Genomic DNA, 144179 nt, shown 5'->3' with positions numbered 1-144179 from the left:
AGCCATCCCACTTGTCTGTGGATGTTGCCATCCACCATGGGTTTTTTTGAATTTCCCCTAATTACTGCTCTGATAATTTTTTTTTTTTAAATCCTCTTGTTGATACCTAGTTTCTTATCACCATTTCATTTTGGATCTCTCCTTGGTGGTAAAGGACACGTCATAGCATCTGCTTTTTCTGGACTGCATTTATGCACATGGGCTGCAAAATCACAGGGCCAGAAGGGGCTGAGATGGGCTGGTGTGTGTTGAATGTCAACGTGTGGTCACGGGAAGCGAGGGAAGGAGCAGAGCGTGGGTTGGTGGATGCTCATCCTGGATCCAGTTCCCTCTGTTGGCTCCACTGAGAAAGGATATGGGATGCTGGATCAATTTTTAACATGGCAAAGAACAAGAAATCATAATAATAGTGGATGAGGAGCAGGTCTGGGTAGTATCTTTTCTCTATTTTAATTTTTTTTTATGAACACTTAATTTTTTGGAAATGGAGATTTGGGAGGGACAGAAGATATTCATAAGTTCATGTTGAAATTCTGTGGGCTGGAGAAAAGGTGGGAGAAAATTTCTGGGGAAAAAATGAAACATTTCCCTGCAACATTCTCAAGGCAGGTCCAAAATGCCAACAGATTTCCTTGGATATTTCCAAATATGACCTTTTTGTTTGAAAATTACATGCTCTCTTTAAAAAAAAAAAATCCCTATGTGCAAAGGAAAGGCAGTAAAGGGAGGAGTGAAATGCCCTCAGAAGGAAACAAAACCAGCAACTGAGCTCAAATGGACTGTTACGAGCTGAGCCAAAAGGACATTTGCTGTTCTCCGATTTCATTTTTTGCTGAAAAGCCTGAAAAAAAACCCCAAACCCTTTGGTCTTTCCAATCTACCTGAACTTACTTCTGTCACCGCTCTCCAGCCCCTGTTTTTTGGGTTCAGCCTCCCTTTGGCTATCCCTCAGGAGATCCACCTCTCTACCCCCCAGGCTGGGGCCGTGTGGGTTGGCGGAGAGAAGCCAAGAGCGTTGTCCAAACCCACTCACCGCCAGCTCTTGGATGGCAGGCGTCTCCCCAGGGACCTGTCCTCCCATGCTCCCCTGTCCTGTGAGCAGCCACATTTATTTAAACAAAAGGGGAAAACTGCTGCTCCTCGATCCCGCTACACCCTGTTTGAAATGCCAAAGCAAGATGTTGGTTGTTTTTAAGCAGCTCTGAGAAGTTTCTCTGAAACTGTTGACAGTTGCAGTGGCCGAAAACAGTGGGGTATTTCTAGGAGATTTACTGGGGGGTCATTTCCTGAGTCCAGTGGCACTGCCGTCTCTTCAAGCCACACCGGTAAGCTAGCAAACCCACCTTATTGAATGCCAAAGCAGAAGGGATCCAGCCAAGAGATCTGGCAGCCCATCAGCTGCAAAACAGCCAGAAACAAACTGAGCGAAAATATTTTTGTAGTCACAATATCAAGCCCACCCATTGAACATGTGTCGGGTATTTTCCAGCACTGCTGAAAACTCTCTCTTTGCTTTTATTTTTAGATGAAGGGTGATTTCGGTCATGTTATTTCACTTTTTGGACATTTCATGCTAATAAAAGGGGTTTATTTCACAGTGTTTAGCCTTCTTTTAAAGGGGGATTTATGATTTACTGCTGTAACTGAAATGTCATTGTCTTGAAGGTTGTCATCTGGTCTTCAGCCAAAGAGTCTAGGAGCTGGGTGTTTTTACTTGTGTTAGTGCGTGAGTAGACTGCCACATTTCTGCTCATGAGCCCCGAGCTGGAAGAAGCTTCTCATGACTGAGTCCCCATACCTGTGAGCAAAATGAGCCTTTCGAAAGAAAACTCAAGCTCAGAAGTCAGGATCGTGGTCATTGGTCTTGTCAGCTGTGATGCTCCCAAGTGGATATGCGGCATAACACACAACCCTTTAGGGGGACCCAGCACTCACCGTTCAGAGGTCTCCAGCGAAGGTGTCCTGTGTCTTTTGGGCACCTGAGCCCCCATTACAGATGGAAGGCAGGTGTCTGTTGTCAGCAAGGTGGCCTTGGACACCTTAGACATCCACACAGGTGTGACGCAGGAGAACTGTGTCTTCTGGAGCAGCAGCTGAAGGTCACCAGGACACCTTAGGGCATCTCAAACAACACTAGATGACCATGTCTGGACACTAGAATCCCATCCCATTAACTGCACTGAGTATCTCCGTTGGCTGTAAAGGGAGATCCAACACCCAGGGTGCTTGTGAAGACTTAAATGTTCCTTGGGCTAGGACTGCCTGAGTGGAGAGTAGAGGATCATTCTTGCTATGCTACCTGTCTGCTGCCAGTCCTGCTTTCTGCTTGCTTGCTCAATGTTTAATGCCTCCCTGCACAGCTGGAGTCATGAAATAATCATTTTGCAATGTGCCAGCTGCTGCTCAGACTCTTGCAAACCTTATCCCAGCCCACCACATCTCTGAAATCCTTTACCACTTCTTTCCATCTAAGTAACAGACAGAATAAAAATGCCAGATCTCAATAGGTAACTCACTGCTGGGGAAAATCTGAATATCAGTACTGAGCTAGCTGGTGCAGCTGGGGTGGTCTCCATATACAGCTCTTGCAATGACTCAGGGCTGAACTCTGTGATGCCGTCTTATTTAGGCATTCAGATACCACTGATGGTGGGACACCATCATGATGACCAAGGATAATGATAGCATGTACTGCTTGATCCAGTGTAACCCCTTACGAACACACCATCACGCTGAGCAAAGCCATCTCACTGTTTCCTTCTGTTCTCTTCCCTCTCTGTAGCCCTTATGTCTTAGATTGCAAGCTCAATACCTAATACAGCCAGTTTGAGAGACAGCCTGAAGCCCTGTTATCTTGCAGCATCCAGCTTTGTGTGTCCACAAGGCTCTTACAGATGGGCTGAACCTTCCCAGAGTCCAAGAGTCCAAATCTTAGGAAGAGTCCCAGGTCATGTTGTCTGGTTGATGTCTGTGATGTGACATTACTATGTGGGCAGGCTGGGTAGTTGGTAAGCAGAGCACTGCAAAGCAGGGTCTATCCACACTGGTAAACTGTGATCTGCGTGCAGTCTAAAGGGCAGGATACTCATCCTAGATGTACCAAGTGGGTCACTCCAGATCTGGCCCAAACTCCACCAGCTGGCATATATTTGGTTAATCTGTCTTCCATTCAATCCTTAAATGAGATTCACTGGGTTGGATGTAGAGGTCTACCGTCTAGATACCTCCATCTGACCTAGGCACTCATGTCAGACTCCTTTTATAGCTATTGGAGATCTATGCAATGTATGCAGTGGGACCTAATGCGCAATTCTTCTCCCCTTAACGTCTAAACTCTCATCCTAGTCGATGGAGAGATAATCAGTACAATCCATATATGGGAATCAGTTGTCTTAACACAAGTATCTTGGGCCATTTGAGAGGACCTAGGTTATCCAAGTCACCAAGATGTGGCTGGCAGATGTGACGCAGGTCCTCCTGGATCAGCACCTGGCGGCCACACAAGATTGACTGAGACAACATCTCCAGAGCCCCATTCCTGAAGGGCAGGGCTTGAGAGCCAAAATACTCTTAGACTCCTACAGAGCAGCTTTGGTAGAGTACTGGCAAGTAGGCACAGGAGCACAAGAGAAAGTGCAATAACCCAAGCCCTGTCTGACACTGGGATACTGAGCACTCCAAGGATTTAAAATATCTTGCAAAATGTCCCTTTAGCATCCAAAGCTGAATGTGCACTTAACTCTTGCTGTCCATGTCTTTGAAGGACACACATATATCAGGTTGAAATAGAGCTGGGCAAAATTTCTCACCTAAAAGAAGGGATAGTTGTTGGAAATGAAATTTTTCAAGCAATTTGTGTGGGGAAGTGGAGATGAAGCTTAATATGTAGAAAAGTTTGTCCTTATTTGTTTCAAATAGATGTTTTGTTTCAAAGTTTCAGTTCAAATGCTGGACTTTCGGGGTTTTTACACTCTTCTTCTTCCCAGTCCCAAAACAGATCTTTTGTATTCTGTTTTCAACTTTAGTATACTAAATACCTTTGGAAATCCAACTCTCAGGTAACTTTGAGGATGCCAGACTTAGCTCTGCCCTCAGGAAACTTCCTATTTCAGTATTCCCAGGAAATACTGAAATTCCTGGGAACCCTGGGATACACCAAGGAATATCCCATATGCCAAATTTACAGCTTGCAGAACATCCACCCAGTCTACATCCATGTACTAGCCTGAAAAAAAAAAAAGGTATCGTCCCATCACAGTATCTGGTCTTTGTGTCACATCATGATTTTGATGACATCCAGATGGAAGAGATTCCCCCTTCCTATCATCACATCACCAGTTTTCCTTCTCTTTTGAAATTAGAGAGGTGGGAAATTCAGTTTCCTGAATTTCCCGTAGCACCCGCCAAGGGGAATGACAGGTAAGAAGTACTGGACAGCTGAGCATGCACAGAGCAAAACCATGAGGGCTATGGTTTGATGGGGAAGGCATCTGACCGACAAGGCAAGGATGGTACGTAATGCAGCAATTAATTCGTAATGCTAAGCTAGAAAGGAATGATTAATTCTGCCCCATGCAAGGACTGATGGGTCTTTGGCCAATACCTCCAGATGAGTAAATTTGTGTGCTTTAGTGGCTGCTGAATTCAGACGCAGCATTTCTGCAACACGTAGACACATTGCATGTAAAAGTGAGGGTGAAAAATGAGTGGCAGCTATTAAGTCTCCCGGGGTTTGATACAAAGCATGGATTTGGGCAAGATTAGTTTCCAAGGTCAACACAGTGCAGATGAAAATGTGGGGAGCACCGGCCTCCAGCACATGATTGGTTGCGTCGAGAGCCCGAACTGAGTCATTATATCGCAATATCCGCACAGGTCTGTCAGCAGCGGCACTGACGAGATGGACAAGTTGGGGCGCTTTCTGTACGGGACCCATTGTTTAACAAACCAGAGGGCCTTCCTATTTGGTTAATGGGTCAGCAAACCCTGTTGCTTTAATGGTTAATCATCTACTTACATTGTTCAACAAATAAACCCACGCAGATAATGCTCCTTGCCTACAGTTCATGTGACAGGCTGACTTCCCAGCTGTGAGCAGGGAAACTATTTGACACTGGGAGAATAAGAGAGAGGAGAAATGCCAGGCTGTGGGGCTCTGACTTCAAACTGGTGGAAACAATGGGAGCAATAACACACATAAATACATGTGTGTACATACACACAATCTTACGTGCATGCACGTGCAAAAATGTGTGTATGAACATACACACACAGATCCACATAAAATTAATATTTCAACCCCAGACCGTTTTCCAACAATTAAATTAGCTGGCTATCAGATATCACAGAAGTGACTGCAAGCTGACATGCAAAACTCACTCCAACTTTTTTTAAGCAGCAAGTCAGGTTGAGGGCCATCACCATTAAGGATTTCAGAATCTCAGTAGTATCTCTTATTCTGGTTGCTTGAACATCATACAACTCCAGACTTCTGAATCCCAAACTTGCACATCCCACCCCTCCACCCTGTGCTGTCTGAGTAGATCCAGCAGAGATGTTGCGGACCTTGGAGTCAGGTCGCCAAGTTCTACTTACAAGTGTCCCTGATTTGCTGGTGTTATTTAGGAGGTGTCTCTTGCTTGGACATCTCTAATACAAGGAATACACCACTACTTTGAGTCCTGAAGCACCTGGAGTCATCCAGATGAGAAGTCAGAGCTTGTCAGGGTCAAGGCAGGAGTCATTGGGTCCAATTTTCTGATTTACTGTATTCAGACTATCAAACTGCATAATTAGGTCTTGACTTAAAAATCTCTGTCTCTACGCAACAGTGACAAATATGCATTTTAGCTGGTTGAAGGTAGTGGTGATTTCACTCCAAGCTCCCCTAATTTTACAGTTTAATTCTACATGTAGTCTAAACTGAGCATCCAGCCCCACTCTCTCGAGATGGTCACTTCCAGAGCATGATCTGTCCTTTCCCAAGACAGGTTTCTATGAGTTGATGGGAGGAAACACCAACCACCAATATGCTGGGGAGATGTCCTTTATAACTACCCTTGATACATTCCCATCACTCTGAGTAGGATGCAATGATTTTCCTATCTGCTAAAGCACACAGCCAGGCAACCCACCACCGAGAAAACCTGACATTTACCACTAGATGAAAAAAGACACATCTCAGAAAATAATGGCTAACAGGCTGGACAAAGGACTCCCCACAGTGGTCTTGAAACACTTGTGACTCAATATGGTCAATACACTTCAAGTCCACTTAGGAACAATGGCCTTGACTTCATGTCATCATCTAGGGTGGTAAGAGGTAATAGGAGAATGGTCTACAAACACTTGGAGTGTTTGTTCCTCCCCGGCAGATACTTGTCACTTGGGAAGCACTTGCAGCCTTCCAGGGCATGGATGGGTAACCTTTGAAGTAAAGGTGCCCTTCCCGTCTGGAGAGGCATGCCAACACTGCAGCCTCACCAGATTTTTTTGTCGTTAAGCAGTGAACATTGCACTGGATGATGGGGAGAGGTCATGGCCGCCAGGTTAGAGAAGAGGATCAGCAGTAGAAGTTAGTCCCTGTCTCCAGAGATAAACTGTGCTTAACTTGCATCCTAAAAATGGGGGGAATGGGATAGTCTGTACTTTCTCTGCAAGGAAGTAGACTGAGATAAACACTGATGGTCTGAACTGGCATGGATCTTTTTGCCCTGGTTTCAGACACGAGCTCCTCCACTTGTCCTTGTGCCAGAGGTTCTGGAGGAGCTTGTGGAACAGTGCCCACAGTGCAGTTACTCCAGGTGAGCCTGCTCCCTTGGACAAAACAGCCAACCCCACTGCGATCAAAAGGTAACAAAGACATGGAACTCCCTCCTACTTTTGCTCAGGGACCATGAGACAGAGCCCTTTCACCCTGTAGTCCTGGATTTGGCATGTTTCAGGACTCTATCCTCATCCCAGCACAGGAATCCACATGTTCTTCCTAGCATAAATAAGCCTTGACCTGTCTCAGGGTTTCCACTGCTTCAAGGAAGGATGTGTCCCCTCTAGAGAGGGTCACAGGACAGCAACTGAGATAGAAAGAGGTCTCAGAAGAGGACCTGTGAAGGGCAATGGAGGAATAGACTTGTTTGGTGTAGGGGAGAATGAGAGGTGATGGGGTCAGTGTGTCCACTTGCACTGCTGGGAAAAGGAGGGAATAAACTGCTCATCTAGAGGGGAGGCAACAATGGGCTCCGAATGCAGTGACACAGGCTGAAGTTAAACATTAGTGTGACCCGTCTGCTGGCCCGGCTGGCAGCAACATGCACTGGGCTCAAGTGTGAAGGGGTCACTCAGAAAACACCAGCCTGGGCCTCCAACCCCAGGAACCTGAGGACATACAGCAATGCTCTGGTGCCCGGTGAGCTAAAACTCCCCTGCTCACCAAGGCAAATAATTTAGTTCAACAAACAGTATTTTACTCAAGAGAGAAAAGGCAAAGCTAACAAGACAGAAAAGCAAAGTAACACACAAAATCCCTCCCCAGCACAAAAAATTAACCTATGTAAAATAAACATGGTTCACACCTGCCTGTTTGTCCCCCCTATTTTAGCTCTGCTCCTCTCCACCTCCTGCCTTTGGGATCCTGTCCCCATTGAGGACACCTGTGATGAGTGGGTTGCTTTGTCTTTCAAGCCCTGGCTACCAGGCTCATGTTTTTTAACTGGGAATCCACTTAAAGCCTGGAAGCAACCTGCCTGTGGAGGTTCTTAAGGGCACATTCCTGCCTGGGGTGGTTTGGCAGATGTGGTGCTGTCTTGGGACAGGGCAACAGGGTAGGTGAAATCCTGAGGACTTTTTTCTAGCCTGGCCAGTTACAGCTTTGTGAGAGCCACCCCTCCCTTTTCCAAGGGCCCTAACTCATGAAATTCAATTCGAGTTCAAATCCCACCTCATTTTCTGCTGGTGATGTCTGCAAGGTACAGAAAAAATATGCAATCAAGCCGTGCATCAGTCATTTCTAATAGCATACCTGCCTGCAGATCACTCTGCTGCTTCTTGTAGCTAGTCTCCAGTTACCCCATCTCATTCTTTCAAAGCTTGCTCTCTCCTTTGCACTGTCTGAAAGAGTGGAAACTGAAATGCACGGCTGTGCCAGGGAAGAGAGAGGCTGATAGTCCCCCCAAAATGCCCAATGCAGATCATTGCAATGCAATACAAGAAACTAATAGGTCTCTCTTCACTCAAGTATCTCTTTCCAACAGATCCGAAGTGTTTGCCACACTAATTGTCAACTAAGAAAAAAGCTTCAGAGTTTAAACTTCCATTTCTTTACAGTGTGATTGCTCTTTGCAATGTGATTGCTGTAAAAATAGCTTGGGTAAAGCTATTGACATTGATTCTCGGTGGTTCCCCTTCTGAATGTCCACCACTTTTCCATAGCAAATGGTTTTATTTTATCGCTTCCTAAGTGTTCCATGTGAGCTCTGGGGCTGTCAAGTCTGTGGCCAAAGGCAAGACTGGCAGCAGCCCAGGGCAACTCACTCATAGCTAGCTAGGAGACTGCTGGTGACAGAGCTTATGCCCAAGAAAACAATGCAGAGGGTGAATCACAGAATCACAGAATCGTATAGGTTGGAAAAGACCTTTAAAATCATCGAGTTCAACTGTAAACCTAACACTACCAAGCCCACCACTACACCATGTCCCTAAGCACCTCATCCAAATGTCTTTTAAATACCTCCAGGGATGGGGACTGAACCACTTCCCTGGGCAGCCTGTTCCAATGCTTGATAACCCTTTCAGTGAAGTAAAATTTCCTAATATCCAGTCTAAACCTCCCCTGGTGCAACTTGAGGCCATTTCCTCTTGTCCTATCACTTGTTACCTGGGAGGAGAGACCGACCCCCACCTTTCTACGACCTCCTCTCAGGTAGTTGTAGAGAGCAATAAGATCAAAGACCCACCTCCAGGTCCCAGTTGCCAGGTTTGACTTTTTTCTTCTCATTCACCACTGCCTTTAAAGCTCTGCTGACCATAGGAAGCCTTTGGATTAACCTCCCCCTTGAAAGAGCCATAGAAGTGGGATTTGGCTGCACATTAAAGCACCTAAATCTTGATGTCTACATCTGGAGGCACAATTCAGTTGCTTAACCACACGTACCTACTGCCATCTAAAATGCTCTGTGGGATGCCCCACCAGCCTCCAGCTGCCACCCCATCTGAATGCAGTCCTCCAAAACATCCGATGTCCTGCAGGCCAGGGTCATGTGGATGTCTTAGATGCCCCAGATAGCACTAGACACCTACATTGAGGCAGCCAATTCGAGCTGTAGGGTCTCCATTTGAGTGGATACCTAAGCTCCCATTGCAATCAGTAGAGATCTGATCAATGGGGACTGTGAAGGGGTTCAGGCAGCCACATGCTGGTATCTCTGAGTCTCTTGCTCATACCAGCATGGGGGAGAGCCTGGATTGATGTCAGTGAAAGGGGCTCAGCTGCCATGGCACTTGCCACCATCACAAAACACATGGGCTGTCACTTAGCTGATCTTGGCAGATACGCAGCGGCTGCTTATCTCCTACTCATGTCTGGACCCCATTGAGCCACATGGAATGACCCAAATTTAAGGAAATGTTACCTGAATTTGCTGGATTCAGCAAAGCCTTTTTCCAGGACGTTTCTGGGGCCCAGATGTCCATAAGTGGCAGGTTAACTAGCACATCATTGCCTGATACCCTCAGCTTTGACCTGGAATGAGAAGCAAAATTTGACCTTGGAAGGAGCCACAAAACAGACTGACTGTGGTTCTGCATTTGCATCCTTCCCTGCCTGCCAGGGAGTTTATGGGAGCCCTGATCACTAATTTCCAGTTTACTTTATCTCCACGTTACTTTTACTGTCCTTCATCTTCTGGCTTTTTTGAATCAGTGCCGGGTTCCAAGGACGAGATAGTAGGAAAATGTTCTGCTGTGTGTGCTGCAGATGCTGGACGCTCAGGCCTGTTTCTTTATGTTGCTCCAAAATAGTCATACCACAACACTGGACCATGTGCACGAGTCACAGGTTGGGTGGTTTGCTTGGGAACATTTGTCCAAGCTTTTTGTTGTTGCATGAAACTAGTACATATGTGTATCTGGAGGAAAGGATCAGAGTATGTATGTATATGTATATGAGTATGTATTTTTTTGCTGGGCACTCTTATCTTCCAGTGCATTTATCTAGTGGCACAGATATTGCCACAGGGTCCTGGCTCAGACCTCAGGTTGTTGGGCGAACACGGGCAGCATTGCGGCCAGCCTGGCATACATGAGTTCAAAATGCAGTATGACATTTTAAAATTGCTGCAGGCATTCACATGTGATGTGCAGGGTTCACCCCAGGTTCCTCCTGCAGCCGATTCCCCATCACCCATCTGCCCTCCCCTCCTCTCCCCTGTTTGGGTTGTTGCTAAACCTCAATGCAGAACAAGAGGGAAGCAACCTGCTCTTCCTCCTCGCCTTGCACAGCTGATGGCACTGGACCAGAGAGGCAGAAGCAGTCCCGTGCCAAGGCACCCCAGGGGATGGAGGGGAGTGCATAGCTGCCAGCATGCAAGGGCATTTCGGCACCTGTGAGATTGTGTGTGTGTGGGCATGCAAAACACTCCTGGCCTGTAAATCATTGTCAGCGTTCACACATATTAGGCCATAGTTCAGGGACTAACCAATGAAGCATCCACTCTCAAACATGCCATCGTACTGCTGATTTACAAGCAGTCGTAGCACAACACTCCCAAGACGGTTCCTCATGCAAGTTCAGAGGGGTATCAGGCTTTGGGGAGCACAAGACATTTTCAGGTGCTTCTGTGGGTGAGAGGAGATGCATCTTTGTCACATTCAGATCCCTCACACATGGAAAATGCTGGTTTCACCAGCAAAGAAATGATAGAGTGCACCTACATCATCTGTCAAGAGTGAGCCCACTTGACCACTCAGCTACTACATGACCACACTCTCATTCTTGTGATTCATGTGGGTAAGGCATGGGCAAAGCACAGTACACCACGGTCCATCAGCCGTATGCCATGGCTCTCCTTCAGGTTATCTACTGAGAGATTTTGTGCTGCTTAAGCACAATGTTGACTGTTAATGTGAGCTGGAGCCAGGCAAACAGCAATGTGGATGGAAAACACTAAGATCATAATGGTCAGCTTGCATAAGCCTCTCTTAATCCCCTTAACCTTTTTATCAGCCCAGGTCTTCTCTTCCTCCATTCCCACATTCTTTCTGCATCCCACCTCCAGGCCAAACAAGTTTCTCCCATCCATCTCCCTACAACGTCTGTCCTCACCCCTCACTCAACCTCCTGAGATCCCTACCAACCTGAATCATTCTATCTATCTGCAATTAACATTAATTGTAGTCCTAACCCAACCCAGTTAGGACAGGGTTATGACAGGGTTTCCATGCACCATGATGGTGGCAGGAAGGGGCTGATGTGGGTGTCTCGGTAGGTCTGTGTGATCCCGCGTTCAGGGAAGGGTGCAGCAGGTAGGCTTCCTGCCAAGAGGAGTCTGTGTGCCCTTCGTTCCCTCCACTGTGTCAAGTCAAAAAGCCAAAAGGCATGTGCAGCTTCCAAGTGCGTGTTTCTGCTGGCCTTTGCTGTTGGGCAGATAAAAGTAATTCTCATCTATTTTAACCACTCACTTTAAATCCTCAAAAGTATGTATGAGTTGGCCGAGGTTTGCTGGCACTTTTAGTACAGGCTGGACCTAGTCCATCCTTCCTTCGGGTCCTGTCTTGAAGCAAAGCCATTCTGAAATTTGTAAGGGCTCATGCAATTGCAAGTTGCAGCAAAGCCTGGGACGGGCAGGCCAAGCTGGAAAGTGCTGAAATAGGTCTACAGCAGCAGATGCTTTTATAATGAATGAAAGTTTAGCTGCTGAAGGTGGCCTTGATGCTGAAAGTAGGTGTCCTTGTAGTCTTGGCCAAAAGCAATAGTAGGAGCCTAGAGCCTGGGAAGAGGCTTTTGGGTGAACTGGTTGGCCTTGAGAGAAGATGAAGGACATGGGGACTGATGGAAGAGAAGAACTAGGATAATACAATATTTGTTATGGTGCAAAGTTTGGATATTTTCTCCCTGAGAAGCCCAAGACTTGAATTACCAGAGAGAGAGAGTGGGGAAAGGTTTCTTCTTATTTTTGGCAGCCAGGAAGACTCTTATCTCTAGAAGGTGGAAGGGTTTCTTTGAAACTTCACCTCTACATGTTCTGGAGAAGCAAATGCAGATCACTCCTCTAGGAAGGTAGGGTTTCCTCAGCTGAACATTTACCTAAATCTGTGGTGTGCACATGTTCATAGAGATTTACAGCATTGATAGGATGCCTGGTCTAACAGGTGCATATGGTGTACATGTAAGTGGTGTATGTCCTGGGCCATCTTGTCCTGCTGAAATTTCCTTTCTGATGGACACGAGTGCCACGCTCCTCTGTCTTGCTGTGATTTCTGAGCAACAAGAGTGATGCTGTGAGGGAACACAGGCTGGAAACAGAAATACTTCCACAGATGTGACTGGCAGTAGCCTTGTAAAAGATCGGACTAGCAGTCACCTGTGCTGCTGGATGATGGTTGGGTAACTCAGACATGCCCTGGATTAAAACTGAAGCTTGCTGGGCTATTCTTTGATGATGGGGGGGGTTTGTTTGTTTTGGAGACTTTTTCTTCCCCACAGGACACAGGCAATAATTCAGAGGTCCAGATAATGAAGGTCCACACCAAATGGTAGCTAGCAGGCCAAAGCAAGTCAGAGCACTACTCTCTTCCACTCGGCCGTTGCATCATGTCTAAGGGCAACTGATCAGCAGGAAAATTCTGCGGTGGGTGCCTTTATTTCTGCTTTTTACATGTTGAGGTCTTAATGCACAAAGGATCAAAAAAGACTGTTGAAACTGGAATAAAAGAGGAGCTCCTATCTTCCTCTCCGACTACTGTTTCTCCATTTTCCCTGCTTTTCCAGATGCGGGAGAACTGGGTTTTTCTGCCCTTCTGATGGATCCACTGCTGGTCCCAGATCCCAGTCTGGGAATCCTGTGACTCATTGGTGAGCACCTGACCTCTTCAAAGTCATTAAATTATTAATGAGTCATTAAATTATTAATAGCTTAATTTCCTCAAGGCACAGAGAAGCCCCATATCACTACAGGAAGAAAGTTTGGGGACAGAGTGGGTGCATTGCCTTTGGCCCTGGTGGGTGTGGAAAGCATTGGGAAAAGCTCAGTGCTGTTCTCTGTTGGGGTCCTTTGCTTTGGCAGGCTAGGAAAGCTTTGCTTCTCTCCTGAGGAACCAGTGCTGTCCTCAGGTAGTTTCTCCAGCCTTTACTGGGAGAACCGGCAGGTTTTTATCATGGAAAAAAAGTGGAGCAACAGGAGTCTTACTCCTGCCTGTCTGCTGGTCTTTTGCAAAGGGAAGAAGGGGAGACCAAGCATTGACCTTCCTCCTGACAACATTTTCTAACCATGTACATAGGAAGCCTTCATACCACAGACACAGGAGCCACCTCCCTGCGGGCACTGGGAGAACCTGCTCTGGTGGACCTGAAGGTAGTAGGTGTGGAAATGGCCCCATCTATTGGCCACAAAACTAATCTAGAGCACAGTGACCTTCAAACCATGCTGAAATCATGCAAAACTGCTTATCTGCCACTGGATAATGGCCTTCAGTTTCCCGCTTCTCCCATGATCTCTGTGGGCTTCTCCAAGCATGGGCCCATCATCTGCTGGAACGAACAGATGTACATCTCCAGTGGCTGCCACTTAGCTGCAAGTGTAGAGATAAACAGCAATTAACCTAAAATAGTCCTTGTCCTTGTCAAGCTGAATACACTTATTTCAGGTGCTTTTTTTTTTTCCTTAAGAAAGCAAGGCTTTGGGATGAGGGAGTGAAATAGTACAGGAAGAAAAAAAGAGAGGGCTTTTTACTATGTTCACAAGCAAGAAATCCACCCTGCAATTTCCGCACTTGTATGTAGGAAGAGATGTGAATCTCCAGGACCTGGGCTTTGGCCAGATGGGGATAAAGCTGCCCTTGTGTTCCTGGTAAGCCAGCAACCTGCAGGATCCCTGGGAGGGAGTGCTTTGGGAAAGGGCTTTAACCCAAGTTGAGGAGCATGAGCTGCTGGGACGGATGAGGATGCACCTGTTCCCACATGCAGCTCCATGGAGAACCAGTGCCATCTTCTGGCAAATGAGACCTTTCCCAACCTAGTACCAGCAGGCAGGCAGCACACGGCTTGGGGATCGCTGGCTGGCCAATGCACAACACCAGATTGTAGGGTCACTTTGGACAGGGAGGTCTCCAGAAGATGCATGGTATTCCACCACACTTAGCCTCGTATTACAGCTGCGTTTTGCTAGGCTGTGTGCAGATGTAGAATAGAAGATTGACCCTGCCCGGAAAAGCTGGAAATCCACCTCTTTTCCTTGTCCATGCAGCATTATGTGATTATACAGTGTTGTGCTAGCTCAGTTTTGGGCTTCTCAGAGACAGTGCAATGGAGAGCAATAACACAACAATGGAGACCAGCTTCATCTTTCACCGTGAATGATCCAGGGACTAATTGTAATTTCAGTCGCATTTTGCTAATCCACTGAGACTAAGGCTGAAATTTTGGGTCTGAGATGTGGCTTGGGACCATCCTGAAGTAACTCACCTCATGGGAAGCTGAGGATGAACAGCTTAAATCACAGTCCTTCCTAGAAGTGGGCCCTTCTTACACTGCAGAGGACAACACTATCAATTAATTTAATTACTTTAACACTCTGCTAAGTGAAACTGTTGGATGGACCTTTGTGGCTCAGCTCTAGCTTGAGCCAAAGGGACAACTATAGCAGCTGAAAAAGCAATAGGTGCATAAACCCCCCAAATCACCCTCCCCATGGATAGGACAGCTTTTGCTGAGGATACGAGCAGCTAGTTGAAGTCCCCAGAGATGGTAGCCATTAAGGACACTTCAGTGAAGCACATTTTCCCTTCCCACCTGCTCAAGAAATGGCATACCAATGGACAATGAAGCGCTGTTGCTAGGTGCAACCCTAAACAAGCCTCAAGTGGACCTACACATAGGCTTATAGGTCTTTGACTGAGCCTTACTGGTCATCTCCTTCCCACGTCCCCTTGCAATTGCCCCTCAGGAAGCCAGAAAAGTTTTCCAGGAGCTGTGAGCTGTTCCATGGTCACTAGATGGCAGTCACTGTTTACATTTGGCAGCTCTTGACAGGTGAGGGCCGTCTAAGGGTGAGAAGAAATCAGTGTCACTTGGAACAAAGATTCTCAGCGAGGACATTTTGGTGGGCTGCAGGGATGGATGCTGACTGGTAGCCCTCCGGGATAAGCTTACCTAGTGAAACAGAGAAGCTCCTTCTTCAGCGGTTAAGAGCAACTTTGGATCAATGTGTCACAGCAAGTCAGAGCTGGGAGTTCTGCACTTCCCCACCTCTGGTCATGGGTACCACCAGTAGCAGCAACAGCTACAGACTGCTGCCCACTTAGTGCTGCAGTGTGAATGGACTTAGCTTTGCATCAGCACAGGACACAGGGATCCTGCCAGACGTTTGGATCTGTAGCTCCAGGGGCTCTGACAGCAGATGAAAGGGAGTGGTCTGAGCTCGTGCAGCCTCTCTGCAGCACAGGAGACATGGGGCTCAACCACATCCCTGAACAATCTTGGTTCGTTGGGACACGTAGGTTCACATCCCCTTCAGACAGGTCTGACCTCTTGGCTGGCCTCTCACCAGTGCGGGAATTGCATGCAAAGCCATGGAGTGCAGCATGGCTGGTGCTGCCCAAAACCTGTGGGAATCCCCCAGTTTTTGTCTTACACCAACAGCAAGAGAGGTAGCAGAGTATTTTGCTGGTGACCCCTTTTTCCCCTCTGTAAATCCCACATTTGTAGTCACATTCAGGACATGCTTGTGGCTAACAGTTTGGGAACCGTTGACTAAAAGGTTGCAGTGCTGTTCTGGATACTACGTGTGAGATGCTCCTATGCTTCTGAAGCCTTCTGAAGTAAGCGTAAGTTTTGCCATACATCGTTCGCCAGTGGAACTCACTGCTGCAAGATATTGAGGCAAGACAACTGCCAATAATTTATTTCAATAGAAAAATAAATTACACATTTATCCTCATTACAAAAGCATAGGAGATATAACAGCAAATGAAAAAAAAATAATAGCATTGTGACAAGGTGAGCAGCATTCTCGTTCCAGGGCAGAAAGCAACCCATTACTGCTCTGTGTGAGCGGTCTCCCACAAGATCATTCCCCAGGAAAGCCCTTAATTGGCACAGTTTGTAGATGGCTATTAAGTGAGGTAGACAACTAATGTGATCACTTATGGTTGGCCCAATGGTTGCATTCTCGCCGCATATATTTATCTCTTGAGGTAGAAAAACCTCAGGTGATGTAAGGAAACCTTTGAGAATCTGGGCCTCAGGACGTGGAGGAACCTACGTCTCCTTGGTTAACCACGACTCTGACAGCTTTGAAGACCCGGGTCTGAGATGCTGAAGGCACATCTGAACATGATGTTCTGCCTTTGTGTTTGAATACAGAGCATCGGTGGAGCGTGAGCATGTCCTCTTCTGAGTTTGTCTTCAGCTTGGTGTCTGGCACACGTCTTTCCAACTCTACAAGGAGTGGGTTTCCTCTGTGACCTCGAGTGGGCATCCTGGTGTCTCTGACAGTGCAAGGAGCTGGGAGAACAGAAGATGTTGTCCACTGTGTTGTCTGAAGCACCCTGGGGGATGGAGAGGAGATGGGGGAAAGAAGGGGTCTGCTCCCCATGTGAGGGCACTGCCCTTTCCTCTGCCAGGGCAGCACATGAGCACTGCAAGCCCATGGCGGTGGCTAATGCCATACAGACAACATTGGGGAAGGAAAAGAATATCTTAAAAATAGGCTTTTTTTGATAGTTACGGAACATACATTCCATTCTCCAATTTTACTTGAAAAGCCTAAGATGGAGTTATAAAAAATCATCAGAATCCAAATAGTTATTGCAAAAACCACCCCTAATCTGTCCCACAGAGTAAGGCTGTCATGGTGGTAGGGGCTGTACGGGCCTACCATAATAACAATGAGAAAATTTGTTTTTTCACAAAATATGTCTCAAGGTGATTTTCAAGATGGTGGCACATTTTCCTGTCCAGATCTGACCAAGGAATACAATTCTTAAAAGCCAAACAAAAAAAGGGATTGGCTGATTTGGTTTTTTTAATTTTCTAACCTAATAAAGGGTTGAGATGGCTGGAGGAATTGTTTTAGTCTAATTTTTTGGGGGTGGGCAGATCCACAAGCTTTAAATAGGAGCTGAGACCAGACCTCACTGGGGATACACACCAGGTGGGCATAGGACAGTGGGTGCTCATCTGGGATGGGCATTTTTTATTTCGGACGTACTATCCATTAATTTTCTACAATTATCCCTTGTAGTCCATGAATGCTCATGTACTGGTATGGTGAGTGTGGGGGGAAGAAAGAGAAATTTATTTGCAAGCTTATCTCCATTTAATCTGTATCTGTGATCAAGTGCCATCACTTTGGGAACCACAAAGCAGCCTCACAGAGGCTAGAAACCAGATCCAGTGCAAGCCAAGGTTGAACATCCTCAAGGGAACTCTAGCGAGGCCCAGAACAGAGACTCCAAGCCATGCTGGAGGTTTTATTACAACAATTCTCCAAAACATAATCTGGAATTATTTGATTTATCAGAGCATAAAACTGTTTTTTCATTTCTTCTGGGACTTTTTTTTTTTAATTTGAATCCTGCTAAATGCCTGTGCTGTCTTGTGGCAGTGAGTTCCTCAGTTTAATCATTAGCTATGTATATAAAAGCATCTGCTTTTACTGGTTTTAATTTTGTTGCTTTTAATTCCATTGGGCTAGTATTGTGAGTCAGAACAAATTATAACTTCTTGACTGATTTTTATCCTGTTCATTATGTTGTACATCTCTTACTCACCGCCTCTCAGCAATGAAACCCTGATATTTTTAATCTGCTCCTCTTCTTCTCTCTATCTTTTTTTTTTTTTCCTGTTTTGACAGAGGGTGACTGGAGCTGAATATAGTTTTCATGTTTAGGCAATCTCACAAGGTACTCCCAGCATTATTCCCAGTTTCTTCCTAGATATATTCTGACTCCCTTTCTCATTGTTTTTTTAGATCATTCCTGCACAGGGAGCTGTCCATCGAGGACAACAGCTTTTTTTGGAGAGGTGGCAGTCTGTGGAGAAGCCCTGCATGGTGACCACCAATCTAGGTTCTTCAAAGGCAACATCACCTGCTACCTGCACTCGATTCTATCAACCAGTCTTGCTTGCCTGATGCTAATCAAACCCCGATTAGCCTAAACCATCACTAGATTTTTTCACCACTTTGTTGCCACGTCCATAGCTATTTTTTAACCAGTATGTTTGACTTGGATGGTTCCTTCTTCCTCCACCTCCTTTAACAGGAACTGACATTTTCCCTCCTCTCCACATGCTTTTACCTCTCCTTTTCCCTGTTCTTCCCATCTCTTCATCTTTCCATCTCCCTCAGCAGAGCTCAGTGTTTTCTTTCTGGTTTTGCTATTTTTTTCTTCTGGACAGCTGCTGGTTTCTCCACGAGCCGTGCTCGCCCTGGATCCTGAGAAATCTATTCCATATTTCATGGTTCATGGTGTTGCAGTAATCCTCAGTCTGAAGGAAATGACAGGCCACTGCTTTACATCCAGGATGATGCAGAAAGCTTGAAAATGCCTGAGGAACCTTTTTTACCCTTTGTTGGCTGTTGTCCATGGTCCCAGGGAGGAGATGTGGTGTTCAATCTGTTTCGGCAGGCCATAAGTGGTTAACTGCAGGGACTGAGCAATGATGGCCCTGCTTCATCATGTTGTCCATGATGGACAACAGCATTGAGAAGGGTTATCAGGCAAACCCTAGAAGGCTGAGTTTAAAGTAGGTTCAAATGTCGTGCTGTGGTGTTTGATGGTGCAAAGCTCATGAGAGCATATTTCCTCCAACCATCCAAGGCAACGATACATTTCTTACCCCACACAGGTCCAAGGGAGCTCTAATTTCCTGCAAACCCTATACTGGAATAGGAGAAAGGTTTTAACTTTCTCTTGTCACCTACCTCTCCCTTGAAAAACCACCAACGCCCTTTCTTCAGCTGTAACCTTACACTGGGAAATACCCTCCGTAGCTTTGAACAAGGTCACTGGGGCCTTTGCTTTAGGGCATTTTCCAACTGCTTAACTGAGATGAGAACTTCCTTCTGTCGATGCTCCTAAAACTCACTGCCTCCTGTATCCAAGGCAGCTCCAGAGTTTTTTAAAAGTTCAGAATTTTTTAAAATTTTTTAAAATTTTTTTTTTAAGTTCAGAAAAGTTCAGCTCCCTATTTTAAAAGTTCAGAAACTAGAAAGCAACTCATGGCTCCAAATATGTTTGATTCCTTAAAACCTTACAAGTTCTGAGAGGAGGAAACAGAGGCAGAAAGAGCTGACTCCTGATGTCTGGAGTGCCAATGTCTTCTGAATTTGCAGGTTCAGACTTGTGCAGCTTTAGCTCTGAGGAGTCCACTGAGGGAGAGAGAAAGTGAGGAGAGGATGAGGAAGCATCTCAAGAGAGGACTCAGCAGCCATGAACTATCTGCAGGACTTTCCTAGCAGGTGGCTGAAGATCTCACTCCTCTCCAGTGCATGCAGTGTTGCCACCATGGCCCAGGGATGGGAGCAGAGCAGTCCCTTTTCTGGCAAATGCAGGGTTGGGAAATGATGGGCCAGATCCTTCCAGGAGAACCAGCACTTTTGAACTGACCCAAATATCCCCGACATTCTACAGTTCCCACCTACTACAGGGACATGGTCACAAGGTAGCTCTCCTCTCTGGTCCACCGGTCCCTGGGAAGTCCTTCCTGGAGCCAATGAGTCAGGGCCATGAGGAACCGATGGGAGCTCAGCAGCTGCCTAAAAAGAGGAATAATCTGTGTAGTGGGCCCCACTTCAGGCTCTGGGGTTTAACACTTGTCTTAGTAGATAAAGGCATTTTCCAGACACTGGACCCACACCAGCAGGGCAATGGCACATGGGTGACCCATGCCCCATGAAGACCTAAGCACTTTTTCTACCTGATATGGCTGCAGAGAAAGAGTATAACCCTTTTTTCTTGGGGGAAAAAAAAAAAAAAATTGCACAGCTGCCAGTGGGGCCAAGCCCTGCAGATTTTACTCCCTTCTTACTCCACAAAGCCAATGGGATTTCTGGGTAGGATTGAAGCCAAGTAGGGCTGTTAGGAGGCAAAGTTCTTCAAGCCCTGTGATTTCCTTGCCATTCCCATGAAAAAAATGACTCCAGCAGAGCCCAGCTCTGCTCTCTTGCTGAATCCAGCCAAATACAACCCACATTAAGGGAGCTGCTGTACATTCATATTGAAAAGCGGGTGCTTGCCAACGTTACGTGCCTTAAACTTCTCGTTTTAAACTCCTGAGCACTGGCCTGGGGAAAGGATTGTGTTGAGGAATATGTTCATACAGTGCCTGGCACTGGGGGGTTCTGGCTCACGACTGGGTTTTGTAAGCAGCTCCTGCAAGACTTGTAAAGCGCTGTAATGCATTTGAAGTCTGGTTTCCTTGGGAAACTTGGTTTAGCTGATTATGTTGTGTGTCTCTATCCACTCGTTTCCTCCCCTCCAACTTCTGAACCTCTCAGCCAATCCCAGCTCAATTTGGCAGAAAGATAAAAGTTCCAGAGAGATTAAGTTGTATGAAAATAAGTGTACAGGTAGGGAAGAAAGACCTTATTACTGCATTTCCCTCCTTTCCCCCTGGGAGAAAAGGTCTGCGATGTGAGCTGAACCTTTATTAGGCACCAGAGAGCCCACATAGGAAGGGGGAAGGTACAGGGGACACTGAGCATCATTAGCATAATTTCCCACTGAACTACTTGCTGTTTAAGCCACTTTGCTTCATGCCCAGGGCTTGGAAACAACCTTCTAAAGCAGTGTGAAGAATAAGAGGATCTGGACTTAATTTTGGTCCTGCAAACCGGAGTGATTCAGCCCCTGCTTTTGCTCCCGTACATCACCATGCTCCAAATCTCCTGGCAGAAATCCCTCCCTAGGGTGTCCATTGGGTCTGTACAGCACCCAACCCACATCAGCCCATCTGGGAGCACAGCCCTTCCTCAAAGCATCCCACGGACTTTGCAGACCCATGCACCGATCTCCAGTCTTCACCATTGCTTGCACCAGAGCAATACGGGCACAAAGAACCCGTAAAATGACTCGTGGCATTTTGCCCCATTTTGATACGTGGCCTGGGATGTTGGGCAAAAAACCATCTGCAGGTGTCACTCCTGCACATGAAGTAAATGCACCAGAAGAAAGTCCGGGACAGGTGGCCACCCGCAACTACATTAAGACATCATAACTTTGACTAATTTGTAAACAGGCTGAAAGAACATCCACCCTCCCTGGAAGGGGGAGAAGTGCCTCTTTAAACCCTGGGGATATGACCTCTTGTCCTCTCTGTTTATAAGAGGGAGGGGAAGGGGAAAAAAAAAAAAAAAAGAAAAAAAAAAAGGAGGGAGAAAGGGAGAGAAAGTCAGACTTGTTGCCATGTTAAAACCTCCCCCCCACCATCAGCTTTTGTGATGAAAATGGTAAGAGACACTCTCCAGTGCCTGGTTTTCTCTCTTTGTCATTCAGGCTTTGCAAGGGAGAGCTCCTTTCTGTTTATCTTGGATCCCTTGTCAACACCTCACTTGACTGAGGTTTTAGCACCTTGGTGGGGTTTTGGGGGTTTTGTGCTTTTTTTTTTTAACTCTCTCAGCCAAATCTGTCTGTTCTTTTTCCTCCTGAGTGCAGGCAGATCTTTTCTTCCCAATACTTTTGCAAGAATGCATCTTCTCTCGGCATGACAGTCTCCTACAGCAAAACACCAGACAATTCCCCATCCAGCCCTGTCCAGCCCTTGCCAGTGAGAGTGATTTTTGGTGTGCATGAGAGATATCGTTGCTTATTTCGTTATTTCCCACCGCATGGCAAAGCTCTGGCCCAGCTCATCAGCCCCCCCATGCTCCCCTCTCACACACTGCAGAGGGCTGGTACCCAGCGCAGCGCATCATGACAACTTTGCCATCGTGATATTCCATATTAAGCTGTTTTAAGATAAACCCAATGCCAAACAATCAGATAATCTAAAAATCTTGACGTTCTGCACTTTTAAAACACATTTTAAAAGGGTTTGGAAACCTCGACTAGGGCACTATTGCAATACCAGACACTAACAGGAGTACCAGTCTAGCAGATGCTCCTATGCTTACAAATTGTACCCTACATTCCCAGTTGCTGGTTTTAATATATCTTAACTAGCCTTGCTGTGTGACTGAAGAGAAGACACTCCAGTCTGGGTAGCTTTTCAGTCCAGTACTTGTCAGCAGCATAGAGTAATCCTTGTTTAAAAGGCATATTGATTTGCAAACGCAAGACTGAATCCCAACATTCGTCTCGAGCGATAGTATCACTTAGGTTTCAAAGAAAGAAGAGTGTTATGAGTGAATTCACAAAGGGATAAAATTCTGGTTTCAATTTTAATTTTTTTTCTTTTGTTTGCACCTGCAGCAGGAGTGTGGCTAGCCCTTTGAAAAGAGGTTATTTGAATTGTATGTTAGAATAGGATTAGGAAATTTCAACATGAGTGCATCAATGATTTAATAAATAATTGTTTCTGTTATTGATCTTTCTGTCTCACAAACACTTGGTTTTCCTCTCTTTTTTTCCCCTTAATCCAATATATATCCCCCCCCAAAATCACTTCTATAAAGAGGGATTGGATGGAGCAGAGTAAAGAAATTACAATTTTAAAGGCAGTCCTTATTCTGAGTGTGAATTTGGAGGCAATCTTCCCAAAAATCCCTGTTCTGCTCCTGTGGTTTCCTTCTGAGACCAGTAATATTGCATTTGTAGTCATGTTCATTGCAGTACTGACTATTAATGCTGAGAACCACCTTGCTTGACTTTAGCTTTCTAGATTTGGGCACGTAGGTGAAGGTAGCTGTCTAGGCAGTAGTTAATGAAAGGGGAGCAGAAAACAAGGACCCCCAAAGGACATTTCATTCCACCCACTGAAGACACTTCACTTCCAAGGGCACAAGCTCCCTTTGGATATGTCCAGTTAACAAGTTGTCATACCCATTTTAGATGCTGAGACTTGGCGAGATGGATGTCTCCAGAAAGGGATGCAGGATTGCCCCCAGGAGCCAAAATACCAGAGCCTAAAATATTTCTCTCAAAGAAAGCAAGTGATTATTACTATTCTCTTGGAAAGATTTCATTTTCCTCAGTTATAAGCATCTAAGCCTGCATCATCCTATGAATGGTTATTTGTATACATAATAGCAGGTTTGGGCCCCTAGAGATTATCAGCTTCCACTGCTGATTAATAGGTTTTTAATCTGAATTTGGCCTAGAGAAATTCCACATAAGCAAACACACATTACACAGGGTTCAGGTTACGTATACGTTTATTGAATTGGAGTCCTTAGGGGAAAACTTACACTGATCAGATTCTTCAGTTCCTATTTTGGGTTATTTCCTCTATGAATCTGGAGTTCTCAATGTGCCAGAAAAGCAGGACTGCTCCTTATGTACTCAGGAAGTTAAATTTGCCTTCAAATGAGCAGTTTGCCTTCAAAAGTTTCCCCAAATCCCATCGTGTGAGGAAGATCCCAACTTATCCTTCACAGCCCTCATTTGTCAGAGGACAGTCTCCACCAAGTGGATGCAACAATCAGGCAACTGCTGGTGGAGACCACCTGGAAAAGTCTTCCTCGCCATCAGCAAATGGATGTACTGAACAGAGCACTGATTCCTCTTGCCACAGTCCCAAGGAGCTGTGAGAGGCTCTGGAGAAGATGGTTGAAGGTGACCAACTCAGCAGGTTTAGGAGGAAGGGACAATGAAAGGAAATGTTTATCTAAACATAGACATGACACTGACTTCTTGGCTGCTTCTGCTGTCTAATAAAACTGGATACTCATGTTCAGTTCGCTTCTGTTATCATTTATTAGGGGAGATTTGGGTGAAGCCCATGCTATTTCTAATTGCCATCATCACTCTCAGAAGATATTTTGCCTGCCTGTGTACCTACTTTTCACCGGGGCAGACAGCCAGGGGTGCTGGTGTCCCCACCTACCCTTTGCCGTTGAGTGTGCAGGTGACAAGGAAATAGCTGCATGGTGGCACCGTCCTGGAGCACTGATGCCTCCTGAGCATGCATGGAGGAGGCAAGGGAAGATGTAGCACCCACAATTCATCCTCCTACCTTCCAAGGCAAGATCCTACCATCCTTCTGCCCAGCAGGCCTCCCTGATATCCCACCAGGGACACAGAGACAAGCCCCTTCCCCATCTTGGGCTCTGCCAACTCTTCTGCGGTGGGGAGAGGAAACCAGAGCCCTGGTGCTACAGATCCCTGTGCACAGGCTGCATTTTTGGTCCGTGCTTTTTTCTCTCCAGGTTTGTTCTCCTGCTGTACCACTAGGTGGGCCAAAGCTACACCGGTGAGAGTCCTACATCTCCTGCAGGAGACAGGCAAGGCAGGTGCCTGCCTGATCCCTGCCGGCCAGGGGACAGGCAACTGAGGGACAGGAGATGGAGGGAAGGAACAGGGAGAGGTGTCAGAGACCCCCAGGTTTCACCTTGAGCCTTGCTGTCATTCAAGCCATAGCAGGACAAGTGTCCTCTCCTAAAGAAGTGACCACCTCAGGGAGAGCAACCCAGCTGGGACCTGACATATACCAGTGAAGCTGCTTGCACAAAGTCACGCCACAGACTGGTGGCAAAGGCAAGAGCAGAGCCCCTACCACCAGCTCAAGGCCTGGCCTTACCACCTACTGCCTTTCTAAAGCAGCTCATTGATGGCCAGGACGTGCTCTTCAGAGCCTGGCATTGAAGAAACAGAGCCAGCACCAGTGCCTGCAGGTAATAGCTGAAGGCACACACAATATGAGAGAGGAACCCTCCTCAAAATAACATTTTTTTCACCCAAGGTGAGGTGACAGCAGATCCTGTATATAAAAGTCCAAAGGAAATGATCATCACTCATGACAGATCTGCTCTACTCTGCAAAAGGTCTGGCACATTGCAATGCAGCTCTTTGGGTGCTCTGCCTCCTTTAAACTGAAAGCCATGCCATCTATCTAATCTTTCCTGTCCTCCTGGGGACATATCAGTACTGGACCTTAAGCTTTCAGCCATCCCCCATTTCTCTTACGAGCACTGTGCTCAGAGGACAACACTGCCTTCACCTTTATATAAAAATTATTTGATGGGAATTCAGGAGCAGCCAAAATCCGTCTGCCATTGGCCTAGAATAAGATGGGCAGATGGCAGCCATAGCCAAAGCTTTTGTAGGCAGTGTCAAATGTATGCTGTCCCCTTGCAGTTGGGGACATCTCCTTGCAGCCTAAAGAGCTGAGAAACCCACGCTGAATGTGCTCCTGATCTGTTCATTGCTATTGGTGCCTCTTTAGAGCTCAGAGGCAATGGTCTGTAGGCATCTCACCTAACTTCAGCCATCTGAAGATTAGACACCAAGTCTAAACTAGATCTCAAACAGAGAGAAATGAGACTCCAGAAGCCATTCACCCCACCTACCATAGACTAGTATCTACAGTGGGCTGAGTTGCTCAGGTCTCCACTGCACCATTGACCACGGAGGCAGACAGTGTTATGTAAGTAGGATTTGGACAGCTGTAGTCAAGCAAGGTGAAATCCATGCTATTAGTATATTTGGCACATTTCTAAAAACCTTCTCCATCTCCAACACTGACCAACTTCCACTTCTGGACAGCAGTGACCTTTCTTCAGTAAAACCAGATGGTCACAGAGAGACCTGTCTTGAAGAGGGGACAAGAATCTACCAGCAAAATCCATCTTTTCACCAGTCCTGCCACTGAATCACATCATGAGCCAGCCATTACACATCTGCCTTATTCTCTACATCTGATGAGATCAACATTAACCTACCTTGTCGCTATTTATACTGCTATGACTCCTGGTCAAGATGTATGGATGACATGGATGACACGGATCTCAGTATTCAGGGACCTTAAAAGGCACAGAGGCAAAATGAAAGAGGGAAGCAGAATGACATGCCATAAGTCAACAGGCCCGTGGCAAAGCCAGTCCTCCAGCAACCCAGCACCCAAGCATCTAGGATCCCAGCATTTATATGAAATTTTCCAAGCATCAGTGGAGGGAGGAGGTTTAGTGCTCACAGCATGTTTTGGTACCTGGGTCTCCAGATACCTGTAGCAACTCCTACATGCTATTGGGGTTCCTCACCAGGGCTAGCTTCAGGGAGGGTGGGTTACAAAGCTGCCCGGTGGGGATTTACTGGTGCTCCCATTGTCACAATGTGCTGCAGTGTGGGCTTCTTGCCATGGAAGGAAAAATAGGCCATGGCTTTCTCACACTGCCATGGTGGCTATACCCAACTATGGAGACCACTGTGTCCAGAGAGTGATGTGTGGGGCAGACAGTGAGTGGATTGCAAATGAAGAAGGAAGATTAACCATCTTCCAGCAAGAACTAGTTCCAGCTGCAATTTGCAAAAGCAGATAATGAATCAGATTTTACGAGTAGGAATTCAAATACTAAAGAGGGAAGGGGCAGAATGCACTTCTGCCCTCCACAAAAAATAAGCAAAACCTTCTGCCCCAGGAGGAGCCTTCCCTGGCTCCATGTTTGCTCTCAGTGAGGATGATCTTCCCATCCTGCAGCCATAATGAATCTTCTCCATGTAGGGTAGAGGAGGAAGAAGAGCAAGAGAAGTGACACAATGAGTATTTGAGAAGTGTGACAGACCGCATTGCACCAGTCTGCCCGCCTTCCTGTCTGCCTGGATCCCTCCAAACCTCCTCTCCTTGCCCCTGATCTCTTTACATAGACATCTCTGGGGTGGAAGCACCCTCAACGTGCCTTTTTTTGAACATGGACGAGTGCAGCTGTTCCCTCTTGTGACTAACTGCACCATGAAGCAGTCATGTTTCTAAATCCAGCTCTATTTACACACTCAAGTGGTCCCTGAAGATGCCAGCTGGGCCATCCCCATGAGTAAGCAAGATAGGACTAGCTTGCAATGCCTTCATAAGGCATTCCAACCCCATGACAATGAGGCCTGCTCCATGGCCTCCCATCCCCTTTTCCCCACACCAGCTTGATAACTGAAGCTACCCACCTCCTTTCACAGCAGGCTTGTGGGGCTGAGGAATTGGCCCCATGGCTGCGAGCATGGTCAAGACTTTATTCTCCCATTTGACAGTCAGGGTGATGGACCTTCACCTCTTGGGGAAGTCATGAACCAAAAGTAGTGTTTACTTTGCTGGTGTAAGGATGGGCACTGTGGAAAATCTGTGCAGGGCAGGATGCAGCTCCACCAGGACTGAGACTTGGTGTCTACCACTGAGGATTCACAACCCTGCAACCTGGACTTCTCTCAGAACTTCTCCCTGGGCACTGATGAGCAATGCCAAGAGCAAAGAAGCCAAAACCATGCTGCTGTCACCCCCCCGAGGGCCAGATCCTGCCCATTGCAAAGCATATGTCTGAATGCATGTCCAAATATTTGGGAGAGAGATGGAAACCAATGGACTAAGATGGATGAGCTTAGCCAGGTTTTGACATCAGGCCCTAAACCCAACTGTTGGGAGAAAACTGCACATTTGGGCAGCCAAATGCCAGCAATCTCATATCCGTAAAGCCTGTGGCAGTCTTTTTACTGACTCTAATGGACTGCAAAATCTCGCCCTTAAAGGGCTCTGGTTCAAAGGTAACGTTGATAATAGATAACTAATCTACAGTAGTGTTCCTAGCGATGGGAATAGCTATTATATACCCGACTACCTTTTTATCAGTGTAATTAAAAGCAGTTGGCGTCAGAGTAAGTAGCAATGCTGCCTGCTGAAGAAATCAATACGATCCCGCTTGCGTGTGCGTGTGTGTGTGTGTGTGCCTATGACAAAGTGGATTATCTCCATCCTCCCCAAATCACAGCTGCAAAGCAAAGAGGAAAAGGGAGAGTGGCTGAATTTGTACCTTCAGGTAAAGTTGCCTGGTGCTTCCTGGTGGGAGGGGCAGAGGCTTTGGGGGATGTTTAAATCTCTCCCCAGGAACAAAAGGAGGGGAGATTAGCTCGACCCCTGGAAGGGATGTGTGTCTTGCCCCTTCCTCCCCCTCCATCCCCGGTTTGCCGGGACCCCGCGCCCAGGCGGGTGCTGGTGTCTGAGTGTCTGTGTGTGTGTGTGTGTGTGTGTGTTCCAGTCTGCAGTGTGAGCAATTTCACTTGAAAAGACAGAGAAATCCCCTCCTTTGAAAGTCTCGGCGTTTGGTTCTTTCCAGTAATGCTATAATTGGATGGGATTTTCTCTAATACAGAGGGAAAGTCCTTAAGATGATTTTTCACACACCACCACCCTCCTCCTTTTCCTCGTCCTACCTTATGCAATAAAACCCCCTTCTCCCTCTCCAGCCTCTTTGGCTCCTCTGGGGTGGGGAGCTGCTGAAGGAGGTGGGGGGTTGGATTTAATACACTCAATATAATTGCAGCATCGACACCACGGGGATTTGCTGGGAGAGCCGGAGAGAGCATCCGTTCCTCCTCTGGAAGCAAGCTAGAAGCTGCTCAAATCTACTTGAGCTTGGCTACACGGGGCGATTAGATCTCGGAGCACTTGCCAGAGCTCACATTTGCAATCACTTGTCATCCAACCCTAAAGAAAATAATCAGGGCCCGACCCCTGCCAAATTCCCAATGATTTAAATATCCCCGAATGAACTGCATTTCTAGTATAATTTCACTAGAATGAATATATCTCTCCATCTAGCTAAACACAAACATATCTTTATATATATGCATATAAAGCTCTGTGTGTGTAAACAGAAATATTCCCTACTAAGGGAAAATATATATGCAATTCTTAATGAGAAAGAAAACGCATTTTGATTTGAGCTAATGCAAGGTTGCAAGCCTTCCTCCAGCAAAGTCATTAAAAATTGTAACTCTCTTTGTTCCGTGTGAGCCACAGAATTTTTCTGATTCACAGATAAAATAAAATAAAGTCAAATAAATAAATAAAATCTCATCCAGTTCTCGCTCTCTCCTAAAAAAAAAAAAAAGAAGCGACCAAAACCAGCAAAAAAAACAACAGGCAGCAGCCACAACGACCAAAAAAAAAAATTCACGTAAAAGAGAATCATCGTTGTTATTCCAGGGAGAAAATATCTCCTAGCTCATCCAGTGCCTCCATCCCCTCGTTTTCGCCTCTCCAGCCCCCTTTGAAATGACCCAGGGTAAGGGGAAAGCCTGTCAGCTGGGTGACACTTGCTCACAGATACAGCAAGCTTTAAACAATATGTTCCAGAGGAGCAGCAAATCTAACCGCGTACCCGGTCTTGAGGAGCTACGTCTTTATAATAATACTAATCATGATTTTTTTTTTTTTTCCTTATTTCCACCCCACTGAAAACCTGCAGATTTTTGGAACCACGCGATCCACCCCAACTTGCCCCCCACCACCGCCACTGAAAGGAGAGAAATTGTTACAATATGTAGAGAAAGAAATTAAAAAAGAGATCAATTACTAGTGCCCTGTGGGGTGGATCTGGTGGATGAAGTAGTTTGCAGCAGCGCCTTCGCAAAGTCCGGGGCCGGGATTCCTGCAAATTGGGATGATCTGGATGAGCCTTATTGAGATTTGCATGGAAGAAGTTGATTTCTTAGCAGATGTCTTCAGTGGAGCTCTTGGATATCTGGCTGGTTGGACTGGTGGGGAAGGGGTGTGCGTGTCTGTGGGGGTGTGCATGTCTGCGTGTGTGCGTGCATGTCTGGGTGTAAATCCTCTTTTTTTTTTAATGAAAAAAGGAGGGGAAAAAAAAAAAAGAACCAGCCGAAAGTTTCTGGAAAGTTAGTTCAAATGCATCCCGACTGTCACTGCGAGGAAATGGGGATTTGAGGAGAAGACAGAATGGCAAGAAGGAGCAAATCGAGAAAATAATAATTTAAAAAAAAACTTCACACTTTTTTTTCCTTTTTTTTTTTTTTTTTTTTTTGCATTTTAGTAGCTTCGACCCAGGGAGTGAAATCCGGGCAGGTTGTTATAGCTACCCAAATCCACAGGGGTCCCCCCTGTCTATTTAAACCCCCTAAATCTTCCTTCCCCTTTTTAAAACTACATTTTATCCCTTGCCTTGTGGGCCAACGTGCCCCCTAATGAGTATTAAAACACTATCTCCTTGCAATTAGCTCATTCCTGACTTCGCGCTCCTGATTGACAGAACAAGCCAAAGCATCAGAATTCTCCCTTTGGCAATAAGTGCTGATTGGGTCCTTTTTAAGAGAGCTACTTCAAACTTTTTTTTTTTTTTTTTTAATATTTGCCTTCAGTGTCTTGGCTGAGAGAAGAGTTTTTTACCTCTCTGAGATTTTTTTTTTCCTTGAGAGTAGTAGAGGAAGCAAGAGAGGATTTACCTGGTCGGGTTGAGTTCACTTCATTTGACTTTTTTTTTTAAATTATTGTTATTATTATTATTATTAAAATAATCATCCTGCCTCAGAAGAAAGGAAGGTTTTTGGCAACTCTGGTTAAAAAAAAAAAAAAAAGAAAGACAACTTTTCATCAATGGCCTCTTTTGGATATTTCCTGTTTCTTTGTGGGTTGAGTCAGGCTCTGTCAAGTTACCCAATCTGGTGGTAAGTTTTATTCTTCTTCTTTTTTTTTTTTTCTCTCATTTTCATTTATTTTTCCCCTCCTCTGTTTTCTCTGCAACTCCTGCGCTTAAGATGACTTGAAATTCTCCTTTCGTTGCCACTCAGCTAAAGAGGTGGGATTGTTCCAGCGCCAGCAAGTTCTTAGAACCTGCATTTCACCTCTTTTATTTATGCATTCACTTTGTTTATTTTGACTGGGTTATACCTGATCTCTCCTTCTCCTACTGTAAAAGAGAGAGAGCGAGCGAGAGCCATCGGAAAGTTACTTTTTTTTTTTTTTAAGTGCTTTGATCCTCTTCTGTGAAGAACAAAAGGCGCTGCCTGAATTAAAGAGATAATGATACAAGTTGACATGAGCATTTCAAGGTGATTTCGAGCTAGTCAGGTGGAAGGAAGGGGGGGAAAGGATGAAAACATTATTATTTTTTTTTCCCCCTTCGCTTTAAGGAATATTTAGGGGGAAAGAAAAAAAAAAGGGGGGGGGGGAAGGAAAGAAAGAGAAAGGAGGTAAGAGGAGGCTGAACAACCTGGGCTGGGTATGGAAAGGCAGATTAGGGAGCAAAGACGGGGCTGGGGGAGATGTGCCCGGCGCTGCCGCGGAGCTGCCCCGCGCAAGATCGGCGGGGACCTGCGCACCCCCCTTCCCCCGGGATAACGCACTTTTTCTTCTTCCCGGCCTGCAGCTCCTTTTTCTTCCGCGCTTTGCACCCTACGCCTTTAAGAGCCTTTTCTCTCTCTCCCCCACAAAAAGCAAATGGTGCTGGGCAAGGCATGTAACTGCAAGATCTGCTCTAATTACCCCGCGGAGGTAATTGGGCTCAGGGAAGCCCCAGCGCAGGAAGGCTCCTGCTCTGCAGGCAGTTGGCGGGCGAGCGCGTAGGAAGCGCGGAGGAGCAGAACCGCGCCGGGTTGCGCGGGGCACGGAGGCGCAGACAAACCGGTGGGGTTCCGCGTTCCGCCGCCGGCTACGCGGGTGCGGAGCTGCCCGGGTAGAGGGAACCGCCAGCCCCGCGCCCGCGGAAGGGTAGGCGGGCTGCGCGGCCCCAGCGCGGAGCAGGGGCTGTTCTGCACCCGGGGCGGTGCTGTAAATAACTCAGAAGCGTCCAAAAGAAAAATGCTAATAATAATAATAATAATAATTAATGTTTTAAAGTGCATTTAATCTCTGCCTCCCCCCCATCTGACGAGGGGCGTTAGCGGGGTTCAGGTGCGATCCGCGGCGGGCGGAGACGAACGGGGGCCGCGGCCGCGGAACCTCCCGCCCGCGGCCGCGCTGCCCGGCGGTGCAGAGGTGAGGGTGTTGAAGGCAGCCTCTCCAACTATTTCAGGTATGTCTGAAAGCAGGGAATTCGTTGGGATGGGAGAAAAGCAATAAAATGCAAATGTGTTCTTGGGAAGACAGGCAGAAAGAGCACCTGGACGGGAGTCATTAAAAAGCAATCTTTTATTCCCAGCCACCATCTAACTTATAATTAGAAACTCCGGTTGCATTCCTGATTGGAGAAGGAAACGCATTCCTCTAATACCAACATAAATATTCCCTTGTCACCCACCGAGGGGAGAGGAGGGCAGAGCGGCCGCGTCCCCGTCCCCGTCCCCCCGTCCCCGCCGCGGCGAGCCCGCAGCCCCGCTCCCCGCTCCCGCCTCCCGGAGGTGCGGGAGAGGCGGCTGGCGGGGGAAAAAAGGCAGGGAAGGAGGCGGTGGAAAGAGGGGCAGGAGGTCTCTTTCCAAGCCGAGGCATCAGGTGTGTGCAGGGGGACCGCAGCGGCGACTCTTTGGTTTTTCTGGGCTGGTTTCTTCCCCCCACCCGCCCCCTTCCATCCTTCCCCGGTGCCAAGCAGCGGTTTTAGACGTTTCTTGCTCAAAGAGAGCAAGCCCCCTTAGGCCATGGAAATGCAAAGGAGGTTTTCATTGGGGTGGGGGAGTCGGAGGAGAGGCCGGGTGCTGTTACATTGGCTGCCTAAATTCCTCCCCCCCCATACACCCCCCTTTCCCTTCTTCATTTATCCTCAAGCGAGATATAAACCCATGGCCACCCCCATGGCTGGAGTTGGGGGACAGCCCTGGCGACGGGAGAGTCGGGGGCTGGAGGGTGGCCCAGGGGTCCCCCAGACACACCCGTGCACATCCCAATATCGGGAGTGCAGTTTCTTTTCCCCTAGTCAAGGACAGCCTGCTTCCAATTCAGCTGATTTAGCAAATCGATGGTGCTTCTTTATTTTATTTTAATTTAATTCTGTTCTTTTCTTTCTTGCGGGGGGGAGGGTGTTTTTCTTTTTTGAAAGAACTGCAGAGAGGGCCAGGAATTTTTTTAGTCTGGTAGTGCAAGCAACAAACACCTCATCTCAACCATCTCTGTTTAAAGCCTCCCCTCTATTAGCTCACAGCGACTTGACTGCTTACAGCAGAAAATCTGTAATTTACCATCCCCAAATTGTGCCCTCCCCCCCCAAATAATAGTTTCTAATTAAAGCGTAAACTCATCCTAAAGCACACAGAGCTATGGATACTTACACTGCTTTCAGCTTCAAGACAATTTGAGCAAAAGCAGGGACTGAGAAATTACACTCTCCTGGAGATTTTGGTTAATTATTCTCCCAAAGGAAAGAAATTAGGGGAAACATCAAGTATATATTTGTCAGGGAGAGCAAGTGGGCATGCGTCTGTTACTGTAATTTCTGTCTACCTCTAAATAGAGCTCCTTACTTGGCTGAGCTGTTTAAATTGCTCTTCCCACCATGGCATAGGGGCACCTATTTAAAATCGGGCAATGCAGTGCTGGTGGCCCTCGCACAGACCCAGATGCGTGGTACCTTCGGAAAAAGTTCAGTGGAGCAAAAGGGAAAAGATCCCTTGGAGCAGTGATGCTCTCGCACTCGGTCCATGTCCTTTCAGCGACGATGAGGGGGGGGAAAGCTACGGGAGCTTCTTAAACCCAGAAAATTCCCAAATAATGTATTTACAGAGAGGGATGAAATAGGCTTTAAAAATAATGGTTTAAAAATAATAAAAGAAGAGGGCACCGGTTCCCATTGGGACTTGATGTGGCAAGTTTTTAGGGACGTGCTGGTGTGATTTATTGTGGCACAGTAACCCCACGGGATCTTTTCCAACGCAGTGCAGCATTGCGCTCTTCAACCTAAAGGAGCTACTGGTAGCAGCAACAGGCTCTTCCACACCCAGGGGGCCAGATTAAGAGCAAAATGTGTGGTTGGTTTTTTTTTTTAAATGTTACTGCTGTTCATTTTTTGGTTTGTTTTTTTTTTAAAAAAAGAAGAGGCTGGAGTGGGTGAAGGAAGACTTAGGAAATTCAGAAGCAGAATTCATGGGTGGGGGAGGATGACATGTAACCTGTCCCCTGTCCTGTGGGGGTCTGGCATCTATGCAGAGTCACAGTAGCAGCACGAACAAAATTAAAACTTTTTCCAGCTAACTTGCACTGCCTTGGCTGACTGTCTGACTGCACATGGAATGGAAAAAGCATTTTATTTTATTTTTTAATCAGTGGCATGAGGCCTGACTAGGTCTGAGGACAGCCAGAGTGCAGAAATGATTCAGAAAGGAGAAGGGTTTGGTTCAGGAGGAAAAAAACCAGAAATAAAAATAAACACAGAGCTTCAGTGCTGGGGATCTTAACCTCCTGTAGCCCAGGAGGCTGGTACTAGGGGAGATGATCACGGGAGAGGATCTGTGGGTTGAACAGCAGTACAGACAGACCTCTTCACCACGGGAGAAACATGCCAGACGGCATCTCAAATGTCGTTCTTCCTGTGGTACGAGGCAGCTTGGTGCATGCTGAGGGATGCGGGTGGTTAAAACATGTGCCTGGAGAGGGACTGGAAGAGGACGTCTCATGGGAGGAGACAAGCACTGGCTGGGACCTCATCTGGTGGCATCGCTTTAGGCAGCCTTCCTCTGTTCCGCTGGTCGTGGTGGAGTTGCTGTCTCCTCTCCTGCTCTCTGTAACACCTGTATCACATCCTAAGTGGGGTGGGATGAGGTCAGCCCCATAATGAACTGGGCAAGGAGATGAGCCATAACCACTAGCGGCAGCGTGAATGCAGTGTTATTGGAGATGCCAGGATGGTATTTGGAAAGTGGACGTGAAGGATGTGTGTTAGGAATATTTTCCTGGCTGGGACCTGTGTTTGCTCTTAGCTTCTTATTGCTTATTCCCCAAGACTGGTCACAGAAGCTCTATTGGTTGAATCATCCGTGTAGGGTGAAGCTGGCCAAAGCCCGTGATGTCCTGCAGTAGCCACTTTACAGCCCATGAGGGTTGGAGAAAGTGATCTAAAAGATCTTTCCATCTCTGTTTTTTTGCGATTCAGGAAACGTAAGTGCATGGGAGCAGGGTGGGAGGGAGCCTTGCCAACAGGTAACAGGTAACCCGGTGGCATTACTCCAGCAATACGCAGGTGCAACACCTGAACACGTCCCTGTCAGAGTTTGATGGCATCACCTCGACAAAAGCAGTACACGGGTGAAGTCCTGGCTTGTGACCTGGTTCAGGTCTCTCCTGGGATCTGTCCCCCTCAGGGTGGGTGGAACAGCCCCAAATTTGCACTAGGGTGGGTGAAAGCCAGGCCAGGTTCTGGATCCCATGAGAAACCCAATTCTTCTTTTGTTGCAAATCCTGGAGAACCAAGCTGAGTCTTGGCAAGCTCTGCACTTGAGAAAGCAAAGCTTAGGTTTGGCAGAGAGCAACCGTGTTAAGTGAGAGATGATCATCCCTCGTTAGCCAGAAGGGAGACAGAACCGTGGAAGGTCACCCAAGGGACAGCGTGAGCCATGTGCGTTGGCACCAGAGCTCCTAAAGCAATCTCTAGAGCTCGGAAATATGAATTGCATCTACCCACTTCTCCTCTGCTCGATTAGCCGGAGTTGAGGATTTTGACATTTCCGAGGCGATGGCATTCATCTTCGTTTCCTCTCCCACTGCAGCGGGTTGCGGTGGGATGTTAAACAGCTGTCACGCTGCTCTGCAGAGGTGGCTGCATTTCAGCTGTACGCGGTGCAATCCCTGTACATGCAGCCCTCTCCCACCCTTGCCCCAAGGCTTGGGAATTGTCTTTATGTACACGTATCTATGTTACAACAGTATCTTACATGGCCCTGTTTTGCCAGGCAGCGTGTAATCACGGAATGATGTTTTAGTCTATTCTCAGATAACTCACCCACCAGCTTGGATTTTCCGGAGCGCAGCGTGGGTGATTTGCACCCAAGCAGCAATGGGGATAGAGGGCAACTGGGTCGAGGCTATCTTGCTGTGTAGGTGTAAGTGGTAAGAAACAGCCTTTGCCCGGTCCATGCACAGGGTATAGCACGCAAAGGGTAAGGGAAATATTTTCCCATCTCCATTTTTCCACGGTGGGACTGGAGAAACAGACTCTAATGGTATTTATGTTGCTCCTGGCATAGTCCAGGCATGGATGAGCTGTGCTGGTGAGATTAAATGACTGGACCAAGATCACACAAGAAGCCTTTCTCATGGCAGGAACTGAAAATTTTGCAAGGTCTTAGCAAGAAGCCCCTGTTTCAAACACGGGGAGGGCTGGGACTCTCCCAGAGAGCACAGTGTGTGCTAAAGAGCCCTCATCTACTCAGTTTTTAGACTCATTTTATTAAATTGTGTTGTCCTGCTACATATTTGTTGATTTTTTAATTTCAATTTTAAGAGGACTTTATTAGAGAAGTTAACTTGAAAACCAGCAACTTGGTATTCAAAGCACTGAACGAACACATGGCTTCAAACAAGCAAGCCCTTCCTAACTAAGATAAGGAAAAGTGAATCGCTTTCCTCCCCAGCCCTTTTCAGGTAGCCCCTGAGGCAAAATATGTCCTTTACAGACATTTGAACACCTCTAAGATTTCTCACCTGAAAACCTTTGAGCACCTACTAACATGGCTTAAGCTCTGATATGTGCGCAGGAAGGGAGAGGATGTTTTTTATTCCTATTTTGCGGGTGGGTAAGCAGAGGCAGAAGAATTTAAAGGCCCTGCCCTGCACCTTGCAATGAGCCTGCAGCAGGGCTGGGTGTAGCACCGAGACACTTGGTTGTTCACTTCATCGAGGGAAGGCAGATCTTTTCTTCTTTGTAAAGACCTTTCTGCACAGGCCCCATGTCCTTGGGTGCTATTGTGGTGCACAGCACCAGGGCAGGGTAAAGTGTCTGCAGGAGCAGTAGATATTAATGAAACAGCTGGGTCCTGTTCTCCTCTCTGAGCTCCTGTGCCACCTGGATGAGCCATTTCAATTGTGCACATCACATTTCTTTTTCCAGACTCAGCTCTACAGCTAGGCCTGCTGTAGGTAGAGTAGTTGGAACAGAGGGATGGCCATAGCCCTGCTTTCTGTTGGCCAAAAAAGACTTTTTGATTGTTCCCTCTAAAGGGTCAGGCTGGAGGAGCCTTGACTTTCGCTGTGAGTCTGTGGTCTCTCCTAGGAAAGAAAAGTCAGGGATTGCTGATTGTACCAGGGGAAATGAGGCTGACTCACTGGTGTTTCCATCCCAAATCTATGGGATCCCTTTCCTGCTTGCACCCCAGTTCCTGCAACTGGGATAAGTCAACTTGACTCCAGGCCTGCAGCAATGCTGCTGCTTTTCCAGACAGGGACTACTAGTCTCTGCACCTTTTCCTGCATCGCTAGTGCTTAGCACGGGTGCAAAGCAGCAGGGGAAAGAGCCTGTTCTGTGCTAGACCTCACGAGGAGCAGATGTTTTTGCTTTGCGTGTATGGGAGCGCAAGAAAAGCCCAATGGGACAACCATGGGTTGATGTGCCCGCTTCCCCCTTGCCCAGCATTTGTGCTTGTGTTCCTCGAGTGCATGATTCAGATAGGCCGGCCGCATTTCAAAGGGCTTTACGGGGCATAATGACAGCACTTAACAAGCATTGCACAAGTGTGTCACAGGGGGAATCCTGAGTCACGGTTGCTAGGTTTGGACAGCTGAGCTGTATGCAGCACGATGCAGTTGGCTGTGCGATGAGCATGCAGTCTCACCCGCAGGGCCTCCTGCAAGCAGGGATGGACTGGTCCTACTCCCACCAACATCCATGTTGAAGTTTCCTTCCCGGAGCAGGACTGGACTTATGATCTTGCTCTGGATCCCAGAGGAAACCTTGTGGGGCCAAAGAGTGCAGCTGGGAAGAGGGGAGGTGGAGCGTGCAGGAGGTCTGGAGACCATTGCTGCAAAGGAGACAGGCTTTCTAGGCTCAAAATAGGCACCCACTGTATTCTGGTGATGTGGAGCTTGGTGTTTTCTGCCCAGTCAGGCGGTGGCAGGTGCTGCGGTGATGGTGCTGGTTAAAACCACTGAAATATAGTGGAAAGGAAGGGGAAATAGCAGGGGGAGAAGTATTGGCCAGAGCACGTATGTCTTGTCCACATGCTCAGCTAAGGCTGGATGGGGCACAGCCCCAAGGCTGCAGCAAGAGCTGTTCCCATCCTGTCTCGCTAAACCCATCTCTGCTTTGCTGACACCACCAAGAGCCAAATGAAGGCCCAGGGTTCATAAAAGCCAAGACAGTTCAGTGGGGCTTAATACTGAAAGGAGATGAATACTCGGGAAAGTCTGTAAGGGCAGGAGCCCTTCCATGACGTATCCACCAGGGCTTCGCTGGATCAGGCCCAGGGCTGGTCTTGCAGAAAAGCCACTCCTGACACTGTCTATGCCAACTGTTTCCATCTAGCTTGGGCAATTCATAATGCTTTTTCACCCCTTCTGTCCCTTTAAAAGTGGCAAGGTTTGCTTTAAGTCCTGTTATCATAGCACAACATGTAAAAATTCATCAGTTCATCAGTTCACTTCAAATTCTACTGGTTCTTGCAAAAAACAAGGGAAGGGAAGAAGAACTGATACATTAACTCTCTTATTCTGAACTCCTAACATAGGGCACTGCTTTTAAAAACAGCCTGTAAACCAGGGGAGTGTTGTGCATCACAAAGAAGTTGTTTGTCTCTTTTCCTTGTTTGTCACCCGCATATTCACAGTCCCCTTCCCACTTGGATGTTGCTGATACCCAGAGAGCGCTTTGCATTTCTAGAGCCTGGGCCATCAAAGGAGTTCAAGGTGCCTTTGGTCTCCTCATCACAGTTTCTGTTCTGGTGTAAATAATAGTCAGTTATGCTTTATATTGGTATAGTGATAATTCTTAGTAGGGATGCTGTTACACTTTTCCAACATGGATATTCCTCCACACGCTATTGGTGTGAAATGCTTTTCTCTTATGCATCTTTGCACACTCTCAGGCTTCATCAACAAGGTCACGTCATAGCATGTGGGCTGGTTCCCTTCTCACATCACAGGACTTGCAAGGCATCCCAGGTGTCGGGATGGTCATTTCTCCTCTTCCATGGGGGCTCTGTAGGCTCAAAGTTTGTTGGAGCAGGTTTGCCTAGAAGGCTCAGAGAGTGCCTCAGGTGTTCCTTGAGCTCAGATCATGGTAGACCCTCACATTTCTGGCCTTGCCTCCTGTCTATCACAGGTTTGGAAACTCTCCTGGTTGCCGTGCATCAATCCTAGTGTTCAGTTTAAGCACGTCTTCCAGGAAAGACATCTAGTCCGAAAACGAAGATGCCCAGGTTCCCATCAGGAGCCCATGCATAGGTTTTACTTCCAGTTAAGATGCTTGATGGCATCCGGGTTGTCCTCTGAGGCCTGGCAGGGATTGTATACAATCCACTGATGACATGCTCCTTTCTCAGCAGCAGATGGAGGCCAGTCAAGAAAATTTGAGAGCATCTCGGTGGCACTTGATCCCTATCTGCAAGCAACTGAGCGAAGCCTTGGGGTGGAATTCATTTTACCCATTACGTGTCTGCAATTTAGATGTCTCCATCCAAGCCAGGTCCTCTTGGCTTCTTTCATTAATGGGGAGAAATGGCTACTTTCTTATGGTGCAATTCATGTCTCAGTCCTTCGACTGAGTTTGACTGCTTAAATCATCTGAGACTATGGAGGAGTTGAGGCAACCGGCTCAGAGACATCGCCACCACTGTCATCCAGGTTTAGTCAGATTATACCCAAGACAGGGAATCCCCTTTGAGAGTTTGCTCATTTGCTTATTTCCTAGCTGTTAAAATATGAGCCCTATTTCTAATTGCTATTGCCTGGCATAATTTCACATGACTAAAATCAAGTCATGGACTTTTTCTCCATCTTCTTCCTGTATTTTAACAAGCTCTTTGGTGCACAGTGCTCACTGGTGTATTGGAATGGATGCAGCCATCGTATGCTATTGCAGGAACGTGCATGCCATCCAGGCGGGTACTAAAAACCTCTAGGCCACCCTTCTCCTCAGCAAATTCATGCTAACTTATATTTTGTCATGTCTCAGCATAGCTGCTGAAAGCCTAAGCAGTTTGAGTGTTTTGCAGCTTTCTCTGTAACATTTAATCTTTATCCAGCACATTTAATCTTTAATCCAGCACACTGTGGAGCACAAATACATCTTCCTAGTGCTCCTTATCCTCAAACACATCCAGAGTCTCCCACCATCCGCCAACCACATCCGCAAGCCATTGACTCAAGCTTGTAATAGAACTTCATCTCAAAACTTTTTAAAAAGAGACATAAAATGGCCTTCTTGCTTCCCTGTCATGACAGTTATCTCAGCAGAGGACACAGTCAGTCTTATTAAAGCAAGAGTTGTATCTGCATTTTGGAGAATTCCTCTGACTTTGTTTTACTTTCAGTTATCTGAAATCAAAGCCGTTTCTCTTTACAGGTTTGTATTTCCTCTACATCTCTTTTGGAAGATGCAGCTTTATGGCAGAACTTACACGCATTCAGGCGTCCAAGGAAGTTGCTGTTATTCAACACAATCCACATTGTGGGACAGAGCAGTGAGAAAAGGCAGAGCCCATCTCTGCTACAGCCAAGCCTGTGAAATGAAGCCAAACAGCACTTCCAAAAGAGTGCACCTTGTCTAATAGAGATATTTACTAAAGGGTGGGAAGGCAGGAATGAAACTCCTTGAACAGTTGCCAAGCCTACCATTCAGTTTGTCCCTCTGCCCCCAGAAGTACAACAATAGAGCCTGTTGCTAGACAGTGTTGTGTGGCATGACAGAAAGCAACTCTAAATCCTTTGCAGGCTGAGGGACACACTTAAGGGAGTATTTCAATTTTTTTACGAGCCTACAGTAGCCGGGAAGAAATGGCACAGTCTAAGCTCTTGCTAAACAGGTAGGACCCCATCCAAAGCCCAGTGAAGACTGCGGAAACATCACTGGGCATCAAATAAGATCTGTAGAATTTACTGGGAGACCCACGGTTCCTTTAGAGGCATAAAAATCTGGTTAATACTGGTTTTAGGGAGATGCAGGTTTGATTCCTATCCCTTCTGGAGGAAGAATCATCTTGCAGCTTTAGCAGTCTCTAGGCAAGTGTCTTTTAGAGTTATTGGTGAGAAATAGGATGCAACTTATCTGACATATGTTAGACATTTACTTTTGGATGAGATGATTCACGTTTCAGCTGTGCCAGTTTTCCCACCATTGCCTACAAGAGGATCCTGGATGACTAGGCCAGACAAAGATCTCCTTTTAGACAGATGAATCCAGCTGCTTTTTTTTTTTTTTTTTCTTTGAATACACTCCTAAATGCTAGGAGCATCTAGGCATTTAACGATGTACCTAGACATGTAGAATACTCAAAGAGGATACTTCCATTGGAAAACCCTTTTGAAAATCCTGGTGAGCATTGCTTTACATCTTTAGTGACCAAATCACCTTTAAAAACCCATCACTTGAAGTCCTGGTGTTGCATTCCACATGGGTATAAAAGAGCTGAGCAAAAATCCCATATCTTGGAAGGGTGTTTGAAGGGAATTCTTATGAAGTATCAATTTCCTGCACATTCTTCCATGGGAAGAGCAGTCCAGATGCATTTGTCGTGAAATAATTTGCCTTACTGATCCAGACCAGGAGAGCTGGGTACCTCATTTGATCCTGCATACCACAGGAGTGCTGCCTCTCCTTGTGGGTTGGCTTTGTAATGCTGGTGGAGAGCCATCCTGAAGGCTCTGAGAACAGTACCCTTCTGAAGATGTGTACATGCTAGGAAGATGGACTAAAGGTGTTTTGAAGTGTGTGTTGATATAGTCTATTATTTTCTGGCAGTGAGGGATCCAGGAACTGGGAAGCTCAGTCCAGCCTAGCCCATTCACCAGCTGGCTTGAACAAAGTGTGCTGCTTTCTTTCAAGGCCCGGATACTCTCCCATTTGCAAATAGTATAAATCTACAGAGAAAGAAAGTGGCAGCCTGATCTCCAGGGCCTGAAAGCTGTTTTGCTGCAGCATTAGCAGAGGTGTGATTTGGTCACCATCTGGAAAGATTTGCTGGTGGAAGTGCTCAGACAAAACAATAAGAGGCTAAGTGGAAAAAGACAGAAGAAGTGAAGTGCAAGGCTATCTAGACACATAATTCTTGCTTTATGCCGTAGATTTATTGACTGCAGTGCTGCAACCTGATCAATTAACTGATTTTATTGAGCTGCCCCTTGTCAGTGGATTGCAGTGACTGGTCCATGAATACCCTTAGCTCATTCTGAATGTGAGGAAAAGTGGATTAGCTCTGTTGCTTTTATTGAAGTGCTTATTTCTCCTCACATGCCGTAGAGAGAACAGAAGTTAAGCAGCACAGATTTAGCTGTCTAACTATTAGGCACCTTAGGTTAGTTGAGATGCATCCCACTGTGTGTTTGCAATAATAGATATAACAACTTCTACCATCATTAAATCATTCGATCCAGAATTTATCCCCATGTGCCCCAGGCTGGATTGAATATACCGAAATCAGAATTGTGAAGAAGGAATGGATATAAGATGTAGTTAGCACTGAGTCATTACTAACAAGAATATCAGCTTGATAAGGAAGGAGCTTACTGGATCACAGCCTTTTTCTAACAGGACAGGTCATGGATATTAGTGGATTGATTGCAAAACCCAGAAGTCACTTACAACAGAAAACTAAGGGCACAGTGGGAACTAGTTTTTCCCTGAAAGAGTATAAGGTCCAGACAGATGGGGCAAACAACTGAGTTGAAAGAGAATAGATAAGACACATTAGCAGAAGATTGGGAATCAGACAGGGAAATGCTAATTCAGTGGCCACTGAAATCCTTGGTGCAACTTGCCCACAGGCATATGGGAAGTCTGTGATAGAAACGAACATTGAGCCCATCTGTCCTGCTGACGCAATGTGTAGTCTCAGTCTCCTGGTGAATGAAAGGTTCAAGCTCAGTCATAATACAAGGCAGTGTGTTGTCAGTACAGCTTTCTAACAGCTCCACTAAAATTACAAGTAAACTGTCATGTTTACCAGAAGAGTCTCCAAGCTGTAGTAAAGAAGCTAATTCAAGGGTTATATAGTCTAGCATGTATCTACAGCCACAGGTACAGTGGTGGTGTCTGCCACCAACAGTGAAGCTAGTGGTGGCTCCTGTTGCCTCTGACACTGGTACTCAGACAGAATAAATTCAGAAATTCTGTCCTGCACCCAAGCTCCAGGAATAGGGCAGTACAGGCTCTTGTTTGGATTCTTGCATGCAAGAGCCCAGTTTTGTCCATCTCTAGTACAAGAAGAGTGGTAGGGCAATATGCAAGACCTTGGCTATCTAATGAATTGCAGACGCTGTGATAAACCAGGGGAAAAAGATAAGTCAGGGGCTAAAGCACATCCTTAGGACATGGGACATCTGGTCATATCCCTTCTCTGCCCTCCACAAGCCTAAACAAACAGCTTGGTGACCTGGACAGATGAGAATCAGAAAGCTGGAAAACAAGACAGTTTCCTACAGTCTCTGGCAGAGGCAGGCTGCATGCATCCCATTTCCATGTACAGTATGGGGTCACTGAGCAGAGCCTCAGGTACAGGAGGAAAAGCTGTGCTGGACTTATGTTTGACTTACTGTTTCAAAAAAACCCCACTGGGGTGAGGATAAGAGCCAGGGCAGCTGGATACATGTGAGTCAGTACAATAGAGACCATGAGTGAAGAGTTTAGGTTTGTTCACTCTCCTGTAGAGGCATACATAATGTTTAAGCACTGCAGCTGTGCTGAGCAGGGTTCGTTATACTCCATCTCAGAGCTGGACATCTCATCTGTGGTAGCCATCTAAGCTCCCTTTCTAGTCAATGAATGAAGGCTGACACTTCCTTACTGTGACTCATCAGATCTATCTTCGATGCCAATCTTTGGATGCAATGAGTCTCTCTGTAGCAGCTGATCTCTCTATGTTGGTGATCAGGAGAATCAAGATGACTAGCTGGGTGCCTGACTTCTGGATGAACAAGGTTAGGTCAAATGCTTTAACTCCATCATGCCCAAATCCTTAGGCTCATCCTGCCCACAACTGTGGGACCCCATGGACAAGGAATTTGTATTTCTTCAAAAGTCTATCCTTTTTGGTTTTCTGTGGCGCTAGCCTACAACACAAAGGCTGATTCAAGAAAGGTGCTCTTGCAGAAGCATCATTCGTCAAAGAAGTAGGCATTTGGACTGGTTTTTGTAACCAGTAATGATCTGCCAAGTGGAGGTACCATGACAGAGACCACCCTCAAGGCCAAACACAATTCTGAAATCACCGTGGCAAGAGACACCAACTCACATTGTCTTCCCCAGTCTGGTTCTGCTGACCTTGGTGATAAGATCTGTACAAATTTATTCACACACTTGTGCTGTCTAGTCCTCAAATTCCCAGACTGTTTCTGTTACTGTGAATAAGGAAGAGTTTGGCTTATCTTAAATTTCCTTGATCTTAAAGATGTCAGGAAAGATGCATGGGATTTTCTCTGATGCCAGAAGAATATGGTGGCAACAATATAATGGAAGAGTGAGAGAAGTGATGTGAACATCCCTCTAAACTGCCTAAATTTCAGGTTGCTACATAGGTTTTGCTATTAAAACTGCCTGGGTCCGAAGTTAGGCATGAACTTGGCCTTAGGCACTACTATGCTAAGTTAAACTCTAATATTAGGAGAGAATAGATGGAGACACCTCAGGTGTAATTTGTGTAATTTTCAGCCAGTGTTGGTCCCCTTCTCTGTGAAATTCAAGCCCTTCCAAAGTGTGTTTTAAATGCAGACCTTTAATTGTAAGGGGAGAGCTTGTGCAAAGGGACTGATGTCCTTCAGGGCATGCGCTTTGTGGCCCCAGAGGGGCTGGCAGGCTGGGGACAGGAATGGACTCATGGGAGAGCTCTCAGACACCTTGCTCCTCTACTCCATCTCTTACAGCTGGTTTCTGCATGAACCAAGGCTTAAGCAATCCTGCTGCTTGCTTGTTTGTCCTTCTAATGACATTTGAACCTATTTCCCTAATGAGCTTCATTCAGCAGAGGTTCTCAAAGATGTTGAGTACCCACAAATCTCACAAAAATGGGCAGTTAAGTAGAGGAGAGATGTGACCCGTGCCCTCTCAGAGGGAGAGGCTGCAGTATGTGTGCATATGTGTGTGTGTGCACGTGTGTATGTGAGTAAGCATGCCTGCATGTGTGCATGCATATGCATGTGTGTGCAATGTTCCCTGGACATCATAAATCCAGACAGAAGGACAGAGAAGTCAGTGCTCACAAATTTTAGTGCCCACAGAATAATTCCTTGCTCTTTTTTTTTTTTTTTCCATCCATTCATCTTCTCTTTCTTCCCCCTTCCTTCTCATTCTGGCTATGTGATTTGTGGGAGGAAGGAAAACATGGATGAAGTGGACCATGCTATGAATCTCTTCATAGACATATTGCATTGTAAGACTGAGGAAGAGATGAAGTGAATGAACCTTCTCATTAGGTTCATGGAGGATGGAGGGCTCCAGTTCTTGGAAGGTCCATGCTTCCCAACCACAGCTTGTCTCCCATACCAGGACAAATACCATTGTGTTCCTTCACCTGGTAGGCACCTGACAGCACAGCTGTGCATTGCAGGCATTTTGGTAGAAGGTCATGAGATAGAGTGAATGAGAGTGATGAAGGGTTTGTGAGAATGGCCAGCTTGTGTTTTGTCCTGGAACGGAAAGAAATGCACCCACTTCCCTGGTGGATTGGTGTTAGCAGCTCCCAGTGACATCTCCTAGAAAAGTCCAGTTAACAATTACTTCGAGGATTCTTTGGTACCTATTATGAAGGAAGATAGTTATATACATATATAATACATACGCCTATGTATATGTATGTATATGCATAGATAGGTACATGCACATATCCCTCTCCTTAGCTTTAGCTTCTACTCCAAAGACAGGTTGAACTCAAGGGAAATCTTCCCTTGACTTTAACACACTTTGGAGCAATCTCTTTGTCTCGTGTCTTAGACTCCGAGCTCCTTTAGGTCTTGATCCTGCAAGTTGCTTCATACTTTGATTCTGGGCCAGGTGCTGCTTAGCTTTGTGTTTATCCTGAAATATCTGGGCAGTTCTGTTCATTTTCTATGCACAGGCACCAAGCTGGGTCACACAGGTTGAGATCAAGCCCGAGAGCAGGGAGAGTCTTTCCTGTGTTGGGCTGATACATAGCACATTATTATACATGCTATCAGGGACATACAGTAATAATGTATGTAAATTACAGGCATATCTCAGTCCCATCTCCTATCCCATTGCAGGAGAGAGAAGGAACCCAGTTAAGGCTTGTATATATCTGACAACATGCAGCAAAACTTGGCTAGGAGCTGGATGGGGTTTTGGGGCATGCAAAGGCAGAATTGCAGAACTTTTGTGTGTGTCCTAATGGGCTTCAGCATTTGCAAAATCCATCCATATACTACCTATCCTGATCTCCACCCAGGTCTCAGATACGATGGGTGTTAAGTTGAACGCTTCTGCTCTGAGCTCCAGAGGTTTCTGGCTGAATCCCCAGTGTTGGCCAAGACTCAATCAATGTGAATAATTGATTTGGTAGTTCTGTGGAACAGCATAATCTGTTGGCTAGGGTGTGCTACTGAGATTTGAGAAACTTGGGTTCAAAACCCTGCTTCAAATCAAGCAGAGGAAACTTATGAAGCTCATTTTCCCATACCATGGGTAAGTGCCCTAACCACTAAGTTGCTGACTATGAGTATAAAGGGGACATTGCGTCCTCTAACTTCACTTTGGGAATGGCACCTTAGGGGATGGGCACATGAACAAATTACCACGAGGTAAGTTAGGGTGTGAACTAATAAGATGCCAGTTTTTCTGTGGTAACTGCCCGTGTGAATGCTCTTACCCTGCAATAAATACAAGATGGTTCATAAATACCAGGGGGTAAGAATGTTCACATGAGTGTTCACATGGCTCACACCCTGGTTTGACTCCCGGTAACTTGGGTCTGTGCCCCTAACCTCAGTACCTTTGAGAATCTATCCTGAAAAAAATCAAACACTTCTGTTTTACAAAAAACCCAAACCTGCCATTTCTACATTTCCAATTATAATTATTTTAGTGCATTTTTGGTTTGCCAGAAATGATTTGCTGAGCTTGACTCCACTGCGCTGTTTTGGCAGAGAACAGTTCCACTTGAGATCCTTGTGGCCATCTTTAGCCAACATGGGCAGATAGTCTACTGACGCCTCACAAGCTTTGCCTGCCTCGTAGTCAGAGACCTTCTGGGCACTGACATAATGTTAATATTCCCATTTCTCACAGCCAACCCCTGAGCCCTGAAGAGGTTTAAACATGTGGAGATACGAAGTTAGGCACATAAAACACTATTTGGCCATTGGAGAAAAAGTGGTGTGGTTGTGAGATGAGCAGTGCTTGCAGGTTGCCTTGAGGTCACTGGGTGCTCAGCGCTTTTTCATGCACTTCCCATAGGCCTGGGAAATGGCCACAAAGGAAGGTAGCAGCTCTGAACAGAAGACCTTGATTTCATTTCTTGGCATACTGGTCTGGGAGTCTTCCAGGGTTGCAGAGATAAGCAACTTTGCCTAGAAGCAGGCTGAGCATAACTGTATGAGCCCAAGTGACTGAACAAGGGAAAATGCCTTTAAAATGTTCCAGGAACTGGACTCAATGTTCCAGTCAAAAACCCCCCCTTCCTTATGGGGCGCGACCTTGTCTCATGATGATCCCAAAGACTGGCTGACTCAAGCTATCTTGAGGCATCTCCTTTCAAGTTAGATTGGGAAGATTCAATTCATCCTTGAGGAAGTGTTCCACCAACCTGGGACAGCTCTGTGTTGAAAACAGGGCTTTCTCAGAAAGTTTGAGGACACCTTCTGTTTCCAAGCATACGAGGAGTTGTATCTGTACTGTATTGGGTGACAGCACACTCCCCTAACAGAACTCTGGATGGAATTCACTCACTTAACTTTAGCCATGTAATGCTTAACTATCATCTGAGCTAATCATCTTACCTCCTTCTAGAAAGATGGGCATCTTCTGAAGGCGATTCATCCTTCCTGAGATAGGTATCTTTTTAGTGGATGTGATGAGTCACTGTCTGGAGTTGCCTATCTTTCTCCATCCACTCTAGAAACAACCTAAACACCTACCTTTTAGACAGCTGAAGTTGTGAGGTATGACTGAGTGCCTGAACACCCAACAAACGTCATTGATGTGATGCCAGTTGGTGTCTGGAAGGTTTTTATCCCTATTTTAAGAGTGGCTGATGAGAAGCCTTAAGTGTTTGTCAGATCCTTGACCTTCCTTGGTCATTTTGCCTGGAGATAAAAGGCCCAAATCCTCTCTGGTGCAAAGAGCACAACTCTTCCAATTTAAGCGCATAAACACCCTGAAGTAGATACTGCTTTGCAGAGTTACTTCAGGAGAAAGAAAAAGCTTCCCATTAAAAAATGAAAACTGAATGGGAAAGCAGATCTCCTCCAAATACCAAAAAGGCCTCAGAAAGAAATTAAAATTACCTCCCTTCCCATGGAAACTGAGTTTTATATTCTGTCCTGAGGTAGAAGCAGAACCTGCCAGTTTTTAGCTTTGGGGCGAACAACAGGATGTTAATCAGGCCAAAAACTTAACAAGGTTCAAGAGGATTTTTCAATAGAATTTTTCAAGGCAATATTTACAGAGATATTATAAATATCCAGGATTGACATAGTTAATGACAACAAGTATTTTTGGGCTTTTAGTTCTGGGCTTAAGGTGATGTCTGGCTATTGAAGACCAGAATAAGATTCATGCAAGGAAACAATGTTCCACAAATGTCCTGTGCAGGGTACTTATATTTTCTTCTGGAGCAGCTGGTTCTGGCCACTCTACGAAAGGGTTACTGGCCTCAGGTCTGCTAATTCACATTTTTCTATACGACTGGAGCATTGTTACCAGCCTGGTGTGCAAAGTGCTAATCCATTTATGGCTGCAATGGGGACACAAAGATCTTTGTAGAGAAAATAGAAGCAATTTTTCATCACTGCACCCTTCAGAGGGCAGCTGATGGTTTGTGACTGGCCAATGGCTCAGTATAACTTTGACAATGTTTTGTAGCAATATTAAGCTGAGTTGCCAACAGTGTGTGCTAACTGTGCTGAAAGGTGATTTAAAAACCTCTCCCTCCAAACTCGCTGTTAATTTTTGTGTGTGTGTGTATATGGCTCACAAGAAGGGTAGGATTCATCTTTGCAAGCTTCTGCCATCTAAAAATTAAACATCTAGTTTATGGCTTTCATGTAGGCTCCTTTTGTAGCAACTGACTCCCCCAGAAGGCAATTCAGCTCATCTATCTTAGACACCTGTCTTAGGACGGAGCAACTTGCTCTTCTGAGGCCCTGATCTCTCTGTTATGAGGACAGAGGAGGCCTAGGTGATATCATTAACTGGATTCCTAACTTTTAGGTGGCTACAGAGAGATGAGATGAACTCTATTCCAGGTGACCAGCTTTGACATGAACATTGGTTTCTGCCATGAGCATGCATGAGATTTCAGTCCTGGTGAATCAAGGGTTTTTTGCAAAACTATTGAAGTCCTGCAGCCTTGAGAACCTGTTTAAAGCTGAAATGGTGTGAACTGGCACAGCTCTATAGCCTAGAGGATGCGGACTGCAGCTGACAAATATCACACCAACGGTATTACAGTGCAGAGATGAAATATGAGGTCATTGTGGCTGAGGAAGCTACGGAAGCTGCTTGCACAGTGTTATGGCTTGAGAAGTTTACTAGTACCTACACGTCTTTTCAAAGTCTAATTGTGCTAACACTATAGCAACCCTGACTCCAGGGAAGTTTTTAACCAAGCTATGAATCTCTGGAAGCTTCCTTCTTGCTTTGCTTCAAACCTCTACAGTGAGAAAGTCTCTGTCTCCAGACTGATTTCATAAGCATAAACCTCAGCATTTCATTAGGCTTTTGTGGATGTGCATTCAGATGAGGCAACCTGGAAATGGGGAGATTTCCTCAGAACATCCTGAACAAATGAGAGATGTCATTGCAACTAACGTGGCATTGCAGAGTATGGGTCTGGTCTCCACTGACCTTCAAAATCTCATGGAAATTTTTTTTATGATGACTATCCCATTCTTACTGTTATGGCAAAAGTGATAACATTTGAATTTATAAGTAAATGCAAAGTTTCAGCTTTGCAAAATTTAAAAAAATTGACCTCATTCTTCTCTAATTGAAACATTCATCTACTTTCCTGTAACTTCACAATGTCTGAACACCTTTCCCTTCACTTATTTCCTGTTCTTTGCATTGTGTTTCAACTCACTTTTAAAAAAACTCTTTCATTTGTCAGTACAGCGCAATCCACACATATGCATTGCTTAGAAAGTCAGAGGGAATAGTGGGAGTAGCAATCTCAGCTCTTTAGCATAACACTGGTCCATGTGTCTAGGGCTTGCTTATAAATACTGAGAACTTGGTCCCAGAGGTGACTGGGGACCCCTGCAGTCCGGGATAGATAAGGTTTAATTGCAAAATACTCTCTCTGTGTGCGGTGGATTCAGGAAATCCAGAATTAGCCCTATTGGACATTTTTGTATGCAGACATCTACATGTATGTGTCTCAGTCTGTGAACTGAGTCCCACCCTGAGAAACTTCAGCATTACATGACTGATATTTTGACCCATTTGAAAGTGGGTCTGGGATGTAAGGCTCTATGGGCTCATTTCTTAAGGCAACAATCAGGATTTCACCTCATCGTCTCCTACTCATCCAAACAACTTGTATTGGACTCAAATGCCTTTTTGGGAACAGCTTTCAGTTATGATCCTGAAGCTGTCAAGAGGAAGGGAGAATCCATCCTTTCTCTTGATGGACTTGGCCATTTGGGGATTCATCAACTTCACTCTACTTCGGGTCTGCCTCTGAGCTGAATTTGGCTGGTTTCAGTGAACCATCACTGGTTCCCATTTCACTGCTAGATTGAAAAAAAACCTCATATAATCCAAGTATCTGGTTGGGATTTTGTCCCCTGCTGAGTAAGTTGTTTCAGGAGTGCCCTATGGACCACTGGAGGTCTAGGAAACTAGCGTTTCCGTATTCTGTCCGGGGCTTGGTGAGGTGAGCAGGTCTCCTCTTACATTGAGATTGCTGATGAACATGTCTGTATTCCACCTGGGCAGCAGACAACGTAGATGCGATGAGGGAAGAAAAATGGTCAGTGTCTCTCCTGAAAGCTGTCTCTTCTAACGTCAAAGATGTATTTCTGAATTAGAGCTAGCTGGACTGTCGCGGTACCTATGACTAAGGACCTTTGGTGACCTTTATTTGTTGTTTCCTGGCTCAGAGGCAAGAGTGCTATTAAGTTATTTATAACTAAGTTTATCTGCGAGAAAGAAATGCATTTTATTGTTTTCTATTAGGTACGGATGCGTTACAAGAGATTCTGGCTGCCTCTAGTGAAATAGATTGGTAGCTATTTGATACAAGTAGCTCTTAAATGTTTTAATCTGGAAAAAGATTCAGGAATTTAGTATTTTATTGTTACCACTGTTAGATACTTCATTTGTGCAAAATGGAAGTTTTTGGAGGAATACAGACTAACACCCTCCTTGTTGTAGCATCTCCCAGCAGAGAAGAGTATCGGTGTGACCGCTCCCTCTCCTTAATACAAATTTTAGTCAATTTTGTACTGCCTGAGGCTTTAGCAGAAATTAGAATCCAGGTCTAAGGGTTTGCCTGTGTGTGGAAGTTATAGCAAATTAAACTCATGATTGAGTTTCTGCAGTGCAACAAGTTGCCACACATCAGCTGACCCTTGGTAACTGTCTGTGTGCTCGCTGCTAGCCTGCAGCAAGTGAGGTAATTAGACTTTGCTTACCCACAATAAAAAAGGGTTAATTTAAATCACATTCGCTAGCATTTGCTGTAGGCTAGGAATCCACATATGTAGGATTGCTGTGGGTCAACTAGCACATCGTAATTTGAGCTTCACTTGCTTGACCATGAGATTGAGCCCTAAGTGGAGATCTGAATTTATCGTGCAATGGTGTCTGTGTACTGATTCCTTCACAACGCACTCTAGGACATCCACATTCAGACATCTGCAATGGAGACATCTTTTTCTGACTCCTTTATAGTCGATAAAGAGGAGAAATGGATGTATAAAATGAGACATTTTTCTCACCCTAAAGATGTTAAAAAAAAATTAAATGAAAACACATTGAACCGTGCCCTAAACTGGCGTATTTCTCTTAATTGCTGAAAAGGAAATCTGGATGACTTGCTCAGATGTAGACCTCTAAATTGCAGATGTCATCAGCTGGACAAATTAATCCCACCTCCCAGCGCACACCAAGGGATCAATTTTGTTGCAGGCCATAAGGGTCCAGTGCCATCTGAGGGGCCTCCACCTGCCCCTCCAAAAGGGCTCAAGTCTCCCAAAGGTCCTGTGTCATATCTGCCAATCCCACAAGCATATCTCAGAAACTATGCCCTAAATGTGGAGTAACTTGCCCCCTTTCAAAGAAGAACGAGTTACTTTTGAGACATTCCAATGTAGATTATTCAAATGCATGTACTGTTGACTATTTGTATTTCAGGGTTTGTGAGGAATAGGTAGCACTTAATATATTTACAGTCCAGGTTGCTATGTGATCATGTCTCATGTAGGTAAATCATTAGTGATTTATGTATATGTTCTACGGGTGTATATGATGACTCAGAGAACTAGAGATTCTCTGCAGCATGCAATTCCTGTCTTCACTTGAGCCAAAATAATAGGAGAATTGGTCAAATTCCAAGGTATCTGGGTACCTGAGCCCACAAGAGATGAATGCAGAGGCTGAGAGTTGTAGAAATAATGAACCAACCAAGCAATTTTTTTTTAAAATCAGTATTTTTCAATACCCTGTACAAGGCTGCAAGTTTCCTTCCCCAAACACAGATAGCCCTTTCTGTAATCTCACTTTTTTGATTCCTTATTTCTGGTACAACCCTGAGCAAAGAAGAAAAGGAGGACTGTAGTCCTATGCTGCACGTAGTGAATTTTGGAACTGAACAGTAATAGTCCTCACTGAGAGTTTGAAACATTTGGCTAAACATAGGTGTCCAAAGCTATTTGAGATTTCCCTGGAGTCCACGTGCTGCTCCAGAAGGGTACAAGTCTCCCATAGGGCCCATGTCATATCTGTAAGCCTTGTGTGGGTATCTCGTATAGGGTCCTTCATTTGGAAATATTTAGGTAATTGAACTGGTACCTGAGCTTCAGGTTCAGATATTTTCGTTTGGGTTTCTACAATATGCACATCAATACCTAGCTAGTTTTCTGAGTCCCGCTATAGTTAGTGGAGATTTAAGATTCAATATAGTTATGTACATGGAAGTGTTTAGTGCCATTCAGGATGCTTTATGTCATCTGAGGTATCCACATGTTTTAGAAAGGCAGGCTGGAGCCAGGCGGACACTCTAAAGCACCTCAGATGGTACTCAACACACCTATGCTTAAGCAATTGAATTCCACCCTGAGAATTCAATGTGATAAACTAAGGAAAAAAATATCAAGATAATTTGAAGCAGGCACATACAATTTCTCCCAAAAAGCAGCTGTTAGCAGGCTTGCTTCAGAATGTCTGTTTCCTAACTAAAACTGGTATTACGTAAAATAATGTTATCTAATCTAAATTATGTGCAGCAATGAACATTTATCCTGGTAATGGGAATGATAATTGAGAGGTCTACTAGTCTGGACATGGAGCCCTTGCCTATAACAGGACATACTGGGAGTCATTGATCATGGAGTCAGTGAGTTGAAATAGAAGAGAAAAGAATTAACCGTCGTCCTGTGTTTTGGTTCGGTTAATTTGGATCAGGTTTAGCCTATGTTCAGGGAAGTAGAAATTCACTTTGCCAGTGGATGTGTGATGACGAAGGAAGACCACAGTTTCCAGAAACTAATAATCTAGCACCAGTCAGCAATTTCAAATTGACTTTAAATACTTTTCGCTTTCAAGAGTAATCCAGTATTACTGATTTAGATCTGTGTCTGATTACTGCTGAAGAAGAAAATTGAGATGCTAGTCTTACCCAGAAGGATAAGTTGTGGTGTTGCATAGGATAATCTTGAGTTTACTACCACAGTGGCTGAACTAAAGTTAAAGACAGGTGGGTTATCAAAGCATTTAACTTCATTTGTGATTAAAAAATGCAGATTTTTTAATCTTCAGATGACTGAATGCAATATAGTTTCTTTGGCTCAACATATTACCAGCCAGCAGCAGCACTGCAACACCTATACATGACCTCAACTTAATCTAATTTCAAGGCAAAAGGAAAAGACTTAAACCTATACGTCTCCCAGTTGGTGTAGGCTAAGAGCACTCATGTGGACAGTTGCAGCAGCTCTGCTGGCAGGCAGGAACTTGTCAATTACTTGATCTCATTCATTGTGTGCCAATACCTTGCTTCTCGTCACCTTGGTGAGTAAACAGAGGGAGGTAGAGCCCCTACCTCCACGTTTATGAAGAGTGTTGCCATGTCAACGTGCACAACTTTACATAGATACACATGAACAGATCAGCTATGCACAGGCATGCATCCTTCAGCCTACGTGTGAAATGCAAGGTGACGGGAAAGAAGAACCCACATGATCCAATGCACTGAGCCCTTGAATTGAGTTGATATGATGATATGGCTCCAGAGCGAGTGCACCTGGATTACTGTATTTCATCCTATGCTCATGCCAGGAAGATCTTGACAAACTGGAGGGTATTCAAACAGCCAGAGGGCTGGAAGGACTGGTGCTGATGAGCAAAGATTAGCAAGTACTAATCTGGGCCAAATAATATGATAACAGCCCTCAAACGTTTGTCAGGTGTATATAGTAAAGGAAAGCAAGGAGGAATCATTCCATAGGGTACCAGTGGGAATAACTAGAAAGGGGAAAGAAAGGGGGATACCAGTTAGGTATCAGGGAAAGCAACTTGTCTGATGTTCTAGAATGTCAGCGTGTAGAGGAGTGTTTTTTAAATTGTGGAAGTATCATCATTTGACTTATTCAACATGATCCCAGGGCAAGACCATGGAGAATTTGTGATGGAGGTTTCTATTTCTATCTACCCAAGAGTACTGAAGGAACTGGCTGAAGTGCTCACCAAGCCACTTTCCATCAATTACCAGCAGTCCTGGCTAACTGAGGAGGTCCCAGTTGACTGGAGGTTAGTGAATGTGACACCCATCTACAAGAAGGGCCGGAAGGAGGATCTGGGGAACTACAGGCCTGTCAGCCTGACCTTGGTACCGGGAAAGCTCATGGAGCAGATCATCCTGAGTGCCATCACACAGCATGTAGAGGATAACCAAGTGATCAAGCCCAGCCAGCATGGGTTTAGGAAAGGCAGGTCCTGCTTGACCAACCTGATCTCCTTCTACGACTAGGTGACCCGCCTAGTGGATGAGGGAAAGCCTGTGGATGTTGTCTACCTAGACTTTAGTAAAGCCTTTGACACTGTTTCCCACAGCATTCTCCTGGAGAAACTGGCTGCTCATGGCTTGGACAGGTGTACTCTTTGCTGGGTAAAGAACTGGCTGGATGGCCAGGCCCAAAGAGTGGTGGTGAATGGAGTTTACTCCAGTTGGCGGCCGGTCACAAGCGGTGTTCCCCAGGGCTCTGTGCTGGGGCCAGTTCTGTTTAATATCTTTATCAATGATCTGGACGAGAGGATCGAGTGCACCCTCAGTAAGTTTGCAGATGACACCAAGTTGTGTGGGAGTGTTGATCTGCTTGAGGGTAGGAAGGCTCTACAGAGGGATCTGGACAGGCTGGATCCATGGGCTGAGGCCAATTGTATGAGGTTTAACAAGGTCAAGTGCAAGGTCCTGCACTTGGGCCACAACAACCCCATGCAACGCTACAGCCTTGGGGAAGAGTGGCTGGAAAGTTGCCCAGCAGAGAAGGACCTGGGGGTGTTGGTTGACAGCCGGCTGAACGTGAGCCAGCAGTGTGCCCAGGTGGCCAAGAAGGCCAACAGCATCCTGGCTTTTATCAAAAATAGTGTGGCCAGCAGGACTAGGGCAGTGATCGTGCCCCTGTACTCGGCACTGGTGAGGCCGCACCTCGAATGCTGTGTTCAGTTTTGGGCCCCTCACTACAAGAGAGACATTGAGGGGCTGGAGCGTGTCCAGAGAAGGGCAACGAAGCTGGGGAAGGGTCTGGAGCACAAGGCTGATGGGGAGCGGCTGAGGGAACTGGGGTTGTTCAGCCTGGAGAAAAGGAGGCTGAGGGGAGACCTCATCACTCTCACAACGACCTGAAAGGAGGGTGTAGAGAGGTGGGGGTCGGTCTCTTCTCCCAGGTAACAAGAGATAGGACAAGAGGAAATGGTCTCAAGTTGTGCCAGGGGAGGTTTAGACTGGATATTAGGAAATTTTACTTCACTGAAATTTTACTTCACTGGTTATCAAGCATTGGAACAGGCTGCCCAGGGAAGTGGTTGAGTCACCATCCCTGGAGGTATTTAAAAGACGTTTGGATGAGGTGCTTAGGGCCATGGTGTAGTGGTGGTCTTGGCAGTGTTAGGTTTACGGTTGGACTTGATGATCTTAAAGGTCTTTTCCAACCTATACGATTCTGTGATTCTCTGATTCTGTGATTTTACAAAGAGGCTGGGTAGAACCAAGGTAAATCAGTAATTTTTTTATGGAATTCAGTGAGCAGTTATCTTCAGCTGGTGTGAATCGCTGCAGCTTCCCTGACTTTGGTGGTGCTGTTGCAGATGTCCAAAGACATAGAAGAGGCTACAGAAGAGCTGGAATTCAGGATATGACTGTATGGAGTCCCTAGGCATTAATCTGTGTGCTCAACCTGAGGACTTGGACATTCACTTATTTAGATATAAAATTATGAAATTGCCATCTCATGACTTTGTGTACCAGGTATAACAAAGTGTGTAAACTCATAAGTTCCCATTTACTCCAATAATTTGCTGTGACCAGGTTTGTGTGCCTTCACGATGTTAATGATGAAACATATCTCCTAGCCCAATAAGTAATTGTATTCCACAGATAGGTTTTTTCTCACTTAGGTTGCGATAACTCAGACGTGGTAGATTGAATTGCCTCCGGAAAGTGTCTTTCCTTCCAGCAAATCTAGTAGGAACTGGATGAGTAGGTGAGACTAGACATCTACATTTTAGATGGCTAATGTTAGGTGAGATGGGTTCTGCCTGAGCTGCAAATGAGCATTTGAGAAGCTCCAGAGTGTATGAGAACAGATAATAATTTGTCAGAGACCCTAAGCTAAGGTCAATGCTTTACTTTAGATTTTCAGAAATTAAGATGAAGTGAAGGAGTAATTTCCTGCCACTTGCTAGAGTAGGACCTAGATATTCCCCTCTTTTGGGCACACCCTCAGTGTGAGATGGTCATTTTCTCAACTTCCCAGTCTTACAGAGTGTGTAAGGGCTGCACCTATAGCAGATGTAAAAAGACTCTCAGGATCAACACTGTTTAAGCACTGTGCTACTTTTCTCTTTAGCATCCTGCTGAAAAGTTGGGCAACCAGCACGCTCATGCAATCAAAGAGTTGCTGTTAAAGAGGCTCTTCACAGGACATGTAAAATGGCCAAAGGAATGCATATATATGGGGCAAAGAGTTAGAGTTTAGTGACTGACTTGACAAGATACAGATAGAAGAAGGGAATATGTAACTTGCAAACTCATCTGTGCTGAAGTTCCTGTCTCCTATTAGCTGTGGAGTTGCCATCAATGCTTAGATCACTGTGTAAATGCACAGGTGTGCAGCTGGTAGGAAGGAGGAAGGGTTTTGTCATCACAGTCGAAGTGCGGTAAGTATCTTTAGAGACAGACTGGCTGCTAAATGCCTTTAAGGACCTGAGTCCCAGTTTTCTGAGGGTCCAGGAGTGCTTCTGTTTGATGCCACCTGAGGATCTGTCTTCCCTCAGAGCTGATAGAGATCACTGGATTTCAGCGGTGTTGTTGTGTTACATTATGTACTGCTCAAAAATGCCTTGGGATGAGATTTATACAGAAAGCTGCAGAGGACAGAATCTGGATGAATTATGTCTGCAGTGAGTTCCTTCCAGCTGAGACAAGCTCAGGAGCAGAATCTCACACTTCCCATCCAGCTGCCAGCCAAATACACAAACAGATCCTCCCCACCCCTTCTCCCAGCATTGGCTGGACTTCATGGCTCATGTGCACATTGCACAGAGACCCTTATGGTCCTTAGGCAGTAACTCTATTAGGTGAGTCAAAAATGGAGCCTCCACCCCGTTGGCCGAGCTGTGCTGAACTTGTCTCAGCTGGAAGTCACTGTTTGCACATTTTACCATAGCTACTGAAATATGATTGATTCCAGGCTGAGGCATGACATGCAGGTTCCTAGCTCATATAAGCAAATTTGCCTAGTGAATTTGGATTGCCTCCCAGTTGCTGAATTACCCAAGATACATATTTTTTTTTCTTCACCTTTGTGATGTTGTATTCCAGGATCTGGGGTGCACCAGGAGCCAAGATCTCAGACACCCAACATTTGGGTCTGAAGTAATCCTTTTGCTCAGTATTGGCCTATCAATCCAATCTAACTGACCTAATGCCTCCTCTCACAGCCTGAGGTAGAGATTGTGTTAGGCACATGGCAGGAATTCTGCCATGCAACAGCATTCCCCAGATTCCTGGGTCATTAAACAACTCCAAGAAGCTCCAAGGTTATTATCAATTATGCTAGTATCTAGATTAGTCCCTGCTCTGTCACCTTATCAGTAACAGAGTCATAAAGTTGGCCTTTGTGATTCTTATCTCCTCACTTTGATCAAATCCCTGAACCTTGATTGTGCGCTAAGTTGATCTTGTCTGCACTGTATGGGTACCCAAGAGCAGTTAGCTGGCAGAAGCTATGCATGGGGCTCAGGGTGCAAAAAGATGACCAAGATCCTGCTTTATTTTATCCAAAGCCCTGGTAAAGCTCTGAAGCCAACTCTTGCCAAGAAATACTGCTTTCACTCAAAACAGATTGAAGTGATGCGCATACAATGAAGGGAACATGCAAAATGCCTTTCATTTACCATTCTTCAGGAGCTGAGCTCCTGGGTCAGATGGGGACAATCTGTTCTGGACTTGTTTCTCCTGGGACAGTGTATGTGACAGTTGTGGCCACCTGAATCCAGCCTTTTTCCCAAGGGACAGCTTGACCACATGATTCCTTACTTGTCTCTGTGAAAGAGAAGAAATAGCAGAAAAAGCAACCTGAAGACTGACATTCTCAAAAATTAGGGTGCTTGACTTGACTGCCTCAATGCTTTATTCTCATATAACCTTTAAAATAAATAGAAACAGAAGCTCCCAACTGGTTTTGAAGGGGAGCTGCTACAAGAAGACACTAAAAGTATGCAGGCCACATGCAACAGTGGTTGAGAAGGGTTAAAGTGAATAAGAGGACTCAAGACTCTTATCTGCGTTATATTTGTGTGACTGTCTTGAAGGTCAATGTCTGGTCAGGACTTTTGCCTTCAGCTCTGTGAGTACCAGGTCTTAGACAACCGTGGGCTGCTTCTTCTCTGGGTTCATCTGAGCTTCCTATCTACTCGTGCTTTGCAGGCCGAGTTTGGCCTGTTGGCCATCATTCAAGAAGATGCTGTAACAGAAAGAATAGGTGAAAACATGTCAGTTAAAATATCCATTGTGCAAAGACACAAACATTCTACCTTGGTACTCTCATTTCCTAACTCAGGCTACTGTATCATGCTTCTATTTGGGCTCCCCTTTAAGCCAGCTTCAACCAGCTGCAGAGGTAGAGGTTTCCTAGAGGTCTCTTTATTGGAGATGTCTACTCAGCAGTAGTCTTTGGACTACATGGATCAGGCTATGGATCAAGCCTTCCACCTAATGTAAGTGCATGACGTGCCCACTTTTGTCTATGACTTCTAAAGTATTCCTATAGATCTTTGCTGACTTAGTAACTGATATGAAGAAATAGTACCCTCAGTAAACAAATTTTGAATTAAATCTATAAATGGATGATTATGATTGGTAAAGTAGAGCTGAACATAGATTTATTGGAAGTTTTACCTTAAAGAGGTTTTGGTGGTTTGTTGTTTTGGGGGTTTTTTTTAAACATTTGAAGATTTTCATGCTTTTAAATTCTGAAAGTCTTAATTTAAAACACAACAGCAATTTCTTCAGGGTAGGGTCCAATGTTACAGCATCTAACACAGGAAAACCTGGGTCTTGTGTGGGATTACTCACTTTTATTGCATTAAATCTAATCCTTATGAAAACTTTGGTTCAGCCAAACACTTAACCACATGTTTAAGCACCTGGGACATCCTGTCCTTACATACTTGCTTATGTCTCATTGATCCATAGCTCGGCTAGGGCATTGGTAAATCAGGAACAAATGTAATTGACCTAGGAGTGAGAGAAGGAAATTTTCAGCTTCCCTCCATCTGCCCTATCTAGTAAAATGGGTTGAAATGTTGAAAACAAAAATCCACCAGTGATCAGACAAGGCTTTACTGGAACCGCAGAAAACAACCATGTTTGGTGTTGCTCCGAAGACTGCAAGGAGAAAACTTTATGGATGAGGTGGGGGGATTCCTACACAGAAATAGAAGTGAAGCCTCCCCCACCCAAAATAGTGTTCGTAGGCATTACAGTGACTTGGAAGTCAGGTTTGCATACTCTATCATACTTACTGTTAAACAGCTGGTTATAGGCAGAGACATGATGTGCATCTTTGCAGCCTTCTAGAAGAAAACACATTCAGTGATCCATCAGCTACCTTCTGTTCCTGTGTTCCTGTGATTGGCATGAGCCTCAGTTTACCACTGCAATATGGCTTATTTATTAATAATCCATCATCTAAGTGTAAAGACCTTTGTCTTTAATTCCTTAAATACATGACTGTTTTCATGAACGTGTATGGTAATATTATTCCCACTTCACAGATGGGAAATTGAGGCAAACCAAAATGCCTGATTTGCCTCAAGTCCACAGGGGATCTTTTTGTGCAATGAGGTATTGAACCCACAGTCTTCTACCCATGCCTTAATAACTATGCCATCTTCCCTCCTAATTAAAGTTAGTCACTGATATAATTGATCCATGTGCACGATGGAAGGATTATTATCTCAAATCTAATGTCAGCTCCATTAAGGACAGGTGCATAAATCACCTAATCTTTTGATGTTGAAGGTTCTCCATCTCAAACAAGAGGGCTGTGAGGTTTCGTTAGTCAGTGCTTGTGAAGTTCCTATCTGTGCTTAATCCAAAGTTGTGAGTCTGAAATTATCATTCTTAGAGTAAAACAAAAAACTGGGGAAAATCTGCTGCAGTTCTGATTGGCAGTGTTTGATGATTAAAAACATGATTCATCCAAAAACAACCCACGCCTTTCAGTCTGTTCCCAGAGCTCTGGCGCCAACCAAATTCTGGGTACCGAAGAGACATTTCTGTCCTGTCACAGCAAGCAGCATAGAAATTGCAGCAAGGCAATTCCTTTTCTTCTGCTAGCACAGGGTGTCTTTCACAATGACGACCCAAACTGAGTAGAGTATCACTTACAGGGAGAGTCTGGGGTGCAAAAGCCTTTCTTGAGCAGGATGCCGCAGGACAATGGAATGAAAGGGCCGCAACTGAGATGTTTCCAAACAGCGTTTTTAGTTTAGGACCTTTGCTGATAAGTGATTAGATGCTCTAAACAAAAAGGTGGTGCTAAAAGGATCAACAAGGAAAGTCAGTGCTGAGTGGGAGCAATTTACTGGTGAGAATCAACATCCTTATTCCTGTAAGGCTGAAGAAGGCTGGTAATTTCAAGGCATAAATCCCTTTAAGGCTTGCCACATCCTGGTTTCAGCCAACGCTGGGATGGGTTAAAAGCAGGAGGGGCAGCATTGTAAAGCCATGATCTTATCCAACTCTCATCCAACCAGCTATTTATATGGTTGTAGATATATTACATCCCATTGTCTAAGGCAGATCTTGGTACTCAGCCCTTTGACGGCTTGTGGTGAATGCTTCTCTGATCAGAGAATTTTATAGCACTTGGTGATAGGGGACTTTATGGCCTGAAGCCATGGACCATCTTGGGCCTGATCGTGTCAGATTCTTTACCTAAAACAATAACGAGGTTGAGTCACTACTCGGGTGGGAGGCCTTCAAGGAAATCTGAGTATGATTCTGTCTCTTCAGGACCATTATGACCATGATGTCTAAGAGCTACACCTGGTCACTTCTTCATTAGGTCTAATAACTTGTGTTTGAGCTACAGCATTTAGAAAGGTGTTCAAGGTGGCATTTTCTAAAATTCCTGTAGTTCTCATTCAGACCACTATTCTTAGACCTTGGAGGAACTTATTGGTGCATACTATGGCATCGGAGATCAAGAAAGTAATTAATAACTTGGGTCAAAACTCTAGCTCTCTCTGACTCACCAGAAAGAAGCTTTGGTAATATTCAAAGCATCTTCTGCATGTGACTGGCTTCAATCCTGTGTCCACTTTCTTCATTGTCTGTAAAGGGAGGAATGATGTAGCAGCTATGGACTGCAGATGGTATGAATCAGTCATTCCTCTCTCAAACTTAGATGTCTTTCTGCTTCCCTGCGGCCTTCTCGAGCTTTTCAGTACATCTGGATGTGGTATTTTGGTAGCGCCCTCACCAGTGCTGTATGCAAAGATTATACTCTCCTCCTCTGTCTTCGCTCTCCTAACCAGCCCTGTTGTGCTCAGCATTCACATCATGGGGTCAGTCTCCAAATCCCTGCATCTTCTTGGAGCCTCAATATGGCTTATGTCACTCCTGCAAGCCTGAGTTGGCACCTGGGGCATGAAGGTGGCTTTAGGTGGACACATCCTGATCCCTCACTTTGTGCTGCTGCCCTGTCCATATCCTTCACTCTCACTCCCCCAGTGCTTCAGTATCCTACAGACTTTTTCAATAATGATGTGATGGAGGGTTTTTTGGACCGTTGGTAAGAAAGTTAAATAGCACTGAGATGATCTCAGAGAGTTTCAGTTAGAAACAGCTCCATCTGATGATGATTGCCTAGCAGAATGATACTGGAGAGCTGTCAGTATCTATTTATTGTGTACTATGTTGATCCTATATATTACCACTTTGAATTCTTTATTCACTCTTTTTCTTTATATTCTGACAAGAATGCTATATCAACAGAATTACTTTTATCACCTGTGTTTAACAATCATCTCATTTAAAAATTGCATTAAATTAATTTTCCACATAACTTGGTTACTACCACTAATTATATTACAACTCTTTCATTCTCTATGGGTTCAGTTTTGTATCACCCATTTCCCTTTTGGGCCAGATAACAGATTTACAGTTATCCATTTGCTCTTTAACAACACAGTAGATTCCTAACCTATTTGGCATTCTCTTGTTTTCCATCATCACTTCGAGATTTATTACAAAAGTTAACAGCAGTTATCCAGAAATATCCTGGATTCCCTTCATTCTTTATCTCCTTGCTTATCTACATATGGTTAATATATTTTTAGGGACTATAAATGTATGTTTGTGTATGAGCGTGTGTAAATATCTCTGTATATTCGCTAACGATACATTAAAGAATAATTTATTGGTCATTCTCATGTTCTTAGCACTACTAGTCATGGATTATTCACTGATGGCTTGAGCTTCCCTCATCACTTATCTGCCTTACTTAGTCCTAATTTATATTCACTATGTTCACAATTTCCCACTCTTCTCACATTGTTTTTGAGTGCACGTAGAAATGGAGTGAGTCTGAGATTCATGGGCAGTGCTATGAGCTGATTGATGATTTTTAAACTGTCCCATGGGATTTCACCTACATTGTCTGTTTTTTTTAAGAGCAAAGGTGTTCACTTAGGGAATTACATTCACTTTACCTAAACTTTTCATGCCACTCCGCCTGGACAGACTTTTCTTTTACCCTGCCTGACCTAGACTGTAGTTCAGTGCTTATGTGTCACAGTCCAGGTAGAGGCATTAATTTCTTTTTCCTGTATACAGCCAGGAAATGTGTGCATTTTTTTACAATTTACCAAAACAAAAAGCTTTCAAAAAAATTTTAGAACCCTCCCAGCCCCTCTCAGTCAGTCTGTTGTCATTTCACATCCCACCTTTCAAGATCTTTCCAATTATTTATTAATTGCAATATATTAGCAGTTGCCAGTTCCAAGGAAGTCGAAAGGCTCCTTGTCCTAAGCACCGTATGTGCATATAGCGAGAGACAGTCCCTGCCCTGAAGCACTTCAAATCTAATCTAAGGAGACAGAAAAAAAGGTGGGTAAAATGAAGAATTATTAGTATGGCACGATGTTAGCAACTCCTTTACCCCAGATCCCTGGCAGCTTTCCAGCCCCCAAAAGGCACATTACTGCAGATATCTCTTCTCAAGGTAAGAGTAATGTAGGGGTTTTGTGGTGGAAAGCTCTCCACCCTGATTTTGCCACTGAGGAGGGTTTTTTCTGGGCATTTGACGTACTTGGAGCAGAGCTTTATCAGTGAAGAGGCAATGGCAGCAATCAGACCTGTGTGCAGCTGCTAAAGGCTCTCCCACTGCTATGTCAAAAAAATCCACATTTCTGCAGCTGGGAAATTCAAGGGAACATTCCCCTTCTCCCTGCCGAGATTTGACATGTGTGGACACAGACAAGGAGCATGGTTTGCTTAGGCAAGGCACCAGTGCTGACTCCTGCTATTCTGCTAACTGCTCTTCATTTTCTACTTACTGCTGCCTCTCATCCTACCTCATTCCTGGCCCCTTTTCTCTGTTTCGTTCACCCCTTCATGTCCTGCCTGAATGCAGACAATGAGCTTTCTACAGCAGGAATCAGCTCCTTGACATTTCTCCATGAAGCTCTTAACACAATGGGAGCCCTAATCTTAGACTCAAGTTCAAGGCATAATAGTAATAATTATTGTTATTATCATTATAATAACAATGATGGAAAGATTTAGAGAAAGCAGGAAAAAAAATGTTGCTAACAGCAAGGGAAGATTATCCTGATCCTGGAAAGAGGTGTGTATCAGCAACTTTTATTCACCAGATAGTCTTCCTCTTCCAGTGTGGGATGATACTAGAGTCTGGGAGCTCTGGTTGTGCTTCGTGATGCAGCATGTGCTAGGAGCTGTACGAATGGGTCGGTGAAGTTACAAAGAGGTTCAAGAAGCCGTTTTCCTAAACGCAGGTGCACAGAAAGATGGGGAATGGACTGCAGGCATCCATCCAGGTTCATCAGCAGACAGTGGCCCAGACCTCATGCAGAGAGAGGTCAATGTTTGGCCACTTATGCGGTATGTAGTACGGGGTTAACAGCCAACATGGGCATGTAGGGCTTTCTCCCTCTCTCTTATTTCTTCTGAGCACACCAGATAAATAGCTCGAGGTGAAGGCCTGCACATTCTTTATGAAGCAAAACGTGCTGTCGGTGTAAGGAGGCGAATCTGTGGCCCGGGGCACCATGTGCAATGTAATGTGTCTCAAGTCCCTTGCACGGGCTTGTTTGAAATATGTGTCAATAACACCAGCAGCAGCAGCAGCAGCTTGCTGCTCAGAAAGTAAAAGGAGGTTAGCATAGTGGGGAGCTGAGGGGAAAGCAGCATGGGGTGGAGGGGAGGCAGGTCCCCTGTCCTCCCCCACAAGCCTCCTTAAACAGTGCAAAACCTTCCCCTCCTCCCCACCACCATCTCCCTCTTCAGTTGATGAGATCACCCTTATTAAAGTGAATACCCAGCAGAAGCACTTCCAGGAGAGATCTGGCATATTTGCTTACAAACTCATTTTTCAGCAGAAGGAATAAATGATCTCTTGCAGGGGGTGGGTGAAGCTTCTAATTATTATTTCTAAGGAAGCAAACCAAAACTGGATTAAAAATTATGGGGGACAGACAGTCTTCCCCTTCTTGCTTCCTATTCTAGACAGGATTCAGGTCTCACTGATTTCAGTGGAGTCAAAATTAGCACCTGCAAGGCCCACGTCTGGAAAGCCATATTCCTTTTGCACAGGTCTCTGCACTGTGGTCTATGATCGCCACCGCTGCCACAAGTGATTGGCTTCAGCAGCACTAGCAGCTCTTACCAGCGAAGGTGGTTAGCCATGGGAGCACATCCCCAGGGGAACTCGTAGATTCCCCATCTCTGAATATCTTCGGATCAAGACTGGGTAACTTTCTGAAGAAGGTGATTCAGCTGAATAAAAGCTGCTGGGTTTGTTCCAGGTGAATCTAGTGTCTGAAATGCAATGGCTAGCGGTATGGAGGAGATGAGCTAATGGGTGGCCTGACTTGGAAAGTGTATACATTGGTGAATCAATAAGATTACAATGCTGTTAAAGAGAAACTCAAAAGAAATAAGCTAATTTTTTTCTTGAAGAATTTCAGAAGAATTCCTAGACTTTTGTGATTGCCTTTCACCAGTTCCCCAGCACCAGCTGAGGAAAGCTATGTCGCAAGGAGGCAAGGGAAGGGAACAGTCCTGAATCTTCAATTCAGAATTTCTTGTCTCAGTGAGAGTCTCCCTGTCCTGGTTTAGGCTACTTTGGGAATTGCTAGGTTTGGGTCTCTGTTCCTGTATTTGTTACACTCACCATGGAGGGAGTTCCTACCCCACTGCAACCACCCTTCTCTTCTCAGCAAGTCTCTCTGGAGCTCTTCCAGAACCAGGTCTTTGCTTGGCCAAAGAGTTTGGTAGAGGTGAATCCAAACCTCCTGTTTATCACCTGACCACATGATCCTGAGTTCAAGGTGGGATTCATCTCACTAAATGCCTACAAGTCTCAGTAATTCACACCTGAAGTATAACTCTTTTATAGCCAGTGGACTCCAACACATGACTTAACTTCATCTTGAAACAGATATCTAAACTAGGCCAAATTACTTGTGTCCTAACTGTGCCCTTTTCTTTCCATTGGGCACATGGGAAATGTAGGATGGCTAGCTTAGATCTATGCTGTAGTCTTCTACAGGGTGTTGAATACCACCCAGCTGAGTGGGCCACATCAAGGCACCCAGTTCTGCCGTAGATTTCCAGCGGTAACCAAGACACCAACATGGGGCTGGCAGCTACCACACAGGTCCTACAGAAGACGACCTGTGCCCTTTTGGTGTGGTACCAAGTAGGATCCTCAAGCGTAGCTGGAAGGGTTTGAGATGCCCATGTGCAGTCAACCAAACTGACCCTCCCATGTCTTGAAATAACTCCCCAGGTTTTGGAAATTTGCCCCACCTAGTTCTGAGCTTCTGACTTCCAAATATTATTAGTCAGTATTAGTAGGAAAAAAAAGATGTAAGAGAGAGTTCTTTGAGGGCACTCGATGTTTCTGGTCAATGCCTGGGTGCATTAGAGCAGAGAAATTTTACATGGTGCCTCCACGGACAGGGATGTGTCAATAGGTGTGTCTCTGCGTGGGTACACACAGAAAGGGAAGGGAACACAAGGCAGAAAACATCTGATGGTGGCATCAAGGGTAAACATGTTCTTGTGTTCATGATTTTGCTTTCATTGCCATTTTCAGCCTTGCAGTTAAGGAACAGACTCTTCCTTCCAAAGAAATCTTTCTCTTTGCCCTCCTAGTTGGTTATAAGTCGGCTAATGTCCCGTGCTTAGAAACCTTTAAAACACTGGCATCTTCATGCTGTCAAATTTCCAGGCGTTCCTGCTTTGTGTAAAATAGCTGATCCCTTCTCATTCCTGCTAAGCTCTGAACGTCAATAATAATTTGTGAAACTGAGTTCCATTAATTAATTAGTTGAGCATTGTACACAATAATTTATTGAAAATAGGAAAACCCAGAGTTGTGCAGGGTCTTCTAAGGTAGTAGTTGTAACATCTGTATACCACTGAATATGTTGTTCTTGTAAAAATCCTTGAAAACTGAACTTCCTTTTTCCAAGCAATATGGACAGTTGGAAGTTTCTTTATTTCTTAATCAAAAATCTTGCTAAAATTCTGAGTGATTTGTTCAGTTAAATATTTCTGACCAGTCAAAATATCTCCTTTAGATTTCTACTTTTCAATGTTCTAGTGCATGCAGGACTATAGTAAAAAATTATAATGCTAAAAGTTGTTCCAATGTGGAAAATAAGCTACTTGTACTGCAACAAAACATTTCATTTTTTAAAAGTAAAAAATAAAACCTTAACAGGTTAAACCCAACAGTGGCACAGGTTTAGTATTCTGTATACTACTTGTGCACCATGGAAAAAAATTGCAAAAACACACAAAAAGCTTTGGGGGGCTTAGGCTTTTGAGGATTTCAGCACAATCACATCCAGAGCTTAAGGTGTTGATTCAATACTAATAGAAAAGAAATGCAAGAGAATATTCCTGCAGACTTTCTGTCTCTGTCCCTGCTACGATAGGCACCAGTAGATATTTAGGGTCTATGAGCACAGGAAAGCCATGCATTCTGGTTCATTGCTCCTGCAGCTCTTCAGTGAGACAGAGCTGCTTCTGTTGCATGAATGAGAGCAGCTTTCTGGCAAGCCGCAAGATCCTGCTGCAGAGGGCTGTGTGGTCCCTGTGGCTACTCAGGCTCCTTAGATCTGAGCAAAGTCCACAGGTTCCACATGAGATCCATGGGTCGATTTGATTTTCTCCAGTGGACCTTCCTTCCCACAGCCTCGCATTGTCACTGTTCAGATCTCCTGTGAAACCTAGTTATTAACATTGCATAATCCCCCAGATACATCAGTGCATCAATTCTGCAGGTAACGAAGAGAAATCCAAGCTGGAAGGAATCCATCTGCTAAGCTGAGTGACCCTGCAGCTTTATTATTATTATTATGAAGAGGAGGGCTCGTCTCTGGTTTCTAAAGTAAACACAGGAGGTATCTTGGCAGAGGAACGTGCAGCAGAAAGCTGGGATTGCTTTCCCAAATTCTTGGCCGCTTCCCTCACTGCATGTCAAAGCTGGTATCTTTGCCTAATAGTGATCACCCCTCCGTGAGCTGATCACTATCTGGCAGCCTGTCTGCATTTCCCCAGCCACTTTCAGAAAGAAATCATTAAGGCTCCGATGCTGCACAGAGAGGTCTGCAGGTGCGGCTCCTGGCTGATGCCACCCTGTGAGAGTCCTTCCAGGGGAGGCTTCTTCTCCCGAGCACTGAGGGGTCATTTACACTCACCAACCAGGGAAAACGAGCCCATTGCTATGATTATTTGCTCTTCACCCAGCATCTTATTTCATCTTCCAAGTCAGAGATTTGGGTTAGTTTCTCCTGCTCCAAGGACAACTCCCTACCCACTTTCTTTCCTCCAAATCCTACCCCTCCTACACGCTTCCTCTCTCACCCGAGTTTCTTCCCCATTCATCAGCCTGACCACTGCCAGCCTTTTTTCAGCCAGGCACTGAGTCACCAATCGCACTGAGAAGTTACTAGGCTGGAGAACAGTTATGTTTTTCTGAGGAACATCAAGGCACCGCATCTGCTGAGTCACTTGGATAAGAAACTCTTCGAGCCATGCTCCTGGTGTGTGAACACCAAACTCCAGCAAGTTTAGGGAGAGGAGCCTGGAGAAGAAAGCTTGGTCCTTCTCTGCATTGTCTGGTGATACACACATGGTGCCATAATTCTTCAGCAGTGTTGCAGGAAATCAGACCAGGTCTGTTTCTTGATCACTCAAAAGACTGGAAGAGCTTTTCACCCAAATCACCTTTTTTCGACCAAGACATCTGGACACCCTTGGAGTGGGTGGCCTGTTACTTAAGAGTCCACAGAAGACAGCTAAGAAAAACAAGCTGGTTGTGAATAGATTCACATTACATATATAGAGCTTCCTATCTCAAAAACAGGTTATAAAACCTTGACTTAACATTACGTCATTGCCATAGATGTAGAAAGTTGAGAGGTTTTGCTTAGCAGCCCAAGAAAATTAAGCTGCCTTATGGCTGAAACATCCCTGCCTGTTCCATTCACAGCAGAATAAATTTGGGGCTGAAGGAGACCCAGTACATCCATTTCAGTAGACAGGAGGTATCTGCAAACAATGGAAAAAGTCAGTGCTGTAAAGCAAATTAAATCTTTCTCTTCTTTCTCTTCATGTTTTATTGCTGTTGTTATTCTTTCTGTTGTGAGAGATGATCTTTGAGAGAGAATTTTTCTCTCTCTCAAAGTGTATACAAATGCCAGGACATACACTGGCATTTTTCCTGTACCTTTGAGCGACTCATCAGTCTGTACCTCCTTAATTTTACTGAGATCTAGCTGAAACATGTCAAGGAGCCATGAGGATTTTTTCCCATGCAAAGTAGTTTCTTTGCAAAAAAAAAAAAAAAATCCAGTTGTTCTGTTGCAGCAGAAGTTGCTGTTTCATTGTAAAAAATAATTTTATAAGCAGCAAAAAAAGTCTGAGCTTTTGTCTCATGGCAGTCTTGCAAGACTTTGGCTCTAAATAAGAGCTGACTTCCCTTTGGATTGGGGTGTTCTTCATGGTGTTCCTCCATGTGGATTCTCTGTTGTCTAATAACAGGTCATCTTTTGCTGCAGCCCTTCCTAAACAGAGGGAAAGAGAAGTTAAAGAGGTCTCTGCTCTCTGCTGCTTTCCATTTTTTTATAAAAAGAAAAATATAGACCTGAAAAGCTTTAATGTATTTTTGGAGGAAAGTTTTTCTTCCCTGACCAGCTCTTATGTTCCTTTCCCATACATGTTTGGACCAAGATCCAAATAAATATTCTACTTAGTCCTAAGTCCATCCTGTGTACAGAAACAGTCCTCAAAGACGGTGTAAGATGCATTCATATCTATGTATGACTTTGGAAAAGTTGATTCAGTATTGATCAGCCCTGGAGCCTTTCAGAGGGATTGAATGAGATGAATCTTGTGACATTTCAGACCAAAGGAGGGGTGGATTCAGTGATGAATGGATGATATGAAAAGAAGCACAACCATAATTTATTGCAAAGCACTTAAATGGTATTTTGATGGATAGTGCAAGTAGATGAAAAGCCCTTTCGGGTTTGGGATCTTTTTCTTTTCTTTTCAGTTCTGTAGTTCAAAATGGAAGCATCTTTTTCACGGTTGGAAAATCAAGCATTTGATCAGAAATTCTTTCTCCACAGAAATCAAAATATTTCACTTAAAGTTTGAGGTTCTGAGTACTTTAGGATAAACATAAAAGATTTTTACACAAAGTCAAATTGTATGCAAAAAACACCCTCCATAAAACTGTATTTTTACAATGGTCAGAAAAATTAAATTTATTCTGAGTGCTTGGCAAATGTGGCAAACTAGATACTCAGAAGATTTCAAGGTGGAGGTTTATATATATAAATATATATATATATATATTTATGGGAAATAGATTCATGTAAAAAAAAAAAGTGCCCAGTCCTAACTGGCAGTTTCAGTAGAGCACGTAAAGTGGTGTAGGAGTTTGCTCTTCCTCACATGATGAGGGTTTGGACACAGTGACAATGAGAAATGGCAAAATTCCTGATGCAACTGGAGCTGTGCTCTAGTTCTAGAAAGGAAACAGTGCCTGAGATTGCTCAATCAAAACCTCTGATTTGGTATCAATAATTAAAAAAAGCACACACAAGTGTAACAGAAAGTTCCTTACTGACAGTCTTGGTGCAATAAAAGCCCTTAAACCCATGCTCAGTTTTAAATACGTGCTTAAGTCCCATTGATTACAGTGTTAACTTGAAGCACAGACTGAAGTGCTTTTCTAAATCAAGGCTTCCTGCATTTTCCTTAACAGTATTTTATGACCTGAACGAAAAGTGGCTGTAGGATTCATTAGAGGGAGAAGGGAAAAGAAAAAAAGAGAGAGAGAGAGTGCAAAAGGAAGGAAAAACAAAGAGGAGGAAACTTTATGGCTCCGTAAACAGCTGTAAGCAATGTCTCTGGTCGGGTCAGACCGGTCTGAGTTGACAAGGCAGTGTCTCCAATTATATAGCATGCTGTAGCCTGTAAAAATGAAATCAATTTGTTATTTTTCTGGGAGAACATTATAGCGTGAGTTCACACATTTGGTGAGCCTGATGACTCAGTGAAAGCCAAAGAAGGAACTCGCAGACGTGTGCGTGTGTGTGTGTGTGTGCACAACTGAGTGAGGGTATGTGTGTGTGTTTAGCATGACCAAATGCATAATCAAAATACATTCTTGGAGGAAAGGGCAAGAAATACAAGTAACTTGCTGTATCAGAACAGTGGACAGTGAAAATCATGTTGTCCTTGTAGGGTTACCTAAACACCACAATGACAGAGCTTTCCATCCATGGTTCTCATTTCAAAATTGGCTTCATCACTAAGGAGTTTCAGGATAAAATTCCCCCAAGCACTTAAGCACTTAAGCAATTTAGAAGTCCAAATCCAATCTTCACAAGGATCTGAGGTCTTTGAGCCCAGTCCTCCAAGGCATTTAGCACTGACATAGTCCAGAACAGACCTCAGTTCAGGGGGATGAGCATTAATGAGAGGTTTGAAACCACTATATGTAATTTATATTGCTGACCATTTGAAAAAGGTTCAAGCTGGGATGCTTTGGGGGTACGGGGGAACTAGGAGGATTAAGACTAGCCACACTGCTAATTATTATTGAAATTCATAGTAGGAGTCTAAATATCTTTAAATACTGTAGGCATTTTTCATTGCCTAGTATGTCGCCTTCTCTCTTCCCTCCATTCCCCTAATTTAATGCACCTGACCCAGCGAATTTGATCTATTTTCATCTAAAACTTGATTCCAATGCCCAAGGTATATAAGCATTATACTGGGTAGAAAGAGGCAGGTTCTCTCGCAGGCCAGCCAGTCATTGCATCGCAAACACATATATATACATACTTTCCATTTGTCATGAAACCCTGATAGGGGTTAGGCTGGGAGAAGTCAGAAGTAAGGCAGCAAAGGTGTTTACATGAAACTTTAAATTACTCTTCTTTCATTTGCAAGTAACTGTTGTTCCTCATCCCAGGTAAATTTATCCATCAGCAATATCATTAGATGAGTTCATCATAACCACGAGATTTACAGCTCTCATAAACTGCAGTGTAGGTGGCAGATTAAAATGTTAAGGGTTATACATCTCTAACACCCTGCACTGCAATCCTGGCAAATCTTATAAGATAAATGGAGCTGGATGGAGGCAGATCTCAGCAGGGAGACCTCCAGGGAGAAGCCCCAGATGTAGGATGTGCTATGAAAACAATATCAGGGTCACTGTGTCCTGGAGCCAGGCTTGAAAACATGGTTTGAGGGGCCATTATTCTGCTGGATGGGTTGTTTTTCAGATGACATGTATAACAGAGGAGTTAATTGCCTAGGGTAATTAAAGAGTTCCTGAGACTTTTTGCAAGGAACTGGGTTGTTGATACTCATATTCTCTCCTCTTCTATTCTGTTCTGTAGATCCTAAGGGAAGACAAAGTCAAAGAAACATCTCTTGCACTTAGAGTGGAAGGTGCTGAGTGTTGTGGTGTGCCTTAGTTCCTGTGGGAATTCACTGTCCTGGCCCAACCTCAACTCAGATAATTACACTCTGCTTTCTTAGCATCCACTCGAAGTTGCCATTGAGTATGTTATTTTCTAAATCCAGACCCAAACTACTATTGGTTGTTATAAATAAGCTGCCATGGTCTAGGTTAGAGATAGCTGCTGTCTGTCTCTCAGCAAAGGGTTTCCTTGGTGTCCTCTTACCAGCCCTCTGGGAATTTCTGAGATTCAGCAAAAAAAGGGTGAGATTCCTGGTCCCTACCTTTAGCTTGCTAAAAACAAGGTGTCTAGTTTATGCTCATCACTTTTCCACAGCCAGTGCCGCCTCCTAGGCATCTCCAGTGATTCAGCCCACCTATCTGAGGCACCTATCTTAGGATGGGCTGAATTGCCCTCTGGAGATGCTGATCTTGCTCCATGGACTCTAGTAGACAGCTAACTTGGCCGAGATGCCTAACTTTTAAATGGTCAAAGTCGGGTGAGATGAGTCCCACGCTTAGAGATCCTCTGATGAAAGGTGCTAGAGAAATACAATGCTGCATCATCATCACCATCATTATTATTAATGCAGGGCAAGGGTGAGGGAATTATTTGTGGGAGAAAAGTTACCTCCATGCCTGCGTGTTTGCAGGATCAGACCCAGACGCAAAATTATGTACATACTTTCTGGGCTAGAAGAGAAAAAGTATTTAAATATAGCTCTTGTGCTCTAAGATGGAAGAAGAGATATCTAACAAGAGGAAAGAACAGTTAATCCAGTAGGTTTCAATCTTTTTTTTTTCCAGACTGGAAGAAAAAAATTCTGGAAGGACAGACACCTGCACAGTGAATTTGATCTGTATAACAACAGGTTTAGATTTCTTAGTTCTTTTTGTGAACCTCTTAGGAATAGTCTGTCGATAGCCAGATGCTCAGTGACCAAAAGTTGAAGAACCCACTGCAATCAATGTTACAGACACTCATAATTTCTGAATTAAAATATGTCACTTCTGTAATTAGTGTTAGACTGCTTAGGCCTAGGTTTGATTATTACTGGGCAATACACAACCAAAAAAACCCCCTCAAACTGAAAAAATATTTTTTCATGATAATCAGTTACTTGATTCATGTCTTCTAGAGCTAAACCTATTGCTTTGCTGACCTGTGTTAAGGTGGTTTTCAAATTTTCAACTAAAACATTAATTAAAAATTTCATTATTGTCCACATTTTGTAATTGCTTGGGCTTGGGAGTTTTAATGTCATAGAAGAAAATCACTTCCATCCAGGAGGGACATTAGTTAGTAGAATGATTTCCTTATCCATTTAAAATGATGGGGTTTGACAAGTTCCATTTCTTTTCTTTCCATTCTAAAATTTCTCCAGGTTTTATTTAAATTTTCTTAGGAAAGCAGAAAAAGAATCACAACATATTCTAGAATATTGGTGTTTTTCTGTGAAAAAGAATGCCATTAAATGAATATAGATTTATTAATTTTTCTGCCTGTTCACCCACCTGGCCTCTGGGCTGGTGCTTCAAGTGTCTACAGAAAAGTTTCATGGTCACTGGGAACTGATGTATGCTATCAGAGTGTAAAAGACACAGTAGGCTCAACTACATCTCCTGTGCCTGGTCCCTAGCTCTGGGGTATCCTTCCCAGCTTCCAGTTGTCCATGTTAGCTGGGCACCATAGTTTTTCTGTCATGTATGCCAGCCCTGTGTGGTGAGGGTTTGTGGGAACTGAATCAAGGCTGACTTACAGATCCTATCCCATGAGCCTCTTGAACATTCAGGTGCTGGCCATTCATGGCAGCCTCCATTTTTTGGAAACTTTACAGCCTCCTAGTTGCTCACTTCTCCCCAAATGTGTTTTTAGGCAGCCTCAGATACATGAAGTTCATTCTGGTTGACCTTAGCAGCCCATGGGGGATTGTGGTTAGCACACCACAGAGGGCCTAACTGGGATGCTGTTGGATGGAGTAAGGGCTGCCCACTCATAACTTGCTAGCCGCTTCCCTGTGAGCCCTTCTGGCCTAGTACCGGGAGATGTGAGACAACCCTTGATGGCTTTTCCTTATAGCTTGACAGAACCTATGAAGCCTTCTTCAGCCACCTTCTTCATTTCAGTACTTTAGCGTCATAATACCAAGGGCACGTTGTGAGCATGCATCTTTTTAGATAGATAGCTCTGGACAAGTTGTCCCCTCCTTTATCGTGTGTCTGAGATTCATCTTCAAAGAGTTAGATGGGGTACTACAGAGAGGCAGCCAAAATGAGTGAGAAAGGAAAAGAGAGTGAGGTGAACCTCTGGAAATCTGAGCAGATTACGAGAAAGGATTTGGAGGAGGTGTGACATCTTGCTGTTAGGGGATCCTAATGCAAAGGGAGCAACGTGGAAGAAAACCTAGGGCATCTGCAAGCAAACATAAATCCCCTCTATTATAAGTAGATGAACATCCTTTGACTTAACTTCTTCAGCAGGACTGGCTGCCAACTTACATCTGTGTAAGACAAAAGGAGCAAAGTCACTGCTGTTGCTCAGTTCTCAATATTCAGTGGGGACTTAAGTGGTCTCTGGGTCTTATTCTGGGTCGTTAGACAAGTTACACTCTTGCTGTACAACATTAATAAATGCAGTTATTTTACCTGTGTCAGGGACCCCAGAAGGACGTCTGCTGAGGAAGCTCTCAGCAGCACTTGGAGCCAGCAAAAGGCCTCTCCAAGATGAATAGCAAAATAGAGCTCCTACAGAGTTCAAGAATAACAGAATTCAGGAAGAAGCAAGTAGGTGTACGCATCTCTACATGCTGCTACTGATGTGTCAAGGACTTTTGACAGCCATACTGAGAAGGTAGTGACCTTGAAAAGTCAGTAGAGTGGTGCTGTACAGCAAGGTCATCCAGAACTGAAGCCTTCTCTGTTTCTGAAAAAGCTATGAGCATATATTTCCTGCATATTTCTTCCTCATAAACTGGCTGGGGTGTCCATTCCAAGCGGGAGGGTACATGTAATTATTAAGAAGGTGGCCAGGTACTTATCTACAACGGCTCTGCTGAAGGAGCAGATAGATTGTGATAAGGGAAATGAAGAGCTCTCTAGGTGTGTTGGCAAAGAAAAATGCTCACTGGAGGCTGAATTAAACACTTCAGGGCATGCAAGGCTTAAAGATAAGCCGAGAACTTTGGCTGTGGACATGCAAAATAGTATTTTCATGGCTCCTCCTGAGCTAATGGGAAGAAAAGGCTAATTGGTTTGAAAAGAACAGCTCTTTGACCCTTTCCCTTGGTTCAAACTTGAGCAGTACCTGTTCTGGGGATGAGTGTGTTGGTAAACTTGTGTGCTTCATGAATTCTCCAGTGAAAAAGAAGAGGTTGGTGTCAATGCATCCAGGAAGTGCTGGTGCTTAAGAAATTTGAAGGTGATGCCTGGTTAGACCACAATAGATGACACGTGGCCCATTTCTCGACACCACATTTTCACAATTACCCACGTGCAGAAGACAGTTTAGAAGCAGATCGCAGAAGAGTGGAAAAATGCAAAAGACAGGTTTAATCATTGGAAACAGTGAGAAAAATGGATGATGGGAACTACTAGAGAGTTGAGTAACACTGAAATGAGATTCTGATCTTTATAGACTTTCCCAATCTTTTCTAAAGGTTTTGGTTGTTGGGTTGTGGTTGGTTTTGGGGGGGGAGGGGAAGGTTGGAAGGTTCATAAGGTTCATACCTCATGATCGATAAAAATGATAGGAAGCTGAAAGGACTTGGTTCTCCTAAAGATAAATTGACTTCAGAGAGAGGGAGAAAGTGTTTACACCTGGAAGCTGGAAGCAAAGTAGAGACCAAAAGAGGGTGCTCTGATGGATGTTATCACACTCCAGAGTCTGCAAGTGAGCTGGGAAGAGGATTTTGCTTAGCTATGTTTAACAGCAGAGGCACTGTTCATGGAGAGATGTTTTGGGATTCCAGCCTGTATCTTCAGCTGAAAGTCAAGTGACTACACACTCCTCCATGAAATGCCAAATTTGCATTACACTGTCTCAGTGCCTGATGACGCCTTGAGAACAAGACTCTTGCTGGAGATTGTCTTTTGCAGATTAAACTTTCCAGACTGTAACATAGATCAAAGCAAGGTGTGACTGTTTCCCTAATGTATTGAGAAGGGAGCAGTGTGAAAAGCAATTAAAAGTATTTCTACATGTTTTTATTTTTTTTTAATCTTAGATGATCTTCCCAGCAACGGAAATGAATAGTTGAGGGCACCAACCTATAAACTCCTCTTCCTATGACTGGTATTTTCACTCTACCACTGTAGTAAACACCAAAAAACATAGAAACAGGCATGAGTTTGGCTGTTGACATAATTAAAGTTTATGAGACTGGAATCCTAAAACTTCATCCAGGTCCTATTGAAATAGCTCAAGAAAGTCCTCCTGGCTTCACAACATGATGGATGGAACCTACAGCAGGTTGATTCTATCTCAGTGGGTATTTTATCTTCGGTGGAAAGTGGATGGGGCACTTTTGAAAGCTTTGGGAAGGATGCTGGTGACTCTAGTTGATGTGGGAAGAAACTCTACAGATGTTTCCAACAAAGTTGACTTTAGACACTGGAAAGTGTCCACATCCTGGACTCCCTGTATAGTCAGTGGGTGAACTATTCTCTGAAGGATGAGTCAGAGCAACTAAGTTAGTGCTCTTCTCTGGAGGCTTCGATGAAGCCATCTATCTCTCCCCATTGTTTACAGAGATAGCACGATCTAGCCCCCAAGCCTAAAGTTGGCATCTGTGAACACCTCCTAACTCCCAGTCCTCTGGGGGTTGAATGGGCTGAGATTTGGAGATGTGGCACCCTAAGACTCTGCCACAGAGGCAACACACTCAACAAGTCCTCTGAAGCCTGAAACAGTGTTTTAGAAGGTGTATTTAGTCCAGAAACTGTGATCCAGTGTTTTGTATACAACTTAACAATGAAACAAAAATATACACAGTGCAGTCAAAGTGAAATCACCTTTTGGCTTGGCATAGGTTCCATTGCACAGGTGCTTTTCTGCCACTAGTTGTTCCCTGAATTAATGTAAAGCTCAAGAAAACCCACATCAAGCCACTTAAATAGGGAAAACAAGTTAACTGGGTCCTTTCCTTGGTCTTCTGTGGGTTTCTGCAGGCTCCTGCAGGAACTTGCCTCCTTCCTACAGCTGAGCTCTTTGCATGGGCTTCAAGACAGCACTTAGCTTTCTTGGGTGGGACTTTTTCAAGGAACTTAGCCATCCCAAATGTTAGGTATCATGGTATGATTCATTTGGAGACTTTTACAGTGCAGACATATCCCACTCAACCAGTCACCCAGGCTGTCTTGATAGTCTAGCCAATACAGTCAATGGAGGCAAGGCCATGATTCACCTCATCCCAAAGCAGACTTCTAAAATGGGCAGATGAATCGTGCCCTAGAAGTGCCTGTTTTTCTCCACTGACTGATTACAAAAGCAGGCTGGGGTGAGTAGATCAGCTGGAGAGGTCCATGTTGCAGACATCGGAAGGCAGGTGAAATGAACACAGTTCCTGCTCAATGTGAGCTGCCTGCCTCCCTCTTTTAAAGCAATGGAAAGAGGGAGGCACTTCTAGGGGGCAGTTCATACTACTTATCCTCCCTCCCTGGGGTAGGATGAATTGCCCTCTAATATTAAGTGAGATTAATCTTCTCCCAAAAGTGCAACTGAAGTGGAAAGAGGCACATAAGTTTAGGAAATCAGCTGAAAACTCTTTGCTTTCCCAAGCACCTTCTACCTTGCCCATCTAAATTTCATTTACTGGGCAATGTCTTGGAGGGCACATTCTTGGCTGAGCTGATTATCTTGCTTCTAGACTCCTACCTAGAGTCATTTGGGATCCAGAAATGGATGTCCCTGTGTCTCACTTGCCTGGAAAGGACTGATTTGTAAAGCCTAGCCTATGCACACTTAGTAAAGCCACTGAGTTCAGCCTAAAATCTCCTGGTACCTGACCATCTGAATGTCCATCTCCTTTTCACTTCCATCCCCTCTTAACCAGGTACCCACTAGGAAGGGAGATAATTGACTGCAAGTACCCTTCTCCCATAAAAAGGGCAGATGTTTTAAAACAATTTTTATCCTAGCCTAGAGAAGTGCTGAAGTCAAGCTAATTTTCTTCTGGACTTCAGCAATGATAGAATTCATGTGCTTTTTTTTAGTCAGAGCAGAAGAGAGTGAAGGCATATTCCCTGATTGCCCTGTTGATAATTCAAAGACACCAGGCTGTTCCCAAATGAAAACCACAGAGCAAAAATGAATGTAAACAGAAATACACAGTGCCCAGGCAGGTTTCTGTTTGTCATTAATTCTGAGCAGAAAAGTCAATCAAGAGATTTAATTAGAAGAAAAGGAAATTATACTCTAAAAATCCCTTCAGTTTTAGTAATCAAGGTTATTATTAGAAGCACCAGTAAAAACACTTTAAAAATCTATATAATTAGCTACATATCTGCTGATCTCTCTGCATAGCTGACTTGTTTGTCTCTAAGGCTTCAACCAACATGATGGTTCATGGCCACTCCTTTCAACAGACTTCCATTTGGCTGAGCACAGAATTTGCACTCAAGTTTTGTTGTTTTTTTTTTCTAACTTCACTCTCCTCACTTTAACCAAAACAATTTCCAAATTGATGGTCAAAGGAGGCTCTCCATATCATTGTGACAGTACAGCAAAGCTGGCATTGTTTTGTGAAAATACAGCCCTACTTTTGAAAATTCCCAAATTGAAACTGGTGTGAAAGTAAAGTGAAAATGTACTATACTAATATCCAGAAGGACACTGGTAGCCATTTTAATAATTCAGTTTTAAAACACTTCAACCTGATTAGAAAGCCCCAGTATAAAGCTTTGCAAAGCATATGCCTGGATTAAGCAGTTGTAGAAATTGCTAAAGTATCTTTTCTAGACCATACTTTCAGGGATGTTACCAACCATGGCTCCCAGCTTGCATGCACCTATGCGTGAATGTTTCTAGTAACATGAGTGAGTACCATTGTTCACACGGGGGAATAGCGTTGACATTGGATCCATATTAAGCCATAGGAGAGTTTTTCCCCAGGTTGTTTCTACTTCAGCAGGGCTATATTTCCATCCCGTTTCCTCTACAGCACAGGAAATTTAACTGCTTATGAAAGCATCGTGGAGTAGTGAGGTTATGTAGCACTCCTGCAGCATTTAGCTCAGAGTTGAGGTTTTTTCAAGTTCTCAAGGTCCAAACTGCTTTAGTCTTTAGGGTCAGTTTCAGTGCACAGAAGTTACCTGGTAAGGTTCAAATATATAGGGCACGCTGCTGAATTGTATGATGGTTGTCAATTTTTGGTGTTCCCCTTCCAGAGACTTGGAGCATGGTTTCTTCCACTGTTGGTGTTATTACTTTGTGTAGCTCTGAAAGTGCTTTTGACTCTCTAATCCCTGGGCTTCCTCAGCTGCCAAAGTTTCCTATAAAACCTACCTGTTCTTGTACAGGTGTACTTGGCTTTCAAGGAAATAAATATGGTTTTGACCCTCTGGTTGCAAAGGAAACTAGCTGCATGAGCTGAGCATCTTTGGGAAGAAGCATCACAATGATGGATTAAGGCTTTGAGATGATGAAGAAAAGGGAAGAAAGATATTAAAGGCAGAGTTGCTTGCCTTGTTGGACCTGTAGGGAACTTCAGGAGAGAGATGATGTTGTTTTGGGGAGGAACGACAGTGGAAAGGATGTTTTCTGGAGAGGGGAATGAAAAGGGACTGAAGATGTTGATTTTCTGCCCCATTCTTGTGAACCAAGTACAAAGGTGAAAGCCAGCATGACAGCATCTCTTTTTCCTTGGTTTTTTTTTCCCCAGGTCCTTGGCAATTGGTCACCAGTATTCCTCCCTGGGGACTCAGCCCATCCTCTGCGGGAGCATCCCAGGACTGGTACCCAAGCAGCTACGCTTCTGTCGGAACTATGTGGAGATCATGCCCAGCGTAGCAGAAGGGGTGAAGATTGGGATCCAGGAGTGCCAACACCAATTTCGAGGGAGAAGGTGGAACTGCACGACTGTCAATGACAGCTTAGCCATCTTTGGGCCCGTGCTAGATAAAGGTGAGTGCAGTGCTACGGGTTTAGCAACAGCAACATGCATGGTGGAGTAGCAGCAGAGATCTTGAGAAACCTTTGGTGAACTCATTTGCTTGTGATAAAGTGCCATGTAAAATGGGCTGCTGGAGACAGGACTTGAGCTTGATAATGGAGACATGTGACACAGGCAGGGAAAAATTTCTTGGCCTGGGACCTCATCCAAGCAGCTCAAACCTAACCCAGAAGGTCTTTTGCAGAGACAAGAAGGTAATTAAGCCTTGTCATAGGGATAGCAAGTAAATCTGTGCCTCCCCAACGCAAAGAGCATGGTTACCCACCGCCTGCATTGTGCAGCCAATATCCAGTCACAGGTAACCACTATTTCTACCTCAAACCTCTACTGGGATTGTATAGGTGACCCATTCTGGGAACTGGGAAGTAACCCATTCGGCAGTGCACAGAGAGTGGGGTCATCTCTGACCCTACTTGGAGCAGGAGGTTGGACCAGAGACCTCCCAGGGTACCTTTCAACATGAATTATCCTACGATCCTAAGCCCCTTGGAAGGAACACAAAGGATTATTGTGTTTTCAGTGGTCAAGTGGGACGTCTGGCTCCTTTTCTGACCCCATGGCATTTCATGCCACATTTTCAGCTCTCTCGATGGTTGCAGAGGGGAAATGATGGGCTATTGGGGATAGTTCCTAGGGGCTGGACTTATCAGATACTATCAATTTTGATACCGTAATGGGATACAATGAAGATCAAAGGCCTGAGGAAATTGCCATCAGTTAATGGTTCTGCTTTCACTGGTTATGAACATAACAAATTAAGACAGCGTGATAATTCAGGCAACTAATTCTGACACAGCACCCATTGATGTAAGTGGGAGCTCTTAGAAATGTTTTGCACTAAGTTGTTGAATGTAGTGGGATTCAAGCACTTGGCTAACTCTGACTATCTGGTCTTTTCCCCTATAAGTTGGCAGGAGCCTATTTTAGCCCATAAGAACTGTTTTATCCTTCTTTGCCCTTGTAGCATGCCTTTTAAAGTCCAGCCTGCTCCTACTGGTCTCGGTAAGTCTGGGTCAAGCTCTGCCTTTCCCTTTAGCACAAAGGGGTTCATCCAAGAGGCAGACTCACTTTGCATTTGATTCCTGCCCAGATGGTAAGTCCAGGTGCCCTGTGCAGAGCTGTGCAAGAATATGGCTGCTTTCTCTTAGGAGAGCACCAGCAGAAGAGGCTTGGAAATTCTCTTTTCTTTCTTTCTTTCTTTTTTGGTTTTGCAAAAGAGAAACAGTTACAGGTTCTTGACAGTCTGAGAGTTGGAATTACTTTGTCTGGAATAGCAGAGTAGCACCATTTGAACTCGTATGAGGAGAGGAGGGAGCATCTGGGATAGTTTCAGGGAACCTCCTGAGTTGGTGTATGTAGCTGATCTACAGCCACCTTGGGGTGCGTTCTTCCAGTGCTTGCCATCTGGAGCTAGGGGGTTTGTTTGTTTTTCCCCTACTGCATTACTCAGAAGAGACTTTGGCATTTCCTCTTGCATGAATTTTGAAAAATAGGGCAGCCAAGAGAGAGCAAAACCTTGATTTGTATCATGGTAGGGCCTCCACCAGCCAGAACAGGTGTTTTACATACACCCAGCAGGAGAAGGGGTGGTTTCAGCTGGTGGGGTTACCCCATTAGAGCTGGGGAGCTGAAGCACCGTATCAATGCTGGTGTCACTATTCAGGTTTAGCGGTGAGAGATCACACCAAAATAATTACACCTGTAAGATCTGCAGCGTGGTGCACTTAAGCCCATATCAAAGTGTCATACCACAATGTTTTGCATGCAATTAAGACACCCGTTCTGGGTACATCACTCCTGGGTGACTATAGCAGTTGAATTAGGCCAGCACAGAGAAACTGAATATTTTTCCCATAGGCACAATCCCGGCGTGATTTGCCCAAGAGCATTCACTGGGCACAGGCAGTAAGTGAACCAGATAACCCAATGCCTTTGCCTCGTCACAAGGCTGGACGTCCTTAAGGACACATGGAGCACCTTGCGCTCCCAGACGCTCTCAAATTAGACACTCCACATCTCCTGTAGCAATTATACCCTGTGCACGAGGAAAGTGATCCTCACCTCCTTGCTGACTGAAGGAGCCCTGATCCCACAAGCTGCCAAATGCTCTTATCTCACAACGGTGTCGACACGAAGGGTCTGTCCCTGCTTGAGACTGCAGGCTTTCGGTAGCCAGGCTCAGGGAGGGAAAGAAGGCTGGGACGATTTCATAACTGAAGAATGTTGTTCCTTGAGGGAGAATCAAACCACCCTTCAGTTTTGCTTCACCTACAGCAGGAGGGGGGATAAAAAAACAGCTCAGTCACATTCTTGTGCGGCAGATCCCCCAGGGTAGGAACATATTTGAGCTCCTACCCAGAAAGAGAGAAGGAGAAAAGGAGAGAAAGAAAGAAAGAAAGGAAAACTCTACTTTGCAGCTTAAATTTTAAGTCACCCAAGATTTAACTGCAGGTTCTCATCTGAGTCAATAGGGACCCCATCCTCCTTCAGAACAAACCAGCGCAGTCACTAAAGCAAGTCCCTTTTGCCTTACACGACTATCTGCAATTTCTTCATTGAAAAGGACAAATTTTAATGCCTTCAGGAAATACTTTCTAGGCCCAGATCTCTCTGAGGCTGCCTCACTGTCTGGGCTGCCCTTGCTGCTTTGGTATCTCATTGCTAATTCAGGGCTAGGCTTGAGCTGTGATTCAGCAGTGCCAAACTGTCACCAGACTCTGGTCCCATTAAGAGCCATATTCTGATATCTCATCTAAAAGTGGACTCTTTTTCCCCATCAGCCTGTTTATGGAAAGAAATCCCACATGTTTTACCTACAACTATATTTATGTATGTTTTTTTTACATTTCCATAGCCAGGCCTAATGAGTCATGTATTGAACAGCAATGGTATTCATGAGCCCAGCTACAAGGGAATGGTGATGTTCAGGGAATCCAGACCTGCTCCTGTTTGGGGGCAATACTTGACAGGCTTGGCCCTATGTCCCTCTAGCTCTTCATATGTCACTCAGGACACGTGAAGAGCAGAAGTCCCCCATCCCATCCAGCTATTCAGTTACTCAGTTTTGCCTGTCCTTGGCTGTGGAATAAATGTTCCTTATTCAAAAGGAACAGAGTCGCCTTCCTCACTGTGCTGTGCTCCCTGCATGGGGAATGATTCAGGCATTAGCAGGAAATGAAATTGCTACTGGGCTGTTAGAAGAGGGTTTTTCTCCTCCTTTGTGGTCTTGGGAGCATATGAGCAGCTGTGCAGCTCCATGGAGAAACATTCAGATAGGTGCCACTGTTGGGTCTTTCTTGCAAAGGGCTAGGAAATAGGTGGCTCAGGTACCCTAAACTATTGGGAATGCAAAGAACAGGATGCGTATATAGGAAAAGAAATGAGCCTGATCTCTTTCCCTCTACCTAAACCTACCTATCTGTTTATCAGTCATATATAAGAGGCTACAGTTAATTTCTAGTTTCCCAGAAGTTCAAATCTCAACTACCGGACAGTGGAAAGAACCCCTCACTTTAATTTTTCTAACAGCGTAATTTGTAGAGGAAAAAATTTGTTCTCATTTGTTTCTTTGGGACTGATACGGTTACTTCACCTGTATTGTGTGAAGCAGTGGAGCAGAATGTGGCCATAGCCACATGACCTTAAGTGGTCACCTCAGCCACAGCTCATGCCCAGCTGCTTACCTGAGAGGTTTGGCACTTTGTAAGGCAGTTGCCATATCTTTCAGTTTCCCAAGGACAAGGGAAGATTTTTGAGTTGCCTTTAAAAATATACAGGATAAAACTTTGGAGGATGTAGTAGACGGACGTGCCATCAGTGTCAACAGAAAATGAACCTAACAGGCATTTTCCATCTCAAATTTAAGTGGCATTTACTGGGAATTGTGTCTTTTGCCCTGTTTTTAACATTTACAGACTGAAGACCTGTTCATGTTTAAGTTTTGGTGCATTTTCTAGACTCTCAACACCATGCAAGCTCTCTGAAACTCCTCTGGGCAGAAATATGAACCGATCTCAAGAGAAGTAATAGAATAAAAGCTTATCATGGCCCTGCCTCTTTAAAGGACCTCAGCACATGATTAAGTCAAAATAAAAGTTTCCTCCCTCTCCTCCCCCCATTCTATAAAAGTAAATTACCTCGAACTATTTAAGCCCCCAGTTCGTTTAAATTTAAAAAGGGAGCCCTTGTCTATCCATTTCTTTCACTCACTCCCACCTCCTTCTGCTAAAGACTGGCTGGGGCTTTAAACCTGCCAGCTGGACTGAGAAATGGTTAATAGTTATTGTGGAGGAGCAGCTTTTAATGAACTATTGAAGAATGATACATTGATGGAGTAATGGGAATTTAAGTCGCTCTGTAATGAAACAGGTTCTCAGCGCGGACCCATTGTGGTGTAAATACGGCACGTCTCTCCTACTGTTTGGTCAGGACTAAATAGCAGAGGCCAGAGGGGGGTCAGCTTATGGGGTCTCCGCTTTAGTTAATCAATCTGATTGGATTAGGGTCACTGCGATCCCTAATAATGTCAAAGGTTACGCCAAACTGGATTAAATGCTTTGTTGGAGAGGGCTCAGATTCTTTCAGCTTTCGCTGACGGGGCTTGTTTATTAGAGTTTAACACTCGTGCAACCTTGGGAAGCCGCACCGTCCCTTTTTGTACATCGGGGCATTTGCCGGCATGAGAGGGGGTTTGAACGAGCCGGGGCGGGTGCGTGTGCGTCCTGTTGCTTTGTCAAGTGTCTGCGCCCGTCGGATGTGCCCTCTGAGGACATATATCAAATTCCCCACTGGACAAATGAGAGCCTAATGGGTGATGCAGAAGTTCAGAGACATAAATTCATTCCGGAAATAATTGTTGGCCGTCGACCCTGCTAGAAGGCAAATGATGAGAGCCACAAAAGCAGTGGAGTGACCCACTGTTCGGGCCCCCCCTGGGTTAACCCCATTTGTGTCCAGCAAAGAGATGTTCTTTTTGATACAGCTCCTGTTTGTGCAGTTACCAGGATGAGCATGGAATGAAATATGGAGCATTGGAGACCACTTGATTACTTCATTATTAAACTGGGTAGATGTCTTGCCTTCCAGCACTTCCAACTCAAATCAAGGTGGAATGGGATGGGATGGCATGGGATGGGGTGGTATCTCCCTGTCATCTTATCCAGGGAGACCATGAAGCCTAAAGAATTACTATTACCTTCACTCATGATGTTCCTGCAGATGACACTGTCCTATAGACAAGGCAGAGTGTCCGTCAGAATATGATACCAAATAATCTCTTTGAAGGCCACTTGGCAATGGAAAGGGGCAGCAATAATAGTGTGTTATTTGTAGAGATATGAGATCTCTGGATCTCAAATGCCTCTTTCCTTCCCACAGTAAAGTGCACACTGCATGTTTACAGCCTGCCAAGACTGTCAGATTATCCAAGCAGACTTCTTGCATGATGCAGACTGGAGAATTTCACTTCATGACTTCTGGAATGAAACCAAAATCTGGATTTGACTATGACATCTGTTCCCAAAGGACATCTTGCCTTGACATACCACTAAGGGATAGACAATCTATCTACCTCCCCTTTTACATGTCTCGTCATTTCTAATGCGACATGGCTCTGGTGTTGACAACCAGCCACTATATTTTTCTTTGCTAGATTCAGAATAACTCTTCTAGAACAGACCATTTTCTTTGCTAATTACGCTTTATAAAAAGTTAAAATTGAGGCCTGCAGAAGAGCAGTGGGACAGCAAAAGTTTGGGTCCATTATGTCAGACAGCGAGACAGGTCGAGGGAGTTCCATTTGATGCTGGGGTCCTCTGGGGCATGATTCATCTGATGTATTCCAGACAGTTAGGATTAAATTATTCACACCCTGAAGTTTCTACATCTCTCCATCAATCACTGAGGGAATCCAGGGAGACCGGCTCTTGATGAGAAGACTCCTGCTCCCAGGGACCACGTGAAGGGCAGAGCAGGCATTTGTTTAGCTCATGAGAGATGTGGGATTCAAGTCACATCCAGTTTCATATGGGATGCTGAGCACTGTTACCTTTGCAGCTAGGCTTATTTTGGACTAGGCTTATTTTGTAGCTAGGCTTATTTTGGACTCTAGACCTTTTGGGGATAAGCCTCATGTCTTGTCTCTCTCAAGAAAGCCAAAATGTAGCTGTGTTCATGGATTGCCTCTTTTGTCCCTGTTACTACTGTGGATGAGAAAGCTCATCTTGTGTCTAGTGAAATCCATGTGAGCTTTTCCCCGGGTTTAGCAAGAACAGAACAAGACTTTTAAATTCAGTTATAATACCTTGGAGACACAAGTCTCCTCTGTATTTTTTTCTTGCTGTGTCGTAACAATATCGCTCCACAGGCTCTCTGATAGGCCTGATCTCATCTACCAAAGTTAGATGTCAAAGCCTGAGCTAGTCACCCCAGGCTCTCTTTGTAGTCAGTGGAGAGCAATCGGCATCTCCAGAGAGCAATTCATCTGACCTATCTTAGACACCTATCTCAGGATAACATGAATCATACCAAGATGTTTATTTCTCTCCATTGACTATAGAGGGAGCCTAGGGCTACAGGCTTAGACTTCCATGTGTACTTCTTAGAGGCCTAGTTTGGGGGCAAATAGTTCCCACCCCTCGTCTTTCTCCTGTTAGAAAGCAGTCCTGATATCCAGCCTCTGTTGGAGAGGCCGTTTTACTAATGCAAGAACATAGCACTGAAAAGGATCTCCTGGACCACTGAATACAGGCAGTCCCTTGCTATTTCAGGCATAATACCATCTCATAATGTCTTGCATGATTTAAAATTAATAAGTTTAGCAGACCTCATCATATTTTCCTGATGGCATTCTGGCATCTCAGTTGTCTCTGTGCCAAATGCTTCCCCCCTTTTCCCTGCTCTAGATCAGACTTCTCCACTTCTGCAATAAAGTAAGGCATGAGCAGAAAGCCACAAGATACTGATCCATCCAGGAGGTTAGTTACATGTAGGAGGTACTCTCTGCTCTCTCATGAAACTCTTCCCAAGAGGATCTGATTTCCAACCACACCCCGTCTACCTCTCCGCTAATGGCAATTTGGGCAGCTGCCCTGGTATCAACAACGGAGATCTACAAACTCTACCCTGTAACTATGGGGAAGGAAACTGGAAGGATCAGGATTGAAAATGTGACTATGCAAGCTCCACTCAGCCGTCAAGATGCATAAATACTGTAGGCCAGAGATTTGCCAATGCTGCTGGGAAAAAGACTGGCAGATCCTGGCTCAAGACAGAAGCATCAGTTGTGTTTAGTGTCAGTGTAAATTGAGCTCGGAGCTGGGGATTACTGCAGGGGATGAGACAGTCATAAGTGCTAGTATATCGCTGCACTGCCTGAGTCCACATTCCAGCCCACAGGTACAGAACAGCCCATATTCATGGTTGCAGCATTTCTGAACTGGCTTTTATGTAGCTAGCTCAGTATAGGCAGCAGCACTGGGGAGGAAATGCAGTTTGGGGAGGTCTAGATGAGCTGTAGCCACATCTCTGGTTTGTAGCCCACATCAGTACTGGAAGATTAGCAGCTTCCACTGAGCCTTGGCAAGATCTGCAAGTTGCAATGACAGCAAACAGAGATGCTGAGGAAACTTGCCAATGTGTTAGTCCCTCAGCCTTTGGGAGCAGGATAGCAATGAGAAGCTCCTTCTCTTACTGCTGGAGCTACTGGCAGGGCCAGGTCATGATCAGAAGGGGTCACTTCAGCCTCTTGTCACTTCAGAGGTGTTCAAGGGCAAGCACTGGGCAGCCCTGTGGCTGCAGGGCCAGTAGGATAGCACTCAGACTATAGTTAGCATCACATCTGACTGCATTTGCCTCTCCATCCCCAATGCAACTGGAGGTTGCATGTGGCCTGGGTCTGGTGGGCTCAAGCATAGCCTGGTTTTCTTAGCAAGAGGCCCTGACCTCATCACCTCTCCACCTGCAAAGTGATCCCGGGATAAAGATCTGGCTCTTGTGCATCTGTACAGTTCTTTGGAGATGAGACAGCCCATGCAAACAGCTGTAAACAGCCAACACCCAGACACAGGCTGCAAACCCAGGAGAGCAGTGATGGTGAAAAGGAAATGGCAGCAATGCCGGGAGCCGATCCTGTTTGCTTTCTCTGCTCCCTCTACCTCCCACTGCACCAACCCTCATCTGTCAGCCCTGACATGGAGATTTTTCTGGCGACTAAAACATTAGACAGGGGATCAGGGAGGGGAGAAGGAACAAGACAGCCCGTGGCTACAAAACCGGTGGCGTCTCTCCCGGCAGCGGGAGGCACTGGAAACTTCTGCCTCGGGCGGCGTGCACAATGCAACGGGCTGTCAGGGAGCGGGCTGCGTGGAGTTATAGATTTATTTCCTTCCCCCTCCCCTCCCCTTCCTCCTCTTTCCCTGCTGGGTACATTGCATTCCCCAACTGGGCTCAGGCTGGTTGCAACAAGGAGCTCCCTCTGCCGCATCCTAGAGTGCCAAGTCCAAGCGTGGGAGCTAGTCCTAGACAAAAGGGAACAGTAGAGGGAGCTGATTAGCATCCCTTTGTCCCAGGAGAATCCCGTCCCCAAATGGGCCCTCGGAGCACAACAGCCGGCACAAACACACACACGCATGGACAGGAGCCAGAGAGGGAAACGGGGATGGCAGAGGCTTGGTCGCCTTCATCAGGGCGCTGGGGGGAAGGGGGATGCGGTGGGTTTCACCCCTAAGCACCGCTATGGGCTGGGTCCTGAACCGGGGTGCACCGTCCTCGGGTCCGCAAGGGTGGTTTTCACCAGTTGAGGAGATAGACATGTGTCTGCCCACGCTCCTATGCACCAAACAGCCAAAACAAGCAAAGTCTTCTGACAAAGAGGGATCCAAGCCTGTGAATGTGGCTTTTCTTCCCTGTGAGATGTGTTATGAGCTGGCAGTGCTGAATAGACACAGGGATTTTAAGGCCAGAAGGGGCTGTGGGATCATCTGGTTGGATTCCTGTATAACAGAGAATTTCTTCCTTTTCCTCCCCGAGCAGATATGACAGGGTGGCAAGAGGAAAAACAGGGTATATAAAGATGCCCTGCATGCTTCTTTCTGTGCTGTGGGCTTGCACAGCAGGGGAACGGGGCTGTCTGCTGCAGGGCAGACAGGGCAGACAGACGCGGCACTTTTTGCAAGAGATATGTTAGCATGCTCCCTGCTCCTCTGCTGCAGGAGGAAACGTGCACCTTGATGGATCAGCTCCTCTTGTTCCTTGCTCCCTCAGTCCCATCTTTCAGGGAGCACCTCCTTCAAAGGAAGGACTCGTCATCTGAAAAGATCCATAGGATTAACAAAGAGGAAGGGGTCAGCCATCAGGAGAGGGAATGGTTCAAAAGGATTGTTATGACTGTGTTTGGATTTCTGTTGTGCATGTGGACGAAGTGCTCATAGGAATGATTAGGAAACACTTGACTTAAGACTGAGCAGCGAGGACAAAGCAGGAGTAAGAGTAAAGCAGACTTTTGGGGGCTCCAAAGTCTTGGGAGATGCAAAGTCACAGAATCAGAGAGCTTCATGGGAGGCAACACCCAGATGAAGTAGGTAGGGACTTCCACCACTACAGGGTAGGCAGGGGTGCAGCACAGAATTGGCATTTTTTTGAAAAACAGCATGAGATGGGTGAAGCCAAGGTAGCTGAGGACTGTGTGAAGTAGACCCCGAGACATTAAGCACGGAAGTGTATGGTGTACTGTCTCCTGCTCACCTTCGACATGCTCCCATGGGTCACTGAGATGCTTCTGTAGCAGATCACTGTAACAAGGGCCCATAAAAGAGGGCTATAGATATGTCACAGTATGGATATGCTTTAGGGAAGGACTTGAAGGAAACTGTCATGGCTTTGTTTTGGTTTGGGCAGGCTTTTTTAGGAAGTAGAAGGCAGTATGGTGAACATCTGGGAGGCTCTGGAGCTTTGGCTGTAGGTGACCCTAAAACCTGATGGCAAAGCACAGACAGAAAGCCAGAGAGCCCACCAGATCCTGGGAAACACAGAGCTTTCCACATGGGTTGAGGTGGAACTCAAGAGTGGGTACAGGTCATGGGTGGAGGAATGGAGAGTGTCTTTCACTTTTTATTTCATCGTCTCACCCTTCCTAGAGAAGAAAAAGAGTTTACAAAGCATACGTGTTATTTGGCTGGCTTCTCCAGACGCCGCCTGGACCACTGATGGGGAGAAAGGCAGAAAAGAGAGGTTCTGGTTCTGGCTTTGCTTTTGGCTGTGATGGAGACAGTGGAGCAGGTCCTCCTTCCTCTGCATCTCTGCTTCCCACGGAGTGCACCACAGAAACGACTGGATACTTCAAAGAGAATGATACCAAAGTAGGTCATATGTAGGACCCTGCAGCTCTTGCAACATAATTTAGGTAGTTTTATTAGCCTGCTTATGACTGCTGCTCTCAAGTTTGATCGACGGGGCAGTAATGCTTCATGGAACGCTTCCTGGTAGGCTGCAGTTTGTTGACTAAGCATCTGGCACAATTTCCTCTCCATTATTTCCAGGTGCTAAATCACATTAAATGATAGCTAATAATTATGGTTTATCCTTTCCTAATCATGCTACTTTCCCAGGGAAGCTGTTGCCACAGGGATGTTGTGGGAGTGTGAATGGGTGGGGAGGGCACAAAGAGATATTTCTGTTCACCCGGAGCCATAAAAAAGTTGGAGACCCCTTAGGCTAGGCACACAGGATCCAGCCTAGGAGATATTATGTCTTGTCAAAAATGTATTTATTTATTTTCTGGGGCAGTTTTCCATCAGAAAAGGCAGCTGCATCGAAATGGAGATGTTTTGCAGGACCCTCTCAATTTCAAGGCAAAAATGCACAGCTTTGGCTTTCTTGTTTTGTTTTGCACATTTCAGATAGTTTGATTTGAGTTCTTGAAAATAAGCTATTTTAGTTCTTTTTATTTTGAATGTGTTCTTATGTCAAAATAGAAAGTCATTAAACTATCAAGGAACCACATTGGTGTACCTTTAATATTTTATAGAATATTGTAGTGTTTTGATATTATTGAAGCTGGATGATTTTATCTTGTCAAACAAAAAATTATGACATTAACAATATAAAATACTTCAGCAGCCTAAAATATCTTTTTTTCTCCGTCTCTTGTCACATGGAAAAATTCAGACTCTCATATTTTCCATCTGATTTTCAACTCTTAAAAATAAGACAAGACAGAATTTCCCATAATATGGTAATTTGATTTTTTGGCCCTCATTACTAGCCTTAGGCTTGACATACTCTCCAAACCCCTTCATTCTGACAGGCTGCCTAAATCAAGATTACCTGAGTGTGAAGTATTAGCAGTGCTCTCCTAAGGACCCCTCTAAATTCATAAAGCAGCCTTACAGCTCTATAAAATGAGGGCTGTAACAGATAGGCCCCAAATCCATGACTTATTCTCCTCTGTTATAAACACTGAGTTCTATCATGGAGATGCTCCATCAGGAAATTGCACAGATTCTTCTCAGAGAAGAAACAAAAGGTGGAAAAGTATTTTAGTGCTGTTGGTTTTGGTGGAGAAAGAGATTTCTATTCACACAACATTTTCAGTCTGCTTTCCTAACTGCATTTTGGATATAAATTCCTTGACAGATGAATTTGAAGACACAGATGTATCTTGAGAGAGATAGACGGGAGCTCTGTGGAGCATGGCCTGTCTATGTTAGATGTTCAGTCTGTCCAGCACAGCGGCACTCTGGTTAGATTTGTATTTGAAGTATCATCTGTGCCCAGCATCTGAAATGAAGAATATTCTCTGTATTTAGCTCGCCTGAGCACAGTGTCTTCTCAATCAAAAGTTAATGTGCACATCACTTGCACCTGAACATATCAGAGATGACTTAGTGAGCTTCCGAAGGCAAGACCCTGGCAAAAAATAGGTTTTCTAAAGTTCTGTTTATAGCTTTATTAATTATAACCCTGGTCCAAACACATCCCCATATCATTGATCCCTGTGGACCAAGAAAGAATTGAAGAGAATACAAATGTCTTATCATAAAATACTTTATACTTCCATTGAGCAAGACAATGGAGTCTTGCCTTCTTGTGTTGGTTCTCAAAAGGCCAGATGGACACTGAAGCTTTTGAACTTCTCAGCCAGAAGAAAAGCACCATCTCAGTTTTCAGTTCCATGTTTCCAATGTTTGTCCCAAGGCTTCAGGAACTATACCAAATAATCAATAATCAATACGTAAGAATAATCAAATGTAAGAATTACAAACTCTCCCTAAAACCTCCTCACTTCAAACAAAGCCAACCACTAACCTTCAGAATATTCTTGTCCCATCAGTCATTAATACTTTTGTTCATTATTCATGTTAAGGTTACTGTGACTTCCCTGAAATCTTTAAATCAACCTGACATAAGCCAGTGGGTTTTTTGCAAAAAGAACTGAGAAGGAAAAGTGACAAAGGTCTTTGTTTTGTGGAATTTTTTTAAGGTATCCAAACATATCTCCATGTTTAACCTGACTTTTCATGTAGATACTTTATAAATGGAGGATACCCTGCTTGAACAGCCACACTCACCATTACAACTCTGGCACAAGGCTCATACACTAGTGCTGGCTACAAAATAAAAGTGATTCAAAGTCTGCAGAGTAGGATAGATGCAATTTAAAAATCTATGTATCAGCATTACAGCTCTACTGGAAAAGAGGCTGTAATCACCGGTGTTGCAACTCAGTGAGGTCACTGCGTCAAGCACTCTGAACTATTAACTACATGTATTTGCCTATTTTATGGGGTTGACCACTAATGTGGTTAACCAAAAGCTGGAAGTATATTGAGCTTTTCTTTCTAGGGCTGGGTCTTCTGATATTTGAGAGACTGTGGGGCTGACTGCTAGTTCATTAATCCAGGGCTGCACCTTCTCTTGTGAGGCTTATGCCTGCTGATGTTTTAGACTTTTCTTTGGTTCCATCAACCCTGCCAGAAGAATAAGGGTGCTCTTAATTCAGACTGGGCAACTAAGCGAGGTAGTCTGGCTTAAAATAACAGAAGAGCTAAGCTTGGTACTGATTGGGATCAAACAGCTTGGGATGACCCCAGCATGGGACGGCGGATCTTCTTCACTCCACGAGCCACATGTGATGTACATCAGAAAGTCTGGGGTAGTGGTGTACCAGGACTACCTCAGAAGATGATGGTGGCTCCTCTGGAGATAGCCTGGGCAAGCAAGCCACATCCCAGAGTAATACAGCCCAGCAACACTGGGCTTCTAGCCCCCATGCAACATAGCCTTACTGCTAACCAACCACATGCCGTAGCCGGGGTAAAGAACCATATGCAAAATGTTGGAGAGCCACATGTGATTCAGGAGCTGCTGGGGAGCCACTCCTGCCCTAACAGCTTGAACTTAAGCTACTCACCCAAGCTAATACCCAAACCTGCCTTGAACTTAAGGTACTCACCTGAACTAATACATAAACTGCCTTGCCTTAAAAACTGTTTTAACCTGACTTAGCCAACTGAGGTTAACCAGCCTAGGTGAAGTATGCATCTTCTTTGTGTAGGGCTTAGCAGCTGGGAGCTCTTTATTTCTGTGCCTGATCCCTAAGAGCTCTGTGAGACTGTGGGAATCTGCAGATCATGGACATTTTGCTTCTTAAGTTAAATGTATTTACTCAATAGGACTTTGAGCTTCAGAGACTGGCATGTTGCACTTGGCATTAAAATAAGGGCAAACACAGGCCCTGAAATTTGAAGAATCCCTGCAGTTCCTTACCAAAAGCTCTCCTCTCTAAATGAGACCACATCTCCAGGGTGAAGTGAAAACCCATTCTCAGCTCTGCTTTGCTCAGCTCTCCTCTCAGTTCCTGAGCCCTCTGCAGGCTTCCACCAATCCACCAAATTAACACCAAACTTAATGGTGATGCCCATAGCACCTATGCTTATCCAGAATAGAAGACCAAACATACAGATTAGAAGAAAAGCATACCAAAATCTTCACCACAGCCAAGAAACATAGCAGAAAAACTGCACATATTCAAGAAAGCCAAGAGGATGGCGAGGCCCAGGAGTGATTTATGTGCAGGACAGAACATTTCTTACCAGCATTGGCATTGCTCCACTGCAGGATGGGATTGGGCAGTGTATGAGTGACCCAGCTTCAGCAGCTCCAGCTCGCTGACTGCCTTCCACACCAGGAGGTCCAGCAGCGTCCACAACACCTGAGCCCTATCAATGGTCACTGGTGACATACTCAGCATGGGACCCATGGCTGAATTTCTGAAGACTAAATGATCAGCTCAAGAGCAACAGTGTGGTCTCCAGGAATAAACCAGGAACGAAACCTGATTTCCTATAGCTCGCTGACAGCTTTCCACCCTCTCCAGTTTATATCCATTGTCAGCACATGCAAAGGCTCCATATCCTATTGCCAGTTGCTTAATCCATTCCTTCCCGCCCCACCATCAATACAATAATACCCCACTGAGGAGACCCACCCACCAGGAAATCCCCCTTTAACACCCTGCAAAGGAGCAGCCAGATTTATCTCTGCCGCTGTTCTGGAAAAATAAATGAGGACTCATCTGCACTAATCCCCTCTTAGGATTTCAAGATGAGGCCTGTGTTCACATATTAGCATATCTAACAGCTCCTACGTGTGCACTGCAAGGCTGCTGCTCCATGGAGGTAAATCACATACCAACACATACTTCAGGTACCCTACTATCTCCCTCTGAAGACGTAAATGACTGAGCCTTTGCAACGACCTCATAAAAATGCCTGAAATGAAGACTTGGATTAAATGCGCTTGGAGATCTCTATGAAGAACAAATCTCATGACTTGTCCACAGCCTCCTGCTAGAGAGTTTGGGGACCACTCCTTACATGTGATGCACAGCATTTCCATTGGCCTCTTTTTTGGCATGGCAGCTATGACTTCTTGGTGTGGGTAGGAAACAGGCACTCTAGTTTGAGGAAAATTCTGAGATTTCTACAGCTCCTTTGGGCTTGCACTGGAATGACAGTGAGGCCTTTCAAGACTTTCACAAGTCTTGAAGAGCCTTGAAAAGGTCTCAAAAACATGTAGGTAGATGTCAGCCATGGAGCAGCTGAAGGTTTGGGGTGAAGCTGTCCACTTGGGATGTGGGTAACTGAACAGTTTGGTCATTGCTGTTCTTGAGGCTTTGCTGTTTCATGCTGAAAGTCTTAAGTTTGTTAGGGAGCACTGACAGTGTTAGGGAGCACAAGTTTTCATGGCTTGTGGTGGACAACAGGAGGGTGGGTAGGGGTAGAGAGGCCAAGGGCCACCATCAGCACTGACTGGTGTGGCACCCCGCTGTGAGTCACGCAAGACTTTTGTGTCCTCACTGTTATACCACCCACTGTGCACTGCGCACAACACACCCAGCCTTGTTGTGGGGAGTTTTCCTGGGCAGACTTTTGAACTGAACCACTATTACACAGTTACCTGAAATTGCTGGAGACTGGACTTTCTGACCAAGGTTGTGAATCAGGTCTGGATGATGCTAAACTGAAGACTGGGTGATTTGATCTCAGCCTTTTCCCAAGACCCAAACCTTGTTGGTTCTCTTAGGATAAACAAATTCAGATGTTTGCTGTGGTTTTTTGGGCCATGGTTTCTGTCTAACAACTCCTTCATTTTGGTAGTCCCTGCCTATCTGAAAGCAGGAAATACTAATATATCCACTAAGCTCCTGAATGATGTTGTCCACTAAGAGACTTGTTGGGTCATGTAATATGCAAGCCCAAGAGTTTTTACTCCTCCCAGCTAACCTGGGAGAAGCATCTATTTGGAGGGATGCATTTTCAAGCCCATAACCGTCAGAAACTTTGTTGTGCCAGCACAAATCCCAATTCCCCTTTCCATACTCAGTCCTGCCAGCCTTTTGCTGGCAAGTCTGGAACTGCACTGAAGACCTGAACGATTTGCATGATTAAAGGTTGCAGGACCAAGCTGATTAGAAAGATTGAGCAAATTCTCCAATCAGAGCATTAGCACAGATCCACTAGGTGAGGAGCTGGCTCTGGGTACGTAGTTGGCTTCTCCTCAGAGTAACTTCCACAGGTTTCCACCGAGAGCTGCAAGTTCTCAGCTTCTCTCAGGATTGATCTCTGCACCTGCAGAGCGAATGCCTGTAAATATTGTTGTGGTTTTAGTGGCTTTTTCTTTATAATATCAAAACCTGCTGCTTTGATTAGAGATGGGGGGAAAAAATCTGACAGTGTTTTCTGGCATTTAGTCCCTAATTGGAATATTCCCTTTGGGTATTTAAAAAAATATTAAATTGGCCCAGATTTTTTTTATGAATAACACTTTAATTAAATTTTTACATATTAAATGTACATCAATCGAAATAGTTAGACAAATAGCATGAGTCTTAGTCATGTATAAGCAAAGGGATGAATCAGTCGAAGACCGAATATGTTACAACAGCCTCTCCCTCTGAGGGCACATGTGAGATGCTGAAAGGCAAGGGAAATTAACATGAGAGATGGAAGCAAGGGAGAAGAGGGAGCACAGGAAAAAAGGCCAGGAGAAAGGCGAGGTACCCAGTGGAATTAATAAGGTAAGGGCTCCCTTGCTTACGCAGGCGTAAGCCATGGAGTCAAGGGACCTGAGCTCCATTCCCAGCTCTGCCATTCATCTGCTACACAACTTCACAGCATTACTTTGTTTTCCTCTCTTCCTTGACTTCCACCCACTCCTTTGTTTTGCCCAGGTTCATTTGACAAGTTCTCCACGTCCACTTCAATCACAGCCTGGGGACTGGGGCTAGACTTTAGGAAGAGCAGTCTAACGGTAAGGGTAGTGAAGCATGAGGATAGATTGCCTGGGGAAGGGGTGGGAGCTCCGACCTGGGAGGTTTTCGAGAACAGGTTAGACAAACATCTGTCAGGGATAGTTTAGGCAGAGTGGATCCCGCCTTTGGGCAGAAGGGTGCAAGGTTCAAGTCTGATATCTATGATTTCAAGATTTTCTGGAGCAGGGGCTGAGCCTGCCAGTGCATCTAGATATCAGTTTCATGCAAAATACCAAGAAGTGAAGTGTCTCATTAGAAAAAGTAAGCTTTTTGTAGGAAAAAAAGACTCCTATACTAAGATGCACCCCTAATTATGCTGTCTTAACTTTTCTGCCACTTCCACTGAATTAGATAAAGGTTATTCTGATTTACACCGGGCCAAGAAGAGAATCAGCCCCCATGTTGTTCTGCTGATGGCCAAAATATATTTTTTTACTTTACCCGATTTATTCAGTAACTGATTTTCAAAGACATTTCCTAAGGGTTCTTGGTCTTTTTTTTTTTCCTGCACTTCACATATCATCTATCCCACTCATTACATAGGGCAGCAGCAGTGTTGCCACCGAGGGAGCTTACATTTAACAGCAAGAGAAGAATCTTTAGCAGCTCCCATCCCAAGAGGCTGTAGGATGCGTAGCTTTGATTTTGTTGCTGTAAGATAGGCAGGGATGAAAGCGATGTGCACTGTCAGTAAACCCTTAAGGTACTGGGTTCTTCCAGCAGTTTGGCAAATGCCTTCCACTCCCACTAAAGTCACTGAAGACAGCGTAGGCAGAACAGGTCATCACCCTTCCTCCCCCCCAAGTTAATATTCTGGATAAGGAGCCATGAGTGGTTCCCACCAACTCTGGAGTGCACACACCCATAGCCGTGGGGTGTAGATGCTCTTTAAGAACCTGTAGCAGAACAGCAGATGCAAAATCAGGAATAACATCATGTCCAGTCGTCAAATACGAAGGCAGGGCTGACATAAGAGCAAACAGGCATTTGGTGAATTAAAAGCAGCAAGAATTAGAAGTATAAGCTGGAATTGCAAGTTTTCTTGTAACCAGGTTGGCAAAGCTCTGGAAAAGCCTCACAATGTGAAAGAGAAGAAGCAAAAATACTGTAATGACATATAGCCTGAGGAAGGGAATGCTTCATCAAAGGATATGTTATCATTTGGCTTAAAATGGGTGAACCCAGAGACAGAGATCGAAGCTGGATCAAAACCCACAGCACCTGCCTCTTCTTCCCACTCGCTCACAGCCCCCATCTCTCTTCAGAGAGACTCCAATCCCTACCTGGAGGTTATTCACATTCTGGGTGCCCATCGTTTTCCTTGCCTGGGAGGGCAAAACCCATGTGCAGTTCAGACTGGAAGAGATCATCTCCATAGGAGAGAGCATCTCTGCACACTCCCAGCTCCGCTCGCCACGAAGGCTGACGAGTGTATGGCACGGGGCTGGGCGAGAAAACTGCAACTCTGTAATTAGGTAGGTGGGCGTTATTCGAGCTTAAGAAACCTGGGCAAAATAAGGTAAGCATAAGATTAATGAAATTGGCTTGTCTTATGAATACAAATGATGACTGGTTGAGAAAGTTGTCTAGAGGTGTTTGGTATCCTTTGCTTCTACAGCAGGGGTTTTTTTTTGAGGTCAAGTAGCTATCTCATGCTGCAACAACTGTGCTGCAGTTCTGATTATGGGAGGGATCATGTAACAGCAGGACAACTGAGACTTGACAACATCTATCCAAAATTTTGAAATTGTTTTGGGGTCACTGGTTCAAAAATCTGTGTAGCTGAGTGAGAAACAAATCATCATGCCTGAGAGCTTCTTGGTGGGCATCAGAAAACCCAGACCATTCTCCTAACCCAGGTTGGATGTTCCAGTTGAAGATAGCTCACTCCTTGAGCTGGTTCCTCATCCCTGCAGTACGAGCATGTGGCACTTGCCCACACTGCAGGATGAGAACTGCATGTCACCCGCTTCACCAGTGCACAGGCATGTGGGTGGACAGTTGTCCACGACAAGTAGCCCATTCACATTGGTGGGGGCAAGGTAGATGCTGTTTGTGTGTGTGAGAGCTTCACTGTTTTAACTCACAAGTAGATACAAGTTATGGCTCTTTTATTGTTGATATTATTATTATTTAACCCCTGTCTATCATTTGACAGTGAAGCTGAGGGAAAACTTCCATTTATCTCATTTCTGTCATCTCATATTCACCAAGAACTCAAGCTCTTTGTCTTATTCTGGGTGTGACAGATTACCAGGTGGTCTCCTAGCCAAGTGTTCACCTTGCATGTTTTTGCTCAGCTTCCCAAATCAAAATGATGACATTTTCAGTCCAGCAGGATGACAGGCTAACTCTTCGTGGTAGCCAAAATGAACCGTTATTAGGACATAGATGCAATAGAGAGTGAGGTCTACTTTGAAACCACTGTGGTGCAGATCCTTTTCTTCAATTTTTAAGTACTAAGACTCATTTGTCCATGTCTGGGACCAACACCAGGCTGATCACCAGTTCACAGGCTTGTCTTAGCCATACCCTCAATACACACACTGGTGTATGGAGGGACACCTTTTTTTTTTTCACTTTTTCTGTTGTGATTATTCTGATTATGTCTTCCTAGGACTGAAAGATTTAAGGGAATGCCTCTTAGAACATGACTGTTGGTCATAAGAGTTCCTGCAAAGGCTTGGCCTTAAAAGATCTATGCATGAAAAAGTTCGGGGTCTGCACCCACTTGGCCAGCAGATGTGTTTATGGCTATTTCCTTCCAAAAAGGGTGGTGTAGTTCAGTTCTTGAGGTTACTGTTTTGGTTGGGTGAGCCAGTAGATTTGTTAGTTTGCCCACCCTTAGAAGATGTGTTCCTTGCTGTAGCGTCCTCACATGCACTCCCTCCCTGATGGACAAGTACAGAACTGAATACAACTTTAGACAAGTGTTCAATATATTTAGCTCCCTTTTCCGCTTGCAAATTATACAAGAGCTTCAACTATAATCAGAATATCTGTCATCCAAAGCTTATCTGCTGACTTATAATTGCTTGTAAATCATCCAGTCTGTGTCCGGGGCTTTGCAATTTTCTTATTCCTCTCTGTCTAAATAGAGCTGCAATCCCCATTGCTTTAGCAGCTAGCTGCATCCTCAAGTGCTTGGGATTAGAAAGCAGGAAGATAATGATTGCTCTCCATTTCACAGGTGGGCAACTGGGGCAGAGGTAGGGCAGATGAGCTGTTCGAAAGTCATGTTGTTTAGGACTGAGACCCTTCTCCCTCAGGAACCACAGATCCAGCCTCCAAACCATGCTTCCTCTCACAAGCTATTTATAAAAAGTGGCTTTCGTGCTTTGGGAGCTGCATGAAACTTTTCTGCCTCCCCAACTGGGTGAAACTGAAACCCACAGGAAAAAAAAAAAAAAAAAAGATTGCCAAAGCCTGCTGCAGGGGGGTGAGCAGTTCCCTGCAGTTTCCCCAGCACCCAAACCCCCCCCCTTCTCCAAATTGAGTCGGTAAAGCAAAAACTTCTGCAAGCTGAAAAATTGCTTAATTGCCTCAGATTGATTCCATGGTTTTATTAAGATATTTGCCCAGCTCTATTATGGTTAATTATTTGTATTACAGTAGACTCTGAGGCCCCAAGCAGAGATCAGGGCCCCATTGTGCTAAATACTGTACAAGCACATAATAACAAAATCACTCCTTGCCCCAGATAGCTTACAATTATGTGGAGAGCTGCAGTGGAAACATACCACAACTCATGTGAACACCTTTTAGGAGAGGCTAACGTAGATTTTGACAAGCCAAAAGGGTCCCTCGTGACAGCCTGGGCTGCTTTTATTGTGCATGCTCCCTGCAGTGGAGCTCGTCTTGCTGAGCTCCGGTGGGAAAAAATTGAGGGAGAATATTGACATACAACCAACAGAGGAACCCCACACCTGGCCCAAGGCTTCATGATGGGAAGGGGGGGGAATAGAGAAGAGGAAAGAAAAGTGGGGAAATCAAAACAGGTTCCCGTGCTGCTTCCCCCTTCACCTTTCGTTTGTGCTTGGAAGCTCAGCTGCAGGAGGTTCACGAGGGAGTTCGTTTCCCCGGGGATTTCCAGCCTCATTTTGCAGAGGCAAAGTGTTCCTCTGTTTAGGTTAACGTTAAGATGAACACCTGGCTTTCAGCTAGCCTTGCAGAGACCCCACACCCGCTGCCGCTGCCTTCCTCTGCTTCCCAGCCTGGGCAAGGAAGAGGAGCAAAAATGCAGAAGGGGAACCTTACGCTTCTCCTTCCCCCTCCTCCCACCCCACTCCACAGCCAAATCTCTGCGGCTGCATCTCACTCATGCGTGGGAGATCTTGCTGATTGAGGGGTCAGTACTGGGGGAGCTTTTCCACACCTGCAAGCAAGTGGGGAGAGTTTTGAGACCTTGAAGCCTTGCTGGAGGTGATGCTTGGGGCTGGGAGTGTGGCAGGTTTTGGATGAATGGCCAGCCGCTGATTCAACCGAGGGTATTGCTTGTACCCTGGGCGCTGCTGAGCTCTGGGTGACCCTGTGGGGATGCTCAGGAGAAACCACGCATCTCTGCATTGCCCACCTCTGTCTTGTACTTCTCCCTGCATCGCAAGCCAGGGTTGAGAGGATGTGAAAGGCAGCAAACTGTAGCCCAAAAGCAGGGGAAAATCCAATTGTTTCCAAACACTAAACTCAGGACTCAAGCGGAGCAGGAACCTCTGGAGATAACGCGATGTCTGTGTGTGTGTGTGTCTGTGTGTAAAACGGCCTTGCAGAATCCCCCAGCTTTAGCAGGGCTTTGAAAAAGATCTGGGTGGTGATTCAAAATCCAGGTTATGACCTGTGACCTTTGGATGAGAAATTGTTGCCATTTAGGATGTGTTAGGAGGTCCATCCTTTTCATCAAATGCGTGTTTCTTCTTGCTGCGGGAGGCAATCACACCGGTATATCATTAACTCGCAGAAAAGGAGGCTGTAAAAGAAGTTGATGGGGGACCTTAGCCCACACCCTGCTGGGGTCTGCTCAGAGCACAATATCCCAGCGACCATGAGATTAAGCTAAAGAGAAAAGTGAAAATGCTTTTCACGATTCACACGCCCTTTAGATTGTTTTATTAAACCATTTGAATAGGGATTTCCCTTTCGGCCGACAACGGGGCCCGGCCAATGCATAGTTCTAGGTTGCTATGACTTAGTTGGTGCTGGCTAATCACAAGTGAGGGCAAATTTCATATAAAATATCTCAGGCCATTGTCAACCTAATGCAGCGTGACAGTGCCAGCACAAAGGGGGATTCATTCACCCCAGCAGGTAATAAGGACGATTTGCCATACCAACCAGGCAGTCTCGAGGGGGGCTGTCAAATACGATCAGAGCAGCGAAATGGAGCCTCACATTCCATTCTCAGGTGGGCGAAGGCGATCCTTTTGTTTGACCATGTTGCTTCTGATAACAGAATACAATTTTTTTTTTCTTCCCTGTATCCTATTGACCAGCGGGGCTGTTTTGCATAGCAGTCTTTGGGGCTTGCCTTTTTTTCTTTGCCTTTTTTTTTGAGGCCAGAAGGGACCCCGATGATCCTTTAACCTGGAACGCACCCTGGAGAATTTCACCCCAGTTCTTCCCTGCTCCTTTTCCGCCTTCCCCTTTCATTAAGGACTTGGTCCTGCCACAATGAGCGTGCTGTATCTCTGCTAATAACCCCCAATTGGCACACAGCTTCCTTTTGTCTAGAGCCTCCCAGGGACATTGGACCGTTGGGAAGACGAGGGGTCGGGGTAATTTGGGGCGGTTCGAAGGGCCGAGAGGACCATGCTGTTTCAGGACTTGAGTCGGTGATGAAATATTCAGAAGAAGGCATTTACGGGACGGCAGGAGGGGGGGATCAGACGCCGAGTGTTTCACACATGACCAAGCCAACAGAAAGACAGATAAAACGTACTTGCATTAAGCAGGGTAGGTAGGGAGACATACATGGTAATGATTAGATTGACAGAGAGATAGGGCGATAGAGAGAGAGATAGAGGGATGTTTGCTTTGCAGGTATCAGACTTGGGTTACTGATACCAGACCGTCCTGCTGATTTGCCTATCTTGGGGGTCTGGTTACCTGCGATCACCTGGGGTTATTTTGACAGTAGCTAATTAGCGAGAGCATTCCAGCCCTCGACCTACCCTCAGCTCACAGCTCACACGAGGGCTCGGAGGGTGGCAGGGAGCACCAGCCCCACTCCCAGCACCACGCGTGAGGCTCCTGGGCTGCCCCAGTGTCTGGCAATCTGGCTCTACCTGTTTTGGGAAGCGCGAGCACTGCGCTAGAGGTTGCGGATTTGTTGTGCTGGGTGCAACGATAACCATAAGCAAACAGCAGAAAAAAGTAAAAAAAAAAAAAAAAAAAAAAAGAAAAAACTCACACCATTCAGATGTTTTAGGGGAACTTGGCCTTCAGGATTTTACAAACTGTGTTAATCCAACCTCCTTCAATCCAGCATTCCCTCTTATCTGTATCACCTTCATGTTCCCTGGCAGGAATTGCCCGTTTAATAATTTCCCTCCAATGATCTGAATCAGAGCTAATCTGATCAAATGTCTTTTTAGGGCCTTTCATCTTCCCAGGGATGTGTTGACACTAGCATGCTGGTTCAGAGGAAACAAGAACTCAATCAGAACTTCGTTCAAAACACAGATGGGACCCAAACCTAACCTTTCCTTTAAGATATGCAAAAGTGTGGTTAGCTTCTTGTTATTATGCTTTGCATTTGCATAAGTCTTTGCATTTTGGGGCCTGATTTTTAAAAGGATAAAAAAGTCAAACAAACCCCGGAGCTGGATTTTGATGAGAAACAGTGCAGAATCAGCTGGGCATGGAGTTGGCATGGCTCTCTGTGAAGAAGGGCATAGGCTGTGGCATCACGCAGAGCCCAGCATGGATCCGCGGGGCAGCTCCTGGCTGGCATCACTTGCTGCAGCGTGGGTGCTCCAAAGCTGCATTTCTCCCACCACTGCGTCTGCTCTTGGAGCCACCCCCACCGCATTTCACGGTTAAGACCTGAAAGCCTCGATTACCTGCAGCCCCCAAGCACTGCTGTTTTTGCAAAGCAGGCTTCCCCCGACTTGGACATAAACCCACTTGGGAAATGCTGCTAAAGACTAGGGGACCTGAGACAAGCCTACACAACAGACAAAGGCAGCAGGTGTTAGGGTTTCACTGGTGTATGGCTCCAAACCATTCAGGTCAGTCTGTAAATCTACACCGAGACTGTAGTCTTACAAACAGATCTTTGAGGAATGGACTTAGTGATCCTTCTGCATCCAAGGGATCCCAGGCAATCATTTAGGCTCTGCTCTTGTCCAAAGAATCCCATGCAATCATGCTCTTCTGGACAAGATTGATGGGGGTTTATATAGCCCTGGACATGTCTTCTCTGTGCAATGCAGAGCTGTTCTGGAAAGTCCTGGAGCTACTGCCAAGACCTATAATGGCTATAAGCCCAGATGAGATGCTGAAAAGTAACCATGTCTACACAGCTCAGCACAGAGGCAGCTCAAGGTACTGATGTTCTCATGGAAGACCCTATGGAAAAAGAGTGATCCAAGCCTAAGCATCACTCCTAGGGTAATAAGGCGTCATGCAGTACTGGGTGATGAGAAAAGTCCTCCCTTTTGCCCCTCTCCTCTGTAAGGTTGTACCCTGAAAGGATGCACAAAGCTCAGGCTATAGAGTGTAAGCTGAGCTTTCTGTCTCTGTCCTATATGGACAGTATGCCAGTTGTGATCTGTGGTGTCAGTCAATAGTGATCACCATTTGAATGAATTTATGAATGTTTTTTTATGTGCCATGAGATACGAATTTTGTCCATTTTTGCAAACGGGGAAACTGAGGCAGAGTTTTGGAGTCGCTCGTGTCCAGAGAGGGACTTTGTGCAGCATTTGTAGCCCACTGGGTGAGGCAGTCACCAGGCTCTGATGTTCCTAAAGCCTCCAAAGTCTTCTCAGAGTAACAACAAGGACTTCCTGACTGATTGAGCAGAAAATCAGGGTCAGGGCACTGGGCTGCTTGGTGTTTAGACTTGGGAGTGACACCAAGTAAAGAAATGAAAGCTTTAAAGAAGCTCAGAATCTCTTCCTAAAACGTCGACTTTGGAAAGCATTTTCCAATATACCTAGTATGAATACAGCACATGCTGCTGAATTTGGGAATGTGCTCTGTGGAATGATTCACCCTCCCACCAGGAAGCCTGACTTGTCCCCTCCTTTTATAGTCCTTATGTTGAGTGCATCCAAGGCCACAACTTGCTCCTCTCCACCTTTCCTAAAGGGTAGAAGGTGCATCTTTGCAAGCAAACAGCAAGCGTGGTACAAGGATCCCCTTTTAAGGGGTAAGGTGGTATTGAGGAGCCTTTGGTGCCAGGCCAGGAGATGCTGTTGCAGGACACCAACATGTTGAGGTTGGTGAGGATGGGTCAGGGGAAATATGAACACTGGAAACAGGAGCCTCTCTGTAGAGGAACTGAAGGAAGCTCGAGGCTGAGACAGACAGCTTATGTAAAACCCTTTCAGTTGGTTTATCTGAGATGGGATCCTCTACTGCTACAATCGAGAGGAAGGTGGTGAAACTGAAGCTCGCCTGCCTCCAAGGCCGCGAGAGCCAATATTTTGTTTCCAATGCTCCCAGTATTTTCCCCACAAGCAATGTCAGGCTCACAGCAGCCGTGACACCTCTGTGATCCTCCTCTTCCTCTACGATGGGAACAACGCTTGTTCCCCTCCAGCACTTGGGCACTGTCTCTGCAGCATGGATGGATCTGTCAGACAGCGTGTGCCAAGGGGTTCCCTGTTCTCTGTCTTCACCTGGTGCCGTGCCAATATTTAATAGTTCTGATTGGCAAACGATTTGCTTCTTTGTGATCATAAAAAAAAAAGCCTCTTAACACTTTTTTCCCCACCTTCCCTCCTCCTTTCCCTAGGGAGAAATATGTCCTGTGCTCTGGGATGTGACCCTTCATTTCTTAGAACCACAGAATCATAGAATGGTTTGGGTTGGAAGGAACCTTCCAAGTCCAAACCCCCTGCAGTAAGCAGGGACATCTTCAACCAGATCAGGTTACGCAGAGCCCCGTCCAACCTGACCCTGAATGTTTCCAGGGATGGGGCATCGACCACCTCTCTGGGCAACCTGGGCCAGTGTTTCACCACCCTCATCGTAAAAAATTCCTTCCTTATATCTAGTCTGAACCTACCCTCTTTTAGTTTAAAACCATTACCCTTTGTCCTATCACTACAGGCCCTACTAAAAAGTCTGTTCCCATCTTTCTTATAAGCCCCCTTTAGTGCGAAGAGCATTGTAAGGTGGGGGACATCATCCCCATGTCCTGAACCCTCAGTTCTTGGCTCTGAGGGGTCTGCTGGTTGGCAAGTTTAGCACAGAGGCCAGCTGGGCTGAGGGACTGGAGTATCTTCTGCTGGTGTCCAGGATGAGCAAGGCTGCATTGCTGCAGGTGGTCTTTGCTTATCCTGCACACAGATTTCAGGGCCAGCAGGCAATGCCGTTCATGTTAGTATAAGCCAATAGTGATGGCTGCATATGGTTTTGCAGCTCCTGTGAGCTCTGACTCACCAGTCCCACTGGATTTCACTTCTGCTATTCAGAAAGTAGCTCCGCCTGCAAGGCTGTCAGTATGAGCCTAAAGAAACCACTTCTCCTGGGGGTCACCATCTACTTAACAACTGATGAGGCTTTGGCTCAAGGGAGCTCTGAGAGGTACCCTTCAGACCTGAGGCCTTCCTCCAGCCTTGGCTTCAGTGCAGTTGCAGATACGGAGCAGGCACTGACTTTTACACCATCAGTGCTTCAGCTCCTGCATCCATGGTGAGGAGCATTTGGTATTAATCTTTTCTGGCATCCTTCTTTTTCATCTGAAGTGGTGCAACATGGCCTTTCATTCAAGCCCTTCTGGTTTAGCTTTCACCGCGGAGGTGTTTATGGGTGACCCTTCGCACAAGGGAATGGCACAGCTCTCCTCCCACATTAGGTAAGGTGGCTCTCTTGATGGATTCAAGGAGGAAACCACAGCGTGCTGATAGCAGCTGGGCAGTCCTCTTTATACTACAGGCAAAAACAAAATTCACCTCACCTGAGTCAAAGACTGGGCTTCCAAAACTCGCAAAGCTCACTTCACAAATTCCTCACCATCTCCCTCCATTGGACAACACCTTCCTCCTCTGCAATCCCCATGATGTCTAACCTGCAAGAAGGACCCCAACCACAGTAATCAGGGGGAAACTGAGGTCTTAGGACAGGTGCCCAGTATAAGAGGCAGGGCTGTGCTGGCTCCAAATACCAGAAGCACTAGTCTGCCCCCAGTTTTATTTCCAGTTTCTTGGTTCTTGGGGTTTATTTAGACTTTTTTTTAAATCCAGAGTCAATGTATTGTCAACTGTTGTGCAAATCCTAACATGACAGCTGTGGGTCTGTATCCCCTCGAGCCAAGGAGGGAATTGAAACCCTTTCTCACACTCCCTGCGTACATGCCCTTCCACACAACTGTTGGAAAGACTTTACACCTTCCGCCCCTCAGAGATGGGTGTCTGGGTGTCTGAAATAGCTGACACAACAGGTAGCTTTCTCTTTCTTTTAGCTTTGAAAAATGAAGCTCAGAGAAAACAGCATGTCTCCTCCCTGCAGATATGCTAAGCAGAGATGATATTTTCTCCATTTTACCCCACTTGCTAAGTGACCCTCCCAAGCGCACTCAAGAATTCTGCAGTGTCAGAAATTCAAGGCTTGCAGCTACACCATTGCAGTGTCTTTCCTAGTGTGGAATGGGGAGTAGGATCCTCTATTCAAGAGCAGACATGCTAATGATGGCTGGGAGGAGTGGCTAAGATGTGGGAACTCTTTCCTTCACTGTCATACATCTCCAGGAGCAATCTGGGACAATTTTGTTCTTTTCCATGTTGTTTATACATTATCCAGCCCAAAAAGGCCTTAAGTCAGTGTTTCACTCCAAGGGCTGTTTCAAAAAGGATCGTGACAAGGTCCTGGGTAGTAAAGGGTTGTTGGCATGGGAGGTTTGTCTTCACAGAGCAGACTCAGTAGGTGTCCTAGAGACATCAAAGTTCCCTTTGCAAAGGAGATTCCACACGTTCAGGAGGACCACCTAGAAAAGTGACATGCTGAGTGGAAAACCCTTAGAGCAGGGTCCATCTCTACTGCTTGGCTATCTGTTCTCCAGCTGCGGAGGTCTGCTTCCTCCCTTGCAAGATGTACAGCCCAGAACCACCTCAAGCAAGACATCCTCCCTTCCTTCCTTCCTTCCTCCCTTCCTTCCTCCCTTCCTTCCTTCCTTCCTTCCTTCCTTCCTTCCTTCCTTCCCCTCTTTCTTTCTTTCTTTCTTAGACTGCACAGATCTCACTGCTTTCTTTTAAAGAGCAGTCAGTGGAAACAGCAGTGCCCCCTTTCCAAAATACCACCTAGTTCTTCGAGCTGTGGTCCAGGACACAGGACTTGCAACTTCAGCTCCCAACACATCTGAAGGTGGGTTGCGTTGCCCTGTCCCAGAAACCTGCTGTTACCACCAGGCCACTGTGCAGGGAGGAAGGAAAGATTTAGGGTGTCAAGACTGGGGACAACAGGGCTCAGTACTATGGTACAAAGGTGGTAAAAAGGGACTGTAGCTTTCTAAGAGCAAAATAAACCATTATGTTCATCCTTCTACATTACCGTAGTCCTTCCTCCCACATATCTGGGATATCTACCTGACGTGGGGTTAATCATTTAGTCATTCAGAGAAAGATTCAGGGAAAATAAGTCCCTGTCTGGGCAGAAGAACACGTGAGAGCAGGTTTCATATATTAGTTGAGATATTTATGCGGTTATTCCTTTGCCTTCCTCATCCCACAACTTGATGACCCTCTGTTCGGCTCCAACACCTTCTGCCCACGATTCTGAAGACATCACTGAATTTACCATTGCAGGCCCCTGAGGAGATAAGCAGGATTGTCCTCAGGTGTATGGATAAGAAAGCAGAAGCACAGACTAAAGGATTTGCCCAAAGTCACATTAAAAAGCCCTGCGAAAGCAGGAAATCAAATCTTAGGTCACCTCATCCTCAGGCCTCTGAATTCTTATATTGATACTACTCGGCAGTGTGTTTTTGCATCCCAAGATGCTGCTGCTGAGACAGGGTGGTCAGAAGTGTTCTGCACAGGACATTCAGGCTCTCAGCTTCACAGACGGAGCTCCTTAGGAAACAATTTCCAGAAGTGACCAGTGACTTGGAGACCTCTGCATTAGGGGGCAGCTACAAAGTATCCCTAAAGGCTCTCTGGAAGTCTCAGCACCTTTTTCACTGATGGCCAATCCGCCCAAAAGGGTCCAGAACAGGGTACCTTGAAGTACCAGCCATCCAAGTCTCTAAGCCCTGCAGGGAAACTTGGGAGCAGGCAGGAATTAAACAAGCTGAAGCCAGAGCTTTGGTGACCTTGTGCTGCACTGAAAACAAAGCGGTTAAAATGCTCTTAAGTCAACATCCCCATGAGGTATTAGTCCCTATTAACCTTCTCTTGCCAGATGACTTTCCAGAAGCTCTCTTCAAGTCAGAACGAGCTGCTTGTCTCCTGCTACCAGAACCACCCAGAGAGGAATGAGGCGACCTGACAAATATACTGCACTTTCCTGTTATCTTTGCTAAGTCTCTTGCATTTTTATATGGCACCTTAATAACCCCTCATTTCCATTACAAGTGCATGCTTTCCTTCTGCTTATCTGTATCTCTATACACTCCTTCTCCATTCCTGCAGCCACACCGCCTCTGGCTACAACCTGGGGAGCTCTTCAGAGCTCAGCAGGGTCAGGTCTGCTTAGTAATCGGAGGACAGTCCTATAACTTAGGAGGTGGCAGGACGTGATTCACGCAATGGCACTCTTCCATCTGCGTCAATATTGAACTCGGTGCCTTAAGTTAGGGGTAGGAGATGTAAACCCAGTGCCCTAATTTCGTGGAGTCATTAAGAGATCGGCTGCAACTTTCTCAAGAGACAAACTCCTAACCTCAGTGCCCGGGGCCAGATCTCAGCTTCTTTGCTCTGCCTGCCTACATTCCCCAGGTAGTTACGATCAGATACAATGCTATTTGCTTCCTGTTGTGTGCTGTTAAGTGGTGGCTGCACTCCACCCAGGGGTGGCTGCATTTCAAAAGCAGGGGAGTGATTACGGTGTATACAGGCTGTAAAAGGCATCGGGCTCTTTCTGGGAAGAGGAGAGCTGAGTATAATCGGTGCTTCTTAAGGCAAATCCTATCAATACCCTCCTGGAGCTGTAGGCTTTCAGTAAGGGCTAGCAACAGCAGAGAGTTTAGGTAACGGACCTGGGATTTAGGACTGGGTATCTACAACCAAAGCTGTCCTCCTGTAACTCCTTGTTCAGCTGTGACCAAGTCCTGGCAAATGCAGGAATTCTGCAGACCCTCTGGCTGTGTTGCCTGAAGCTCCCTGGGTTTTGGTGAGCTCTGCACCTGTATGCACAGGGAAACATCTCTGTTCTGAGCTAATGGCTCCTGCTGAAGGTGGGATCCATGACCTGTGGACTTCTAAGCCAAGGCCATCCCTCTCATATCCACCCAGGAGAAGATTTTCTCCACAAACACCATGGCTGTAAATGCTTTCTTTTCAGTCCCAGCATGGCAAGGCATAGCGGCTCTCCATGGCGTTTGCAAACATCAGTTCAGCACCTACAGCACCTTCCCAAATAGCCAAAGGCCTGCATCAGGTCCCTCCTCCTTAGCAGAAGAAGGGGTGATTCCCAAGAGATGAGAGCTAACCTACCCAAGCAACGTGATTTAGCCACTACAGCTGTCAGATAGAAAGGGCAAGAAGAAGAATTATCGTCTTCCTCTCCCATCCATGGCATAGCAGCATATCAAAAGGTTTCAAGATTAGTTAGGCCACAATGGGAGGAGGTGGAAGGTGTGTCAGCTATTCTCTGGTCAGGCACTATACCCTCTACCTCCCTCCCAGAGGGCAAAGGCATTCATCCTACCAGCTTATCTGACTGGCTTCTACAAGAAGCCTTTGACTTTCACAGACCCCAGGGCTGGTCATCAGTGTCCTTGGAGACATCATATGAAGCTCCCCATGCCCAAGATTTGGTTTCTGGATCCCACCTGGGCTTAGGCAAGTGCAAAATGCCAAGTCCCAAGTCCTGTTAGAACTTGATTCATCTGTTCATGCTCAAAAGCTGAGCTTTCACACAGCTCAGGAACTGCATGGTCACCATTTGCAGGAAGTTGGGATCCTCCAGGCTGGACAGATGCTGAACAAGGGTTTTTCAAAATCACATTGTGGAACTGAGAGTTCCTGCATTTTCCTTCTTTGGTTCTAGCCCTCAGTGACTTACTAACCTCACGATGCGTATTGACAACATGTTCCAGGACATTGCTCATACCTTCGGCTTGTAAGTTCATGCACATTATTTGATTTGCATATTGTTGTATTTGGTAGTCTTCCCAAAGAGAAGCAGTGCTGCACAAGTTCTTGCTTAAGCCTTCAATCCGGCCGGGACTGCTCTGCAAGCATGCAGTTTTGATTTCTCCCTGAGAACATGTTGGCTTTTTGGCTTGGCATATTAAACTCTCTTCATGTTAGTAAAGTCTGGAAGCATCTAGAAGGTAAAGATTAAGCCAAAATGCCCAGGGAAAGCTCAGATCAGCAAAATATGGTGCAGAGAAGGTTTGAGCGGTTTTGAGTAGGCACCTCATCAGCTGATGCAAAGCTCAGTAGAAGCTGGTGAAGCTGCATCAACTGAAAACCTGACCTTCTGCCTTTATGGATCCATTAATATTTTAACACTGTCCTAGCCTAATCATCTGAAAGCGGTCAGAGACAACATGTTTTCTTGACTAACTGGTCTATAGGCACGAGGTGAGCTCATGGGGGGAAAGGTATAGGAGGTGAAGGGAGGCCAGTTATCGGAATCATTGTGTCTTCGTAGAATTGCCTCAAGGGTTTGCGAATAGCCCTGTTCATGATAAAAATGCCATTTTGCTGAAGCCAAAAAGCATTGCAGTGGTGTATTCTGAGGTGTGGTGTTGAACTCCAGGGTCATTTCTAGCGAGTAAAGAAACATAATGAGACCAAAACTGGGGCGGGGGGGGGGGGGGGGGATAAAAACTGATATTTTGATATATTCTCCATTTGAAAAGCAGTTTGAAACATTTGGTTTTCATTTTGGCACAGTGTAGAAAAAGCACTGGCATCCAGGAAAGCCAGGCTAATGCTGAGCTGCCCTTCTCCACCCAGCTCCAGCTAGGATGAAAGGCTATGAAGGAAGGTCTCTACAGAGACTAAGGCTCCTCAGTGACAACCATGACATCTTTTGGCTGATCCCACCCACCATCCTGAGGCAATGGGCCAAAAAAGGAAAGCTCATTTCCAGTCCCCTTGGCAGGGGCCTTAATTAGGCAAGTGAGCAAAACTTTTGATAGATTCAAGGTACCATATATTGAACTCTGTCTCTAAGCGAGCTAGACAGCCTAGGAAAAAGAAGGTGGCCTCAGGATGGAGGGTGGGGACAATGTTTAGTTTACATAGTAAGGATTGGGGAATATCTGGCCATGCTGGCATTTTCCTACCTTCTAGCCCTCAGCAGCTCTCCGAATCAAGACGGAGGAGGTGCTTTATCTGGTGCTGGTCCCACCACTAAGGGTGGAGGCTGTCATTAAGTGTAGACCTGCATTTTCTGTGTTATGGGAACATAGCCTAAATTCTGTGCATCTGAAGCCAAGACTGCATCTCAGGGTATGCTTATGTGGTGCATTGCCTGCAAAGTACCGTATAGTATATTCTATATGCCCCCTGAAACTCAGGTTTGCACTGCTTTTTGTTTTGCCATGGCCCTATCCTAAGACCTTAGGATGACCTTAGTCAAAACTTCTTGGCTGACCTCAGTGGCCTTGAATCAAGCCTGGTCCTGTCTACACAGGAGCCTATTTCCTAGTATAAGAAAGTTTTTGGAGTAAGTCCAAGCCGGACCACAGGGAAGAGGAGAGTTTCCTGGCCTTCTGCCACGCCCTCGAGAGAAGGTGTTCACAGGGCTGATCAAAGCTATGTGTGGTCCCTTCACTGGCCACTATTCATTGATTTCTCTCTTTCACAGCTACCAGGGAATCAGCCTTTGTCCATGCCATTGCCTCTGCTGGAGTGGCTTTCGCGGTGACCAGATCCTGCGCCGAGGGCTCAGCCACCATCTGCGGCTGTGACACCCGCCACAAGGGCTCTCCTGGGGAAGGCTGGAAATGGGGGGGCTGCAGCGAGGACGTGGAGTTTGGGAGCATGGTGTCTCGGGAGTTTGCGGATGCCCGAGAGAACAGACCAGATGCTCGGTCAGCCATGAACAGGCACAACAATGAAGCTGGAAGGACTGTAAGGACATTTAGTTTCACCTTTCTCGATCTCCCTTTAATCTTTTCTTACCTGCCGTAATGAACAGTGGGAGGGAACTGAGAGGAATAACCAAACATAAATCTGGGCAGTTTTACATCATGAAACAATGATACCTGCCCTATGATAGTTCTTGTCAGGGTGGTGATCGAGGTACCTGATCTATGAAAGCTATAAGTAAATTCACCCACTCAGATGTAAATGTCTGCCTTGGAGTCAGTTGTCCAGACCTCTTTCATAGAGAATGGATCAAGACAGAGAGGTCTAGGATGGGATTTCATCCCAGCTTGAAGGAGACATTTGAAATAGCTCAGTTAATGATGCCCTAACTGTGCCTGTTCCCCTCCATTGGCTGTAGGAAGAAGGTGAGCTGTACAGCCAGAGATGTCTGTACTGTAGACATCTGAAGTTAAAAGAGATGGAGCAGGGTTTTTGGGGAGGATTCAGCTGCTTAAGCAAATGCATTTTAGTATAAACTGAGATATCCTGAAGTATCCAGCCTGTCCTTGGGCTGCTACTGGGAAAGACTGTGTGTCTCCCTGTGTGCAGGTTCTCTGCCATCTTGGGACTGATGTTTTAGACACCCCTGGAGCTCACAAATGGCATTAGATGCATATGTTTAGGCAACTGAATCCTAGTTTTGAGTGCAACTGTCCATTCCCCTGGGATCACCACTCTGCTCTGTAGGCTTGAGGATGGGGAAGAGCAGGAGAGCATTTCCCACCACCCCTTTTCTCAACACTGTTCTATTTCCCAGAGAATATTTAAAGAAAATAAGAGGGAATGTTACTCTGGTACCTCCTGATTAAACTTGGACCATGCCCCAAAGCCAGCTAATGTGTTTTCACTCCAGTCATGGAGCAAAATGCATAAGGGAACAGAAAGCACAAAATCTTGCTGTCATCACAGTGACTGCCTCGTACACAGTGAATATTTTCCATAAGGTGGAACAATCCCAGTAAGAGGACGTGCTCTTTTTCATCTCAAGAATAGCCCATAAATACCAGAAGAACGTAATCTATGGGAAACAATTCATGAAACTGAACCACAAAGCTTTTGCTAATGGAGACCATGCTGCAGCTTCTCTGAGATAACAGCATTTTTTCTCATGTAGTAAACTTGAGATAGCTTATCCCTCAGTGGAAGAAAGATACCTCACTGTAATCAGAAGAGATTAATATGGTCTTGTTCCCTCAGCAGAAGGCCTCACACATGTCTAGGAGGACATATGACTGTGCAGTGAGCTATAGCAAAGCCACTACTGTTGCGCTGTGCTAGGAAACAGCTGTCCTCAGGCAGGCTAGGACTTCGGTGTGAGCTCCTCAGGTGGACACTGTCAAACCCCGGTGGAATTATCCCACCTCACACCACAGGAGAGCTGGTCTGAAATAGGGAATACAACCTTTCAAAATGAAATACCTCCAGAAACAAAAATTGTCTGCAATGTAGATGACTACAAGCAATAATGTAGTTTCCTCCAGCCCTGGCCCAAATTATCCCAGGTACCACAAGGTATCGTGCATTGCTGGTGGCAGTTGCTGGGATAGATAATGAGACAAATAGGACTGTGGAGAAGGTGGGTAGAGTGGAAAGGAGGGATTTCCCTTAAAGTGAAAATCCTTGGAAAAATTGAGCTTCGAGCAAACATCCCTGTGATCACAGGCCTGCAGAGGTCTTTTTACTGTAAGTCTTGTTACTTGACACTGAGTTATTTTCGGACATTTTACAGATGTCAAAGATTAGAGAGCAGATGTCACACCACTATCTGAAATCCTACTGTTTTATAAAGCACTAGTGTTTTCCATTCTCACTGTGCCAGCACTCATGGGGTAGATCTTCCAGGCCTCCATACTCAAGTGTTTCCAGCTAAACCTGAGCCATAGGCAATGTTTTATATTAGTTCCCATATGAACTCAAACCCTACCACTACGCCAGAAGCTTTGATTAAGTTCAGCATGATTATATGAACCAAACATTTTGTGGTTCTCTCTCATCGCTAATTACAACCTCCTTTGCGGCGGGTGATACTCCGTAAATAACACAGGAAAGCACCTGGTGAACACCAAGGTGCTGATTCATGGCAAATCTTTTGGACTCAGGCTGGCACTAGTCTGTTCATGTACCCGGAAATTTGCTGATCAGTCTGAAAATGCAGATTATCAAGTAAGTTGCATAAGGCTGTCTCCCACCTCAGAATACTGGAGGGCAACACCTCTAGAAACCTTTAGACTAATTTTATAAGAGGTAAAAGCAAATAGCAAACTTCTGGGATCAATAATCACCTTTCTATTTACTCCAGGACAGTGTTTTATGTTGAAGTCTAAACTTTCCAAAATAAAAAGTTGGACTCCTAATTTTTTCTTTGAAATGGTTTTAGAAAAATCATAAGTCTGACTTAAAAATAAAAATACTTTACTTTTCATGTTTCTGAACATAGCCACAAGCAAGGCTAGAATCTTATTTGCTTAATGAAAACATACATAAAAGATGGAATTCTGGACTAGATCATTGGGACGTTTCATATTTCTTCAATCTCCAGTGGAATAGCTGTATATTTAATTTACGAAACCATTGCTTTAGAAAATTTCTGTGTTCTTCGCTTCTCTGTCTAAATGTGTCTGAATTGTGTTCCCGGGTGACAGGACTGCAATATTCACCCATGAACATTGATAAAATAGAAGTTGCTATGCACAGAAATCACTTCAGCCCTTAGTGAAAGCACTTAGTAGATGCTTGAAGTTGGGGTGGGATTCAGAGATAGTCAGTGAAAACAATAAAGTTGCAGAGGTTTTATCTGCCTCAGATCCAGCATCTGTGCAGGGCATTGACTGAAGGATAAGGTGATTTTTGTTCAAAAGTGTGTAAATGTATCTATGAAAACACTGCGATTCTTTAGGAAATCCTGGCTAAATAGCAGAATGCAATATGTGTTTTGATTACAGGCTAATGTCTTCCTTCTTCTTTGCCTTTCCTTTCCTCTTTTTCAGTCTATTATTGAACTCATGCATCTTAAGTGCAAATGTCACGGCCTCTCAGGCAGCTGTGAAGTGAAGACCTGCTGGTGGTCTCAGCCAGACTTCAGGGTCATCGGTGACTACCTCAAGGACAAGTACGATAGCGCTTCTGAAATGGTGGTGGAAAAACATCGAGAATCCCGTGGCTGGGTCGAGACCCTCAGGCCCAAATACAACTTCTTCAAGGCTCCAACTGAGAAGGACCTGGTTTACTACGAGAACTCACCAAACTTTTGTGAGCCCAACCCTGAGACAGGTTCGTTTGGGACCCGTGACAGGATCTGTAATGTCACTTCCCATGGGATTGATGGTTGCGACCTTTTGTGCTGCGGCCGCGGGCACAACACAAGGACTGAGAAACGGAAAGAGAAGTGTCACTGTATCTTCCACTGGTGCTGCTATGTCCGCTGCCAGGAGTGCATACGAGTCTACGATGTCCACACGTGCAAATAAAGCAGGCAAAACCCTTCACTGGGCTCCAAGTGGAGAAATGGATTCGAGCCTACTTCCTCTGAGGTTGCAGACATGAGAGAAGTCTACTTTTTTGATATTAAAAGAATAAAAACTTAAAAAAAGGCTAAAACTGGTTGGATAGAATAGGTCTAATGACTTCTGGGCTATCCTGAGGTACATCTGGCAGTCACACAAGTTACGCCCCAATGATGCCTCCTGAAGGAGACAGCGGTTTTTCAACCAGCCGACAACACAGAGCTGGAAAGAAGAGCATCAGCAAAAGCATGGGTTTGCTCTGCTCTCACCCACCTGAAGTGACTCGTGTGATTAAGTGTCCTTTGAAAGACTTGCATCTTCCTAAGTATCTCCTTTTCCCTCAGCCAGGCAGAGGCTGTGTTGGACAGCAGCACTAAGCTTTCTGAAATCTATCTACATACCCAAATGGCGAGACTCTGTGTATAATATGAGCAACAACAACAGCAGCAAAAGAAATAAAAGCAGATAAATTAATGATTTTTTAAAAAATATAATGCAAATACTCCTTTGCTTTTGCCCTGGAACCAGAGAAGTCTACAAATATATAATAGAGCTGTAGAGTGGGCAGGCTCTTCGCATGAACTTTTTAGCATAGTAGCTTCTGCCAGTTTTGACATAGGATTCAGTGACACCTGTAGAGAGGGAGGGAAGGAGAAGGAGAGGGAGAGAAAGAGAGAGAACTGCTGATGGTTTCCTGCAAATGCCCTGTTGGCACACAGGGGATGTGCACAGTACGGAAAATTTCAGTGCCTGATATGTGAAGTGAAGAGGACTCGGTGTGTGCATTGAGGAGACAATCCCATGAAGGGAGATGTTGCTCCAGCTGTGGCCCATTACGTGGCTCAGCCAACGAGCCTTCCTCGGAAACATGCGGTGCAGAGCGAGTCTCCTGGGGCTGGACACTCGCTGCTAGGCGGAAGACATCCAGCTCCTCAGCATCCCAGCTTGTTCCTGCAGAGGAGGAAAGGGAAAGTGTTTATCCCTCCCACCTCGTTAGAGAACACCATCATCAACAGCGGAAAGTGCACTTAGTCCATCTGCTCTCTGCACTTCATGCAGGCTTCCCCTTGGGCACTTAGCAAAACCCTTAGACCACAAGTCTGTCAGGAACGTGACTCTGAAGGACTGCTTGTCACCCATTAATTTACATGATGGTGAACCAACCCACCACCACCCCCCCCACAAGCTGGAACAGTTTCAGACTCAAGCCAAATTTCGTTCCACACCTAATTTCTACATCCATTCCCATCTCTAAAAGTGGCACAGATTAAAATGCACAAAACCCAGACTCTGACCTAGCCCAGAGTTTTGGGCAATTTTGGACATAGAGCCAAATCCCAACTTTGCAGCACTGCCCCATCTCTGCTGTTCACCTCTGACTCCGCATCTTTGCATGCTGCTCTACTTCTGATTTCAGATCAGGATTGCCAGTTTACAGAAACAACTCTCACCTCCTTCGTGGGCATCAGGGCTTCCTTCAGCCACGTGGGTATCAGGCGTGAATCTCAGCCCATCACCTTGGTATTTACAGCACTGTAACTCTGCTTGAGTTATTCCTGGTTGATACTGGCATAAATGAGTGGTAATCAAGCATGGAGTCATAGCCTGTTTAGCCTCAGGTGCACTTGTCCTGTGTCCTTTTTGCCTTACCCATACCTTTGGGTTCCTATCTTGGCAAAAGGACAATGGATTGGCATTTTTTCTTTCTCTTCAGTACAGGAAGGGAAATGGGGCATGATCTAACTCCCAGTGACCCATAAGAGTCTTTTCATGGCAATGTAATCATGGCTGTTGGCTAGTTCACACCTGGACGTCTATGTAGAGAAATCAGAGTGCTCTTCTCTCTCTGCATGTCAGCTTATTCCCAGGAACCAAAGGAGGGAGTATGCAGAAGAGGCAGAGAACAGAGCCTAATCCGATCAGAGAGAAAAGAGGAGGAAATGATGCCTCCAAGGGTTGACTCTGAGTCATGGCGTCTCCTGGGACTATTCCTAGGCTGTATCACCCATTTGTCTCAGGGCTGTGCCCAAAGGCACAAGCAAGCTTTGCCTATTGATGGAGGCACTTCTATCAATGCTCTGAAAAAAAAAAGCTGCAAGGAAATGACAGCAGAGACACAGAAGGGAGGGAAGGAGAGAAGAAGAAGAGATCAAGCGAGACAAAGAAAAAAATGGAGGGAAAACCAATCAATCCTATCTGTACATGTAAATATTGCACCCAATGGATGGCCACACACCAACTGGTAGGAAGCAACAGGTCACTAAAAACTGAGAGAATGATGGACCAATTAATGGATGCATGACTGATTTTTGTAATACAGTCTGGAAGAAAAGGGAAATCTGATCATTATGGCAAACAGAGAAGCAAGCCACTGCAGGGGGAAATCGCCACAATAACCAATATTCAAACACAAGCTGTCAAGAAAGCAAAAGCTGAAGAAAACCACATATGCAGTGAAGACATTGATGAATTGGAAAAGATGGGACAAGGAAAGAGACATCTGATTTACTTAAAATAATGCAGTGCTAGCAGTCACAGCGAGAGATGTTAGACACGTCCCACCAGGTACTTCTGTCAGTGAATGGTGCCCCGACAGAGAAGAGGCAAATCATTGCAAGTCACAGTCCCTGTCAATCCATTGACTTAGCAGGGTCACACCCACAGCTAATTTTACCCTAATATTTTTAAGCGAGGTAGTTTCAAACTCCTTCTTTTATACCAGTGAAGAAATGGGTTGAAGGATTTGGCTTCCGTGCATGGGAGCTGGAATCTGACCCCAGCCCATCCACAGCATGCTAATATCCACTGTTTCTGCTTTTGCACCAGAACCAAGCCCAACATCACTAGCAGATGAAGCTCTCTGGGAAGCATGGGGGGAAAAAAATCAAACTAGATATTTGCTGAGCAATTGCCTCTTAAGGTGAACAAACAGATTTTGACTGCAGCAGTGGAATTTATTTCATCTGGCCATGTCATCTAGTCTAAGCTATTTATCTAGTTTGCTGCTAGGATCAATAGCAGGAAACAAACAAGTCCAGAAGGTGATTCATTATAGCCTAGGATGGTATCTAAGCTATGTTTGGTAAATTGCCCTCTGGGTGTACCTTTGTCTTTCCTCTGACTTTAGCTGATGAGGTCATACTAGATGATGAGCTCTTAGATGGGTACAGTCTGATGATGTGAAGTCCACCATGAGTCAAGGAGGTGAAGCTACACTCTGATCATCAGCTGAGATGGGCTGGAGGTTGAACTCCTTCATTCAAAGCTGGGGTCAGGCTTGAAATAGCTCAGTGGCTGGGGACTTCCACCCCATTCAAGGGCTTTTTAACAAAGCCTATGCGTACTTGTTCGGTTTTATTATGTAATTAATCATCCACCATGATGATATAATGTAAGGGGTTGAGCAGCTGCTACTAAAGTAAATGAAAAATGCCTGTGTGAATGCTGTTAATCACCCCAAGTGCATCTGAGGGTCCTAGTCCTGGGTCTGACTCTGCTCACCCATGAGGAGGGAAGAGAGAGAGCCTGGCTAGCGGTCTGGGAGCATGCTGAGTGCACATGCTAGGCCTGCACCTGAGCCCATGGCTTTGAAGAAGGGACTTGGGCCATCACTCCCTAATACACATGAGTTCAGGAAGTCTCTTTGGAAAAGTAAGATCCCACTCCATTGCCTACACTAGATGGCTCAAGTCAGGGTTGCCACTGTACTGGTATGAAAGATTGAGTCAATGATGAATGAGGAGCCATCCCTCCCTATACATCACCATGCCTACATTGGGCCTCATTGAGGAGATGGTCTAAATACAACCCAGAGCCTTCTTCTGCCTCAGGTTCTCCCATTCTGTGAAAACGGTAGGGCCTTCCTTATGGAGGGGACTCAGGGTTTCACTCTATAATATAAGCATCTGGTGACATTTTAGGCGCCCTACAATATCCTGTTGGGATCCAGCTGTTGCTTCAATGACATAGGACTCCCACAAGTCTTAAACCTGGGCAGATATGTCAGAGACTGTAGAGTGTCCAAAATGCCACAAGATGCCTATGTGCAGATAGTTGAATTGTGCATTTGTCTGGAATCTGTCAAAACTTCCCCTCCACCTCAGTTGAGCTGGGTAATGTACCAGTCTATAGTCAAAAGGAAAAGATTATTCATTTCCTACAAATGGGAGGTGGCCAATTCAGCCTCCATGATCCATGGTGCCTGTCCCTTCAGTCTTCACTTCTGATTAGGTTTGTCCTCAGGCAGATGGTTTGTATCAGGGATGTGTCTAGCAGTACCAGGGAAAAGGGAGAATATATCCAACCAAGTAACACAGATGTAAAAAATCAAAATAAAAAAGGAACATAATTCCATCCTCTTACATGCTGCTATCCAACCTTTCCTTTAGCTGAACAGATGGGTTTGACAGGCCCCATCAGTTCCACATCCAACCTCATTAAAGACAGTGGAGTTACCTGTGAGGGGTGAATTTGGCCTCATCTCTTTTCTTTCTATGAAAGAAATGGAAAGTTTAGGATTTTTTTTCTTGTTTTGGTTTCGTTTTAGAATTTGGGGGCTTCTCTTTCTCAGAGAAAAGAAAAACATGGGGAGGGAAATGCATGACATTTTCTATTACTTGGCCCCTGATGTATCTCTTTTTGCTAAGTGTCGTGCTCAGCACTGACAGTCTTCTCCAAAGCATTTCGAAGTCTCCAGAATTGTTTCCACTCCTTACGAGGGGCTTCATGTGCAGAACTAAAGCAGTCAGGATTTAATCTTGGGAGGGGACTGCAGGGACAACCACACCACAAAATGCAATATGGTACAGAAATCTCCAAGTCAGCACCAACCACATTAGCCCTGCAGACAAAACTGCTGTAGTCTTACTTGAGCATTGCAGGATTTCTGTATTAGCAAACCTCAGAGAGTAATTTCTTCTGCCACTCAATTTAAAACAGTTTTGGTGTTTTCAGTGCATTCAGATATATTGCCACAGAGATGTCCATGGATTATAATACATTCGTCATATGTGTTCATATGCTTGTCATGCCCCCATCCTTAAATTCAAATACAGGAGAAACACTGTGAGCTTTGCGTCACTTTTTTGGCTTCAAGGAGAGGTTTCAGTGCTGAAAATCTGGGGTTTGGTGTTCCTGGGGATATTCAGGGTTACAGCATGAGCACTCTGCAGGAGCTAGGAGTTGTGAATCCAGTCCTGGGTTCTGCACTATGGAAATTAGTCCAAGTCTTCCCTTGATGCCTTAACGATATGCTTCAGGAAGATAAAACAGGAGCATGAAAAGGCACCAAATCAAATTGCCCTGCAGACACCAGCCACTGCACATGGTTAAATAGGCTGCCCATAGGAAAATGACTCCCAGCTCTTCCAGAGACTTGCTCCAGAGCTGAGGCTGCCGAGAGGGCAACGCTCTGCCATCAGTGGCGGAGCGAGTGGGATGTTCGCTCAGATCTGTCAGTCGGGTGCCCAAACAGCTGTTTGGATGAGAAGCTGTAGAGAGAGACCATTAGACAGACGATGGCAGAGAATGTGGGCTGGGTGGGAGGAGGTCCTATCCCTTCTTCATAGCTATATGTCTGCTATTTTCTACCTCCCTCTAAGCTAACTCTTGGCTGTTATAACAGGGACTTCTTAGTACGGGAGAATCTCTTTTCTAGATTTCCTCTCTCTCACTGGGTAACAGCAGTGGGATCTGGCTTGCTTTTTGCTGAATCATTTTCTTCATGGCTTAGCCCCCCCATGCTCATGTTTTCTGCCCTCTCTTGTGTGCTCCAACAAAAGCTACTGATCTGCAGTTCATCACTACTCAGCAAGGGGACAGGACCCTCCTGCCTCAGGCCTCTGTTAACTGCTGTGGGGTGCAGATGCTTCCGTTTGGTGGGAAACGGAGGCTTCTGTGGCCTCCATTTTGAGAAAGAAGTGTTTAGTCCTCATTCCTGACACTGCCAGTGTCTTCATGGACTTGGGCAAGTCATTCTGCTCCCACTTTGCTGCAGTTTCCAAAGGTGTCTTTGGTGCATCTCCACTGTGGAGGGGGAGATTTTCTCAAGCACAAAAGAGGCCAGTAGTTAACTCCCAGGTAGTGGTACATGGGTGGGATTTGGAATGCAAAGTGAGATGCTTAAATGCAGGTATCTACATGTGAGCTATGTGCTTAAACTCCCATACAAGGCCAATGACGGGCTCTATTTGCCTAAATATAGCATCTAGGGCTGAACTGAATTATTGAAGAAAGGTATCTAGAGCCATTTGGGATGCTCCAGGGTACCACTGGCTTCTAGCAGCTGCTCTGGAAGAGTGTGGGCTTCCCTTAAGTCCCATGGTATATCTGCCAGCTCCATGTAGGTGCCTCAGAAACCCCATCTCAGATGGCATCTCAGATGGCACTAGATGCCTGTGTGCGAGCAACTCAGTTGAGCTCCTAGTCAATAGGCAATGGAGTCTAGAGAACAATTCAGCTGGCCAAATGTAAGTGTCCACTGTAGGGTGAGCTGAACCACTCTTTGGGCCCCACTGACTGTGCTGACTAGATCTCCTTCAGATATGGGTGTTTAGATGTCTAACTCACATGGAGACATGTGCTTGTGGGGATCTACAAGTGTGTGTCTTAATATATGAGCTGGACCCCACTCCGGATGCCTAAATCTCATGTTTTTAAGATCAAAAACTGTGTATGATCTCAGTTCTGCTCTCTTAAATTGATATAAATCAGGAGGCATCATTTCCATAACACCAGACTTACAACTGTATCAAAGGAAGCAGAGGGTGGACCTATTCTGTAAGTATAATTACTTGAATCCACTTTACTGACTGGTATGTAACGGGTTTGACCCCAAAGGAGCATCTCTTCCTGTTGGTGAGCACATAATGAAAATTGACAAGTCCCACCAAGTCATAACAGGCAAAATCCTGCTGTTATGTGAACACCATTCAGATAGAGAAAGCTCCTGAAGCACAACAGTCACAAGGGTCTTTTCCACATGACTTGGTCTCCTCCTCTGTCTCTGTAGACCTTGCTTTTCTTACACATGTTCTGTGGACCAAGGGAGGTCTTGGACAGCCCTGCGTGGAAGTGGAGAGTGGGGAAGCTGAGGAGATGCCTTCTTCATTTTCCTTTCTTTTCCAAGTTTCTTCTTATTTATTAGTATTTATTTATTTCTCACCACTCATTGCACTCCACCAAAAATCCTGAAGGCACGTCTGCTACAGTCATAGGCTAGCAAGAAGCTGAGTATCACCCATGTTTGTGAGGGAAGGCACCATCTTGTCAGGGCTCCTTCCCAACATGCACTTGGCACCCGTTGCTACCACTTGGAAAGCAAAAGATGCCTGAGTCTTTCCAGGGCAGGCTCCCAAAACCCCCAAAATCCTCCTGTATGTGATGAAATCATTCCCACTGAGAACTCTGGTTCCCACTGGGGTACATTCCTCCAGACCTGGTTGCCCCACTGCCCGCCTGTCCCTGACTGACTGCAGCTCAGCCTTACGCCTCTTAATCTTGGTGGAGACCCACTCAATCTGTCTCTTATGGCATTGCTTTCTGTCACTCCCAGGCCAAAACCTGCCCGAACAAGACCTGTCGTAGCTTTGGACTATCTGACGAGCCCACCAGTAGTGTGGAAGGCATAAAACACAGTCCTGCAGCACCCTAGGGGATTCCCCCATGGTACAAAACATGCTTGTCCAGCAGTTAAGGACAAGTATCTTCTTGTGGGTGGGTTTTTTCACTATTGCTTTCCCTTCCCACAGACTGTCTGCCTGATTACATCGGCTTCTTCAAAGCTGCATCACTGTCTGTAACCCTTCCCCAGCCTGGCCCTGCCCTCGTCCCACCTGAGCACCCCTTTGTACAGATTGCATGTATGATACAACCTGAAATTCCAAAGCTATTGTACAAAGTAGGATTGTCACCTTTTTTTCCTCAGTATTTTGTTAAGTCTGATGATTTTTTTATGATTATTTATTTTATGAATAAATGTATATATTAGTAAGAGTATATATTTGCGGAAATAACTCATCGGGACAGTGTTGTTGCTCTGCTGTTGTGCTTGTGACCTCATTGGCTTTTACCCTATTTTCTACTGACAGCACACTAGCGATGTCTTGTAACTGTTTTTTGTTACCAGTTAAGTTTGATAGATGTGTTAACTTTATAATGAAAATTAAAAAAAAAAAATCATTAATTTTAACCTGTATTTGGGTATTTTTCCCACCATTCTACCGTTTCGATGGAGCGATATTTCATATCACAGGCTGAAATACAGCTGGGGACAAGTAGGGAACAAATACGTCTTCGTCTTGCAGGACAGAAGCTGTGTGCTTTGGAAGAAGAGATGCCACTTTTGCTGGCGCCATTTAACCCATGCCCAGCTGCTGTGGTAGGCGACAACATAATTATGAGTAAAATATGTACGCTTAAACTGCCATAAGCCCATTTCTCAGATGAGCATCACTAGGACAGGGACCCAGATTCCCTCCAAGAGTCCAGCTGCAATGTGAAGAAAGGTGTCCAAAAGAGATGCATCTTGCTTCAAACGTGGGGAGGACAAAGACCAACCACACAGCTACTGATGGCTGAGAGCTGGTACATGGTGAGCCACTACCACCTCAGCCTGTGACTGCTATGAATATTCTTTCTCTGGAGCAAGAAAACCCCCAACATGGGCAAGACATCACTTTGCACAATGCCCCTGGAAGGTTCTAAGAAATTTTGTGTCGGTTCTGCCATTTCCTGCCATTTTCTTCCTCTATTAGTACATTAGGTTGGGAGCCTGCTGGGCATAGTCATGCAACCACCAAGACTGTAATCATGCTGGAAAAGCGCATAGATTGCAGGGACTGAGCATCAGGATACAATTAGGGGGAGATGCTGCTGACAGGCAAGATGGGGGAACCCGTGTTGTTCCTTTCATTGGAACCTACCATGGCTGGCCTTCCATTGCACCCACCATGGCTAGCATGGACTGTGTACAGAGAAATCTGCTCCCAAAAGAAAGCCTGCAACAGCCTTTCCCATTCCTCCATTCTTAGTAAGGAAAGGCATCCCCGTGAAATGGGCTCACTTGATACAGAGAGCAGCACAGCTTCTCTTCAAGGCTTTCAATTTGGCTGCGTTGGCTGCAGAGGTGATGGGTTGGTTGCAGAGGTGATGGGTTCACTGCAGAGGTGATGGGTTGGCTGCAGAGGTGATGGGTTGGCTGCAGAGGTGATGGGTTCACTGCAGAGGTGATGGGTTGGCTGCAGAGGTGATGGGTTCACTGCAGAGGTGATGGGTTGGCTGCAGAGGTGATGGGTTCACTGCAGAGGTGACGGGTTCACTGCAGAAGTGATGGGTTTTCTGCAGAGGAGATGGCTGCAGGCAGACAGGGCAGCATTTCCAGGGGCTCTGTGCCTGTTCACCTCCCACCCACTCTTACAAACAGAAACACATCAGATCCCACAGATCTTCTTGTGGCCTTTGCCATTCACCTAGGAGAGATTCAAGCCACCCAGCTTTATCCCTCATAGACCAGGTGTCCCCTCTAAGCTCATCCTTGATGACTCCTTTATAGCCAATGGAGGGATTTGAGCACATCCAGAGATTTATCCCACTTATTTAAAACATAGACTTTAGTTGGTATAAATCACCTCCCAGAGACATCTGTTTTTCTGCAGAGATTCTAAATGAGCACATCTATAAACAAAAAAAAAGCACCTTTCCTATGAGAAGGGACTGGGAGGCAAGTAGCACACTGTGATGCCCCAGACAAAATATCCCCCCCCCCCGCAAACACACACCCACACCTTGCTTTGAATGACACAGGTCAAACACCACAGAGAGCTTTCAGCATACCGGACTCAGCATATTTTCCAGAAATAAGTGATGAACATTCTTATTAAAGAGCACTTGAGATAAGCTTATTTGTCAAGCTGTGTTGCCTGCTTCACCAGGTTTGAGCAAGAGCCTTATTTTTTTTATTAAATAGGAAAAACTAAGAAATGAGTGGACATCTCAGTCGCTCTTACCTTATACATGCTATTAACCCCTACAGAGCCTTTTATGAACTAAAGAAGAAAATCTGGTGTTGATAACTCATTGCTGCCCCATGACCTGGACTTTTCACCATTAGGGAAAGTGTAGAAGTCCTCTCTTTTGCAGAACAGTCCTTTTCCTCTCTACAAGTAGGCAGCACAGCCTATGGTCACATTTAGCCATGGCAATGGGCTTTGCTCATGACAACCTAGGTCACAGAAGTCACCTAAAACTGTTTCACTACGAAGTAGCAGCTATTTGATATGCAGAGCCAAAGGTCTAACCTCATTCCCAAGCACAATGTAAGGATTGATGTACACACAGGTCTTGATGCAGAGAGGTGATTAGGCACCTAGCTTCCTTGTAATCATCAGAGTTAAGAGCTTAACATTTCTTTGAGAAACAGTGCATGGAACTTGGATGAAGGTTTGGTTCCCAGCAAAGAATCAGTACTGCCTAGACTACTCCTAAGCAAAACGGTGGCCTAGTTCACATGCCACATTGCTGGTAGTACTACACCATTTCTCCTGACTGCTTTCCATGCACAGGCATCCCAGTCACATACGAACAGTAACTCAAACCAGTCTGAGATGTGCCAGATCCATAGCTCATGTGCAAATTGGTCTGTACATGCAGAGTGAGCCCAAGGCTTCTGAGAGCCCCCACAGTCCTTGTGCACCAGTCTGGTGGAAATAAACCACCCATAGTCAGACAAATCTGCATATGAACAAGGCATCCAAAGCCTCCACAAACTTGCAGACTTGCCACACAGGCTTCACTGATTACAAGGAGTGGGATTCAATTCACAGGTTCAAACACACAAATGTAGGTGCCCACAGAACCACAAAAAGGCATATCGATGCCCTCTAGGCATTTTGATCTGGAGTATCCTGCCTGTCCTCCAGGTGCTGTTCCAGAACCGCCACGGGTCTCCTGCAGGTCTGTGTCATGTCTGAGAGCTCCAGGAAGATGTCTCAGATACCCCAAGACATGTCAAAAGGCACTAGACATTTTAGTCAAGTGAATTGAGCCCAATTTGCCTGAATTTGAGGTCTGACTTTCGAGTTCCCATTATTGTTAGTGAAGTCTAGAGAGGGTTCATTTCACCATAAGGTCTGGGTGCTGCCTTAGATCCCTTAGAGCATCTGCAATATCATATGGGCTTGGCACATATAATGCTCCAGACCCTTTAGGAGATCCATGTCCTTCTGGCAGGGGGATTGGCAGAGGGATACCCAGAGGAATTACACTAAGATACCATAGATGGTACAAGACACCTGTGTTTAGGCAAGCACGTTGAAAATTTTATCTCCACTGGTTGTAATGGGAGCTTAGACTCTCTGAGCACATGTAGGCAGCACACTACCTATTGCTGCCTAAATTTAGATGTCTTAATCTGCAAGTTGAATCCCGTTTGAGCAATCAGTCCAATACAGCATCCTTTGAAGCTGTGAAAAGCAGCTGAAAGCAATTCCTGACCAGCAGCTAACCAGGCCATAAAGAAATAAGCCGTGACCCAATATAATTTGAAAGCTTTGCCATCTCATTGCTACCCAGCCTGGCTTTGGAATTTGCTTACTGATCTCTTTTATTTGCAGGTGTGGATTTTTTTTCCCCATCGTACAGTCATTTGGAGGCACATAGCCAGATTTGCATTCCACAGGGCTACAATCCGGTCTGGGATTTGCCTGCGAGTGTCAACAGGTGAAGTGTTAACTAATGAACTTGGTGGTAATGTTAAGGTGAGGTCAGCTCAGTTTCTCTGCAAGTTGGTTTCGTGCAAGGACAGCAAGGTTAAATAGACTTTAACAGTGATCTAAAATAGATCTGTGCTCTGGACCTGACCCTTCGAAACCTTGTTCCATTCTCCCTAGTTCATGCACATCCCAACACCCTATATTTCATCTGCTCTTTTGTCAAAGAGGAGGTACAGCAAGGCTGTGTTGAGTATGTCTCACCAAGTACCTGAGCTCTGAGAAATAAAGTGGCTTTATGATATTTCTTCCTGGGATATGTGAGGCTATGGTCATTCTCAATTCTGCAGCACTGGTGTGTGTGGGAAACAGTGGTAGTGATGGGGTGCCAACTTGTTATAGTGAGAATTTCTTTCATGCAGGCATCCAAGGAGAGTCTTGAACCTGTTTTTTCTGTCCTAATCAATGCTGTTGGGTTATGCAGGCAGTGTCTTTCATCCTGGGAATATCAAGGTCTTTATGCAAAATGGGATAGCTTCAGTGAGAAAAGTATCCCAGAACAGCAACAAAGCAAGGACAACTGGCAGCATATGGAAATCCAAACGCAAGCCTCCCCTCCCTATCAGACAGAGACTTGAACCTACCGCCAATATCCTGGTTGAGTCACCAGCCATTTCTGAGTGACTGATAACTCCAGTCTAGTCTTGAGCAACCTCACTGGAATTCTCGTTTCAACAAACTGCTGCTTTTCAGAGAAAAAATGCTTCCTCTGAAATTGCTGCTCCTCTCTGTTCATCATGCTGCTCCCTCACAAGCAGTACACCTGAATTCCAAGTGCTTTCAAAAATAAAGAAGTAACTTGGGTCCCACCTGCTCTTTAGACCCAAGTTCACAGTAGAGACTACATAGTAGCCTTTGGCTAGCCAATGTGAATGAAGTTGGGTGAGTTTTTTGACAAAGATTTGTCCCTTTGCACGTAGACTGAGATGAGACACAGCCCCTTCAAACACCTAACAGATGGTTTTATCTTCCACATTGCTAACCCAGGCCAGAACAGCAGACAAATCTTTGCAGGAGATTTCTCTCAAGCATGCTTTCCACAGTGTCAGCTGGGACAGTAGGGTGTCTCAGTGAAGTGGAGAGGGCAGGACAAGTAAATAGCCCTGAAGTGGGTAAGGGAAGGACTTTGGCTGATATTAACAGCTAAATCAATAAGCACACTTGTTACTGGTTCAACCATGGAGTGGGAACACCATCCCCCAAGCACTGCAGTCAGGGAGAAGGAGTTTGGCACATGGAGGGCTGGCAAAGAGCTAACCTTTAGACTTGTTAATGAATGATAATTGAGTGGTCCTCAAGAGCTCTGAATAAGTTCCCCAGCTGCCCAGCTGCTGTTACAGGCTGGCAGGGACTGCTTGACACACCTTGCCTTAGCAGCAGATGTTGTTCCTGCGGGGAAGGGGAAGGTTACACATTAAAAAGCAGCAGATGCTCCAAATTCATATGGAATAAAACACAACCGAAAGGCTGGCTGCGCAACTTTGTTGAATTATTTTTTCCTCCCCTTTAATTAGGATGTTTTGATATCTGAGGAACACAATGAGATCCAGGTGTCATTGTTATTATGATAGTCTCAATCATAATCATACTCCGTGTCTTGTGACGGTGTCTCTGGTGCTCATCATGGCTGAAGACCACCCCTAGTGCTCAAATACAGAACAGGGTGGTGGGCCCTGTTCTAAAGAACTTCCAGTCTAAGTGATCTGTTTCTACCTAACCCTGTTTACATCCATCAGTGATGCTGATAAATAAAAATAGCTCCTAGCCATTGCTGTAGGCTGCCCGAGCCAGTTTGCCTGTAGACACAACAACCATACCCAAGGAGGCCACAAAGCTGTACATATCAAGCAGATGTCTTGCAAGTCATCTGAATGCCAAAATAACATCAAGTTAGTAACAGTAACAATGTCTGGCTTAACCAGAGAAAAGTGAGGTCCACCTTTTAGCATCATTTATCAAACATGTCATGTCAAGGAAATTACTTTTTCACTTGTGGCTTGCAATTAGTACAAGCCAATAAAAAAGTTACAGTTCTGCTAGCTCACCAAGCATGTGGTTATACCTTGCTGGCATAAAGAAGGTGGGAACTGCTCTGTAAGCAGAGGCCACAGGGTGCAAGCTGGCATGATCTGCAAAAGAAATCCTTGGAGCAGCCAGGCCTGGGGAGACAACAGGGCTGAGAGGTGAATATAGAACAAATATCCACCATTTCTCATAATATTAAAACTAGGAGACATCCACTGTAATTAGCAGGTTGAAAACAACAGAAAAGAGTGTTTCTTCTCATGGGACATAGTTTGGCAGTAGAAATCTCTGCCGCGGGGAGCTGTGGATGTTTAAATTTACCTGAGTTTAAAAAGCAACTAGACAAAATTCACTGAAGAAAAATGCATGAGGAGTTTTTACACTCAAAGATACAACTCCTCAATCAGAAATCCCAGCCGGGGTTTGCTGGGAGTTGGGCATATGCCAGTGGAAGTATCACCCAGTGTTTGTCCTGTTCTTCTGCTCTTCCCCAGGCACCCACTTTTGGCCTCTGTCAGAGACAGGAGACGGGGCCAACTCAACCTGCTGTCTGATCCAGCACAGCTGATCGTATATCCATTGACATGTAAATATCCATGAAACAAACTTGGGAGAGACTAATATTCTTTCTACACTTCAGGGGGAAATGACTTTCAGGAAAAAGGTGATCTATTCTTTCATTCTGGCTAAAAAACCTGCAGACAGTGGTCATTTCACTTAAGTTTAAAAAGGTTAAAAGTCTGACAAATCTTTACAGCCAAGGGAGAGAACGGGAAATGTCCAGCAAGTGATTTGCATGACCAACCTTGGGTGTCTGTTTTAAGAGACGAATCTCTCCCTAGGGGTGACTCTCCTCTCCCTTGACTACAAAGCAAGCGTGGGCTGAGTAACTTGGACATGGGCATCTAACTTTTAGAGGTGTAAATTAGGGCTGATGAAACCCTCCCAAAACTGCAAGCCTCACCTCAAATTTGCAGGAATCTCAATTGTGAGGTAGAACATAGAAAAAGTATCAAACCAGGTATTAAGCACTAAAGAAAATGCACATATATTTCAAAATTATTTTGTATGGGCTAACTGAATTTTGGCATCAAAATTTCCTTTGAACCTCTCAGGTTTACATGCCAGCTCCTGGCCCAACAATAGCTCACCCTGAGAATTTTAGAAGTCTACAGTGTTTTCCATAAGAAGAAAAAGCTCTTGATAATCACAGGAGCTGAAGAGTGAAGGCCACTTCTAACTAGGGAGAAACCTGTAGCTGAAGACACCAAAGTAAATTTCATTTCTGACCAAAAAATGGCCTTAATGTCTGTCCAGACCGTGAAACAATATATCCTTAATGGGAGTAATCTGAACAGACTCTACTTAGGTGCTGAAGAAGCACAAAAGTGTTGAGTTGAGTCAGCTGGATTTTGACTCTGTGGTTGGAAGGAATCTAGGTAGTTCAAACCTAGCACTCATCTTGCTAAGCCTTCCTTAGCAAGGAGTCTTTCAGAGTATGCCAGCGGTGGTGAGTGGACTCCTCTTTCAGATCCAAAGTCATAGGAGCTGTTGTCTTTTCACTTCCACAAGTGAAGGGCTTCCTGTCTGATTCAGGAGCCAGTTCTAAATCTGAATTGGGGGTGACTTTGAAGAGTAAATTTAAGCAGCTGTAACTCTGCAAGTGCCACAAACTCAACTCATACTGCAGGTTTTAAAGAAAAACATGAATGTACTGTGGAAAAAGAGAGAAAATGCTTCGGGACATTTCATTCTTAACCTGCTGTAGACTGACTACTAAGCAGAATAAAACAATCTATCCTGTTGGGAACTGAAGTCAGTCACAACTTGTGAGGACAGAGGAAGTTGCACTTACTTATTCCAGGTCCATGATCTCTCAGTGTCAGAAATGTGTAATTTTCCCTTTTTGTTTGGAATACTCTAAAATGTCAGGCTGACACAATAGTTTCTAACTGTAAACTTCTCAAAATAAATAGGAGGCAAAAGTTGCTTCGGACTCCAGATCATTTAAGTATAGGGTATCTGAAGGATGAAAAGCTTGAGAAACATCAGTTTGGAGAAACAATGCATGTTGGAAGTAAGTCCTCCATAGGCTTATTCTCCAAGGTCTAAATTAATGGTTGGATGTTCTTCTTTGACTACTCCACTCCATCTTAGACACTCTCCATTTTGAAACCCCTTCATTGAAGGCCATCTCTTCTATAAATGTCCTCTGACCTCCCAAGTGGCCTTCTTAGTACTAATCTTTCAACAGTACTGTCATGTATAGCCATGGGCAGACAAAAAACCTTTGATTTACAAAGCTCCAGAGAATATTTACTCCAGTCTCCTCAACCCAAGGAGATGCATCAAAATCCACTCCTGAAGCAGAGTATCTCTTGAGATGGTGTAAAGCCAACTCCAGGCAGAAGGTATTTAATAAAGACAAGAGTTCCAAACTGTAAATGAGCATTTTTCCATATGACTTGAGTTCCAGTTTTGTCTTCCTTGTCCACCAGGGGAGCATGGAGAGACATCTGGTGGCTGAATAATTTTCTGCAAGCAAATACATCCTCTCGGGACGTGTCTTTGCTAGGGGGGCGTCTCAAAAAGAATGTCTATCTTCAGAGACACCATGCTGTTCAGTTCACTTGAAGCACCATCATGCATCGCCACATCTCCCACTTCAATAACAAATATGCCATCTGTTCATTGGGGCAAAAAACGTACCAAAAATGTGTCTGACAAGACAACAGATCTCTTCTTGATGCCTCAAATACTGGACTTCACTGGAAGCTGCTGACAGAACTGAAATGAGCTGGACATAGTTCTCACCTCTTACTCCACCAAGACAATGGTAGAATGACTGTATATTTGAACAGGGGCAAGTCTAAGTCTGTAACATTTGTATAAGGAGCCTCTTGTAGCCAGTACATGCAGTTCCTTGTGCTCTAAAAATCTCATTGCCTACCATTTGAGCTCAACAGTCGATACCCTGGGGAACACACATGAGCAATAGCATGAGCATTGTCCTGGTAGGGGACAATGGCCAGCAGGTGCATGTTGTCCCCTACACGGCAATGCCACAGTCACAGTGTTCAGTTATTATGTTCAAATAGAGCCTGAATGCCACAATTATATTGTCTCCATTGTGCTAGGGGCTATACAAATACAAAAGGGCTCAAATCTTGGAGGTATGTTGCACAGCCTTAGTGCAGCAAAGGTGGTCAATGTAGTTGGTTCTAAGGAGTCTTCCTGCCAGAATGGTCTCAAGAAAATTATTTTTTTGTTTCTATTATGGCACAACCGAAGGTTGGCTACTGTGCATGCACTTAATGATAGGCATTCTGTGGCCCATAAATGTTAAAAATAGACAGGAAGGATAAATAATGGGAAACCAATTTACAGAATAATAAAATTATCTCAGAACAGAGTTGCAAATAAACAGGGAATGCAAACAAAATCTTATGAATTCCAGTCCTGGCTTCAAGCCCGTATCTCTCATCCCAGCCCTCTCTCTGCCCTCTTTCATTTCACCTCAGAGGACATCCAAAGGGTGGTGATCAATCAGGTCTTGTTTTCTCTTTTTCTCAACAAAACATTGGCAAAAAGATTTTTTTCTCCCACCAGGCTTCATACAAAGCTCTTCTTCTACACTTGGTAGCAGAGGTTCAGGTGAGGCAGAGGGTTGGTTAATCCCTGCAGTCCTCCAAACCAAAAGCTCACTAAAGAGAAGAGTTACAGCATTCAAACCAGCAGCTGGAAAGTAATCCGACAGAGGCACTGTCAATAATTCCTCCTAATCCTCCACTGCATGACTAGTGTGGAAATCTTCTCAAGATCTTCAGATGTTAGACCTGAGGCATTGCTGGAGAGGACACACCTTCATTGGTTGTTAATCCCTCCAGACTCTAAACCTGAAGAGTCACCAGCATAGGAATTTGTTCTGGAATTGTCTACTCATGGGATGAAATAAAAGGCAAGAAAAAAATGACCAAAATGAGCTTCATTGTGCACTGCTGCCCCACATTACATTGTTTTCCCATGGTTCTTGGCACCCCAAGAACTGAAGCATAGCACAGAGCCGGCTGACTATTGCTATCCCTATTTTGCTATGGGATTTGCTAAGGTACATGGATCTGTAATAGCTGTTGTGGGCTGTAAAGTACCCGTCGCCAAAAGTGCTCCCATAGTGACATACACTCTTTGCTCATCTGTGTTGGATGAGGTTTTTAGATCAGCACTTCAGTCAGGTTCAGGAGGCCAAAAGTGACAACACAGCGATGGGTCAACCTACTCATGAGGTCACACTAGGCATCAACAGTAAAACCATGACAACAGTTCTCCATGGTTTTCCACCACTATTTCTTTTGATAGTGAATCAACAACTACAAAAATTCCCCGAGTCAGTTTGGCTTCAGGCAAGTTGGAGCACTTCCTCATGCCAGGACCAGGTTGGTTTCTTCACCAACTGTAGTCCAAACTCATGAGTGTAACTGAACTCTCCTGCCAGTGATGCCTCCCAGTGGTGACATTTGATTTTGGTTACTGAGCATACAGAAATAAGGATGAGGTTTATTGTATAGGTTGCCTTCTCTGAACTGCATGCCTTCACCCACTGTCCATCAAAGCAGAAGACAGCAGATGTCAGGATAATTAACCTACCCTGCCCTTCCAGCTCTGTGACCACAGCCTACAAACAGCTCATGGTCTTTAACATATTTCTATCCACATCTTCTCTATGATGGAGTAGAGTGCACTTATCTTTATTTTACAAATGAGGAGCAGAGGCACAAAGAAACCAAAAAAAGAGTCATTTCACCTGACTTTGGTCTTCTCAAATTTAGGTATCAAGTCTCTTGCTGCCCTCAGGAGAGACAGATGGGCATGTCTCACTCTGCAAAGCCTGCTGAAATGAGGCTTTGATTTGCCACACCTTGAGTTTACAATCTCACTCTGCCCCTGACATGGATGGGATAAATCACTTTCTAGACAACCAGATCTCTCTAATTAACTGTAGAAGGTGAAAGACTAGCTTGGATTAGACATTAATTTTTGATAGATAATGTGAAATGAGTCCCACATCAAATAACTTCCCCAATGTCGCACAAGGAATTACATCACAGGGATTGAGTCCCCTCATCCCAAGGGCCAGTCTTTGAGCCTAACCCGTGTAAGATGCCTTTCGGCAACAAAGAAAAACATTCAATCCACGTATTGAGTAGAGAATGAGCACTGCAACACACTGCCCTTGCAGCCCATGCTCTCCAGAACTATCCATTGACATCCTTAGGAACTGTCTTTCACATAAGGCCAACCTGTACAAATGACTGTAGCTGGAAAAGGCCCCCATTCTGAGCATAGCTTGATGAGGTAAGGTTCAGCCTACGTCACAGCTAGGAGTCTGAAAACCTTTTACCACCACAGGGCACAATCTAATCTACATACTTCATTTGTCTGATCTCTCCTAATTTTGACTAATCTAGATGAGAAGAAGATCTTGTGTGCCCAGAAGCACATCTCTCTACTCCAGTTGTATCAGATGGCCTAATAAAAGATATTCCCCTGCCCCACAAACTCTGAGTGGCCTATATCCATTTTAGCATCGATTTTCCCCTGCATTTATAGAGCATCTTTCACTAGGTCAAGGGCCTGATGAATTTCCCTAACAATACTTGACTAGAGGAGAACATCCTCACTCTCCTCTCCCCCTCAAAAAGCTGCTAGGATTCCTCATTTTTCATCAAAGTGGTAGAAACCATGCAGGCATCTCTCCAGTGGGGTAGGTGGCACAGAGGTTCTGTTGCTCAGAGATGCTTTCTGATGCTGCCTGAACGTGATGTGTTATTTTGTTTTATCATTCCCCATGGGTCACACATGGTTAATGAAACAGAAACATCACCTCCACCAGGGATCGGATGGATGCTTCTGCAGGCAGGACACTACCAAGCAGCCAAGGCCAGTTTCCCAGCTGGAGCCAAGGGCCAACTGATCCACTTAAACACATATTAAATCCAACACAGAATATACAGGCAGTGGAAGCTGAGCCACACAAAAGACATTACTTGGCAAGAGGTAATGGTGTAGGGAAATTCATGAGAAGGTGGTAACTTCTAAGAAGTCCATATATGCAACTGAACTACAGGTGACCCACTGGCATCTTAAACCTTTATCACAGGGACTGCAACAACTTTTCTTAGGCGTGTTTGCCCCTGAAAACATAATGTGTACCCTGATCTGAATTGGTAGGATGAGTCCCATCACCTGTCTGAGAATAGAAGTCACCTGAAGAAGGATTTGTTTCATCACCACTCTTGCAAATCTGTGTCTAGACTAAGCTCTGAATTTTGGCTTCACGTCTAATCAGCAGAGAGGCAAATGCCTACACAAAGCAGTTTGCCCGCCCTCAGATACCTAAGATAGCTGAGACCAACAGCCTTCTGGAGGATCCTCTCACCCCTTTAACCGTAGAGAGAGACAAGGTGGCCAGCTCACACTGGACAATGTACTTTTAGGCAACTACATTTTAATGAGGAATACCCTATTTTTGCTGGATGCATGTAACGACATGATGCTGCAGATAAGAGCATGACCTGAGCACGGCATTAATGTGGCCACATTGCTTCTGACCCTCCTTACATCAGGTATCTCTGTACATTACCATGTGCTGTTCTACACATATGCATTTTAGTTGCAAAATAACAAGTGCTTTCCTAAACAGGGTAGTTCATCTGGAATAAAATCTCTTTCCCCTGGAATAGTAGCACCATAGAAAGCTAATTCTAAAATAGCTATTCTGGTCACATTTGCCATGAAGACAAGTCCTAAGGACATGTAAAACTGGCACCACAGACCTTAGCTTCATATCCCCTGTAGTGAATTTCTCAAAGAATGTCTATTGTCTTGCTTGCCTCTGACTGAGAGATGATAAAACCAAGGAGCTGAGGGGAGCGCAGAAAGGAAAAGCTCTGCTGTGTAGAGAGTATTGCACGTTGCATGGGAAATCTGGGCTCTTTTCTGGCAAATGTATTTTAATTACCTCCTTTTGTTTACAGGACCATTTCATGTAGCATACCACAGCACTGCCCTTGCCAAGCAGCCCAACCTCTCCAGTCATTTCCCTGCTAAAACTACGAGATCAGTTTAAAAATCATGACATCTTAGAAATAGTTCATGCTGGATTCATGTAATTTTTTTTCTGATTTCTGAGTCCTTGTGGGGATTTTTCTCAAACCTGGTTCTGAGTACTAAAAATCCAGGGAAGAGGTTTTGTTTCTTTTCAACTAATTTATCATGTGGCTGAGAATGGGAACACTAGGAAAAGTCCAGATATAAAAGGTCTGCAGGGTAATCATAAATTACCATAAGCAAGAAAAAAATCAGCCAAAAGGTAGTAATAATTCAACATTGCACACAAAGATATATACAAAAGGTGGCACAAGTGATTTATTCATAATCATATTTGTTCATCCTGATGTTGATGTAGGTAGAGGAGGCACCTTTTATAATTCATGTCCAGTGAACATTGCAAATAAACATATGCAAGAGTCTTTGAATGAAACTATTAAACTTTTTCTAAGGTTATACAGAGCCTTTTTTGTTACATTGCAAAGAGCAATCCGTAAGCGAAATATGCATCACAACAGCGTCAGTGGAAGCTCTACAAACTCTTGCTTTAATGATTACCCATTAATGATGACATTATGATTTGCACCAAAAAAATCATCTGTCAAATTCTGTTCTGCAAATTGTCATCCTTAACCAGTGTGTACTTCAGGGAAAGCAGTCAGAGGCTCTGTGCAAGGGGCACACACTGAAGTATAATTTATTCCAGCAAAATTCAGAAGCCATCCAAAATAAAAAACAAGTTTGCATGAACGAACAGCTGAATAATTTCTGGCTGGGAATTATTTGCTTGAAGGCTGCTCACAAGTGAAAAAGAAAGAGCTAGATTTCTCAGATTATTTTCTGCTGTGCTGGGTCTGCCAAGCATCTCTTGCTGTCCTTGCAATTTTCCCATCATCTTTGCCGTTATATTCTGTTTATCCAGGACGGTCCTTGTGCATGCGAGTAGCTCTGTCGATTTTAGTAGGAACTTTGCATGAGTAAGGATTACTTGCAGCCAGAAAAAGGTCTGATCCTCCAGTTATCTCCAGGCAGGGACCTTTCATTTTTAAATTGTTAATAAAGGGACATGCGCACCACCAGCAACCACCACCCACCTATTTAACAAACTTAACTGTGAAATTGGATCCTTCCCATTTAGCCTGGATTTGCCTTTGATGCAGTTCCAGAGCTTAGGTTGCCTTATTTGCCTTTAATTTCTAATCCAGGCATATAGCCAAGTTTAGGACACATTGTCTCCTGTATTACAATATCTTCAGCACCAGCTGTAGCAGTTATATGAGCATCCTGCAGCTCGAGAACAGCTCTAATGGATCAGACCCAAAGTCCCCTAAGCCCCAAAACTTGTCTCCAAGAGCAGACAAAAGAGGACAGTTAGAGATGACCACAAGAAACAGGACACTGAGAAGGATCCTTTCTCCTGCTGACCCTCTTCATCTGATCTCCAAGCTTGTGAAGAAGAAGGCTGGGTATCACCAGGATGAGATATGTTCTCGAGAAAGTTTTGCTCCACCAAACACTGTTGCATCGGTCATCCATGCTTAGTCCCATCCAAGTGTTCCCCTTTCATCCTGATCTCAGATGTCCTGAAAGGGGGTGAGGAGTGGCTGTAGGGTTGGGAGTGGGGATTGCCATGAGGCACCTGATGGATGGTGCAGGGTGCTCTCTCTTGCCTATCCACAGAAGGTGGCTGTTCAGCGAGGTATAGGTGACATTTCTGTACGATGCCTGAAAACGGGCAGAGAAGGATCCAGAACACCAGCCATTCATTCACAGTAATGGAGATCAAGTTAGGCTAACTAGGAAAAGGGGTGTAATGCCATGAGCTAATGTCTATGGGATCTCCAGGATAGGGTAATGCTATTCCTTAGAAGGGAATATTCTTATCATCTACCCCGAAAGATCCAAGGATGTTTTCACACTTGAAAAGGGCCAGGAGCAACATTACACAAAAGTGGTGCGAGTGTTTTTCTGGGACAGTGCACCATGATCTCAGATGGAAAGCATGATGATGCTCTGTCCTTACCCGAAGCAGACAGCTGAAAAGGAAACATCCTAGGGTGGGATGGGGAATAAACGTCTTCTCCAAAGGAAGGTAATCAACAGCTTCTCTGTGTCTGGCTCATCACAAGACATTTTAGTGTCTTGGACTGTAGTGTAATATCCACCTACACTGGTGGTGACTCACCTATGAGATCCCTCACCACGAGCAACCTCAGCGCACATCCTCCGTTCTTCTCCCACTGTTGGAGGTGATTCAAGCAAGCAGGGGTGGACTTGTCCTCTTGAGGAGTGCCAGGAGAACAAAAAAAGTTCTTGTGCACCTCCCTCCTGTGACGGATGTGCTCGACCTCTTAACCAAACTAGCAGTAGTTTGGTACAGTCTCCAAAGGAGGTAAAGGCCTGAGCTGTGGCCGGGCCAAGAACTCCTCTGGTCCCGAACTGTTCTCTGAGAACCCACAAAGAAGCTGAGTGGCACAGTGAGCATCGATGCATATGAGCTTGGAACACCAGTCATGCGACTGGCACATGAATAGCGGGTGGCTTTTCCAAGACTCATTTATCAAGGAACAAAGAAAGTTGTGGGTACAAGGAGCCTCATCCATATCTTTCCTATCGCATGTAATCTGACTATGAGCCAACCACTTTATCTATAAATATGACAGCCAAAGTGAGCCTTCTCTGAGCTCTCTCTGCTAGGCAGTGTGGCTGCATGGCGGTGATCTCCCCTTGAGCTGGGACACCTCTCAAGGTTGCTGCTTGAGGCAGAGAGACCTTTTACCAACGGCAGATCTTTGGTAAGTGACCAATATAGCGCATAACCTTGTAGTATGGTAACTTTGATTTTGCCTTGGTAACTTTGATTGCTAATGAAACGTTACATATATTTTGCATATATAATCCCTTAGACATAAACCACTGATCAAGTCTGAGACTAGGTGTCCTGGTTTCAGCTGAGATAAGAGTTAATTTTCTTTATAATGGCTGGTATGGGGCTACGTTTTGGATTTGTACTGAAAACAGTATTGATGTTTTAGTTGTTGCTGCACTGGTCAAGGACTTTTCAGCTTCCCGTGCTCTGCCAGGTGCAGAAGAAGCTGGGAGGGGGCACAGCCAGGACAGTTGATCCAAACTGGCCAAAGGGCTATTCCATACCATGTGGCGTCATGCTCAGTATATAAAGCTGGGGAAGAAGAAGGAAGGGGGGACGTTCGGGGTGATGGCATTTGTCTTCCCAAGTAACCATTACGCGTGATGGAGCCCTGCTTTCCTGGAGATGGCTGAACACCTGCCTGCCCATGGGAAGGAGTGAATGAATTCCTTGTTTTGCTTTGCCTGTGTGTGCGGCTTTTGCTTTACCTATTAAACTGTCTTTATCTCAACCCACGAGTTTTCTCACTTTTGCTCTTCTGATTCTCTCCCCCATCCCACTGTGGGGGAGTGAGCGAGCGGCTGTGTGGGGCTTAGTTGCCAGCTGGGGTTAAACCACAACACTAGGTTTGGACCTAGCCACACCTAGATTCCTCTCTGAGCAGGAGTTTAGAAAGCAAAGGGGTCCACTCTGAACTTTGTGACTCAACGGGAGGGTCCTCCTTACCCTTTTGCATCCCCCATCTCTCTGTGAATCCTTCTAACTCGAGTGTAAATCAATTTTCCTTTGTATGTTTTTTCCATGCAGTAATTAATGGAGTAAACCTTGCCGTCGAACTTTGTTAAGTCGTACTTTTACAACATCATATTAAAACCACTTTTGCTAATACCTTTGACGGTGATTCTTTAAGCAATCTAAATCACTCTTTTGCAGTACCTCCCAAGCCAGCGTTATGCCAGGGATAGAGAGAGACAACTCTATCCCTAGGAGTGCACAAAAAAAAGACTCAACTCAAGAAAATACTGAAATAATGCAACGCCTCCCTCCTCCTAGCTGGCAAGGGAGCCCTGGATACCCCTGCCTTTCCCCCAGTTTAAAACATCTCAGGCTTCCTGACTGAACTTGGCTGAGGTCTAAAAACATGAATAAGCTTCCCCTGTCTGAAAGCCAACTGGCAAGGATGGCTTGGATGGGACCCTCCATTTGTTACGGGAAAAATGGCTGGTCCAGTTCTCCTTGTTAAGCAGCGCACTGCTGGTCGGGAAATAAAGACAGAAGGTCTGTTTGTAACACTGAACACACAATCCCTTCTAGCCTCAAAGACACTGAGGCGGCAGAAAATCTACCCTATTCACCAAGATGACCTAGTTCTGTTGTCAATAGGTTAGAGCGGAGCAAAGTTGAGGGAGAATATCCTGATTAGAGGGATCACCCACAATGGGACAGTGAGTACCCTTTTGTCCCTTAATTTTCACCCCTGCACCCTAATACCAGGCTTGCTATCAACATATAACTCAGTCGGTTACGGGCTCGTCCGGTTTACCTCAGCCTAACTCTGCTGGTGTCAGGTTTACAACAGGAGCAGATCCGGCATCAAGCTTTTTCACCCCATCGCTGGTGCCAGCCAGTTGGTATGGAGGGGGCTTGTTTCAACAATTTTTATATTTTTTTAATCCCTTCTCCTTCTTTTGCTCCAGTCCTGAGAAAGCCTTGAAAAGGTGGCAGTGGCTTTGCCTTCCCTGCACAAAGGAGCCGTGGCTGTGGGCTTTCATCCCCTCTGCAAAGATGGGGTACAGCCAAGCTCCCTGCGACCAGTTGCTCTGCAACCTGGAGAGACCTGCAGTCCAGCCGGGTTCGACATCCATGCCATGGCCGGGGGCCTTTTCCTCCCATCACCAAGATAATGCTGCTCCTCAGCGCATTTAGGATCAGCACACACAGCAGAGAAAGAGCCAAGAAAAGATATAGCTCACAAATGGAAAGCTACTAAGTCCC

General features: G+C 45.2%; 1 protein-coding gene across 1 annotated transcript; it reads left to right on the top strand.

Annotated features, from left to right (window-relative positions):
* The first annotated feature begins 30682 nt into the window (after positions 1–30682).
* On the top strand, positions 30683–118382 carry WNT3A (Wnt family member 3A). The gene is made up of 4 exons (XM_072851567.1): positions 30683–30753; positions 81388–81629; positions 114632–114897; positions 117903–118382. The coding sequence occupies exons 1-4, from the start codon at positions 30683–30685 to the stop codon at positions 118380–118382; spliced, it is 1059 nt and encodes a 352-aa protein (XP_072707668.1).
* The last annotated feature ends 25797 nt before the right edge of the window (positions 118383–144179 follow it).

Source organism: Ciconia boyciana, chromosome 2 (genome assembly GCF_034638445.1).
Source record: "Ciconia boyciana chromosome 2, ASM3463844v1, whole genome shotgun sequence".
NCBI lineage: Eukaryota > Metazoa > Chordata > Aves > Ciconiiformes > Ciconiidae > Ciconia > Ciconia boyciana.
The sequence above is the reverse complement of the archived record's forward strand: the minus strand, read 5'-3'. Positions and strand labels throughout refer to the sequence as shown.

Coding starts and splice junctions, on each gene's coding strand:
- WNT3A (XM_072851567.1), top strand. CDS start 30,683: ATGGCCTCTTTTGGATATTTCCTGTTTCTTTGTGGGTTGAGTCAGGCT. Junction 30,754..81,387: donor TCAAGTTACCCAATCTGGTG/GTAAGTTTTATT, acceptor TTTTTTCCCCAG/GTCCTTGGCAATTGGTCACC. Junction 81,630..114,631: donor TGGGCCCGTGCTAGATAAAG/GTGAGTGCAGTG, acceptor TCTCTTTCACAG/CTACCAGGGAATCAGCCTTT.